Source organism: Bufo bufo, chromosome 1, assembly GCF_905171765.1.
Source record: "Bufo bufo chromosome 1, aBufBuf1.1, whole genome shotgun sequence".
NCBI classification, from domain to species: domain Eukaryota; kingdom Metazoa; phylum Chordata; class Amphibia; order Anura; family Bufonidae; genus Bufo; species Bufo bufo.
In genome coordinates this window covers 739119392-739263570 of record NC_053389.1, presented here as the reverse complement: position 1 = coordinate 739263570, position 144179 = coordinate 739119392, and the positions used below count along the sequence as shown (strand labels likewise).

General features: G+C 42.6%; 1 protein-coding gene and 1 long non-coding RNA gene across 2 annotated transcripts; one reads left to right on the top strand and one right to left on the bottom strand.

Moving 5' to 3' along the window:
* Positions 1 to 8586: 8586 nt before the first annotated feature.
* LOC120987193 lies at positions 8587 to 18124 on the bottom strand. The gene is made up of 3 exons (XR_005775952.1): positions 18111 to 18124; positions 9947 to 9952; positions 8587 to 8760 (listed from the first exon to the last, which is right to left on the bottom strand). It is a non-coding gene; the product is annotated as an uncharacterized LOC120987193 (long non-coding RNA).
* Positions 18125 to 39307: 21183 nt separating this feature from the next.
* TGFA (transforming growth factor alpha) lies at positions 39308 to 112056 on the top strand. The gene is made up of 6 exons (XM_040414431.1): positions 39308 to 39970; positions 72285 to 72344; positions 97605 to 97722; positions 101736 to 101885; positions 107230 to 107339; positions 111205 to 112056. The coding sequence occupies exons 1-6, from the start codon at positions 39928 to 39930 to the stop codon at positions 111210 to 111212; spliced, it is 489 nt and encodes a 162-aa protein (XP_040270365.1). The 5' UTR covers positions 39308 to 39927; the 3' UTR covers positions 111213 to 112056.
* Positions 112057 to 144179: the final 32123 nt, after the last annotated feature.

Below are 144179 nucleotides of genomic sequence, written 5' to 3'. Positions count from 1 at the left end.
CCCTTCATACATTTCCTGTCAGCCACACGCAGGGCCGGCGTTAGGGGGGGGGGGGGGAAACTGGGCAATTGCCCAGGGACCCCATCCCAGAAAGGGCCCCATGCTCTCTCCACAGTCACCACCACACAACTGTGCCATTCAGCTGCTGGTCCAGTTGCCAGATGCGTAAGAAAACTGGCGGGCCGCAGCTGAGCAGGGCGCAATGATAGGTAGTGAGTGGAGCGGCGGCAGAGTGCAGAGTATGGCCCCAGCTTGCCCAAGTTCTCTGCTCAGCCTCAGCAACCTCTCAGAGGAGCCAGTGGAGGTGGAGCAGAGGCACTGCAGGACAGGATCACCTCAGCCCAGCCATATCCGTCTGGGACTGCACTCCGGGACACACTCACAGCATTACCTACCTGACCAGGCTGGCAGCATCAGGTCAGGAGAAGTTGAGAAACAGAAGTGAAGTAAGAAGAAGTCAAGTGCTGAGCAGCAGTGCAGGAGGAACGAAGGGGTAAGAATGTGCACTGAAGCACTGTGGGGCAGGTGTTTTTAAATAAATCAATATATACAATGGTCTAGCTGCCCTAAGAAGAACATATATATAGTTGCCCTTAACCCCATGTGTATCGCAGTTAAGCTGGCCATTCAAGCCACCCTGAAAAGACTGACTGTAAAACCCCACCTCTGGCTCCATTAAGCCACGCCCCTAATCCAGTTAGGCCATGCCCCTCCCACTCCACAGCCGATGGGGTAAAATAAAGCTCAGATCAGCTGTAGGGGTGGGAGGAAGGGTGACTTTCTCCCTGCAGCTCACGTTTGGACAGCTCAGTGCTGCTGTCTGAGTGTAAGGGTGGGTTCACATCTGCGTTCTGGATTCCGTTATGGCTTTCTGTTATAACATGGCTATAATGGAAAATAATAACATACAGTCCCATGTAAATAACATCACATCATCTCTCCTGCCCCCTCCAAAATACAGTCATATGTAAATAACATCACTCCCTTCACCCCCTCCAACATACAGTCCCATGTAAATAACACTATTTCCCTCCCTCTGCTATACAGTCCCATGTAAATAACATCACACCATCTCTCCAGCCCCCTCCAATATACAGTCCAATGCAAATAACATCCCTCTCTATCTACAGCCCCCTCCAAAATATAGTCCCATGTAAATAACATCACCTCCTCCCCAGCTGCCTTCAACATACAGTCCCAAGTAAATAATATCACCCCCTCCCCAGACGCCTCCAACATGCATTCCCATGTAAACATCACCCCCTCAACATTCAGTCCCATGTAAATAACATAATTCCCCCCCACCAGCCACCTTCAACATACAGTCCCACCTAAATAACATCGCCCTCTGATCATTCAGTCCCATGTAAATAACATCACTCCCTCCCGCAGACCCCTGTAACATTCAGTCCCATGTAAATAACATCACTCCCTCCCACAGCCGCCATCAATATACAGTCCCAGGTAAATAACATCACTGCCTTCCACAGCCCCCTCCTACATACAGTCCCATGTAAATAACATCTCCCTGACCCAGCCCCCTCCAACATACAGTCCCATGTAAATAACATAATCCCCTACTACAGCTGCCTTCAACATACAGTCCCATGTAAATACCATCATCCTGCCCCAGCTCCTTCCAACATACAGTCCTATGTAAATAACATCACTCCCTCCTACAGCCACTATCAACATACAGTCCCATGTAAATAACATGATCCCCTCCCCAGCCACCTCCAACACACAGTTCCATGTAAATAACATCCATCCCTTCAGCCCTAACATATGCAGCGTCCCACTCAGGACACGTGGGAACTGCAAATGTATTGCTTCATTGTCATTGCTGTATTGCATGTCATTTTGCATTGCTACATCTGTTGTATCCCTGTTCATAGGCTGGTCAAGTGTGCTTTATACATCCCACCACTAGATGGGGCTAGCACCACTCTGGGATATCTAGCCCAGCACAGGTCTAATCTGTGTTCAGTTTTTTGCCAGTTAGTGAGTGTGCAGATCAAGCACTAGTCTCAGTGGCGGATTACAATAGGGACGTTCGGGTCGGCAGCCCCGGGCCCAGCACCGCTGGGGGGCCCAACGCCGACCCGAACGCCCACATACTGCGGCGGGGCACGGGAGCGCATAACTCCCTGTCCCGTCGCCTATCACCGCCATAGGCTTTTTATTATAAGGGACTTTAAAGAGAAAATTCTTACTGTATTTAGATTATACCCTGTATCCCCAGAGCAACAGATAGAGATTCTCTCAGAGAAGTGAAATCCTGGCCAAGCTCAGAGAGGAGGACACTGGAGCAGATATTTGAACGTCTCTACACCACCTTTGAACCCAGAAGGTCAAGATGAGGTTCTTCAGCAAGAAACAGCAATCGGGTGAGTCACTCAGAGACTTTGCATTATCTTTGCAGGAAACCCTTAGAGCTGTTGTCCAAGTAGACCCCCGTGAGGCAGAGAATCAGGATAAAACCCTGAAAGAGCAATTTAGGCGTCAATACAGACAATCTAAAGAGCCAGCTAAGAATGTTAGCCGCCCAGCATCCAAGTGCTACTTTCTTAGACTTTAAGGAGTTAGCTATCAGTATACTGGGAAAAAAATCCACCGACAGAACCTGTTAGATCCGCTGTAGTGCCAGTAGCACAGCTGGTCACCCCTTTAAAACCCTTAACTGTCGTCAGTCAGGCAACCCAAGCTCCAATTCCTGACGCAGTTGCTGCCCTCACTGAGCAAGTCCAATTCCTGACTAAAAGTCTGGAGAAAGTCCACCAAAAGTTGGAACAGTGGAAAAAAACATTATTGCTGGAGGATGAGAAACCTGTGTCCAGAAGACTCTTCCCTCCTGACTATAGAGAGACTTATTCCAGAAATTCGGGCGGATGCCCTCCTGACCGCACTAGCACCCCTAAGCGACCTATCTGCACTTACTGTCACAAACCAGGCCATACTGAATCAACCTGCTGGCAGTTAAACGGGCGACCCCCGAGGCCAAGGACCACCCCTTGGGAGGTAAATCAATAGGTCCAGAAGATCCCTACTGGATGCCAAGATACGTAGGATCCCGTCCAGAAGTGGCACTTCAAATAAATGTTCCTTTTGTTGCCCTAGTTGACACAGGATCCCAAGTCACTACCATCCAACAAGCAGCATTTTAAAAATACTGGGACCAAAATCAGCTTACCCAGACCCCAGAATCCTGGCTGAGTCTCATAGCTATTAACGGCAAACCCGTACCAATACATGGTTATTGGGAACCTACCATTCAAGTAGGAGGAACTACACTATCTCGGCAAGGCATTATTGTAGTACAAGTCAGAGAAAATAACAACAACCCTCCAATAGTCCTAGGAATGAATGTCCTCAGGAACTGTTATGTTGAGATGCTGGAAGCCTTGCGCCAGTCAGTGCCTACTGCCTCTCCTGCTTCTAAGAAGGTGATCCAACAAACCATCCATGTACTAAATGCGCAACAGAGATTCGCCAACGAAAAAGGAGAAATCTGCTGTGTCCGCATTCGAGATAATCAACCTGTGATTCTCAAACCCAATACCGAAACTCTCTTGTGGTGCCGAGCTATAGTCGGAATTCAGGGTCAAGACTACCAAGCCCTGGTAGAGCCGGTTGTTTTGGAAGACCATCCTCTAGTTAGAGCTGCAAGAAGCCTAGTAACTGTCTCTGAAGGTAAAGTGCCTATTCGACTCCTAAACTTGAGTGATAGCAGTGTAACACTAACAAAATACCGTCCCGTTGCACAGCTAATCCAAGTTACATTTTAAGATGTCATCAGTGTGGCTACAGCTGCAACGGAGCAACTTACCAAGAAACAGCACCCACAGGACCAAAATCTAAGCACATCCTGGTGGAAAGAACTTCATGTGGGCGATGCTTCAACGCCAGAAAACCAATTTGAGGGAGTACTAAAAATTGTGAAGGAGCATCACCGTGCCTTCAGTAAGCATTCTACAGACTACAGAGAAGTAGATATCATTAAGCACTCAATCCCTACAGGTTCACACCCACCGATCAAGGAAAGGTATCGGCCTATACCACCAACTATGTATCAATCTGTAAAGCAAATGATCCAGGAAATGAAGGACTACAATATCATCAAAGACAGACATAGCCTATGGGCTGCACCGCTAGTCCTTGTCCGTAAAAAGGACGGTAACATCAGATTCTGTGTGGATTACAGAAAAATTAACCAAATAACTCACAAGGATGCTTACCCTTTACCACGCATGGAGGAATCCTTGACAGCTTTAGGATCTTCAGCCTACTTCTCTACTCTTTATTTAACCAGTGGATACTGGCAAGTACCAATGGCACCTGAAGATCGTGAGAAGACTGCATTTACCACCCCTATGGGCCTATTTGAGTTCAACTGCATGCCTTTTGGACTTTGCAATGCGCCCAGAACTTTTCAAAGATTAATGGAGCGTTGTCTGGGCCACAAAAATTTTGAAACCGTCCTGTTATACTTAGACGATGTCATCATCTACTCAAAATCTTATGAAGATCACTTGAAACATCTGGCCGAAGTTTTTCAAGTCCTCATTAAACATGGACTCAAAGTCAAACCATCTAAGTGTGATCTACTGAAGCCAGAAGTCAAATACTTAGGGCATATTGTCAGCTCTGAATGTGTTAAACCGGATCCAGAGAAGATAGCCGCAGTCCGAAATTGGCCTACTCCTACTACGGTGAAAGAAGTGAGAAGTTTTCTCAGTTTTGCAGGATACTACAGACGCTTTATTCCTCATTTTGCCCAAATTGCAGAGCCAATATTAGAACTTCTGAGAGGACATCCTAAAAGGTATCAGAAATCTCCAATACCAGTTGAATGGAACACCGAAAGAGAAATTGCCTTCCAGCTCCTGAAGAAGAAGTTAACAGAGCCACCAATCTTAGGCTAGCCGGATTACCAACAGCCATTTCATATTTACACAGATGCAGTAAGAAAGGCCTGGGAGCTGTCTTGTCGCAAATACAAGAAGGTAAAGAAAGAGTCATTTCCTACGCTAGTAGATCTCTTAGAGGTACTGAAAGAAACGACCAAAACTATAGTTCCTTCAAATTGGAATTCCTCGCACTCGTGTGGGCTGTTACAAAGAAATTTAAAGATTACCTTGCCGCAACACCATTCGTGGCCTTCACAGATAACAACCCGCTAGCGCATCTTAACACCGCCAAGTTGGGAGCATTAGAACAAAGATGGGCCTCACGCCTTGCTAACTACAATTTCACTGTGAAATACAGAACAGGAAAAGCAAATGAAAATGCGGATGCATTATCCCATCTGCCCACCCAAGAAGACCCTACTACACAAGAAGATGTTTGGGAAGAGGTAGAAATGCCATCCTTCTACAAAAATTTTGCCCACCAAGACATTATCACCATCAAAGGTAAAAAGGTCCTTAACCTTCAACAACAAGTGGATCCAAAATCTCAAGTGGACAAAGAAAAATGGATCAAGCTGCAAAATAAAAGCAGAGTGTTGGGTGAACTGCAAGATTTCTTCACCAGCGGAAGAACACCAGAAAGAATCCGCAGGAGGAATGCTGATCCAGAATTGTCAAAACTATGGAGACACAGAAAACACCTCTTTCTGCAGAAGGGCCTACTATTAAGAAGGACCTTAGATCCAATTACCTGGGATCGTCTGTATCAAATCTTAATACCATGCCGAGATGCAAGAATAATTCTTGAAATGTACCATGATCAATCAGGACACTTTGGCATGCAGAAAACAGAAGCCACCATCCGTAGAAGATTCTACTGGATCGGGATGAGAGGAGACATTGAAAAGTGGTGTCGAGAGTGTTCCACCTTTGCTGTTGGAAGAAATGAAAAACATGACCAAAAAGCACCCTTACATCCCAATGTAAGCCGAACACCGCTAGAAATAGTTGCAATTGACCATGTGAAGCTGGAACCAAGCCGCTCAGGTTACACATACGCTATGACCATCATTGATCATTATACTAAATTTGTTGTAGCTGTACCTGTCAAGGACTTGACTGCTAAAACAACTGCAGATGCCTTCTGGAAACATTTCTTGTTGCCATATGGATGCCCAGAAAGAATCCTTAAAGATCAGGGATCGGCCTTTGAGTCGCAACTCTTCAAAGAACTGTGTACACTTCACAATTGCCAGAAAATCAGGACCACAGCCTACCATCCCCAAGAGAATGGGCTTTGCGAAAAAATGAACCAAACTTTAATTGCGATGTTAAGAGCGGTACCACCTGCTATAATAAGTTATTGGCCTACTTTACTGCCTCAATTGATGTACACCTACAATAACACTATTCACTGTTCTACTGGGTGTACACCTTACTATCTTATGTTTGGCCGACAAGGTACACTACCTGCCGATCATACTTTGGGTGTACAAGTGCCTGATGCAATCAACCCTCTACCAAAAACTGATTGGGTGAGTGAGCACCAAAGACATTTAATTGATGCACAAGAAATTGTTCAACATCGCATGGAACATGCTCACGAAAAGCAACAAAAAGATTATAACCAATCTGCCAAAGCAGAACCTCTCAAAATTGGTGACCGTGTGTGGTTAAAAAACAACCAAGTACCAGCAAATTAGATAGCAAATAGGACAGAGAACCTTAGACCATTACCGCTATTCTCAATCCAGAGACTGATACTTATGAGATTACCCAAGAGGACAAATCACGTGTAGTGCATCGAAATCGCCTTAAGTTGTGTCTCAAGGAAGATACTCAAGAAAAAACTCTTCAAGAAGAAGCTGTTCAAGAGGAAACTCAATCCGTAGAACCAGAGCCTGTAAAATCATCTGATTCAGAAGGACCAATACAGTCTTTTGGAAAAACGTTATTAGACTCTGATCCTTTACAATGGTTCTTTACCCCATGGCTAAATATCTTAGTGCCTGCCAAGACCAACACAACCGCACTTCAACCAGAAGAGCTATCTCGAGAAGTATCTACTACAGCTCAGGAAACACCAAGTTCCCTTGAAATAAGGCCTGTAGAGTCTCAGCCGCTTCGTAGATCCGACAGGATTACAAGAGGACAACAACCTGCCTGTTATAGGGATTTCCTGCACCAGCAGCCGAGAAGACAACTTCCAGCCCTGGCGTTTCATCGTTGAGTGCATCCTTACATCGTCTGGAGTTCCAGAGTTTAAGAAAGAGACTGACCTACGTCTATTATGTTTTATTTCCTTAAGGGACTTTTAAGGGACTACTTACCTTACACCTGTTTTGCAACGTTCAAGTCTGCACCCGGAGATAGACTTTCACGCACCTGAGCCTCCGTGATATGCTATTTTGACATTTTCCTGTGCCCAGGGAACGGACTCATACCCTGTGAGCCTCCTGAGATGTTATTTTTTTATTTTTATTTTAATTTTTCACCTCATTATGGACTATCCTAGTTTTCCCATTACATCACCAGTCTTCAGGGGAAAAATTACAACCCTGTTGTCACCTTTTGTCACATTTCGTTGTTGCCTGAGATATGTTTGCCTAACCCATTTTACTTTCAGATACAAGGAGTACAAGAATGGGGTTATGGTGTTATTTCCTATGCATGCATGCTTTCCCTTCTCTTATATCTTACAGTAAGACACAACATTGAGTCAAAAATGTGTCGCGGTCGACACACGTTTTACCATGGGGGTATGCAGCGTCCCACTCAGGACACGTGGGAACTGCAAATGTATTGCTTCATTGTCATTGCTGTATTGCATGTCATTTTGCATTGCTACATCTGTTGTATCCCTGTTCATAGGCTGGTCAAGTGTGCTTTATACATCCCACCACTAGATGGGGATAGCACCACTCTGGGATATCTAGCCCAGCTCAGGTCTAATCTGTGTTCAGTTTTTTGCCAGTTAGTGAGTGTGCAGATCAAGCACTAGTCTGCTCAGGAGTGAAGTCCAAGAAGGAACAAAGTAGAAAAAAGACTTAAACCAAAGGATAATAGCCACTACCCAGGCATCAAAGACCTTTGGGAGTCGAGGTGAAGGATTCTCTAGCCACGGGCAACCTCACCAAACTACACTGGATTTAAAAGGGACCGGAAGCAAAGTCACCTACCAGTAAGAATTATACTGAACCACAGACTGAGTCAGGACCTAGCCAAAACCTATTAACAGTGGATCAACAGAATTCCTCTATATACCCAGAGACTGTATTCTGTCTGGATGTTTATGCTGAAACTAAAACCAGCTACAGTAAAAGTTGTGAGTTGTATCCTACCACTGTCTACCTCATTCTTCAATACTACCACTACAACTGGTTGTACCACCATAAACGGTACTGGCATCACGACAAAAACCACCAAGGGACCCAGCCACCACAAGCACCCTAAACACCACCGTCATCAAGGGCAGCTCAACCTCTATCTAGGCTGGTGCTCCCCTACCACAGAGTGTACCCCGGAAGGTTTTGTGCTGTCTTCCTCATCACTGTGCTGCCGGCTCAGGGAGGCTTTCTGCTAACCGTGAGTAAACCGATGAACTGTATTACTACTCCCCCTCATCGGCCCACCGTGCACCTCACGTGTCGGCCCTGCGGTTCTGGCACGTCGCACATACAGTCCCAGTTAAATAACCACAACTCCCAGCATTGCTCTGCCTCTCCCTTCACTTACCTCTCCTGATATAGCAGACATCACCTCAGCTTATTCCCCTCTTCACTGCCACCCTCTCCTGCACTGGTCACATGATGGTGACATCATCGCAGGTCCTTCTCAACCACTGACTGTTTTACTGGCCACATGACCTGTGATGTCACCACAGGCCCTTCAGCTCTTCCACCGCATTAGATTCAAATGTATTGCCGTCCTGTGGATGACAATACAGTTGTATCTAGCAGGCAGGCAGGACATTCAGGGCCTGGGACAAAACATCAGGGGCCCAGGCCCCAAATGTTTTAACCTAGCAACGCCCCTGGTCCCATACATCCTAGATAATAGACCTTGTTTGTATAGAGAATAAGTTACAGAGTGTTCAAAGGGTGTGAAATCAAAGGAGCCGTTAGACGTCTGAAGGGAGTGTAAAAAAGAGAAGATCCGGTTAGCATTAAACATTTTCCTCGTGGGGACGTCATATCTGTCCTTAAAGTCAGCTAACAAAATTTGTTTACCTCGGACTAGAAACTTATGTAGAGAGCAGAGCTTATTGGATCTCCACCAATTAAATGTGTGATCCTGCAGCCCTGGTGGGAACGCAAGGTTTCCCTAAATATATTCTAACGGGGAGTTTTTGGACTGTAGGGATAATTTAAATCTAACCAACCTCCAGAGAAGTAAAGAGTAGTGAGACAAGAGGGACCTTGTGCGTATAGTAGTCGGTAACGGGAGGTTAGACCAAACCAAGGCCCTCCACGTCAGTGGAGTGAATAGTGACTGTTCTAATGAGATCCACAGCGGGTGCTCTTTAGGTTCAAGGTGAGTCAGGAACAAGCCTAGCTGCTTTGTAGTATTTAAGGAAGTCCGGAATTGAAAGACCCCCCTGGGACTTATGACGACACATTGTTTGCCTAGCTATACGTGGACGTTTATCTGCCCATATAAACTTTAGGGCCTCAGTTTGTAGAGCTTTTAGATCAGAGCTAGGTACCGGCATAGGGAGAGTTCTGAATAAATATAGCAGTCTAGGGAGGACCACCATTCTGACAATATGAATCCTACAGGGGAGAGTAATTAGTTTTGTATACTCTTTCCAACCTGTTAGGCAAAGATATTCCCAGACACGGAATTAAATTATGTCTGAGTTGAAATGGGAACTTTTGTGATAGGAGGGATGTAGTCTGGGGTGACAAGTTACAAACAGAAGGACCTTTTAGATGCCCTCAGATACCTGGGCCAGCTATGGTTGTAACCTCAGTTCCTCCATATGGCTGACGCCTCTGTTTATGACTGATCTTAGGTCCCTCTATTTAAAATTTTTAGACGGGCGCCTGACAAAAGTAATAGCCATTCTGCCCTTATGGTGGCACTGTGTTTTGACAATAATTCCTATTTTAGGTCTCTCTTCAGCAAATGGCATGTATCATGTAGAGAAAGTTAATACAAGACACTTTCTAATGTATTGTGATTTTCCATATTGCTACCTTTGCTGTCTGGATTCATTTTTCCATCGCATTATACATTGCTCGTTTCCAGGGATTACAACCACTGCTGCAACTCGATATGAGGTGGCCGGGACGGGAGCTGCTGTACATGAGTGTCATGGTCCCGGTCACCAGAGAGGCCGGCACTTTTTCCTATAGTGTGCATGCATGACCACCACTGCTGGATTGTAGGGTGGTCAGACCATGGAACAGAACAGTGTATAATGTGATTGAAAAATGAATCAAGCCAACAAAGAAGGCAATATGGACAATCACAATACATTAGTAAGTGCCTTGTATTAACTTTATCTACATGATAAATGCCATTCCCCTTTTTTCATGAGTGATATTTTTAGGGTACTCCACAGTGTTCAATTATTACAAGACCATCATTAATCTCATGGGAAGTGTCAGCATACTTTAATATAAAATCCCCCACCTCTGTATTTGGTCTGAAATCCTCCCTCGCTCCCTCTCTAAATGCCAGCCAGTGATGCCCACGAAAGCCATCATGTCTGGGTGAGATATGTTCAGTTTAAGTAAAAGGCCCCTTTGTTTCTGAAGTTAACCTAAGCATCACAAGTGCGTCCATTAAAATTAACTATTATTACTGTAGGAATTAACATTTATCACTACCATTCAAAATAATTAATTATATAGTATATGCTCCATCTAGAATGGGTTAATAAAAGTGTAGACATGACATGTATAATAGACGGGTGTAAATGTTTGCAACCAAACTCCCAGCAGGAATATTTCCTGGAAGCATGCACGTACCCATCCTCCCTTACACAGGTTTTCTGCAACATTGATATTGATGGCCTGTCCTTAGTGTATAGGACTGTGCTGCATTGCCACTATGGGGCTGCTGCAATACTGTGCACTGCCACTATGGGGCTATGCCTGGTTAACAAAGAATTGCACACTACGCTCATCAAAGAACCTAGGTCCTTTAACTTGTTAACACATGGGGTTGCCACAAGTCAGACCTATCCTAAGGATAGGCCTCTAATATGACGGTACTGAAAACCGCTTTAAAGCCTGTTTGCAATAAACATACCTGTCTGGGCTCCAGTAATGTGCCCTAAGGTGTTCCTTGAGGGATTGGCCTCAGTATCAGTTATAGACTAGTGGTTTACACCCTGTTTTTAATTATGAGTGCTTTTTTTTATATCTGTTGCCTGTAACCTGCCTTTGATTGACTGACCTTGACCCCAAGTTACATGACAACTTCTTGAGGACTTCTGGTACTTCATCGCAGACCATCTTGATCCCAGTTGCTGACAAACTCTTGTTCAAGAAAAGTTGGGCACTTTCTGGTGGTGATAATAGGAATGTTCTGGTAAGGACGACCCTAAGTAATTATTTTCTACTTATCTTTACAATGCTTCTTCAAGAAAAGTTGGGCACTTTCCGGTGTTGATAATGGCAATGTGCTGGTAAGGAGAACCCTAAGTAATTATCTTCTAAGTGAAGCCATTATAAGCAGAGGCATAGTGTGGGGGATACCGTTGCCGGGGGTGCCAAATTGCAGGGAGCGCTAGACAGCAGGCAGTAAAATGAAGGCGATGGAAGCCTATGGCTCCTGTCCCCTCAGTTATGCTTTATAGGCTTCAGGCCATTAGGCCTGAAGCCTATGAGGCAGTAGAACAGCGATTACCTCACTGTGACCTCCTGCGTCGGGTCTCGCGAGATGACGTGATGACGCGGCGCAGGAGGGCATAGTGATGTGTTCGTGAACGCCTGCGTCGGGAAGCCACAAGCGGAAGAGAGGTGAGCATTTATTTTTTTTATGTATGCACATTGCACAATAAGGCAGGCCATACTGGTGGCACTATGGGGGGTGGGTGAGGAGCAATACTGTATAGAGAGCGAGAGAGTGGGCCATAATGACACAGAGGAGGCCAATATTTCTAATAATACAGAGGGGTCTATTATACTAATAATACAAAGGGGCCATAACCATTATCCTAATAATACAGAAGAGGTCATTATACTATTAATACAGAGGGGGATCATTCTACAATTAATACAGAGGAGGTCATTATACTACAAATACAGAGGGGGGCCATAATGATACAGAGGGGGCCATTATACAGGTGAAACTCAAAAAATTTGAATATCATCCAAAAGTTCATTTATTTCAGTAATGCAACTTAAAATTAGAATTTTGTGAAAAGGTTCAATATTACTGAAATTAATGAACTTTGCACAATATTCTAATTTTTCAAGTTTCACCTGTACTTATAATACAGAGGGGGGGCAATTATATATACTAATAATACAGAGGGGGCCAATATACTAATAATACAGAGGGGGCTATTATATATAATAATAATAATAGAGAGGGGCCAATATACTAATAATACAGAGGGGGCTATTATATATGTACTAATAATAGAGAGGGGACACTGCGACGGGTCTTTATAAATACTGGGGCTACTACAGGGGTCTTTATAAATACTTATAACTACTGCAGACACTACAGGGAGTGCAGAATTATTAGGCAAGTTGTATTTTTGAGGATTCATTTTATTATTGAACAACAACCATGTTCTCAATGAACCCAAAAAACTCATTAATATCAAAGCTGAATATTTTTGAAAGTAGTTTTTAGTTTGTTTTTAGTTTTAGCTATTTTAGGGGGATATCTGTGTGTGCAGGTGACTATTACTGTGCATAATTATTAGGCAACTTAACAAAAAACAAATATATACTCATTTCATTTATTTATTTTTACCAGTGAAACCAATATAACATCTCAACATTCACAAATATACATTTCTGACATTCAAAAACAAAACAAAAACAAATCAGTGACCAATATAGCCACCTTTCTTTGCAAGGACACTCAAAAGCCTGCCAGCCATGGATTCTGTCAGTGTTTTGATCTGTTCACCATCAACATTGCGTGCAGCAGCAACCACAGCCTCCCAGACACTGTTCAGAGAGGTGTACTGTTTTCCCTCCTTGTAAATCTCACATTTGATGATGGACCACAGGTTCTCAATGGGGTTCAGATCAGGTGAACAAGGAGGCCATGTCATTAGATTTTCTTCTTTTATACCCTTTCTTGCCAGCCACGCTGTGGAGTTCTTGGACGCGTGTGATGGAGCATTGTCCTGCATGAAAATCATGTTTTTCTTGAAGGATGCAGACTTCTTCCTGTACCACTGCTTGAAGAAGGTGTCTTCCAGAAACTGGCAGTAGGACTGGGAGTTGAGCTTGACTCCATCCTCAACCCGAAAAGGCCACACAAGCTCATCTTTGATGATACCAGCCCAAACCAGTACTCCACCTCCACCTTGCTGGCGTCTGAGTCGGACTGGAGCTCTCTGCCCTTTACCAATCCAGCCACGGGCCCATCCATCTGGCCCATCAAGACTCACTCTCATTTCATCAGTCCATAAAACCTTAGAAAAATCAGTCTTGAGATATTTCTTGGCCCAGTCTTGACGTTTCAGCTTGTGTGTCTTGTTCAGTGGTGGTCGTCTTTCAGCCTTTCTTACCTTGGCCATGTCTCTGAGTATTGCACACCTTGTGCTTTTGGGCACTCCAGTGATGTTGCAGCTCTGAAATATGGCCAAACTGGTGGCAAGTGGCATCTTGGCAGCTGCACGCTTGACTTTTCTCAGTTCATGGGCAGTTATTTTGCGCCTTGGTTTTTCCACACGCTTCTTGCGACCCTGTTGACTATTTTGAATGAAACGCTTGATTGTTCGATGATCACGCTTCAGAAGCTTTGCAATTTTAAGAGTGCTGCATCCCTCTGCAAGATATCTCACTATTTTTGACTTTTCTGAGCCTGTCAAGTCCTTCTTTTGACCCATTTTGCCAAAGGAAAGGAAGTTGCCTAATAATTATGCACACATAATATAGGGTGTTGATGTCATTAGACCATACCCCTTCTCATTACAGAGATGCACATCACCTAATATGCTTAATTGGTAGTAGGCTTTCGAGCCTATACAGCTTGGAGTAAGACAACATGCATAAAGAGGATGATGTGGTCAAAATACTCATTTGCCTAATAATTCTGCACGCAGTGTATAGGGGACTTTATTACTACTGTGGGCTCTATAGGAGTACCTTATAGAGGGGCCTTGTTACTGCTGGGGGTACTATAGGAGGCCTTATTTCTACTAGGAGCTCTACGGGGCATTATTAATACTGGGGTGCTGAGGGGGTTTTATTATTGAGACCAATATGGAGGACATTACTACTAATGGGGAGGCCAATAGGGGTGCTGCAGGGAACACTATTACTATTGAGGACAGTTTGGGAGCATATTATTATGGGGGACTATCTGTATGGCACTAGCGCAGTATTGAGGCACCTGAAGGGAGAGGACGATAGTAAAGTGAGGAATCGAAACATTTTTTCTGTGATAAACTCTGCAGAGACGAGACACAGCTGAAAGAAGGTATCATGGCGGTCTTATCTCCGAATGAAGACGTTGAGGAAAGAGTCTACATTAGAGGAGATGTGACCAGATGTAAGAGGCTTGTGCTGCTGTATTCTCCTGTATTTTTTGTACCAATATATATAATGCCCATCCACATATTTCTTTCATGGTAGGGTTGGGTGGGGAGGACTTCAGGCCACACTGTGCAAGTCCTGAATTCTAGGGACTCCCATCCATGTACTAGATTATCTGCACTCAGAGAGTTATCACTGTGTTATCTGTGGTGTTACTTAGGACTGCAGTTGATATCTACTACATTATCTGTAAGAAAGGAGCACAAAAATTGGCTTGCCCTGGGTGCTGGCAACCCACGCTACGCCACTGATTACAAGACTGAGCGATCTACCCTGGAGTGCCCACATTTTAACATTTGCCCATCTATTTACAAAAGACAAAGTATTTTTTTGTATTTTTTTCTATATCAAATTCCGTAGTAGGGTAAAATGATATGAAGAGTATATGGAAAGATAATCCATGAAAAGCAAAGTTGGATGACATTTAGCTGGAAATCGATTGGCTCCTCTTCATAGATTTTCTGAGACGTGACAAAAGAGTTAGTTATTTCTCTCTTTCCACATCTTTTGCATTTCATCGTAAAGTCTGGTGGAATTTTTTCATGGGCCATGGATATAAAATAAGACGCCTAAAGGTTTGTGAATGGTTTGGAATGGTGTATGAGCAATAGAAAGGTCCATTGGGACAAGAATGTGACACCAGACATGATTGTTTGGAAGCAATGCTTCTTTGTCTTGCAGCTGAGAGCTCCACTTGAATGAGGAGGGACACCATTGTCTTCATCAACAGGGTTCTCAGCAGATCCAGTTTCAAGGGGAAACATCAGCTTCACCTTAATCTGAGGAAAGGAACAAAGAGAATTGATAACTTTGCTTAGCTTGAAAAGTAACTAGACTAAGTTGTGGTTCACACAGTGATAGGGGCAAAGGGCGACCTTGTGGATTCTCACCTGTGTTTTGTGCCTAAATGGATTTACTTCAACACCAGATGATCAATGAGACATCTAGTGTGAAAACCTATAGAATGAAGCTTTGTTTTTAAGGAGTTAATACCAGATTGTGCAGTAGACATCATAGTGTACTGTATATAACCCTATAACTATGAAGAACTTAAAAAAATTGACTCAGAATAAGGTCTCATGCACACAACCGTATGTATTTTGCAGTCCGCAAAAAACGGATCCGCAAAAAATATGGGTGACGTCCGTGTGCATTCCATATTTTGTGGAACGGAACAGCTGGCCCCTGATAGAACAGTACTATCCTTATCCATAATGCGGACAATAATAGGACATGGAAATAGCCTTGAGAAATCTCCTTGGAAAATAGTAATATTCGACTGTGCAAAGTTCCAATTGGCATACGTAAAAATTTTGTTAGATTCCAATCAACATACGATTGCAATATATATCAACAGTGCTTGGTAATGTAAGTTGTCTCTTACCCCTCTTGATCGATTGTATTTTACTCACAGTGGGTAGATATCAGGTGGACTGGTGAGGCACAAAAAAATTTTTGCTTTTCAAATAAGGTCCGGCCGAGATCCCGCGACTGTGCATTGTCTCGCCGGGCCGGAGCATGCGCACTGCGATGCCCATTGTTGGCACGGCATCGCTTTAACTACTGCGCATGCTCTGGCGAACGGCGCAAAACCAGCCGTGTGCCGGAGCATGCGCAGTAGTTAAAGCGATGCCGTGCCAATAATGGACATCGCAGTGCGCATGCTCTGGCCCGGCGAGGCAGTGCACAGTCGCGGGATCTCGGCCGGACCTTAGGATGGCACAAGGGAATAGGAGGGCGGGCATATGGAGAGGCTGGGGCGGGGAAACAATAAAAAAAGGCAGGGCAGCCTGGGAACCAACGCAGTGAACGCCGCCCCTGGGCACTGTATATGGCCATATGGAGGTGACAGACTCCCTTTAAGTTATACTTACCTTTAACCCTTGCATCCTGAAACTACATATGAAGAGTACCTCCTGGCGCAGTAGGTGACCTGCAGTTGGACCAAACAAACTGATAAAAAAAAGAGTGAAAAATGGTAATGATGCTAGCTACGGCGACATTTTGCCACTGTCCATTCCTTCGGAAGGTCCAGACAACTGTTTGTTGGCCAGAGCGTGCAGTAACTGTATCAGTAATGTAACAGATTAACTAAGCACATGGCAGCAGTTGAACAAGATAAACGCGGCAATATATTAGACCACCCTTTAATACTCAGTCTGACACACACTAAATGTATGTGTACAATAACAGATTAAGGCCCCTTGCAGGTGAGCGTGTCCGGATTAGGTCCGGATGCATTGCGTTTGCGATCAGGGAAAATCGTGCGAGTAGGTACGCAATTGCAGTCAACTTTGACTGCGATTGCGTTCCGATGTTCAGTTTTTATTGCGCGGGTGCAATGCTTTTTGCAAGCGCTTGATAAAAAACTGACTGTGGTACCCAGACCCGAACCCGGAATTCTTCACTGAAGTTCGGGTTTGGGATCGATGTTCTGTATATTTTATTATTTTCCATTATAACATGGTTATAATGGAAAATAATAGCATTCTTTAATTCAGAATGCTAAGTAAAAGGTGGGGTTAAAAATAAAAAATAAATCCACTTGATCGCGCAGCTGGGCTGGTCTTCTTTCTTCTTCTTCTTGCAGGACCTGGCTGGAAAAGGAACTTCCGTGACGTCATCGCGCTCAGTGCAGGTGCAATGCCTTCACCTCACGCATTGCACCCGCGCGGAATTCTCACCCATGTGAAAGGGACCTAACTAAGCATGTGGCAGCAGTTCAACAAGATGCACACAAAGATATATTAGACCGCCCTTTAATACTGAGTCTGACACACACTAAATGTATGTGTAAAATAACAGATTAACTAAGCATGTGGAAGCAGTTCGTCAAGATGCACGCAGCAACATATAAGGCCGCGATATATATTAGATGGATCTGCGGATTGGCTGGCTGTACGACATTATGGGTCATATCGCATTCCGTGGCTTCTTACTTTTACTTTGTAACATGTGCATTTTAGAAAAAAAATTATTCGTTACCACGAAGTGCAAGAAAATTCCGATTTGTGGCTTTGATTTGCTCAACACTAGTATTCACGATCTAGTCCACCTTCAGATGACCTTTTGGTTGAATTGGCAAAAAATCCCTCATAGACACTCCAACATCTTGTAGAAAGCAGGCCCATAAGAGCTGAGGTTCTTAAAGGCAGAAAAAGAGGACCAACTCCTTATTAACGCCCATGTTTTTCCAACAAGCTCCTATAGCCTTGACAGTCAGTTGTTCATGCAGCGAACCGGACCGCAGGGACAATCTGTGGAGTAGTAGTTGTACTCACAATTTTTGTAGCTTCCTGGGCTGGTGTGCAGTGATGGGGAAGACAGCACTAAATCCTCCGGGGCACTCTCTAGTACAGGGATCACCAGCCAGATGGTAGTTGAGGTGCCCTTGATGGCATAGGTGTTTAGGGTGCTTTGGAGGCTGGCACCCCGGTTGTTCGTGACGCCAGCCCCATTAGGCTACTTTCACACTGGCGTTTTGGGTTCCATTTGTGAGATCCGTTTCAAGGCTCTCACAAGCGGTCCAAAACGGATCAGTTTAGCCCCAATGCATTCTGAATGGAAAAGGATCCGCTCAGAATGCATCAGTTTGCCTCCGTTCCGCCTCCATTCCGCTCTGGAGGCGGACACCAAAACGCTGCTTGCAACGTTTTGGTGTCCGCCTGACGATGCAGAGCCAAACGGATCCAATGGGGACGGATCCATTTTCAGTGACACAATACGGCACATTAGAAAACGGATCCGTCCTCCATTGACTTTCAATGGTGTTCAAGACCGATCCGTTTTGGCTATGTTACAGATAATACAAACGGATCTGTTCTGAACGGATGCAGACGTTTGTATTATCTGAACGGAAGCGTTTGTGCATGACGGATCCGCACCAAACGCTAGTGTGAAAGTAGACTTAGGTGCAAAGGTTGGTGGTGGAAAAGATGAGGAGTCGATTGTAGCAAAACAGTTAAACCTTTACTTAAAAATCACTTGTCTCCAGGCAGTCAGTACAGTTCATTTATATGATATACAGATATGACTCAGGTATTGGTTTAGCTGTAATCCTTGTAACAGGCTTGGCAATTGCAATTTGAGGAGTTTTCCTTCTCTCTATATCTGTCTATACTCTGTCCACACTCTAGTACTCAGGTACTGAATATAATAACTTAGGCTAGTTTCACACTTGCGGCAGGACGGATCCGACATGCTGTTCACCATGTCGGATCCGTCCTGCGGCTGTTTCGCCGTGCCCCCGGGCCGCCGCTCCGTCCCCATTGACTATAATGGGGACGGGAGTAGAGCTCCGGCGCAGCACGGCGGTGCACGGAGAAAGCCGCCGGACTAAAAAACCTGACATGCAGTAATTTTAGTCCGGCGGCCTTAAGCCGTGCACCGCCGTGCTGCGCCGGAGCTCCGCCCCCGTCCCCATTATAGTCAATGGGGACGGAGCGGCGGCCCGGGGGCACGGCGAAACAGCCGCAGGACGGATCCGACATGGTGAACAGCATGTCGGATCCGTCCTGCCGCAAGTGTGAAAGTACCCTTACTGGTCAGTAGCAATCCACAGGGCGGCTCCCTAATGGCAGGCATCAGTCTTCTGCTCCATTCTTTGGAAAGGATACTCACTGAAGAATTACGGACCACTATTTCCATAGAGACATGTGGTAAAGGATAATTTTGCCCATTAATCATCCGGCTGTGTCCAGGTACTTTTACGTTCCTCCCGGTCACTGGTGCTTGTGAAGTCCATTGGCTAATTTAGCTCCAACCTCCACTAGACTTCCTCTATATCAGTCGGTGCTCCTGTAATACTGTTCTCTATACTCCTTTAGCTTGATCAGGACCAAGGGGGTAAAATAGCAGCTACATTGTGGACTAGGCCTGTTCTGCTCCTCCATTAACTTCCTTGCTGCTACTCTCCTGTTCCACCTTGTTCTACCCTGTTCTACCCACACCCTCAGCTATATATAAGTGGCACCAGCACCACCTAGGGGCGAATAGATGTAATTACACTCTAACAGCCTGTTAATAGGAATTACAGGTATATAAGCATATACAAAAGTTTGAAGTGCCCACGACCCTTACTGAGTGGGACACTGCATCCACTCCACATACTTTTGTCTACATAGTGTATGTTGTATTAGTTTCACCTGACTCACATTCTGCTGTAGAAAGGAGAACAGCGTTGAATCATTTCATTTTTTTTCAGGTTTCATGTTTGTGATTTTTATGTCATGGCCTTGACCAGTCCTGGAATGTGGAATTAGTCTATATTACCACCAGGGCAGATATCATGACAAGACTAATGTTCATGCTTTCATTTTAGCCATTCTTTATAGTGAATAAATTGTGATTGTTTTAGCGTGTGCTAGGATGAAAGAAAAAGTATTGTTTCAATATTACTCAGTGCTGATAACAGATTGTGTATGGTCATTTAATGTGTCTGTATTTAGTATCAAGTTGTCTGGGCCTGGAGAAATCAACCTCAACAATCAAGGGTTCATACCAAGAAACAGCTAAGGAATTTTCTATTTTTGCTTTACTTTTTAAAGGGATTTTCCAAGACTTTAATACTGATGACCTATCCTCATAGATCGTGCTGCCTAATCACGGTCTGCTGACAGCAAATAATGATACTGTAGAGGAGATCGCTGAATGTAATAGCAGCAATCTCTTCTGATGAAGAGCAGGCAATTGTCGGGAAGGAACGCTTACTTCCTGACAATCATTAACTGCATCTGCTGGTGTAGTGCTAACCTAATTCTGCTTGTGATGATAATGAGATGACTACTGAAAAGTGATCTGTGCAGACAAAGAAGTGGTGTCTATTATTAGGCAGCATATTAAACATTTTTTTTAAATATAGATAGTGACATGAAAAATTACAAATAATATCACCATAAATTATTTAAAAATATGTTTTAAACTTGATTTAAACAACAGGTCGTTTTCTGATGACACATTTCCTTTAAATCAGCGATCATAATCTAATCCTCCTACCTCAGACACACTTAGAAATATTTTGGACTGTAGGAGGAAATAAAAGAATTCCCAATCAAAAACATGGAGAACATGTGGGTCCCATGGATATGTTCTCCTTGTCTGGATTCAAACCAGACACTGCAGAGCTGCAAGACACCAGTGCCAACCACTGAGCCATCATGCTTCCCCTGGGATCTTGTAGTATTTACCTTCCTCTAATATTACTTTTTGTTCAAAGATGAATGGGGTGGTGTGCCACGTAGAGGAGAACATCTGCAAATTATTTCCTCATAGCATATCTCCATATAGTCCATCCCTTAAATTAACCACAGAGAATGGCCCAGATAGAAAACTAGTGGAAAACAAAGATGATGCTTTTGCCTATTTACTGTAAGAAACTAGAAAAAAAAATCCCCTTGGTTAGATTGTGTGGGAAAGGCCCCACAAAATATTTTAATTTCACAATCGAGATAACAAATGGATGATGAACTCCGCTGTCTTAAGATCCTGTGTTGCCTCAATATTTTGTCTGACGAGGCCATCGGTGATGGTTGCATGCAGTGTATGTACACTATAGGATTAAGATATTAAGGCTTCTTTCACACAAGCGATATGGAATGTGTCAGGATCTGTTTAGGGAAAAACTGATGGTTTTGCACACAAGTTCAATCAGTTTTGTCTGCAATTGTGTTCAGTGTTTCAGTTTTTTCAGCGCAGATTCAATCGGTTTTTATGCTTTCGGAAGAATAACAATCTACATCTTCTAGCAACAATCAGTGAAAAATGCATTGCATCCAGATACCTGTATAGAACATGCTGCGATTTTTCCTGAACGCAGAGATGATGTGGACAGGAAACTCGCTCTTGTGAAAGAGGCCTAAAGACTCTATAAATTAATGCTAGCACAGGAGTCATCTGATTACCATGGATCTTGTTTTTGAGACCCTGAAAATGAACCATTATTTCCATGGCAAGTGTTAGCCAATCGCACATTTCCCATGCATTAGGTGCTAATGGATGGCCTACCTTGGGCAAGAGCTTGTCTTTGTCAGTAGCTCTAGGCTTTGGCTCATAGATTTGGCTCCCAAGTGGGACGCACCTCTCTGTAATATCTACATACCCTTATAGGGCATATGGAAGGAGGTTGTCTTCATGGAACAACAAAATTCATCTTTATTTATATTGTGCCACCATATTCCGCAGAGCTTTACAATTCAGAGGGTTCATGTACAAAATAAAAGACATCACAAAGTTACTAGCTAATATACAACTGAAACACTAGGAGTGAGGGCCCTTCTTGCAAGTGGGGGTGGCACAAAAAGATCCCTGGGGCCCTATTCTCTTCAATATATTTATTAATGATCTTGTAGAAGGCTTGCATAGTAAAGTATCAGTTTTCGCAGATGACACTAAACTGTGTAAAGTAATTTACACTGAAGAGGACCGTATACTACTACAGAGGGATCTGGGAATTGGGAATTGGAGAAATTGGTTGGGGAATTTCCTGCTGGATGTTACCTGTCATCAGTGCAAAGGTCAGTGACCGGTTCTTGAACTTTAGGGATTAGAAGGGAATGAAAAGTGTCAAAGAGTCGTTTTAGGTTATTTGAGAGTGAGGATATGAGAGAGGTGAAGTACTTCTGTATGGCAAAGTTGAGGGCTGAGTATGTTTTAAGCATAAGTTTATAATCGAGGAAGTCTGCTCATATTCAAGAGTTTCTCCATAAGTGTTCTGCACATCTGGAGCACCGCTGAAGAAAATGTGTTTCAGCTGTGTGCCAGAGTTGGCATGTTCTCTATCCGGAGGGTCAGATTGATATTGGAGCAGCTTCATCCAGGGCGGTTTTGAGGGTATGGTTGTAATGATTGGCAGCCTGGTCTGGACAGGAGAGGGAAGAGATTGGGATAAGAGCTAACTGTACGATGGCAATGAGTTGCTGACAGTTAATGGTGTGTAAGTTTCTATAAGTGTGAAAAGTATGATTGTCGTGAGAAGAGTGAGAGGTCTGTATACCAAAGGAAAGAAGATTGTGGTCAGAAAGTGGGAAGGATGGGTTTTTGAGACTGACCAGTAACGGAAGAAGACTAGATCAAGTGTATTGCATTTTTTGTGCATGGCAGAGGAAGTAAGTTGTGATAGGCCAGGAGAGGAGGTTAAAGAGAGAAAGTGAGAGCCTGATGGGGAGATAGGATCATCAATGCGGATATTAAAATCACCCATAAGAGTTGGTGATTCAGAAGATAGGAAGTGAGGAAGCCAGGCAGCAAAGTGATCCAGGAATTGGTTAGGGAGCCTGGGGGATGATAGACAACAGCAACTCGCAGGTGGAATTGGCCGAAGAGTCTGATGGTATGGATCTCAAAAAAAGAGGGGAATGTGAGAGATGGTACAAGGGGAATGACCTGAAACGTGCACTGTGGAGAAAGTAGTAGGCCTACTCCTCCACCATGCCTGCCATCAGGTCTGGGGGTATGGGAGAAGTGAACTCCACCATAGGATGCGGTGGCAGGGAAAGCAGTGTCAAAATTAGAGATGAGCGAATCGAAGTTGACGAAGTGGAATTCGATCATAATTTCAGGAAAAATTAGACTCGCACCGAATCCGAATTCCCTTACTCTTCGTGGTAACGAATCGCATTTTTTCCTAAAATGGCTGCTGCACGTAACATAGTACATAAGGCCGAAAAAAGACATTTGTTCATCCAGTTCGGCCTGTTATCCTGCAAGTTGATCCAGAGGAAGGCAAAAAAAAAAAACTGTGAGGTAGAAGCCAATTTTCCCCACTTTAGGGGAATAAAAAATTCCTTCCCGACTCCAATCAGGCAATCAGAATAACTCCCTGGTTCAACGACCCCTCTCTAGTAGCTATATCCTGTAATATTATTACGGTCCAGAAATACACCCAGGCCCCTCTTGAATTCCTTTATTGTACTCACCATCACCACCTCCTCAGGCAGAAAGTCCCATAGTCTCACTGCTCTTACCGTAAATAATCGTTTTCTATGTTTATGTACAAACCTTCTTTCCTCCAGACGCAGAGGATGTCCCCTCGTCACAGTCACAGTCCTGGGGATAAATAGATGATGGGATAGATCTCTGTACTGACCCCTGATATATTTATACATATTAATTAGATCTCCCCTCAGTCGTCTTTTTTCTAAAGTGAATAACCCTAATTTTGATAATCTTTCAGGGTACTGTAGTTGCCCCATTCCAGTTATTACTTTAGTTGCCCTCCTCTGAACCCTCTCCAGCTCTGCTATGTCTGCCTTGTTTACAGCAGCCCAGAACTGTACACAGTACTCCATGTGTGGTCTGACTAGCAATTTGTAAAGTGGTAGGACTATGTTCTCATCACGGGCATCTATGCCCCTTCTGATGCAACCCATTATCTTATTGGCCTTGGCAGCAGCTGCCTGACACTGGTTTTTGCAGCTTAGTTTGCCGTTTATTAAAATTCCTAGATCCTTTTCCATGTCAGTGTTACCGAGTGTTTTATCATTTAGTATGTACGGGTGACTTGCATTATTCCTTCCCATGTGCATAACCTTACATTTGTCAGTGTTAAACCTCATCTGCCACTTATCTGCCCAAGCCTCCAATCTATCCAGATCCCTCTGTAGTAGTATACTGTCCTCTTCAGTGTTAATTACTTTACACAGTTTAGTGTCATCTGCGAAAGTTGATATTTTACTGTGCAAGCCTTCTACAAGATCATTAATAAATATATTGAAGAGAATAGGGCCCCATACTGACCCCTGAGGTTCTCCATTAGTGACAGTGACCCAATCTGAGTGTGTACCGTTAATAACCACCCTCTGTTTTCTATCATTGAGCCAGTTACTTACCCACTTACAGACGTTTTCTCCCAGTCCGAGCATTCTCATTTTATATACTAACCTTTTATGTGGTACAGTGTCAAATGCTTTGGAGAAGTCCAGATATACGACATCCATTGACTCGTCGCTGTCAAGTCTAGAACTTACTTCCTCATAGAAACTGATTCAATTAGTTTGACATGACCGATCCCTCACGAAGCCATGCTGATATGGCGTTATTTGCTTATTTCCATTGAGATGCTCTAAGATAACATCTCTCAGAAAACCTTCAAACAGTTTACCCACAACAGACTTTAAACTTACCGGCCTATAGTTTCCAGGCTCTGTTTTTGGACCCTTTTTGAATATTGCCACCACATTTGCCATGCGACAATCCTGTGGGACATTCCCTGTCAGTATAGAGTCTGCAAATATCAGAAATAAGGGTCTGGCTATGACATTACTTAATTCCCTTAGGATACGGGGGTGTATGCCATCCGGTCCTGGCGATTTGTCTATTTTAATATTTTTAAGTCGCTGATGTACTTCTTCCTGGGTCAGACAGGACACTTTTAATGGGGAATTTATTTTTACATTCTGCTGGTCATCTGACAGTTTATTTTCCTCAGTCAATACATTGGAGAATTTTTTTTTTAACAGCTTTGCTTTCTCCTCGTCGCTTTCTGCGACTCCCCCCTCATTACTCTTTAAAGGGCCGACACCTTCAGATTTATACTTTTTTTTAACATTTATATAATTGAAGAACATTTTAGGGTTAGTTTTACTCTCTTTGGCAATTAATCTCTCGGTCTCTAGTTTGGCCGCTTTTATTAGTTTTTTACATGTTCTATTTTTTTCCTTATAGTTTTTCAGTGCTTCCGTACTACCCTCCTGTTTTAGTGATTTATATGCTTTCTTTTTGTCATCTATTGCTTTCTTTACAGTTCTATTTATCCACATTGGTTTATTTTTGTTCCTTAACCTTTTATTCCCATACGGTATGTACCTCTCACAATGAGATTTTAGGATGTTTTTAAAGATATTCCATTTTGTGGCTGTATTTTTATTTTTGAGGACTTTGTCCCAGTTAGTTAGGCCTATGGCCTCTCTTAGTTGGCTAAATTTAGCTTTTTTGAAGTTTGGTATTTTTGTTCCTCCCTGTAGAAACGCTCTTTTGAATGATAATTGGAAGGTTATTACTTTATGGTCACTACTTCCCAGGTGTCCACCAACCTGCACGTCTGTTGTTCTGTCAGGCCTATTGGTTAATACTAAGTCCAGTATGGCCGTCCCTCTAGTCGGGTCCTGAACCAGTTGGGAGAGGTAATTGTCTTTGGTTATTGCCAAGAACCTGTTTCCCTTATGAGATATACAAGTTTCAGTTTCCCAGTCTATATCTGGGTAGTTGAAGTCCCCCATAATAACCACCTCATTATGATTTGCCGCCTTGTCTTTCTCGTTTAGTAGGAAAACAAAAAAGACCAAGGGTGTCCAGGTGGAAGATGGAGAACAGTGTCCACCTAATATGGCCACCCTGGGTGATACAGCACACAGCCTTTCTCAGGTGAGTCCCCGTCCTCTTTTTACCCACACGGCATTCAATACAGGTTACATTTATACCTGGCTCTCATTGTGGTTTGTTGTCCATTTTTTGTTGCACTTGCAACACAAAGCCTGTTTCTTTGCCATGTGGGTTCATTTTTGACTGTTGACTCACCTGTGTACTATATCCACCATACTTTTCCTTGGTCATTGGTCGGTCATTGTACCATGTATATTCCACTGATCAATATATAAATTCCTATAATTGATACGTGTGCTATCCCAGGGTGGCGCTCTTTTTCTGCTCCTATTCACTTTTTAATGGCATATCATTCACTTCCTTGTTCATATTATCATGTCATAATTTAATAAAATATATTTATACTTTTTGGTACTATAAGCTCCGTTTTCTTGTCTTTTCGCTTATCTCGTTTAGTAGTAGATTTTCTGTGGACTCTGGTATATTAGGTGGTTTATAGTAAACTCCTATTAGTATTTTAATGTTGTTTTTAGCTCCATGTATCTCTACCCACAGTGACTCCACATATTCATGTACCTCACTTATATCTTCTCGGACTGTAGGCTTTAGACAGGACTTTACATAAAGGCAGGACCCCCCTCCCCCCACACCTCTCCGGTTTCCTTTCTAAACAGACTGTAACCTTGTACATTAACCGCCCGGTCATAGCTATCATCCAGCCATGTCTCAGTTATTCCCACTATGTCATAGTCCTCCTCACACATCACTAATTCCAGTTCACCAGTTTTATTAGTCAGGCTTCTGGCATTAGTATACATACATTTGAGAGGTTTATGTATATTTTTTACCCTACACCATTCCTTCTGAACTGTTCTAGTCCCTCCTTCCAGGAGGACATGGAGCAAAGAACTCTGGGAACGAGGAAACACCCACAATGTCATGCATGCAGCCAATCAGCAGTCAGCCAGCCCCTGTGATGTCACAGCCATATAAATGGCCTCAGCCATTTTGGATTCTGCCATTTTCCAGTGTGCCTAGTGCAGAGAGAGACGTCAGCAGGCGCTAGGGACAGTGCTAGGAAAGACTTCATTGTGCTGAAAAAACTATTTACAAGTTCAGGGAAAGATTAGCCAAGGTGTAGGGAAAGCATAGGGAGGCATCATGCACGCTATAAAAGGCGAACAGGGTGCAATAGGAGAGTGTACAGCCTGGGTAATAGGAGCAATCATATTTCACCATGCTGCACTAATTGGGGATCCAAATTGGTGTTATACTGCTGCTTTTAGTTTGTTTGCACTATATGATACATCATTAATTCCAGCAAATCTTGCTTGTGATTGGGGTGCAAGTTCTTGCGATACAGCCATTTACGGGGTGTATTAATAGGAAAGATACGTACGTCCTATTTGAAGTCCTGCGTTTATTTTACATTATTAAACTTTTTTTTGGAGGGTGTATTAATAGGAAAAAAAAAGAAAAAAAAATGTCATAAGTGCCGTTCGGCGGTGAAGTTACATTGCACTACAGCCATTTACGGGGTGTTTTAATAGGAAAGATACTTACATCCCATTAACCGCTCTGCGTTGATTTAGCTTTTTTTGGGGGCGGGTGTATTAATAGGAAAAAAAAGGGAAAAATATACAGTATGTCATGAGTGCTGTTCGGCGGTGAAGTTACATTGTACTACTGCCATTTACGTGGTGTATTAAAAGGAACTATACATACATCCCATTAGCCATTCTGCGGTGAATTGTGTTTGTTATATTTATTTTTTTGGGGTGTAGAAATAGGAAAAAAAGGAAAAAATATATGTCATAATTGGCATTCAGCGGTGAAGTTACATTGTACTACAGCCATTTACGGGGTGTATTAATAGGAAATATACGTACGTCCGCTTAGCCGTTCTGCAGTGAATTGTGATTGTCATATTTCTTATTTTGGGGTGTAGAAATAGGAAAAAGAATACATCTTAATTGCTGTTCTGCAGTGAATTGTGACAATTCTTTTTGGGGGGGAGTTTATTAATCAGAAAAATAATTGCCGTTCAGCGGTGAAGTAAATTGTGATTGTTATATTTCTTTTTTTGGGGTGTAGTTATAGGAAAAAGAATGTCTTAATTGACCTTCTTCTGTGAATTGTGATTATAATTTTTTTGGGGGGAGGAGTTTATTAATTAGAAAAAAATAATATATTGCAGTTCAGCGGTGAAGTAACATTGTACTACAGCCATTTACGTGGTGTAGAAAAAGGAAATATATGTACGTCCCATTAGTTGTTCTGCGGGGAATTGTGATTGTTATATTTCTTTTTTTAGGGTGTAAAAATAGGGAAAAAAAGGAAAAAATATATGTCATAATTGGCATTCAGCAGTGAAGTTACATTGTACTGCAGCCATTTACGTGGTGTAGAAAATGAAAATATACGTACGTCACATTAGCCGTTCTGCAGTGAATTGTGATTGTTATATTTCTTTTTTTGGGGTGTAGTTATAGGAAAAAGAATATGTCTTAATTGACCTTCTGCGGTGAATTGTGATAATTTTTTTTGGAGGGGGGAGTTTATAAATCAGAAAAATATATATATATGTCTTAATTGCCGTTGAGCGGTGAATTAACATTGTACTACAGCCTTTTTTGGGTGGTATTTTTTAAATTTTGATTACATTTTTATTATACAGTATGTCAGACAGACAGGTGACAGGTCCGTGCAGTGGGCAAAATGTTTCTGTCGCAGGCAGCAGAAGAAGGTAGTGTGGCAGCAGGAGTTGCAGCGAGAGGCCTGAGCTCCCGTTGTCATCTAGCGGTCGTGTCTTGACCAGCAACCCAGCGGTGCTTGAATGTTTGACTCTGTCTTCGACTTCGTCGCAAGTAACATCAGACACCCCCAGCCAAGAGTCGGTGGGTTCCTCAGACACAACACTTAGTTGGCATGGCCCGGGAGCAGGCCCTGTGCCTCCACCTGTCGTGAACCTTCCTCTATCATTTTCAGTTCCCTCAGTGCGAGAAGTATTATATGCCGTAGGCTCGGCTCCACTTTTCAGCGAGTATGAGCTACTAGAGGACAGTCAGCAGCTACTGGCCAGCCAAGATGTGGAGGAGACATCCGCCGCTTTCTCTGGTAGGCCGGCAAGTAGTGATGATGAGAGTCGCGTGAGAGCAGGTGTTGCATACAGCAAAAGCAAAGTTATACAGTCAGCCTGTCAGTACAGCAGAGCCAGAGAGAAACAGATGTAGCAGAGACGAGTTTGCCTGCCAGAGTTTTTAATGCTAAAGCCTGCTGGGACATTTATGCCAAGTAAAGCTGCTGTACAACTTTTTAAAAGGTCTGGACTTGATTCTTTCTTCAATCCCTCAATTATCCCGCTTATTTATTTCTTCAGAGCCAACGCCTGGGGTCCAGCCGTATCCAGGTAGGAGCACCGTGACACTCACTCAACGTAAAGGGACATCTTAGTCCACCTTATACCACTCAGCCATTCCTACATCTGGGTACCAACTCCCCTAATAAGACCCCGGGGGGGGCGGCCCGTTGCACCTGCATATGTACAAGTGTGTATGTGACAGTGCCTGCATGTGTGAGGATGTGTGAAAAAGAGCAGTTGAATGTATGAAAGTCCAGTATGTGTGTTAGGGCTCATTTAGATGGCCGTATGAAGGAGTCCGCATCTGTTCTGCAATTTTGCAGAATGGGTGTGGATCCATTCATTTCAACGAGTACGCAGAAGATGCGGGCAACACATAGTGTGTTGGCCGGATACATATGTCCGTTCTGCAGCCCTGCAAAAACGATAGAACATGTCCCATTTTTGTACATAATTTCAGACAAGAATAGCCATTTTCTATCCTAGGATGCACACAGCCAGTCTCGTGTTTTGTGGATCCGCAATTTGCGGAGTGTAAAGCACAGCCATCTGAATGGGCCCTTAGGCTGGCACCACAAGGTGGTTGTGGCTGCAACACACATTGTGCAGCTAAAGATTGCAGCGACACTACAATACATCACAACTAGTAAAAGTAAATGGGGCCGTGACCTGACGTTCACAAAAAATCCAACCTGCTGAATTTCTTGCAACTTTTGGATTGTGATTTTAAAAAATTTCAAGGTCACAATGCGACCCCATTCATTTTAACTCAATGCATCACAGCATTGTGCTGCTGTGATCCTTAGTTGCACAACACATTGTTGGCGAAAAGCACTGTGCAGCCTTAAAGGAGTCACTTTATCTATATTTCCCCCCCCCCCTCTTTTTCATTGGTACTTTACTTATTAAATGTTGCTTCCTGGCCCAGTGCTGCGCTCCTGGTCCTTATATGTTGCTTGGTCTTCCAGGATTATGCACATATTGTACAGTCCCTGACAAAAGTTTTGTCGCTTGTGTACAAATTGACCTGAAGTGCCGCTAAAATATATTTCTAATAAAGATTTTGTTACAAGAAATAGGTCATTTTAATCCCAACAGCTTTTGTAATAATGTTTCAGTGCAAAACGAAACTGACAAAAAGTATTCTAATATTCACAGCTTGGTAAAGCCCATTGAGTCAATTTTTGCCAAGACATAAGTGTTGTCGCCTTGTCATATGAGCTTCCCCTGTGACTAATAATGGATCAATTAGGTCTCAGGTGTGTATAAAGAGAACCCTAGTACACTAGACCTTCACATCAACTGCAACTAGACCTCTGCAAACATGCCTAAGATTCACCCGGAGACTAAAGTGTTGATTATCAAGAGGCTGAAGACCAGATCCACTGCTGATGTGGCAGACACCTTCAATGTGTCTCAGCGTCAAGTTCAGAGGATAAGAAAAAGATTTGAAGAGACTGGAGACGTTTTGGACAAGGCCAGGTCAGGCCGACCCCGCAAGACAACTGCTCGAGAGGACCGTTTGTTGGCTCGAAAATCCAAGGCCAGCCCATTTTCCACTGCAGCAGAGCTCCACGAGACCTGGTCACCTGAAGTCCCTGTGTCAACCAGAACAGTTTGTCGGATTCTGTCTCGAAATGGCCTCCATGGTCGAATCAGTGCCCAAAAGCCAGCACTAAACAAAAGACAATTGAAAAACCGTGTGGCATTTGCCAAGGGCCCCAGCCTGCTAAAAGGATGGACGCTGGAAAAGTGGCAGAAGGTGGATTTTTCAGATGAATCTTCTGTTGAATTACACCACAGTCGCCGCAAATATTGCAGGAGACCTACTGGAACCCGCATGGAGCAGAGATTTACCCAGAAAACAGTGAAGTTTGGTGGAGGCAAAATCATGGTCTGGGGTTACATCCAGTATGGGGGTGTGCGAGGGATCTGCAGGGTGGAAGGCAACATCAATAGTCTAAAATACCAAGAAATCTTAGCTACCTCTTATATTCCCAACCATAAAAAAGGCCAAATTCTGCAGCAGGATGGTGCTCCATCGCATACTTCCATCTCCACATCAAAGTTCCTTCAAGCGAAGAAGATCAAGATGCTCCAGGATTGGCCAGCCCAGTCACCAGACATGAACATCATTGAGCATATGTGGTGTAGGATGAAAGAGGAAGCATGGAAGACGAAACCAAAGAATATCGATGAACTCTGGGAGGCATGCAAGACTGTTTTCTTTGCTATTCCTGATGACTTCATCAATAAATTGTATGAATCCTTGCCAAACTGCATGGATGCTGTCCTTCAAGCTCATGGAAGTCATACAAGATATTAAATTTGGATCTCACAGCACCACTACTTAATTTGCTGACATATTTTTGGATGGATTTGCAGTAAAGTTGTTCAATTTCTGTATAGGCGACAAAATTTTTGTCTTGCCAAAATTTGACCTTTCTGTCTTGATTAAATGATAAATCTTTTTTCAGTGAAACTAATTTATTTCAGTGCATTAAACATAATTTGGGAGGGCTTTAGCTTTTCATATGAGCTATTTCTAACACCAATTGATTAATTAAAAGTCAGGTTAATAGCAGGAGTTTCTACAAAATAGAGAAGCGACAAGACTTTTGTCAGGGACTGTATATGTTTACGTCTGTATGTGTGGTTTGGGGAGGGGGGGTCCAAGCACATTCTTTGCACAGGGGCCCTCTGCTGTCTGTGTCCACCCCTGCAAATGCTCACATTCAATGGCGTCTGGCACGTTGGAGAGGCGTTCTGTTCACGGATGAGTCCCTGTTTTCACTGTTCTGGGCAAATGGCAGACAGCGTGTGTGGCGTCATGTGGGTGAGCGGTTTGCTGACATCAACGTTGTGGATCGCGTGGCCCATGGTGGCGGTGGGGTTATGGTATGGGCAGGTGTATGTTATAGACAAGGAACACAGGTGCATTTTATTGATGGCATTTTGAATGCACAGAGATACCGTGACGAGATCCCGAGGCCCATTGTTGTGCCATTCATCCACGACCATCACCTCATGTTGCAGCATGATAATGCACGGCCCCATATTGCAAGGATCTGTACACAATTCCTGGAAGCTGAAAACATCCCAGTTCTTCCATGGCCAGCATACTCACCGGACATGTCACCCATTGAGCATGTTTGGGATGTTCTGGATCGGTGTACACGACAGGGTGTTCCAGTTACTGCCAATATTCTGCAACTTCGCACAGCTATTGAAGAGGAGTGGACCGACATCCCACAGGCCACAATCAACAACCTGATCAACTCTATGCGACGGAGATGTGTTGCACTGCGTGAGGCAAATGGTGCCCACACCAGATACTGACTGGTTTTCTGACCCTCCCCCCAGTAAGACAAAACTGTGCACATTCCAGAGTGGCCTTTTATTGTGGGCAGTCTAAGGCACATCTGTGCAATATTCATGCTGTCTAATCAGCACCTTGATATACCACACCTGTCAGGTGGGATGGATTATCTCGGCAAAGGAGAAGTGCTCACTAACACAGATTTAGACAGATTTGTGAACAATATTTGAGAGTAATGGGTCTTTTGTGTATGTAGAAAATGTTTCAGATCTTTGAGTTCAGCTCATGCAAAATGGGAGCAAAACCGAAAGTGTTGCGTTTATATTTTTGTTCAATGTAAATATGGACCTGGCTCCACAGCAGTAGCAGGATGTAGTGTCACACATCACACTGCTGGTCTGTGTAGGAGGAGGAGCGGTGCGGCCTGGAATCTGCTGTGCTCCTCCAACTACCCAGACCAGCAGAGCAATGTCTGACACTACATCCTGCTACTGCTGTGGAGCGCCAGCGACTGAACTGTGATCATGAGGTGAGTATATATTTTTAACTTCCTGTGAAGCGGGCACATATCTGACCATTACTACTGTGAGGGGGCACATATCTGGACATAACTACTATGTACTGGCACAAAGGGGGAATAATTACTATGTGGGGGCATTAAGGGTACTGGGTGTGTAAAGTTATGCTTTGGGCAGAGTTAGAGGCTTGACTTAGTATGTAAAGAATATATACGGTTATACATATTGTAAACATATTCACAAGATGTTTTTTTATTTGCACATATATGTTTATATTTGTATGTGTGGTTTGGGGGGGGGGGGCAGGAACATCCTTTGCACAGGGGCCCTTTGCTGCATGTGTCCGCCCCTGGTGGAAATGATTCCTTATTCTGGAATAAGTGGGCAGAGACTGGTGCTTTCCACCCCTAGGGACCAGTGATGCATCCTGTATAATCCACATAAAGTCCTGCATGTACGGAGCCATTTATTCCAACTTGCATCCATCTGTTTCAAGCTTTTTAGCCTTCATTAGTGCAAGACACAGAAACCATGGCTTAATGGAGATAGGGCTTGGAAGATGCCATTGTAGATAACTCATCAGCTCCCATCATTTTTGATCCAACATTAGGTCTTTCTGGGCAACTAAAGACAACTAATATGGCCTCCATTATACTTCTCCAAAGTTAGTCACTGAGATTTCCTAAATACTTGAATGGCAAATCTGTACAGTCATAAAAATCCAGTGTCTGCATTGTTGCATATATTTTCTATTCAGAAGTTTGAAAAGCTGGGTGAACAACCTATGGAACGTTCAACGGGGGCCATATTGATCATCACCCACGCAGATATTGACTTACATTCACAGGTGAATTTTTACAGGAAAAAATGCTACATAAAACATCACGAATCCAGAACTACTGTAAAGTATTCACAATGCCCATAAATATCACCTCTAATAAACTGCCCTGAAAAGTCTCCCTTAGGGCTCATACACACGACCATATGCATTTTTGCGGTCCGCAAAAAACACATCCTCAAAAAATACGGATTATGTCCGTGTGCATAAAGTTTTTTGCGGAACGGAACAGCTGGCTCATAATAGAACAGTTCTATCCTTGTCCATAATGCAGACAATAATAGGACGTGTTCTATTTTTTTGCGGAATGGACACACAGACATACGGAAATGGAGTGCACACGGAGTAACTTCCGTTCTTTTGCAGAACCTATTGAAATTAATGGTTCCGCATACAGTCCACAAAAAAACTGAATGGACACAAAAAGTAACGAGCCCTTACAATCAATCTAATGTATTATTTAGTTCAGTGCAATACCAGCAATGCACCACTAGGTGGAGTCTCAACAAAATAAATGATTCCCTTTCTATGCACAGGGAAAGCTACTAGGCGATTCCAATATAAAATGCAACTGAAATGAATGTACTAAAAAAAATATTGGTAATACAAGAATGAGTTAAAAAAAATATGCATGAAATTCTTCAAAAAGCAAACTGTTTATTCATGGGCTCAAAAGTTAAGGAGAAAATGAGTTTACTGTTCAAGCGAAAAGTCAAAATTCTTAGAAATTAAGGATCAGATTTCCAGTGAAAATAATGAATTGAAAGCAAACATATCCAAAATATAGTTGGATAAAGATGTATTTTTGATGCGTTCACACCTTACATAATCATTAGTAATGCAATAGACTGGTTCCCTAAGAATTTGGAAGAGATTCTTTAATATAAACACCCCTTTACCCCATACAATTTTTGCAAGAAAGGCTACTGTATATAGAGAGGATTAGTGCTCCAATATAACTCCAGAGAGTAACACTGTTAAAAATTGTGACTACATAATACTAGTATATATAACTAGTATAATAACAGTGTTGTGCAGTATGCAAATATTACCACTGGACAGTGACAGATAAGTAGGTTCAAATGAGCCACCGGGGAGAACGTTTAGAGCTGGATTTATTCTACAAAGGAGGGATGGGGAAGGCAATTTCCTGGATACATTACCCAAACTTCTTCAGAAATTTCTGCTTTAAAGAAGAGCTGTCTCCTCTCCTGACAAATCTGTTTTTAGTAACTACATGCTTCCCCCATGTAATAACCATTCTGGAGCATCTATTCTTCTGGCTTTGTGCCATTCCTTTATTATTCCTGCTAGAAGTTATGAATAAATTGCTAGAAGTTTGCAATGAAGGCCCAGATGAGTGTTACCATTTAGAGGTGTGTCCATGCACAGTCTGACGCTGACAGCACTGATTGCATAGTGTCAGTCTTTGCAGGGACACAACCCAGACTGGAAACACCCCTCTGGACCTTTTCCGCAGACTACTAGCAATTCATTCATAACTTCTAGCAAAAATAATAGAGAAATGGCGCAACATAGAGCCATAATAATAGATGCTCCAGAATTGTTATTCCATGGGGAATGCAAGTAGTTCCTAAGGCCCCCTGCACACGATCAGGATTGCGTGCGGATTTTCCGCGCGGATTTGCGTGTGGAAAATCCGCACCGTAGGTCATGTCCATTGTATTCTATGAGAATTTGAAATTCTCAATGCACACGATGCGGATTTTTTCCGCGCGGATTTTGACCTGCGGTGCGGATTTTAAAATCCGCGACATGTCAATTAATTTTTTTTTTCCTGACCGGATTTTCTTCATTCACTAAGTGAAATCCGCATGCGGAAAATCCGCACCGAATCCGCACCAAATCCGCACGCAAATCCGTACCAATTAATGCGGATTGACCGCACAGATTTGCCTGCGAACACCTGCGGATTTCAGTGCGGATTCTCCGCACATGAATCCTGAACGTGTGCATGTACCCTTAAACAGACAAGTCAGGAGAGGGGACAGGTCCTCTTTAAAGTAGTCTGGGTAAGAGGGTGTTATATGAGACTTCTTTATGTAGTTGAAATAACCCATAGAGTTTCCTTTAAAGGGGTTATCCCATGATTAATGTAAAAAATGAAAATCAGATAGTACATGACAATCTCTTTCTAACAAAGCTAGAACCAGCCCTGTACCTCACATGGATCCAGAGATCTCCCATTCATTGCTCTGCTAGATTTACATCAAGCTGAAAACTCAAGGGGAGTGTCTTTTCTGCTGCAGCTAAGGGGGCGTATCCATGCGCTCCCTATCACAGCTAAGGGGGCGTGTCCTTTCTGCTGCAGCTCTCTCTCCCTATCACAGCTCAGGAGGCAGATGAAGGATGAAACTGAGCATGTGCGGCCTTCTCAGTGAGCAGGACAAAGAAATAAGAAAAAAAAACAGCAGGTGGCGCTATAAAGATAGATTTTATTGAATAACTCAGTGGCTATGCTAAATTTTTTATGACATGCAATTACAAAAGTATTCAGATTCAGGTGCTGGTTTGAAAACTGTGGAATATTTGTCGTGGGACAACCCCTTATTTGCAGAGCACTTGGTTACTGCACTCCAGTCCCAACAAGTAAATGGGAGAGACCTGCAGTAACCAGGCACAGCCACTACCAAATGTATGGCGCTGTGCCTAGTTCCGGGGCACTAATCCCTTTGCAATCAGGTGATCGTTGGGGGTGCCAGAAGCCTAAGGATATGTCATCATTATAAAAGTATCAGAAGAATACACTTTATCATTCTTTTATTACATAAGACAATTAGAGAATTCCTACAAAGGTGCAACCAATCAGATTCCAGGTGTCATTATCCAGTGACTGTTAGAATGTGAATGCTGGGTCCTGATTGGTTCCTGTGGAGGGCACATCTTTTGCACTAGCTTTCATTAATGAACTCCAATATATTTATATGTCTAGAAGTGTGTACCCCAAAATTAGACTGTAGCCCATTGGAAACCTGTCCCTACACAACATTACAATTGACACTGGGCCAAATCATCATATACCATGGTTATAATGTGCATAAGATATACAGTAGACAGTAAGAGCAAATGGATTTGTGAGCGCTCATATCCGGTATCATGTGCGCCTCAGGGTGCAATCCGAATATGGAATCCTGGTCATACATGTGCTGATGTGTTTTAACGGGTAGAATCATCGTAGAGTCCACAGCGTATGGCCTTCTGTCTATGTTCTACTAAACCGAAGCGGCATGCTGGGACTTACAGTGCACACGTGACGTGATAAGTGCAGTTCTCTGCTGCAGTAATTCCCTGCTATTTGTTTCTAGTGAATGGGATATCATACATCTTGTTTCAGGTGTCGACCATGACACCAATGTACGCCCTATATGGGGTGTTTTAGTCTCAGTTATGCGGTACTTTTCCAAAAATGACTGAAACTGGTGAAAAATGACAATGTGGCAGCCATGCTTGCATTTCCAGGGTGATTTTGCAGTACTGCCTCCAGTCTGTGAAATCCCCCCACAAACCTGTCATGCGGTAGGGCGGAGTGGTATTTTCATGGGGATCACCTCTGCCCAGTTTAAAGGGTATCTGTCAGCAGATTTGTACCAGTCTGACCTGTTACATGTGCTCTTGGCAGCTGAAGACATCTGTGTTGTTCCCATGTTTCCGCATTGCTGAGAAATATGATGCTTTATTATATGTAGATTAACCTCTAGGGGCAACGGGGGCGTTGCCATTACACCTAGAGGCTCTGCTCTCTCTGCAACTGCCGCGCCCTCTGCACTTTGATTGACAAGTCCAGGTGTGATGACGTTTACGCTGCCTGGTCCAATCAAAGTGCAGAGGCCATGGCAGATGTAGAGAGAGCAAAGCCTCTAGGTGTAATGACAACGCCCCCGTTGCACCTAGAGGCTCATTTGAATATATTCTAATCTTTCTCAGCAAGGCGGACACATATGACCACGGGACCAACACAGATGTCTTCAGCTGCCAAGCGCACATACAACAGGTCAGCCAGTGTCATAGGTACAAATCTGCTGACGGATGTCCTTCAAAGGCCATATTCCCCTAAAATAGGGAAAAAAATGATCATTAATTAGAATTCATTGATTTATTGGTGAGTCCAATCCTAGAGCCACCATTGAACAGCAGAATGAAGGGGTTACGGCGCTACAGAGAGGATGGGCAATCAATGTGTTTTACTGGGGGGAAAAAGGTCTTAATACAAGTTCATTCTGGGATTTCTAAGACTAGTATGCGTCAGGCGGCTCCAGCAGGGAACAGCCTGTCCGATCTCTGCCGGAATCTAACATGTCGCAGTCTGGCCCCATTAACTAGCTTGCCGGATAGTGTGAAACCGGATAGTGTGAAACAGCCTTGTACCCTGGTTAAGAAATAGTGGATTTCTGTCGTACCCTGGCACCAGGGGCAAATGACCCACAGACTCTCCTACCGATGCCTACTGTATAGTATTCTCTATATATGCTGTTGAAAAACGTGGATGGCAACCAATATGGCCATAACGGCTACCACAGTGGTTGCCATCCAGCTTTCCAAGACTCCTGAGTAGCCATATGGAAGCAAACAATGGAACTTGAAATATAAGAGGTTGTCCCATCTGGGACATTGATGGCACATCTGGTGCTGGTCTCTGGGTCCAGAATGAGGTCCAGAAGTGTGCACACAGCAAGCCTCACATGAGCAGTGTCCTCTCCAATCATTGCTTTCGGACCTCTGATAATAGCAAAGAACTGGCTTGGCCATTTTCAGAATTCCCATAGCAGTGAACGGAGGGGCGGCTTTGGTCGCGCCGCTTGTTCTCCATTCATTGCTATGGGACTTCTGAAAGTAGCTAAGCCTGCCCTTAGTAGTGAATAGAGAGGATGCCACGCAGGAGCCGTGTGCTCTCCATTCACTCCAGGGGCTCCGTTCTTGAGATAGGCGCGGTTCCACCCCTGGGACCTTCTCCTATCAAACATTTATGGCATATCCTAGCAATATGCTATCAATGTCCCAGATGGGAATACCCCTCTAATGTAACATGAGGAAAAGCAGGGCGACAACTCAGTTGGAATCTATGCTCACCAGTGGAAACAGATATGTAAGTAAGAAACCGCTGACATTAGGCAATGACTCAAGGACTTATATTTTCTAGATTTTTTTTTTTACTTCAGATGAAATGATTGTAAGCTTCTTGCACTTTAAAGACTGTATGACAGAGCTGTGATTGTGAATGGAGAGGAGAGTCTGGAGCTGGAAGGGGAGGGCTCACAGTCAGAAGTCTGAGCTCTGACAGAGGGTTGTCACCTAATGCTCCGAGCTCAGGCGGAGGACACACTCACTGCAGACCTGCTGCTGATCCCAGCTTCCAATACAACACAACCGACTAAAAAGAACCCAAACCCTACAGCAAAAAATCCTCAGGTACTTCTCCAGAACTGGATACTTAAAGGGATAGCTGCGAAAGTGCTGCTCTGCTGCACCGACCATTACTTGCACCCTCATTACTCTCTCTTACTTAATACTATTACCTAAAAAAGTCCTCCTGGGGCTGATCCGGGATTGTTCCTGCTCACATCTTGGATATGCTACACTTGACTAGACTCTGATTCCAGGATGGAAGTCACACACCCAGAAAATACATTGTAAGAGCTATACTATAAGAAGAAGCATTCACAAGGATCCCTACTTGCCTATGATGTTAACCTTTATTGATCTGCTGTGAGATCTGAATGCTTTGGGCTGGCTGGCCAATGGAGGAAGCAGCCGGTGCCCTTGTAGACTGAATTGGCTGTGTCTTGCAAGAAGGTGAGTCTCTCACTTTCAGGAGAGCATTGCCGGTGTCACCTCAAGGGTCAGTATCTCACCACCTCTGTTGGGGACTTGGCTATCATTTCCCACTGGCTATTTGGGATCCACAGCTGGACAATGCTGCTGTCACCTGCAGGATACATCATGCTGCTTATCTTAGGTAAGTCACCTACTGGGCAACACTACAGCGCCACCTATTGATAAAACTTTTATGGAATATTAACTGATGTGTTTTGTAAAACTTGCCATAGACACGAAGATTTAGTTGCGATGTGCGGAATGGTCCAATCTAAGGCGACCTTTAAACTCCCAAGGCATGACAGGGTCCCATCAACTATGTGCCATTTATGTGACAGAGAGCCCTATGGTCCTCCTCGGGCACCAGGTCCGGGTGTGATTGCTAGCCCTGCACCCCCTATAGCTATGCCCCTGGGTCCATTATGTATTTATTTTTGGAGCATATATCATTATTGAAAAAAAAAAAAAAAGAATGCCATAGGCTACTTTTACACTTGCGGCAGAGTGATCCGGCAAGCAGTTCCATCGCCGGAACTGCCTGCCGGATCAAGCAATCTGCATGCAAATTGCATTGCAAGAACGGATCCGTCTCTCCGTTTGTCATACGGACAAACGGATCCGTTTCTATTTTTTTGTGGTCTGCGCATCCGGATCCGGGATTCCGGTATTTTTAATGCTGGATCCGGCACTAATACATTTCAATGCAAATTAATGCCGGATTCGGCATTCCGGCAACTCATCAGGAATTTTGGCCGGAGAGAAAACTGCAGCATGCTGCGGTATTTCCTCCGTCCAAAATGCTGTTCAGTGACTGAACTGAAGACATCCTGATGCATCCTGAACGGATTTCTCTCCATTCAGGATGCATGGGGATAAAACTGATCCGTTCTTTTCCGGTATTGAGCCCCTAGGACGGAACTCAGTGCCGGAAAAGAAAAACTCTAGTGTGGAAGTACCCTTATATACGTACGTCACATCAAAAGCTTATCACAAATCTTCACTGATAAGTATCGCAAAGAATAGATTTCGATGAGCCAGATATGATCACCTTTCTAACACTATCCATGGTACCAATGCCAGTTATGGCTCATATCTGCTAAACCATGGCCATAGCCATTAAAAAGGATCTGTATATCTACCCATCTCTCTTGGAGCTCTTGATCTCACCTCTCCTTCCAGCCCTGGTCTACAGGAGACAGGTTTTTGGGCCAAGTTGTCCAAGCAGGGTTGGCTTCAGCACAGGATCCCTCAAGTCATAGGGTGGGGGCTAAGTCATTCATAAAATGTGTGTCCTCGGGACACATGTTCTTTAACAGGAACAAATAGCCTTACTATTAAGGTATAAAATAAGTTTTGAGCGAAATTCTTTGTTTTATAGACGACTATGCTAATTATTTCTGATGTAGTGAAATTGTCATGAGACAATCTACCATTGTGGATATCAATGCAGGTGCTATGTGATCAATGTGAATCCTACCTCATTGGGATATTGGGGTCTATTTGGGGCTCCAATGGCCATTAAAGAAGATCTGTATATCTACCCATTGTCCAAGCAGGGTTGGTTTCAGCATAGAGAACAGGGTCTCTCAAGTCATAGGGTGGGGGCTAAGTCATTCATAAAAGTTGTGTCCCCAGGACACATGTTTTTTTAACAGCAATAAAGCGCCTTACCATTGAGGTATGATGGTTTGGGTGAAATTCTTTGTCTTGTAGAAGACCATGACAATTACTTTTGATATCAGGAAAAAACGGTGTCATCAGACAATCTACCGTTGTGGATATCAGTATAGGTGCTATGTGATCAATGTGAATCCTACCTCACTGACATGTTGGGGTCTATTGGTGGCTCAAAGATTAGGTAATTTAGCTGCATTACTGAAGGATTAAACCACATGAGTAAGGTTTATACTATGATAATCCTCCAAACAATGTTATAATCGGTAAGCAGTGACATCATCACTTATAGATGGAGTCAATCGTCTTGTATAACATAGAATATCAAACGTCTTTCTATGCTGGAGATATGCTTATCCATACCAGCTACTGTTGTACTACACATCCCAGGAACCTAAAAGAAAAATCAGAATCAAATATTTTACATGCATGAGAGACAAGAAGTGGACTTTTTAAGCTGGTCATAATGGGTGTGATCTCTTACTGACACTGTTGGTGAGACATATCTCAGCCCTCCACCCAGTTCACAGTGCCTGCATCCTCACAAGGGTCTGACCTCGCTTATGTCTATTAGAGAAGGCAATGGTCACATAATGGCAAGGAGACTTACTCTCAACATTGGTCACTGGTAGCTCAGGAAGCTACTCCACAACCATAGGGCCATCGCATTAAAAAAATTGGATTGTCTGTAGCCAGACACAAATGTACAGTTCCAAAGCAGATCATTAGCATCAGGTTGCTTACCTGACCTGAACAGAAGGTAATGAGTTAATAAAGAGCAGCAATAGAATTTACATATATACAGCAGTTGGTCAGTTTGGCACCTACTATGTCCTTCTGTTAGCGCCAAAGAGCAAATTATGGGGTTAATTTAAATTAGATCAATTTAATGGATGTTAGCAAGCTTTTTGACCATTTTTGGACTGTTTCCTAAGGTGACCCCCTGAAACATACAGAATCTTTTGGCAAATGCCTCTACCATAGTCAATGACGATTGGATTTTTTGGTGGATAAGGCTACCTACCTGTCAGTATGAGTATTGCACCTTTTGGGGGTGGTAACACATTTAAAACAAATGTCTCCATAGGTTGAAGTTTCTGTGCATGTAGTTTATAGGACACGACAGGTTTACAAAAAGTGCAAAATGACTTTTTGGACCCTTGATTTCCCCCACAGATTGTTTAGAAGACCTCATAGGTATTACATTTTTGCTGAATCAGCAATGTCTATGGTTAAATTAGGAGACCAATCTTGACAGATCAACAGGAAAGAACAGGTAGATATAGAGACTCCAGTAAAAAAGAATCCTTGAATACTTCACATTGATAACATTTCTGAGCACGTTATTTTCCTAGTTAACAATTAAAGGGCAACTCCCTCCTGAATGTAGATGCAGAGCTGAAATCGTGATAATAGTTTCTTATGAGCACCATTAGGTCAGTTATCTGGCCGGGACACTTGTTAATCAAGGGAGTAGTTTTTGATAGCAACCAATCGGATTCCAGGTCTCATTTTTCAGCAGCCAATTAAAAAATTAAAACAACAACCTGATTGACAATAAGCAAATCTTCCAATTTTTCTCTTCTGTTTTGATCAATTCAACCCATTGGCAGACATTTTACTAAGCTGTTTATACCCGTTTTGTGCCTAAATTCAACTTTACTTTTTACTGGCAAAATGTTAAAAGTGACATTGAAGTGGGTGTGATCTCCAAAAAGTGGGTGTGGTCTCTAAAGAGTGGGTGTGGTCCCTTAGGAGTAGGTGTGGCAATAGTGTGGTGGATGCTGAAGAGGATACCCGCGTGCTATTGTGCTTAGGCCAGGGTATTTAGATACATAGATAATGCACCCCCGGAAAATTGAAGTGCAACTTTGCTTGAAGGCGACCTATCAAGCCACCTTCAAGAATGATGGGTTGAAAAAATAAAATTACATTATCAGCTCTGCTACATCTTTGTGTATGTATGGATTCAATGCAGTATTAGAGGCAACTAAAAATGTACAGGTGCACTGAAGTAAAATCTGGATTAAATTGGACATTGACATGGTTTTTCATCAAGAATTTCCAACATTAGATACCAGACTAGAGGGATGTTACTATAATAATAATAATGTGGTAGAAATCGGAATAGAAAAAGGTTAGGGTTAAAAGTTGGTTTAATGGAAGTCTCTGGGTATTACTTGTCTATAATTGCTCTTGTAATCTCAGTAATGACTGCTTATTTTACTGTCCGGACTGTGGCTCCTGTAATGAAACTCCACCTGAAAATCCAATAATTTGTTATAAATGATAGTAATCCCGGGGATGATTTTTGTACTTCCCAGATGAGTAAGGATGAACGTGTCTGAGAATATTGTCATAAAGTCTCATGATATCCATATTTACTGTAGAATTGTGTTTATTTTATTTGATTATTTTTTTCTTTTTGGAAAGCTAATCCATTATATACATCACAGGCGATACCAAACACTGGAAGATTATATGGAAGACCCTCTGATCATTGTAGAAGGTTATAGGGGGCCACTGTCCTTGTAGAAGCTTATAGGGACCCCCCTGTCATTGTGAAAGGTTATAGGGACCTCTTGTCATTGTAGAAGATTATAGGGGCTCCTTTTCACTGTGGAAAGTTATATGGACCCCCTGTCATTGTGGTAGATTGTAGATGGTTATAGGGACCTCTTGTCATTGTAGAATGTTATAGGGGCTTCCTCTCTTTGTAGACGGTTATAGGGCCCCCCTCTCATTGTGAAAGGATGTAGGGAACCTCCTGCCATTGTGAAAGGTTATAAGGACCCCCTGTCATTGTGGAAGGTTTTACAGACCCCCTGGCATTATCAAAGGTTATAGGGACCCTATGTAATTGTGGAAGGTTTTACAGAGACCCCTGTCATCGTGGAAGGTTTTAGAGACCACCTATCATTGTTAAAGGTTATAGTGACCCCCCTGTAATTGTGGATGGTTATGGGAACTTCCTGTCATTGTGCAAGGTTTTAAGGACCCCCTGCCATTGTGGAAGGTAATAGCCCCCCCCCCCCCCGTTGTCACCATGGATTGTTATGGGGACCCCCAGTCATTGTATATGGTTATAGGTACCCACTGTCAAAGTAGGAAGTTATAGAGACCCACCTGTAATTGTTGAAGGTGATACGGCGTCACTGTAATTTTAAAAGGTTAAAGGGACCCCTGTCCTTGTAGAAGGTTATATAGGGAACCCCAGATTATAGGAACCCCCCCCCCCCTTTATTGTGAATAATTATAGGGACCCCTAATCATTTAAAACAGTTATAGGGACCCCTTCTCATAGCAGAAGCTTGTAAGGACCCCCATTGTCAAGCCTCCTGGTTTTATGTGCTGGGAAATATAACACCTATTACCTTGGTGGCATCTCTCGGTGACTCAGAGAAAGGATGACATGAGAGGTGCGGCTCCTTCTCTCTTGTTTGCTTTTTAATTTGGTAATATTAAAAACGGCAATCATCCTGGAGGGTAAAAAAAATTAACTCTTGACCTTCTGCAGCTACCAATAAGTTGCTCTGTGTGAGGCCTTTAAAGGCCAGGGGAATTATTTTATTAAAAAAATAAAAAAAGAGTGGAATTGGTTCAAAATGAAAAGTAATTATCACTCACCCCACTGATTTCCCACAGCCATTCCACTGTCTGCTTGGCCAATCACTGACTGAGTAAGTCACCACTGTGGTCAGTGATTGACTGAGCAGGCAATCCAAACCATTTCTTGTGTGTCTAGACCTGATGCAGAAAGTGCGGCGCAGCTGAGATTGGAGCAGCATTGGCAGGGAATCAGTGAGGTGAGTGATGATTCTTTTTATATTGAAATTTGAATCCATTTTGAATCCATTATACTCCTGCAGTTACCTGCACACCTGTAGGCTAGATACAGTATGGCATAATTCTCAAGAAGAATTACTGTTGCAAGCACATTGTACTGGTGTTAAAGCGTATGTATTCTAGATTTTGTAAGTTCAGTTCAGTAGAACTACAAGGTTTGGGTGTGTCTGTATGAGACCTAGTTCTAGTACTAAAAATACCTGTACCTATGTACAGAAAACTCATTATCATATAAATTGGTAGATCAGTGGCTGCAATTGCATATGGTAGAAGTAGCACAGAGTATGATATTGGACAATATGGTATAAGAGATGGAGCTGTACAATTTGTATAGACAGTGACAGAACTAAGTATAATGACCTTTAGGCTGAGTTCACACGGGCGGTGCAGGAAAAGGTGCGGGTGCGTTGCGGGATCATGCGCGATTTTTCCGCGCGAGTGCAAAACATTGTAATGCGTTTTGCACGCGCATGAGAAAAATCGGCATGTTTGGTACCCAAACCCGAACTTCTTCACAGAAGTTCAGGCTTGGGATCGGTGTTCTGTAGATTGTATTATTTTCGATTATAACATGGTTATAAGGGAAAATAATAGCATTCTGAATACAGAATGCATAGTAAAATAGCGTTGGAGGGGTTAAAAAATAAATAAATAATAATTTAACTCACCTTAATCCACTTGCTCGTGCAGCCCGGCATCTCTTCTGTCTTCATCTTAGCTGTGTGCAGTTAAAGGACCTGTGGTGACGTCACTCCGGTCATCACATGGTCCGTCACATGATCTTTTACCATGGTGATGGATCATGTGATGACCGGAGTGACGTCACCACAGGTCCTTTTCCTGCACACAGCTAAGAAGAAGACAGAAGGAGATGCCGGGCTGCGCGAGCAAGTGGATTAAGGTGAGTTAAATTATTATTATTTTTTTTTTAACCCCTCCAGCGCTATTGTACTATGCATTCTGTATTAAGAATTATATTATTTTCCCTTATAACCATGTTATAAGGGAAAATAATAATGATCGGGTCTCCATCCCGATCGTCTCCTAGCAACTGTGCGTGAAAATCGCACCGCATCCGCACTTGCTTGCGGATGCTTGCGATTTTCATGCAGCCCCATTCACTTCTATGGGGCCTGCGTTGCGTGGAAAACGCAGAATATAGAGCATGCTGCGATTTTCACGCAACGCATAAGTGATGTGTGAAAATCACAGCTCATGTGCACAGCCCATAGAAATGAATGGGTCCAGATTCAGTGCGGGTGCAATGCGTTCACCTCCCGCATTGTACCCACGCTGAATACTCGCCCGTGTGAACTCAGCCTTAGGCCCCTTTCACACGGGCGAGTATTCCGCATGGATGCGATGCGTGAGTTGAACGCATTGCACCCGCACTGAATCCTGACCCATTCATTTCTATGGGGCTGTGCACACGAGCGGTGATTTTCACGCATCACTTGTGCATTGCGTGAAAATCGCAGCATGCTCCTCTTTGTGCGTTTTTCACGTAACGCAGGCCCCATAGAAATGAATGGGGTTGCGTGAAAATCGCAAGCATCCGCAATCAAGTGCGGATGCGGTGCGATTTTCACGCACGGTTGCTAGGAGACGATCGTGATGGGGACCCGATCATTATTATTTTCCCTTATAACATGGTTATAAGGGAAAATAATAGCATTCTGAATACAGAATGCATAGTAAAATAGGGCTGGAGGGGTTAAAAAAAAATAAAAAAAAATTAAACTCACCTTAATCCACTTGCTCGCGCAGCCCGGCTTCTCTTCTGTCTTCTTTTTTGGTGTGTGCAGGAAAAGGACCTGTGGTGACGTCACTCCGGTCATCACATGGTCCGTCACATGATCTTTTACCATGGTGATGGATCATGTGATGGACCATGTGATGATCGGAGTGCCGTCACCACAGGTCCTTTTTGCTGCACACAGCAAAGAAGAAGACAGAAAATATGCCGGGCTGCGCGAGCAAGTGGATTAAGGTGAGTTTAATTATTTATTTATTTTTTTTAACCCCTCCAGCCCTATTGTACTATGCATTCTGTATTAAGAATGCTATTATTTTCCCTTATAACCATGTTATAAGGGAAAATAATACAATCTACAGAACACCGATCCTAAACCCGAACTTCTGTGAAGAAGTTCGGGTTTGGGTACCAAACATGCGCGATTTTTCTCACGCGAGTGCAAAACGCATTACAATGTTTTGCACTCGCCTGGAAAAATCGTGCATGTTCCCTCAACACACCCGCACCTTTTCCCACAACGCCTGTGTGAAAGAGGCCTTAAAGACCTTTTAGATTTTATATGCTGATGTCTTTCACATAAATACATTGCTATTCTTATTACCGCTGATTCTTCTGGTTGCTGTTGGAAACAGTCTCCAAGCTTGCTGTCAGACATATCAGTAACAGCTTAGCTGAATGCAACACAGCAATGGGAGAGTTCATTTTTACTATATCAGATTATTATACTGTGCAAGGATGCTCACCAGAGCAACTCTGAGCAGACACTTGTGGCCACAAGTAATACTGGGAAATTTTAGCTCTGAAACATGCAGCACTGTGATTGCAGCTCTGGAGAGTAGCACAGGCTGTAATTCAGGATCAGTTAATTAGAAGCAATTATTTGAGTTGACTTCATATTCTACTTGGTTTTTTTTTTAAAACGAGAGTTTAAGGCTACTTTCACACTTGCGGCAGAGTGATCTGGCAAGCAGTTCCGTCGCCGGAACTGCCTGCTGGATCTGGCAAAACGTATGCCAACTGGTGGCATTTGTAAGACTGATCAGGATCCTGATCAGTCTTAAAAATGCCTGATCAGTCAGAAAAATGCATTGAAAGGTCAGATCCGTCTTTCTGGTGTCATCCAGCAAAACGTATCCGGCATTTATTTTTCTCACCTTTTTTTGGTCTGCGCAGGCGCAGACCGGAAGGACGGATCTAGCATTCCGGTATTTTGAATGCCGGATCTGGCACTAATACATTCCTATGGAAAAAAAAGCTGGATCCGGCATTCAGGCAAGTCTTTAGTTCTTTTTGCCGGAGATAAAACCGTAGCATGCTACGGTTTTATCTTTTGCCTGATTAGTCAAAACGACTGAACTGAACACATCCTGATGCATCCTGAATGGATTACTATCCATTATGAATGCATGGGGATATGCCTGATCAGTTCTTTTCCGGTATAGAGCCCCTGTGACGGAACTCAGTGCCGGAAAAGAAAAACGCAAGTGTGAAAGTACCCTAAGACGTTAAATAAAGGTTAAGTAGAGTCTTATTTTGAAGAGTTAGAAAACTTTCTTTCAAAAACAGTGCCACACCTGCCCATGGGTTGTATGTGATATTGAAGCTCTATCATGTTCAAAGGAGCTGCAATACCGGAAACAACCCATAGTCATCTGTGGAGCTGTTTTTTGAAGAAAGCAGCCATGTTTTTACATGCGCAACCCGTGTCTTATACTGCGCAACCCCTTTAAAGATTGGCTTGACTCTAGGGGGAATGTATTATAAGACTGGTGTATCTTACACCAGTCTTAATATCAAACCTTACTGGTGTACGATGCATCAAAATGATTAAGATGTAACAATTTTGGCACATTGCCGGAAGGTCAGTGCGCCAGAAAAAGAAACCAATGCCAGAAAGGGAGGTTGAGTAGATTCCTGGTTTAATGAGTGCCAGTTTTCTGGGCACCAAAATGTACAGGATTGTAGAGGGATGTACAGGATTTATACGCACCCCCTAGATCTGATGATTACACAATGCCCTTATATAATGTCTAGACTTTAAAGGTTGGTTTACTGAGGGTAAGAAATCACCCTGGACTCATTTGTATTAGACAGATTTAATTCCCTATCTGCTATATACTGCTGACGAGAGCTAAATTACTAAGAGGCGACACTTTGAGTAATTAAAGTCTCTTCTCATGCAACCAAATGACTTCAATTATTTTAATGTAACATAATGTCACTTAAACTGGTCACACATCCAATATAATTCTAGCCTCTAAAGAACAGAACCTTAACAATTTCTGAATACTATTTCAAAATGGCCTGCTTCAATAAACTTTCTTTCTGAAAAACTGGAGGACTCGTTTAATTTGGTTGAAAGGGGGTGGTTCTGGCAAAACACATTGACGCCAGACCTAAGGACAGGCCATTTTCTGTCTGATCAGCTGGCGTTCAACCCATCAGAACGTAGGGCCTGTAGTGTTCCTATTGTACATGGTACAGTACGGATGGGTTTCTGGATAGATGTTGAATCAGGTGTGATGCTCCTATAAGCACTTATGTCCTACTAATCAAGGCTTACACACTCAATCATATGGTCACACTCAAATAGCCTAGAAAAGGTCTGAGCAGACCCCCCAAGTGTCCCACTTTTGGAGAAACAGTCCCTCTTTTTGACCCAAGTCCCTCTGTCCTTCTTTGCTCCTTAAATGTCCCTCTTTTTGATCTGAGGTATAGATTTTCATTATTACATTCACAATATTGACCCAGAAAGTGTTTGTCTGGTTCCTCTCTGTATATTTGACTTCATCTTGTAGATTATTTAATTATTTGATTCAGTTGAGATTTTAGAAATGTCTATATTCAGATTATATTTGCACCATTTCGTAGGAGAAAACTATTGAAGTGTATAGATGGATCTTTCACACAATGGACCCTCTTTGACCATACAAAAAATTGGGAGGTATGATCTGAGAGCCACAAAACCTAATTGCCAATCTGCCTACTTTCTCTATTTACCCCCATCAGCTCACCACCGGTTGAGGCGCATCAGGACCAAGTGCAGACGGCTGTTTACTGCCACCAAACCTAACCTGAAAGTGCTCAGGTGGACTATCAAACCTCCCCTGCACTACTCCGGTAATCCTAAGGCTGGGTTCAGAAGTCAGAAGTGATTGAAACTCCAGTGGAAAAATCCTCAACACAAAAAACACAACAAAACTGCACATATTACATGTGGTCTTTGCCGCGGAAAAGCCGGCAGATTTTACCCTCTCCATCGAGAAGGGTGAAATCAGCATAAATTTCAAATATGCAATACCGTAGATGTTCTGCATTTTTAACGCAGCGTGTGGATGAGAATTCAGAAATTCTCATCCACTCTGCTGGTACCATACAGCTCTGCACAAAAGCACTGCTAATCATTCAGACATGACCCCGGCCTACCTCCACCCAACCCACTCCCCTCCCTAAGGTCATGTCATGCGGACCCTCCCTTAGCTTTCAGCCAGATTCGGGCCTTCCTAGATAACTATACACTTCCCCTTTAATAAGTGATCAAATGCTGGATTGTGTGTGCATGTATTTGCATGTATGAATACCTTCACTTCCCACAGATCTTTGCTTGGTCACTCAGTTTACAGCACTTGCCATCCACCCTTAATGTCCAAGGATACATCATGTTTTTGTGAATTGCTTGGTATCATGTTACTTCCCCGAGTCTTATTCATATGTACTGTGCTTGAGAAACGGACCATTGAAAAACATGCAGTGAGCAATGTTGTAATGATATCCAGTGATCACGTTATATTGTTCTCTGGGTGCCATTGTTTAGTGCCTTCTCTTGAAGGGCCAAGCGACAAAGGCTTCCTGGAAGTTGTATTCTCAGAAGTTAATGTAGTCATTTATTGTTATACTGTATAATGAACAATATGAAATATTCTTCAGTTATTATACAGCAGACATATTAGTAATTAGTAATCAGTGCTAAAGGTATTTGCAGTAGTATCAGCCAAAAACATGCTTGGTATGTTTCATGGGTCGTCACGATGACTGCAATGCCCTCCTTAAATCTTGGCACTATAGCACATAGCCCAGTATATATGCTCGCTTGTTAGTTTCTGGGAATATATCAATGTTTGTCTATATTCTTATGAATTACCCCAGTACTGTACACCAGAAGGTGCGGTATGGTAGGTCTAGGGATGAGGCTAACCATTCCTCCCCCCTTGGTAGGAGTGGACTGGTCCTATTTCCAGCCAGGGGAGGGAAGGGTTTTATTTAGCTAAGAATATGAGGAAGCATGTGTTATTGCTCCTGCTTCTAGGGCCTTAGGCACCAGAGAACCAACACATCTGTGAGACAACTCCAGAGAGGCTTCAAAGACAAAACTTCAGATATTCTGCAAAGCTACAGTGCTACCGTCAGCAGAGTGAACAGAAACCATAGCTATACGAACTTTGCTGCAGGTGAGGGACTACAGCTCAGACACCCATCACCTTAGACTACATCCAGGACAGGCCAACCCATAAAAGCCTTTATTACACAGTGGACCACAGCGTCCATCATTTTGCTTCGCTGTTGTGTTGGTCAAATGTGATGACATCTGCCACTGACACTCCTAATACAGATGTGTACTGATGATTAGGGGATACTATAAATTGGGCCAGGTTGATTGCGCAGGAAGTGCTGATTCAACAACCTTAAGTCTATGGCTAGATTTAGATTGAAAGCTCTTGAGATGGGCCCTCTGCCTGCACCATTTACAGGGTTGCTAACAGGATTACTGCTGTAGAGTTTATGAAAGAATGTTCTGTTTTACGCCTGTTAGGAGTGTGCATAATATGAGTGACATACGCAGGCAGAAGGTAGGGTTTTATGGGACAGGCCCAGTAAAATGTGAAAGCGCCTGTAATGTGTGGAGTGTCAGCTAAGTAAGGCAGAGTCCCTCCCAAGGTTTAGAGAAGTAATGATAATGGCATGTTTATTATGGCCAGGTGACTGGAGAACATAAAATGTATATTACACTGCATACATAGCTAAGTAGATTCATATGACTCTCCTGAAATACCAATACAATGTGTTACTCTAGGCCTGTAAAATATTTAGAGATTTTTGTGTAAAATGATATTATAGTCCACCCATTAATTACTCATAGTGGAGGTTTACTCAGACTAGAGAGTATTAGAACAAGTCCTGTCAATTCAATAGGAGGTAGTTTGAAATTTGGGCAAGTTTAAAGGAGAACTAAGATGTAAAGTACACGTAGTTCATCAGTCTCTTTAGCATATGTGATAAATGTAAAACCAGTTGTGTCGTAGCTTATTCTTTGACAGGTTATTGATTATCCTCTATTGTTTCAAAATGACAATCTTGGCTCGAACAAGGGATAGGCCACTGAAAATTGCTGGTATGAGCAAAGGAATCAGGCGAGGGTGGAAACCTTTTTCACTGCATGGAACTGACTTGACAATGCTCTACTCTGATCAGCCTTTTTTGGTTTTCCAGTAGTCAAAGGTTACAGATAGTATATGGTAACTGGTACTTCTCTGGTGTCACGTCCGTTAAGTTTCCAAGGGAACCAGGACGATGTTGATTCGCATAAAACTTTGTTCTAATACTGTACGGAGCAGGAGCTCCATACAGTATTAGAATGTATTGGCTCCGATGAGCCGAAGTTATTACTTCACAAAGTCTCGTGAGACTTCCTGTATATTAACTTCAAAAATTAATACTGTAAAAAAAAAATTCCCGAACTCGGGTTCGGTTCCAAGCGAAGTCGATTCGCTCATCCCTAGTTATGTTCATTTTTATCATGGGTCCAATATAAATATATATAGATGTTACTATTCAATCGAACTAGAATATGTGCATTGATGCGATTGGTGATTTTTGTCCACATAAAGTCTCAGTGAAAAGGCTGAGGAAGGCCAGAATTCAGATCAGGAAATATTGTCATTAGAACACAAAAGGGTAGATTTATCAAAACTGGTCTAAGCGAAAACTGTCTTAGTTGCCCATAGCAACCAGATTCCACCTTTCATTTTTCAACGCTCCTTTGGAAAATGAAAGGTGGAATCTTATTGGTTGCTATGGGTAACTAAGCCAGTTTTCCATTACACCAGTCTTGATAAATGTCCCCCATAATCTTTATTATTATGACCACTTCTTGTGTGTGATGGGCTGTCTCAAAATATACTGATCCCCTAGGGGACAAAGGGGTAAAACTTAACATTTATTACTAAATCTAAAAAATGTGTAGCACTGAAGTAAAGCACTGGCATACAAACTAACATGAAGACAGCCCAAATGGGCCTGGACACACAAACACTGAATGGTAACACAGGTAGGAAGCAGACAAAAGGAACGTTCTCACCCATCAGATGCTGTAGGCGTGGATGGTGTCACCTGGATGGATGCAGCCTCCTATACGATAGATTAGGTTGATGTGTTACCATACGGAGATGATGCCAACGTAAAAACCTCAGCAAAGGCAGGAGACGGGAACAAAAAATCCCTAGTACACCCTGGTGAAGGGGTAGGGACTAAATTACCCTACCTGCCTATACGAGCATCCCCATCCGGATACCTATCCCTGAAAGTGGGCGAAATCCCTAGTACACCCTATAAAAGGTAAACTCCCTATAAAAGGAATCCCTAGTACACCTTTTATAGGGTGTACTAGGGATTCCGCCTGCTTATGTATCCGGACGGGGACGCTCCTTGCGGGGCAAGTACCTAGTATAGGCAGGTAGGGTAATTTAGTCCCTGCCCCTTCACCAGGGTGTAGTAGGGATTTTTTGTTCCCGTCTCCTGCCTTTGCTGAGGTTATTGGGAGTAATCTGTCAAGTCCATTTACTTGGCGTTAGAGATTTTTTGATGGGCTGTCTCCACAAATATCCCTCATTGCTGTCCTGGGTAAAAGGGAGGATTTATCAGAGTTGCACAAAGGGATGAATACTGGCTCTCGGGCCGAGGGTAGCAGTATGTGATTGTGACCTGTTTGTGTGCTGCTGTGGTGAAAGTGTATGGTGAGTGGACAAATGGCACAGGAGCGAATAAGCGATGTGGAAATTACAAAGTACCATGTGAGAGGTTAATGTTGATTACAAAGGTGCGCGACTGACAAGCTACAGTAGAGAAGCCCTCCACCAAAATGAACCAGGGGGCTACCAGATGTGTGTCCAAGTCAACAGTTCAGTTTGGAGTCCCTATTTCATATGGAACTCCAAAGCTGACAAAGTTGCATCGGCAGAATCGGAATCCCTGCGGTGGATGGGATCTTCCAACAAGACAATGTGACATGTCACATGGCTAGAAATGTCTGACATTTATTGGACAAACATGAGCAAGACTTCCAAGTACTACCCTGGCACTCTAATTCCCCTAATGAGTCAAACCCAATTCAACATCTGTAGGATCACCTCAATGATCATATTCGCTCTATGGATCCTCCCCCATGCATCCTCCAGCAGCTGTGGGATGCACTGCAGTCAGCATGGCTCCAGATAACTCTGACAACCTACCAGGACCTTATTGAGTCACTCTCGGACGGTCTAACTGCTGTCCGTGCTGCACACAGCAGTTACTCTGGACATTAGCTGGTGGTCATAATAAAGTGACTCGCAGGGGTGGACTTGCCATAGACCCTACAGGCAAATTTCCCAGTCGACTGATACTCAGGGAGCTGCCCAAGCCCTTGTCACTACCTCCGGCCAGGTACATAATAATCTGTTTCTCTCAGTAATGAACACTGGGAGCATCAGGTTCTGGGCTGGCAGCTGCGCGTGGTCCCCTGAATTCAATTGTATGGCTGTCCTGAGGACAGTGATAGAATTGAATACTGTGATGGGGCATAGGAGCCCATGGCTCCCTGCTATGCTGATCAACCTTGTAGGCCACTATATGAGGCAGTGTACAAATGGCGCAGGAACAGGGGCATCTCAGGCCGCAGACTGGAAAAGACCTGTAGCCTGTACTGGAGATTTTGAGTTGGAACAGGTATTTTTTTCTTCTTTCCTTGGCCACTTGTGGAGCATTCTGCTGGGGGCACTATACAGGCCATTACTAGGGGCATGCTGAAGATAAGATTGGCTTGGTGCTGTGGCCTGCATTTCACCTTCTAATCCCCTGCTCCATACCTTAGAGAAATTTGGAGGAGGATAGAACTGTCTTCAGTTTGGACCTGTCTACAACATGGGTCCACTTCTAGGTCATTTCCAGGGGGCAGTGGCCGTGCTTGCATACTATAGGAAAAAGCACTAGCCTATGTGCATTCCCATGGTCCCGGCCACCAGAGAGGCCAGTGTTTTTTCCTATAGTGTGCAAGCACAACTACCACTGCTGGATTGCAGGGTGGACGTAACCATGGAAACGAGCAGTGTATAATGTGATGGAAAAATGAAACCAACCAGCAAAGGAAGCGATATGGATAATAACAATACATTGGTAAGTGCCTTGTATTAACTTAAGTGAGACAACCCCTTTAAGTTCCCAGTCCACCCCTGGTGACTCAACTGTGTATAACCCATCAAAGAAGGAGTATAAGCTATTAACATTTCAATCACCTTCTATATACTACTTCAGGCAGTTCTTTTAGGTCATATATTCATCCTAGCTCCCTTCTGTGTTTTCCATACATATCATTTTAATGCTTGGTGATGTCACAACTATACTTCATGGTACAGTCTCTCATGGGGTAAACACCATTTATGTTGAAGGCTTCTTTGAGGCCGTTTTCCTGTAACAGAGTTGACTCACCTCATCGGACATATTCATGCAAGCCGTAATAACCAAGTCAGTTATTCTGCGAGTTAACCAACATGTGCCATGAGCATGTGGTGTGTCTTTGGAGTAGGGCACTGAGTACGGTTTATCTTCTTGTTGTTTATATAACTGGCGTCAGGAGATATGCTGTGACAAAACTAGACCCTTTCATCATCCAGTGGTTTGAGAAAGTTGAAAGTTGAAGGTATCGTAGTATTTTATTGGTGGCTACCAGATCACCAAGCAAGGGCTGAGCAACAGATAATTATACATATATATTTATTAGTAGCCTTTATTTTTATTATTTTAGTGGGCAATTATTTTCTTTTTTTGCTTGTCACTCTCTATATATACGCAAAACAACTGCGCAAACAATTGCAGCAATAACAGGCTGGTATCTCAGACCTTCTTCTGTTGAACTGGATGAGAATGTCTCACCTATCCTTCTGCATTCCTTTAATAGCAGAAAGGCAGTTTCTCACAGGTTTCTCTGTCCTGGAAGCACGTGGCTGGGAGGCGGTCATGGAGACAATGTTTAGTGACAACTCCCCTCTTTGGGAATGAGAGCAGAAGGAGGTGTAACTGGCTTGAGTCACCGGTGGGAGTTGACTGTCTGCAGAACCATGTCCAGGTTCCACACCTTACCGCACATCTAGAATAACTCATTTCATGCCGGTGACATCACAGGTGCTATACAAAGTAACCTCTTTAGTCCTGGGCATAACAAGTACTGAAAGGTCAGCCTGCCATGAGGAGACATGATGTTACTTTATAGTCAATGCATGGCATTTATAGAATGAAACTCACTTTGTAGTGTACCGTATCTAAGTTCTTAGAACATTTACTCAGTCTAAACATTTTAAAGATTGTGGAACATTAACCAAGTGAATTCACAAATTTACCACTGTAATGTAGCCACCAGTTTAAACAATGGTGTATTTATCCTGGTCGGTATGGCTGCATTCATGTAGATAGATAGGTAGGTAGATAGGTAGATAGATACACAGCCTACACAGTATATTGGAGGAATTGTTGAGCAAATCAAAGTCCAAAAAGTGAACTTCGATCTGAATTTCAGGATAATTTCAGGATAAATTTGATTGACCACAAAGCTGAATTTCCTCGTGCTTCGTTGTAGCGACTCGATTTAACCTGAAATAGTGTAAAAAGCCCCAAAAAATCATACTTAGGCTCTATTCACACGTCCGTGATGTGTTGCGGACCCGCAAATTGCGGGTCCGCAACACACCAGCCCGTCACCCCCATTGAAATGCCTATTCTTGTCCGCAAGCTGCGGACAAGAATAGGACATGCTCTATCTTTTTGCGGAGCTGCGTACCCAAAATCGGGGGCGCGCTCCGCAATTGCGGCTGCAGACAGCACACTGTGTGCTGTCCGCAACCATTCCGTCCCCATAGAGAATGAATGGGTCCGCACCCTTTCCGCAAAATTGCGGAAAGGATGCGGACACATTCTGCGGACGTGTGAATGGAGCCTTACCTGATCCATTTGCTCGCAACAGGACAGCCGCCGCCATCTTGCTTGAAGATCTCACATGAAATCCTGTGTGCGATGACGTATGACGTCACCACGCTAGCCTGTATGATGACATCATCATGGGCAGCGTAAAATTTTGTGGCAGATCTTAAAGCAAGATGGCGGCAGCCAGCCCGTCACGAGTAAATGGATCAGGTAAGTATGATTTATTTTTTTATTTTATTTGACACTCTGTTATTTATATCTGATGCCGCAATCATGTATGAACGCGGCATCTGTGGGGTACAATGACAGGGAGCGGTGCAATTGCTACTCCCTGTCATTGCACGCACTACTTACAAAGAAATGCGCTTCGTGACAAAGTAATTCGTCACAAAACAATTTTTTTTGTAAAATTCAGAGAAGCAGCCGAATCGAACTTTTGAATAATTCGCTCATCACTAATTGGAAGTGTAGCTTCATTTAGATACAATCTCAATTCCACAAACTTGTGACACTGTGCAAAATGTAAATAAATGAAAATAAAAACAGAACACAATGATTTGCAACCCTCATAAACCCATATTTTATTCACAGTAGATGATAGAACACATATCAGATGTTGAAAGTGAGACATTTTACCATTTCATGAAAAAAATTTACTTATTTAGAACTTGATGGCAGCAACGCATCTCAAAAAAGTTGGGACAGGCAGGGCCATGACTACCAATGTGTAGCGTCCCCTCTTCTTTTAACAACAGTCTGTAAATGTCTGGGTAAGTAAGGAGACCAATTGTTGGAGTTTTAGAAGATGAATGTTGCCCCATTCTTCTCTGATATAGGATTCTAGCTGCCCTACAGTCCTGAGTCTTCCTTCTCTCATGATATACCAAAAGATTTCTGTTGGTGAAATGTTTATACTGCAGACAGGCCAGTTCAGAACCGGGACTCTAAAACCTCTATATACTGTTCAGCATTGATAGTTCCTTTCCAGATGTGTAAGCCATACCATAAGCACTAATGCAACTACATACTATCAGACATGCAGACATTTGAACTGTGCACTGATAAGCTGGATGGTCCCTTTCCTCTTGAATCCACAGTACACGGCCTACGACGAGGTTTCCAAAAAAAAAGAACTTCACATTTTTATTCATCTGACCACAGAACAGTTTTCCATTTTGTTTCAGTCCATTTGACCCAGATTTCTGGATTGTGCTGACATATGGCTTCTTCTTTGCATGATACAGCTTTAATTTAAATTTGCGGCTTGCACAGCGAAAAGTGTTCAGTGATTTATGAAAGTGTTTCTGAGCCCATGTAGTGATTTCCAGTGCCACCAGATCACGTGGTGTCATCTTCATGCTCGCAGCAGGTCGTTTGCCTGGTTTTCTTCAATCAAGACGTTAGGGGACAGACTCTCCGCGATCAAGTGGATGAGGTGAGTATCATTTGTTTATTTTCAGCCACCATTTTAGGAAAACTTCGGATCAAATTCCGCTTTGGATGTTTTTATTCGTTCAAAACTAATAACGAGCATCCAATATTAACTGTCGGCCCTGTCTGTCCGCATTGGGATTTCTCTAGAAGATTCTCTGAATCTTTTGATGATATGATGTACTATAGATGGTAGGATAGTCAAAGTCTTTGAAATTGTTATGTTGAGGAACATTTTTCTGAAATTGTTCCGCAATTTTTTGATGCAGATAGGCAGGGGCTTTGCTAGGGTCTCAAAAGATCCGGGGCCCAAGCCCCAATGAATATTGCCCAATTCTCTAAGTCAACCAATCGCCCCTCCCCCTGCAAACACTAGCACTGAAGACATTTTACTGTACTTGCTATACAGCAGCACGTACCTCTCACATCCAGTGCCTCCAGGTGACGTCTACTCTGATGTAGATCTTCTCTGTCATCATCTTCTCCATTCGGTCCGTACAACTTCTCTCAGCCGCACCTCGTCTCTACAGAGTGTGACACACAGACATCTTAGCTTCCTTACTTTTCTCTACCCCAAAATACTATCCTGAAGAAAAATGAGTGCCCCCCATAGTAATAGTACTCCTCATAGTCCCACCAATAGTAATTCCCTTCTAGAATGCCCTCATTAGTAATACTGGCCCCTACAGTGCCCCAACAGTGATAGTGCTCCCCAAGAGTGCCCCCATTAGTAGAAGAGCCCTCCGGTATTAATAATGTCCATACAGAGCCCCTAGTAGAAATAAGGACCCCCCCTATTGTTTCCCCAGTGGTAATAAAGCTCTCTACAGACCCCTCAGTAGTAATAAGGACCCCATAATGCTCTTAATAGAAATAATGTGTATCTAGAAGTCCCTCCTATAGAGCCCCCAGTAGTAATAAGAACGCTTAATGTCCCCTGGATTTAAAATGTCCCCACAGTGCCCCCAGTATTTATAATACCCCCTACTGTTATAATGCTCACCCTGAAGTGCCCCAGTATTTATATCGCCCCCTACTGTTAAAATGCTCGCCTTCAGGCCCTTCCAGTATTTACAATGCCCCCTGCAGTGACCCCTGTTATTATATTTCTCCGTTTACTGTCCTCAGAAATTATAATTCCTCAGCCCCTCCACCATACAGTCCCATGTAAATAACGTTATTTCCCTCCTCCGCCATAGAGTCCCATGTAAATACAATCTCACATTTCTCCAGCCCCCTCCAATATACAGTCCCATGTAAATAACATCCTTTTCTATCTACAGCCCCCTCCAAAATATAGTCCCACGTAAATAAAATCACCCCCTCCCCAGCCACCTTCAACATACATTCCCATGTAAATAACATCACCCCTCAATATTCAGTCCCATGTAAATAACATCACTTCATCCCACTGTCCTATGTAAATAACTTTAGCCCTAACATACAGTCCCAGTTAAATAACTACAACTCCCAACATTGCTCTGCCTCTCACACTGAGTAATCTACCCCTTCACTTACCTCTCCTCATGTAGCAGACCTCACCACAGCTTCTTCCCAGGGCTTCTCTTCTCTTCACTGCTGAGCAGTCCTCTCCTGCACTGGCCACATGATAGTGACATCATCCCAGGTCCTTTTCAGCTAATGCATTTAGAACTGATCACATGGATTGTGATGTCATCACAGGTCCTTCAGCCCTTGCAAGGCATTAGATTCGATTGTATTGCCGTCCTGAGGATGGCAATACAGTTGGATCTATCTGGCAGGCAGTACATTCGGGGCCTGGGACAACACATCAGGGGCCCAGGCCCCGAATGTTTTAACCTAGTAACGCCCCTGCAGATAAGTGAACCTCTACCCATCTTTACTTCTGAGAGACTCTACCTCTCTAACATGCTCAGTCATGTGACTTAGTTGTAAATTGCTCTTCCAGCTGCTTTTTATCAGTGATAAAAAGCAGGGGCAATATTCAAATTTGCGATATTTCGCAAATATTTGAGCGAATATTTGTCATATATTCGAGAATTCATGATCTTGTCATTATTTTCTTGATTGCAAAAATCGGCAATCGGAAAATTTGCGATAAAAATTCACGATACGAAAAATAGCGATCAACACTACTCCAAAAGTCAAAGATATTGCAGCCCACAAGCAAGAAGCAGTGAGGGATCATGGGTACTGATGAAAAAAAATCTAGAATAGTCGCGATTACAAAGATATAGCACTATATTCTAGATATTCGCGAATTCTCGAAGTGCCAATATTCGCGCTAAAAATTCACGATTAGAATATTCGCAATTAACACTACTTTTTATTAGTATTATTTACTTTTCCAGCCCTTTGTGTTGTTGCCATCAAGTTTTAAGAGTTGATTTGTTTCATGAAATGCTAAAATGTCTTACTTTCAACATCTGATATGTGTTCTATGATCTACTGTGAATAAAATCTAAGTCTATGAGATTTTACACATCGTCCCAACTTTTTTTTAAATTGGGGTTGTAGATAGCAGAACATTAACCATTTCACTAATTTACTACTCAGATTAACAAATGTTGTATTCATCCTGGTTGTTATGGCTGCATCCATGCAAGCAGTTACATTATCTCAATATCATCACAGGCAGGATTACAATGACAAATCTCAATTAGATAGATAGATAGATAGATAGATAGATAGATAGATAGATAGATAGATAGATAGATAGATACTAATTCCCTACCTACACAAGAGGAAAGAGGAGTAAATCAGCGTCTGGAGGGATGACATAAAAACATCACAAAAGCTTACAGTATACCAGAGCCTTCAGAGGGAGTATAAATTGGCCCCATATCTGGAGAAACTCCCCAACTCCAGAGACTGACCGATCCTGAGCTGATATAGACTGAGTGCCCACAGCCTGCTCATCAAATCTGGGCAACACCAACAGAGGTACATGCCCAGAGAGAGCAGACTTTGCCAGCAGTGCGACCAGGAGGCCATGGAGGATGAGGCTCACTTTCTGCTACGGCGTCCCAAATACTCAGCAGTGAGGGAGGCCCACTTCAGGAGACTGTCTGATCTCTGCCCAGACTTCACCTCCATGGAGGAGGAATAGAGACTCTCTATACTGCAGGGTGAAGAAGAGAACACAGCGGCCATAGCAGTACAATATATTACTGCCTGCCATATACTGAGAGGACTCTTATACCCCCACCACAGTACATCATATCATCAAAAGATATGTCACGGAGGACTCTTATACCCCCACTCTGACATGCCCTGCTCAGGTTATGTGCGGAGGTCTACCCAGTTAGCAGCACGTGTGTAGTTTTTTGTTTTGGGTTTGGATTTGAGCTGTATCCGCCTCCCTTCAGGTGCACTTGGTGGGGTCGTTTGTATGAGTTTAAATTACGCCCCTTCCCAGTGTCCTGTGCGGGTTATAGCTTCTATCTTGCTCTGAGGAAGGAAGGAATTGCTGTTTCTGTTCAGCTACAAGATAAGTTGGTTTTGTTTTCTTTTGTGTTCTGTCTAGGCTGTTAGAGAGACATCTGCCCTCTCCAGGCTTGAGGAAGCAGGCTGTCTCTTTCCCCCTTTCCACCATCTTAAGGATTTTAGGGTATCTTCGGCCTTAGGAACGGGGGCACGTTGATTCCCACCTTTAGGGTCTGAACGTGGGCACAGAAGTCCAGGGAGAACTGGTAGGGATTTGTCAGGTGGTGACCTTTATCCCCAGCTTCTGGCCTAGACGCTTGTTTTGTGGTTTTCTGTGTGACTATTGTATCTTGTATCCTACCCAGCGTGACACACCCTGGATATGTCCCCACCCCCAAACCTACCATATATCCCCACTCTGGATGTGTCCCCTTCCCCCAACCCTACCCAATTATTTCCCACTTGCTTTGGCAATGCTAAAATGTATTTAGTTCTGCCAATTAATCTGATTTGAATTTAACTAAAATTATAAATAGATATGAGATAGATAGATAGATAGATAGATAGACAGACAGACAGACAGACAGACAGACAGATAGATAGATAGATAGATAGATAGATAGATAGATGCAGTATATATTGTTCCTTCAGATTGCACATCTGATAATTTGACACGTGATTAATTGCTACCTTTGAAGGCATTTGGTCTGAGACTCTGGAATGTTATCTGTCAAGCTTGTTAGACAGAATTTCATATGTGCAAATTATAGCCATGTTTTGCTGTGAATGCATGGCCTGGAATTCCTTGGGAACATTGCCTGCAAATAATATTAGGGAAGAAGCCATGTGTGACATTGGATGGATTGTATCCAGAGTAAACTACATCGGAGGATAGAATTTAAGCGAGTTTCCAAAATTGTAGGTGATTTCCCTTCATAAAAACAGTGATTACATCTCTGAAACTGCCAAGAAAGGTCTCCTTGGAGAGTCATAAGCTGGCACTTGTGAACAGCGCTGGACAAGATGCCTCAAATTGTGTACCTGCACTGAAAAAAGAGAAACCACACATTATGTTGTCCATAATGACTGTAAGTACCCAGCAAGAGTTAGACAATTGGATTTACATAGTAACATAGTATATAAGGCCAAAAAAAGACATTTGTTCATCCAGTTCGGCCTGTTATCCTGCAAGTTTGTCCATCCAGTTCAGCCTGTTATCCTGCAAGTTTGGCTTTGGCACCAAATAACTAGATACATCAAATAAAGCCACTCTAATGGACTAAAAAAGTGGCCAAGGAGATCATTCATATATTACATGCTAGACTTGTTCTTTATAGACAGCAGTGGCAAACAGAAAAGAATGGGGCCACCTAGCAAGTATCAGACCAGGCCACCATTATGGTGCTGAGTTTTGCCACCCAGGATAAGGATGGTCTGACTGTTATCCTCCACTCCTTTACAGGGTATTTAGACCAATTCACTACCTACCAGTACTTGTTTGTTAACAAGGCAGTTTTTGTGGAGAAGAACTGCAAAGTTTTTCCCAACTGAACAGCAAAGGGGATGGGAGCAATAAGGACTAGGCCTCCTCCGTTCAAGGGCTATTTAGTGTTAACATGGCCTTCTTGCACGGAACATACTTTCTTGTTGTGCAGTATTGTGAATTTGTACCAAGAAGAAGGGAAGGAAGGTAGTAGTTTACTAAAACTTAACTTTTATTTTAAATTGCAAAAAAATCAGGCATCTGTACCCAAATATAATCCCAAAAATCCAAAGAATTTGTGAAACAACCCATTAGAAATAGACCTTAGCAGCATGTGATTGGCTCCAAAGTCAGCTTCAAATAAAGCTGCTAAACTTCTGGGGCAGGACCATTTCATCAGAGACTGCACCCACCAAATAATCCCCTGATACGTTTGTGGGACAGTCCAACTGCACATTCAGTTAGTAGTAAGTAGACATTAGACTCTTGCAAGATTTCCAGTAGACTGGAGGACTAGGGTTCCTATTTTAAGTACATGGACGTAGCTATAGGGAGTGCAGAGTTGCATACATGGACAGAACCAGTGGCCTACCTTCAATGGAGGCAGACCACACAACTGCTATGGATATTGGGTGGAACGGGGCTTGGTGCTGAACTCCTCCTTTCTCATTCTGGTGTAAGAACTGCTAGGAGGAGCTCAGGACAAACAGATTGCAATAAATGTATACATTTCTATGCACTGAGCTCCCCCTAGTGGTGGCCTCAGACAACCAGCTTTGTAATAGAAGGGAAGCAGGAGATTTATCATGTATGTATGCTATGTGTCTGGTGTGATTACATTGAGAAATATAGTGGTCAGAATGAGTGCCATATTTATGAAGCACCTCTCCTGCTTGATATGGAAGTCGGATTAAGTGGCTGAGCCTGGTATGACTTTTTTTTTATTACTATTCTGCTTAATATAAAAAAGTATAAATGAATCAAAAATCTGGGACATTGCGTTTTGCATTTGGTATTGGTCAGTAATTGAAGCATGCGTACTTATACCATATAGAAGGCACATGTTGGTGGGGGCCTTGTTGAAATTTTGCACTCGGTCCCAAGATCTTCAAGTTACGCCTCTGAATGCCAGTTTGCACACATTATGCAATACATATGGATCTGGCATGGTTTTAAAAAAACTAGTTTATCTGCTATGTAAATTAATGGAATTACAGCCTTAAAAGTGACCTTACGTTTAACAGTCTAGTAATGACTTACCATCAACCTATAAAGCTGCTCACTCATCGACTATATAACTAAAAAAGGTGGATCTCTCCCTCCCTATTAAAGAGTTAAATAATGACTTCAAACTATTACCTGACACTTCTTCATAAACCTTGTGCGGCTTACTGCATAGAGAGTGCACTCAAAACTTACCTGTCAAGAAGACACATTGCTTAGCAACTTGGCACAAGCCTGGCCCAACCACTTCAAAGGCAAGGACGAGAAGCCATAAGCAACTTCTCCAGCAGTTACATACAGCACAAGTAAATCAGGACCTTTCTCCTCCTCTTGTTTAGCTTGGCTAATGGTGGCAGTATAATTAGCTGAAGGAGACTGTGGAAGAAAAATGATCGCTGCATGGAGTTAGTTGTACCTGAATAAAAAATGAGCACATTAAGAAACATGTTCACTTTGAAAGAGACATTTGGCAAAGCTTTCGGGAGGTTTACTAGACTGGCCCTATGTCCGCTGTGTATTTCTATAGTCTGTGAATGAAAGCTGGAAAATTGGATAAGCAAATTTGCCCTGACATTTTAATAACAGAAGCATCCCATGTGTGGTTAAGGAAAGGCACAGTTCTTATAAAAAAAAAATTAAAAAAACCCTCTATGAACCTGTTTGATACAGAAGAATCTCCTAAATGTTTAAAATGGTTTTCCGAGTGTTTTATAGTGATAGCCTATTCTCAGGGTAGGCCATCAGCACGTGATCAGAGGGGGCCCGACACCCAGCACCCATGCTGATCAGCGGTCTGAAGAGGTGCTCACTGACCACCTCGCAGCCTTCCAAGCAGAGCATTGCCTATTGGATAGTGGCTATGCTTGGTATCACAGATCAGCTACATTCGGAGCTGCGCCTAGGCTATGTGACTAATAAATGTGATGACACAGGCCTAGAAAGAGATGCTCGCCAGAGCGTTGTGGCCTCTTCAAACAGCTAATTGTCAGGGAGGGGTGCTGGAAGTTGGACCCTCACCAATCTGATACTGATGAGCCCAGTCGGGGGTTCAACCCAATGACTGACAGACTTCCATGTATGAGCAAAAATAGCTGTTAATTCCATCTTCTAGACTCCTGAGCCCAGGGATCCAAATCAGTAAATTCTAATTTATATGTAATATTTTCTACACAACTGTATATCAATCTGCTCAGCTACACCTGCTCTATAACACTCTTCCCCAGGCGCGGACTGGGAACTTAAAGTGGTCCTGGAAAAATACTAAAAGTGGATCAGTTTTGTAGTCAGGTCCAAATTGATGGAAGGCAGGGCCAATGCAAGTAGGCGAGGCTAACAATACCATATTGTGGCACATTGTACCACCCCAACAGAGCAAATACCACAGTCCATCTGAAAATACTGCAGCCAACAGCACAAAATACATCCCCAAAAACTTCCACTGGCCGGCCGTGATGAGGGCTCAGGTGGCGCCCTGGGCATCGGACCACCGGGAAATTTCCCTGTAAGGTCTATGGCCAGGCTTGGACTGACCCACAGGGGTACAGTTGAATCCCCCGGTGGGCCCCTGAGCAAGATGGGGCCTAGTCTCCCACCCCCTGTACAAGTGGCACATAACACAGTAGACTTACTGCACTACATACATATATTCAATGTACAGCACCTCAACCAGCCTATGTTCATATAAAAACCTGATAGATTATTAAAGAAACTCCCCAGTTTATAATAGACGCAATCAGAGCTGAGACGACTTCTAGGTATAGAGGAAAGCTGCCAGTGTCCTCTTCTCCCCAGGACCTACCTTCTCAAAGTTGCTGCAGAGACCCCCATATTCAATCATCTGGTAGCATCTTGCTGTTGTGTGAGCAGGAAATATTTGAATGTATCTGTACGGTGGATCCCCAAAATAAATTTTACTGGTGGACCCTAGGCACATCAGTCCATCACTGTCTATGGCCAATCCTCCTCTGCTCTTCCCACAGGTGGTCAGTGTTGTCATACAAATTTGGGTGATGTGCTACTGCATTAGTTGACATAATACTAGCATTTTTTCATTACTGTGACACAGGAGATAATTAGAAAGTGACAGAGGTAACGGAATGCATACGATACCCCTATCAAAAGACCCATATCAATTATTAAATTAAATGAATTAAAAGCTGTATTATATTACTTGTCAGTTGTGTCCATATGAGAAATTTAAAAACTCTGCATTTTAAGTTTATTTTTTTATATTTCTCTGCTGTGAAAATCGCGTAGTCCAATTGCAGCCAGCTGTGATCAGGTTAAAGGGTTAAATCTGGCGTTATAAATGGGATGTAACTGCTAGCTTGGAATTTTCTTCACCTTAAGGGGAAACATCCAAATAGATTTCTTGGCATGAGATCAAACTGCCGCCGTTTAATGTCTAGGAGCTTTAGATCAGTACACTAGAAAACAAATTAAATTTGTAGTGTCCTCACCTGACTTCCTGCATTATGACAATAGGAAATATATAATTATGATATAATGGGCCTCTGCTCTGGTGACTGTAAGATAATCCATCTATCTTTCTTTCAGTCTATATCTATCTATCTATCTATCTATCTATCTATCGATCTATCTAGTGCTCTGAGTAAGAGAAACAAAATAAGAGTCTTGCAGGTCTGATACCTTTTAATGGCTAACAAAAATAGAAGTAAGGCCTCTTTCACAAGACAGTATGGCTTTTTCAGTGTTTTGCGGTCCGTTTTAAACGGATCCGTTGTTCTGTTTTTTGCTTCCGTTGTGTTTCCGTTCCGTTTTTCCGTATGGCATATACAGTATACAGTAATTTCATAGAAAAAATTGGACTGGGCATAACATTTTCAATAGATGGTTCCGCAAAAAACGGAACGGATACGGAAGACATACGGATGCATTTCCGTATGCATTCCGTTTTTTTGCGGACCCATAGACTTTAATGGAGCCACGGAACGTAATTTGCGGCCAAATATAGGACATGTTCTATCTTTCAACGGAACGGAAAAACGGAAATACGGAAACGGAATGCATACAGAGTACATTCCGTTTTTTTTGCAGAACCATTGAAATGAATGGTTCCGTATACGGAACGCAAAAAACGGCCCGCAAAACGGAAAAAAAAAAACGGTCGTGTGAAAGAGGCCTAATGATGTTACATAGCGAGCTTTCGAGAAAATTTTTGTCTCTTCACCAGTTATACTTAGGTCTCTCCAGAGATGTTCGATTGGGTTCAAATAAGGGCTCTGGCTGGATCACTCAAGGAGATTTACAGAGTTGTCCCTAAAGCCTGTATTAAAATGCCAATTAAGCAAGCAATTGTAGGGAGGGAATTGTTCCCTCCCTGTAATTGCTTGCTAGCTAGCAGAGGAGACCTCTGCTATTACATGCAGCGATCTCCTCCTCAGCATGGGGGGGAGCGATCGCTATGCCATCGCTCCTCCCCATGCTGTCTAGTGGTTTGCCGGTGGCAGATTATAATTAGGCAGCATGGTTTTCCCCCGGCAAACAATGATTATTAAGCATGCTTAAAATCACAATTGCCTAGTGAATTGGCAGCAGTATTACACTGCAAGATGACTGCTAACAAGTAGTGTTGAGCGAACTTCTGTTTTAAGTTCGGTGTCTAAAGTTCGGCTTCCGGTTAGCGGAGGATCCCTATATGGATTCCGAATTCCGTTGTGGTCCGTGGTAGCGGAATCAATAATGGCCATTATTGATTCCGCTACCACGGACCACAACGGAATTCGGAATCCATATCGGGATCCTCCGCTAACCGGAAGCCGAACTTTAGACGCCGAACTTAAAACAGAAGTTCGCTCATCTCTACTAACAAGCGTTCATACAAATGCTCACTAGCAATCCTCTGCCGAAAAATTCTGAGGTCCAGAGCAGTCTGGATCAGGTCTTCATTAAGAATATATCTGTATTTTGCTTCATTCAGCTCTCCCTCAAACTGGACCAGTCTCCCTGTCCCAACTGTTGAAATGAAATGATGCTGCCACCACCATGCTTCACTTTAGGGATGGTATTTGGCAGTGCCTGGTTTCCTTCAAACATGATGCTTTGAATTGAGCCCAAAAATCTTGGTTTCTCACACTCTGCAAGTCCTTTAGGTGCTTTTTTGCAAACTTTAACATGTCTTTTACAGAGGAAAAGCTTTTTTTTGTCCACTCTTGCATAATGAGAATGTTGCAGTGATGTTTGATCTTCTGGAAATCTCCCACATCTGCACACAGAAACTTTGGAGCTCAGCTAGAGTCACCATTGGGTTCGTGGTCACCTCTCTTACCAAGGTCCTTTTCCCCAACGACTTTGTTTGGTGGTGCGGCCAGCTCTAGAAAAGAGTCCTGGTTGTTCCAACCTTCTTCCACTTAAGAATCGTGGAGGCCACTGTGCAGCAGAATTTTTTGTATCCTTCTCCAGAATTGTAGTTATTCCTTTTTAATATATCTGCAAACATTTCTAAATTTCTGTTTTGGGATGTGATGGGGAAAACTTGAATTTTTGATTTTAGCACAAGGCCGCAATGTAACAAAATTTGAAAAAAGTAAATGGGTCTGAAGACTTTCCGAATGCATTATATGCATACTACCTTGCATGGTTGATCCTGCTGATTTAAATGATCCCTGTCTTGTGAAAATCAGTCGCAGCATTGCCAAGGAAAAAAAACCTTGGGGGCCATTTATTAAGAATTAATAACTCCTATATCTGGTTGTGGATCTGCCAAAGTTTTGTTTTGTAAATGAACCCTATGAAATTGTAAAGCGTTGCGGAATATGGTGGCACTATATAAATAAATATTATTATCATTAGTTACGAATAGGTGCAGGCCTCTCCATAACTTTGGCGCATCCAGCGCCAGTCTAAATGTAAGCCATCTTCCGAACTGTCTTACATTTAGACCATTTTTTTGGCCTAAGACAGGGCTGTTGGCCTGTCGTCTTCTTCCCCGTCGACTTTTTTAGACCTGGCATTAGCTTAGAAAAGTTGCAGATTGCGGCGCAACTGACAGTCAGTTGCGCCGCAATCCGCACACGAAATAAGCCGAATCTGTGTGTATTTCAGTGCACAGAGCAGCGAGCCATCACTGGAAAGCCAAGGAGCTGGGGTGCCCCAGTGGGTTAGGTCCCGCTTTTTGGTGCTGCACTGTAGTCTTTTATTAAGTCTTTAAATAGTGGCCATCATTCTAACACATGTGAAGTCTTAGCAATTATGTCTGTTCATAAATAAGTGAATTCTGCCTTTTGTAAGAGTTTAATGACTAACTGGAGCGTTTCTTAATTTTGGATGACATGGTGAAGGGCTAAACTGTGAAACAATAACACATCATGATGATTACGGTATATCTTGGCATCAACAGGAAAACAAACATGACGTGTTTTACGGTATAAGATTCTAGAGAGAGAATGAAGGTCTGGTTAGTAGGGGGATCCAAACAGTTACCATATGGAACTCCAGTATGTGGAGTCCATGCCTCTGTCTGCGTGCTGTCTGCATGTGATACCAATGTAAATAATATTTTAACAATGACTAATAACCCCCAGGAACTGACTGTTTACCTTATTATCTGTAGTGGATTGGTGACATCACATAGTTCACATTATTTCTATAACCCTGATACCCAAGATTTGGACACGTCAGGGACTCTAGAATTTATTGCCAAAACTGAACTGCCCCATCTAATGGGGCAGGTGTAGACCTACTGTACTTACTGAATGGATTTAACTTGGGGCTACAACTGTCGGCGTTGTCAAGGTAGATCCCTGGTATTCACCTTTTTATCCCTGTAATGGGCTCTGGATTTTGCTGTAGGGGTGACCAAGTCATTACCTCTAGTTGTAATCTCTGTTCACAGTCTGCTGACCCAGGCAGGTCAAGAGACACCAGAATGTGGCACCAAGGGGACACACAAGAACGTGGTCAGTGGAGAAGTCAAGGTCAGGACAGGCGCAGTTCCTGTAGTATGGCAGTTAGGTAATAGGTCAAGGTAGGAGCACATGGTCAATATGGAGATCAGGCAGGGGTCAGGACTGGCAGTACAGGGTCAATTAAATAAACAGGCAGAGGTTGGACACTTTAGGTCTGAACAATACTGTAGTGCACCTTTGCAGGACTAGACAAGAAAGGAACCTATAGTCCAGGCACTTTCTCATATGGTAAGGTACTCTATATACATCAGGGAATTCTGCATATGATCGGAACAAACTAACTTGTGCATGCTGGCCCTTTAAGAACAGGAGAAAATATGTGTCTTAGGACAGTGAGCAGCAGGAACTGGCAGGGACCATCTGCATGAGAGCACAGCATGGATCCTGAGTACTCCAGCACTATCACACTCTGAGCATGGACCACCGGCATCACATCTCAAAATCCGCTATCTTAAAGTAAGCATCCGGTATTGCTTTGAGTTTGGACAACTAAGTGGCCTAAATTCAGAATAAGGTCCAGGTAAGATGGTAACTTTACACTAGGCAGTGATCAAGTTCTTTCCTAATCATTGCCTATGTGAAATCCTTGCCTTTCTTAATTTCAACAACCACATATGACCTTCAAGGTTGGACAAGATGTGCACTCCAAAGGCTTTGTTTATACTGGCATCATAGGTAGTGGTATACAGGATCTTTGACACATACAGTATGATGGATATGTCTCGTAATTGAACTGGATAATGGATTCAGTTGACATATAATGGGTCTCTATCAGGTCCCTATTTTGCCCATTACAGGCAACAGGAACCTAAGTGAGCAGAAATAGGGTGAAATCAACTTTACCTTTTGGTAGATGCCGCATTGAGTGGCAAAGACTGGAGGCTCTGTTTCTATTTTTTGTTCATCCCTGTTCACAGAATGCCCCAGTTGTGCTCATACGCATGACTTCCCTATCTCAAGCATGGATTCACATTTTACGGACAATTTGTTTATGGAAAATAGGAGAAAATCGGAGGTTGGTCAAATTCAACTCCATAACCCCAGTGCAGCAGTAATTCTTATTAATAAGGGTTTTTGTCTAAAGATATTAATACATATGTGTTACACTTGTATAAAATGACAGTAATGCCCTTCCAACACGGCATGCTGTTGTCATTGGCACGATGGTGAACACACCAGACAGGTGGCAGCCTACAGATTTCATTAAATCGGAAGTTTTCACTGTGTTAATATACTGAAAAGTTTATTCATACCTATATATTCAAACTATAATAATTCACTCTTTGGGATACTTTTGAGCCTTGAGGTTCTATGCGCCATTATTATGGTGACATTGTTCTTTCACAGTTATTTAACTGGAAAAAAATTGGCTTTCGTCCAAAAAAATTGGGATACATTGACTAATGCTGTTAGTTAAGTATTAAATGGTTTGTGCTCCCATCGTGCTCCCACTAATATAGAGTCTTGTTCTGTTTTATAGGAATTCTTTTAGCTGGCTGCCATGCATCAGAAAACACGACGGCTGCAGTTACAGTTAGTGGTAAGTAACCATTTAAATGTACATCTTGTTCACATCTCCTTTCTATGATTGTACATGGAGCCCATACATATCACAGAGGCAGACCATGTGGTGCCCTTGGAGAGCAGGGGCTCAGCCCTTGTCCAGCCTCTTTACATAGAAACATAGAAACATAGAATGTGTCGGCAGATAAGAACCATTTGGCCCATCTAGTCTTGGCCCTCTCTACTCTTTGATACTAGGTGGTGGAAATCTGTGCACTGGAATTGCATTGTTAACAAGAAAGAAGGTGGGAAATTGTCCCAAGGCTCACGGAAAGCATAGACGGAGGAAACAACCACAAAGCTCTTCAGGCCTGGGCGACAAAACCTGGCACCCTTATTTCTATTTACAGCCATCATTAAGTATTATGGGCTAATTTAGAAAAAGGCATTGACAGGAAGAACAACCATAAAGCTTTTCAGTCCTGGGTGACAAAACCTGTCACCCTTATTTCTATGTCCAGCCATAATTAAGTAATATGGGCTATTTAAGAAGAAGGCATAGACAGGAAGAACAACCACAAATCTCTTCAGTGCTGGGTGGCAAAACCTGGCACCCTTATTTCTATGTGTGGCCATCAAAGTTATATGGATTAAGGCTACTTTCGCACATGCATCAAAAGAAATCTGGCAGGTTGTTCCAGCAGTAATCAGTCTGCAAGAGTTCTCCGGATCCGGCATAGCCAGATAATGCCGCATGCCCACCAGGCCCAATGACTATAATTGGATGCAACAGAGATCATACCAGGATTCGGCCGGACAAATACTGCTGTGTTTAACCATTTTAGCAGCTGGATCCCCACCCCATCCCATTATACTCAAAGGGACACATGCCACTATATATGCCAGATACTGAGAATTTCTTTGATGAATTGCATGTGTGAAATTAGCCTTTATGAAAAAATAGGAGACTTGTAATATCGATGTGTCATTATATAATTTTATAAATATCACAATAGTTACCGTAAGTTACACATAAAAAAACAAATGTGACATTGGTGTAAAAGCTAAAGCAAAAAGTTGAGCATTTGCCCAATCGATACGATCAATTCTTACACATTCTGATCTGCGCTTATATGAGAGCCGTGATCTGACAGGCCTCTGTCTGAAGCTCCTACACTTTTTTGTCTTATTATTTTTTTGAGGGACACTTTTTTTGTAGTTATCTTATGACATTGACGTTCTTCAGATTTGTAGCTAGGTTTTCCTTCAGTCTACCGCCCTAATCCTTTTTCTTAGTACCATGTTAAGGGCAGAATGTTTTGCTCCAATGATGACACACTGATGACATTCATCCTCTTACCTCAACAGTCATCTGTGACTTGTAACTTCAAAAGACAGTGAACATGCCCCTGGTAGGGACCCCGCAGCACAATGAATATACAATAGATACCAGCCCAGTTGCAGAGGCCTTGCCACAACTGATGTAGTAACATTTGTCGTTATTATAATTTGTCTATGTAAAGAAGATCGACATGTAGACATTGGAATTTTATCTTATTTATCTAGAACATTGAGATCTCCATTCATTTTCTCAAGAATGCACAGTATGAGGCACATATACTAAGTCTACGTACAGTATATTCATAATGGAGGTATGGCAGTCCACATTCACGTCATACATACATACAAAACAAACATACATACTAAATGTTTTATGTTAGATTTATTTTCTAACTTCCACATTTTTGTCAATGAACATTCATGCCTTAGCTGAAAAGAGCAAAAAAAATCACTTCTTTCCAGTGTGGATTTCATGTTCATGTTGAAAATCTGCAAACAGAAGAGGTCAAAAGTCAATATCATGCATCTGGCTATGGTCATCCCACAAGCAAAGAGCAAAATCCTAGAAGAACCTCCCTCATCCTGTATGGAAGAAATGTGTCTGTCTAGGAGAGCATTTGTGAGATCATTAATCTTAGACAACAGGATCTGGCTTTCAATCAAGTTTATACCAGAGGTGCTGGATGGGGTTGAGGTCAGGGCTCTGTGCCATCCCGTTAAGTGCTTCTTCACCCAACCATGCCTTTATGGACCTTGGTTTGTGCACTGGGGCACAGCCATGCTGGAACAGAAAAGACCCTTCCGCAAACTGTTCCCACAAAGTTGGAAACATATAATTGTCCAAAATGTCTAGGAATTTATGTAAATTAGTTGTATTACCGTACCTTCTAAGTACATTGCATTTCTCATTACAATCCAGATCAGAATTCATGATTTTGTAAGCCTCAGAGCTTAAATCTCTTATTCATATTCTGGGAAGTGTCATCTTTACACCAGGCACTTTAGATTAATCTGCATTATAAGAGTTTAGCTAAGCAGTTAACAATGTGCCTGTCAACAAAACTAGTTTTTAACGCGAATATTCGAAAAACAAATTTTTATCGCGAATATAGGCACTTTGAGAATTCGCACAAATATTTGTTTGTTTTTTTGTTTGTTTTTTAACACTGTACACATCCGGTGATCATCCCTCCCTTCTTCTAGCTTGTGCCCATCATTAATTTCCGAAAATTCGCGCAAATATATTGGAGCACTCTATCTGCATATAAAGCTATTCTAATGTTCGCCGTGTCAACCATTTTCTCCAGTCTCAGGAAACTTATACCAGCTTGAAAAATGTGGCATAAGTGACCCACGCCGGAATTTCGCGCGCATTACGTGAATAATACATTGCCGATTTTCACAATCAAGAATATAGTCTCGAATAAGGCGAATATTCTACAAAATATTGTAAGTCGCGAATTCGAATATTGCCCCTGCCGCTCATCACTAAACAAAACATGTCCAGTATTTTATATGAATGCAGCTCTGGGCTATAATACGCTTTGTATCTCAGAGTGAGCGAGACGAAGAACGCAATATAATCAGAACATTATTCACCTTTAGATGCATTTACTGTTTATATGAAATCTATCATTTTCTTCAAATATGAACATTCTCTTTAAGTTGCATTTCTCACTGATGCATATACTGCAATCTGTTCTAGCAGTCTATTTCATATAATTCAAGAGCAGTAGGGCAGTATAGCTCAAAATCCAAGGCATGTAGGACCAACAACACTTACTTGGAATGAAAACTTGTTTTGTAGGAAGTAAATGTTGAGAAGTTTGTTAGAACGAGTTAAAGGTGGAAGCTCTGCAGATTTTTACCTATGAATTCACAGAGCAAATAATGACAGCTCACTTAAAAAGGCACACTCTCATGTGAGCTTGTCTACGTGTGTGTTTAACCAGCCAGATCTGCAACCCATATCCAGACTCGACTCCTCGTTTTAAGAGGACTTTTTGTTCTTCTGTATTTGGACCTTTTTGTCTTGGAGCACACACTGTACTATGTTCCTGCTGTATGGAACAAGTTTATCCTGTCTTCTAAATGGGGCAACTTTTTACAGTATAAAATAGTGAGGCTGTTGAAGGAACATGACCTATTTTGGATTTCGGCTTCTTTTCTGTATACAGGATAACTTCTAGGAACCGTGAAAAGGAAACATTTTGCATGATGGCACAAAGAGTCACTCTGTGTTGTCCCATGGAGCTTTAATACAGTGCAATTATGGAGCTATTCTCCCTGCCATGAAATCGGATGTACAAAAGGGCTCAATAGAAATCTATGGATTCCATGTCACACCTACGTACAACTCAGCTGTTGAATAGAGCAGTAATATAGCCAAGTGCATGAAATCTTAACCGGAGTACAACATCCAATTGCTGTTCCAATTTTTCACCACAATGAATTAGCAGCGGGATCGTGATCCAACTTGTAAAAATAAGAGTGTATGGATTTGTGTGTAATGTGAAAATTAGGTCTTTCTGTGAGCTGGTCAGTGGAGAATTCATGAATTATTGGCCCACTGGCATCTAAGCATTCTCTGGCCCCACTCTCAACCGTTTTGGGTATGAATCTATCCTTGCAGATCATGTACACCCATACATGCTGACTATCTTTTCTCAGGCGGATAGGATCTTGCAGCAAGACAATGCGACATGTCACAGCGCTAGAAATGTCCGACATTGGTTAAAAGAGCATGACCAAGACTCAGACTGGAACCCAATGGAACATCTGTAGGATCACTTCGCTCTATGGATCCTCCCCCATGCACCCTCCAGCAGCTGTGGGTTGCCCTGCAGTCAGCATGGCTCCAGATAACTGTGACAACCTAACAGGACCTTACTGAGTCACTCCCAGCCCGTCTAGCTGCTGTCCGTGCTGCATACATCGGCTACTCTGGATATTAGCTGGTGGTCAGAATAATGTGACCTGACTGTGTGTGTGTGTGTATATACACTCACCTAAAGAATTATTAGGAACACCTGTTCTATTTCTCATTAATGCAATTATCTAGTCAACCAATCACATGGCAGTTGCTTCAATGCATTTAGGGGTGTGGTCCTGGTCAAGACAATCTCCTGAACTCCAAACTGAATGTCAGAATGGGAAAGAAAGGTGATTTAAGCAATTTTGAGCTTGGCATGGTTGTTGGTGCCAGACGGGCCGGTCTGAGTATTTCACAATCTGCTCAGTTACTGGGATTTTCACGCACAACCATTTCTAGGGTTTACAAAGAATGGTGTGAAAAGGGAAAAACATCCAGTATGCGGCAGTCCTGTGGGTGAAAATGCCTTGTGGATGCTAGAGGTCAGAGGAGAATGGGCCGACTGATTCAAGCTGATAGAAGAGCAACGTTGACTGAAATAACCGTTACAACCGAGGTATGCAGCAAAGCTTTTGTGAAGCCACAACACGCACAACCTTGAGGCGGATGGGCTACAACAGCAGAAGACCCCACCGGGTACCACTCATCTCCACTACAAATAGGAAAAAGAGGCTACAATTTGCACGAGCTCACCAAAATTGGACTGTTGAAGACTGAAAAAATGTTGCCTGGTCTGATGAGTCTCGATTTCTGTTGAGACATTCAAATGGTAGAGTCCGAATTTGGCGTAAACAGAATGAGAACAAGTATCCATCCTCTGATGGCTACTTGCAGCAGGATAATGCACCATGTCACAAAGCTCGAATCATTTCAAATTGGTTTCTTGAACATGACAATGAGTTCACTGTACTAAAATGGCCCCCACAGTCACCAGATCTCAACCCAATAGAGCATCTTTGGGATGTGGTGGAACGGGAGCTTCGTGCCCTGGATGTGCATCCCTCAAATCTCCATCAACTGCAAGATGCTATCCTATCAATATGGGCCAACATTTCTAAAGAATGCTATCAGCACCTTGTTGAATCAATGCCACGTAGAATTAAGGCAGTTCTGAAGGCAAAAGGGGGTCCAACACCGTATTAGTATGATGTTCCTAATAATTCTTTAGGTGAGTGTATATCTATATCAAATACCATAACCCGTCCATTGAGTGACATTATGATGCAAAGGGGAAATACCATTCATTTTTTGCCTGTAGCTTTACGCAATGGCTGCCTGCATGGTATACATTTTACCTTCACACAATGCAAACCCAGATAGATACATTTAGCCTATACTGCTATGTTTTCTCATTGCCAAGATAAAAAGTGGGTAGCAGAAGCATTTTTAATGAATGAATCGGCTTTTTATTCTAATTATAGTTTTCCCTGTAATTTGTCAGGTCACTTTTCTTCTTCCTGCAATCATTCTTATCCCTGATAATCCTCCAGCTAAACTGATTGGGGGAATGAAGTGCAGTTAGTTTTCAAAGGAAATTATGTCTGAGGATTTCCAAGTGACTGGGACGGGCCGTTGCTTTATAGGAGGCTGTGGGAATTTCCACTGCTCTTCATACAACAGTTTGGTATGTTACAGATAGGTGATTATGAATGCAATGCTGATAATCGCCCTTATACCTATCACCCAGCCTGCACTCTGACACTATGACTAGGAGTAACCAAAAATCAGGTTTTCAAAGAACATTGCTGGTCAGACTATGGTGGGGTGCTCATCACTGCGGTATACATTACTATGCTGGTGACATATATAACTCAGTAAAACAACCAGCCTTTAGGTTAGCATACCCATTATACAGAACTCAACCAGACCTCCCGATTTTGGTGCGATTGGCTAAGGATCTAATATGTATGGGGTCATACTTATGGGAAAGGGGGGTTCAGGAGAAATAACTGATGCTAACAGCTATCTCTTTCAATCCTCCTATCAAAAACAAAATAATTGGGCAGTTAAAATCCAACATCCCCTGACATCAGCCATCGGGAGAGCCTGTAGGCTCCATACACATTAGAAGATAGGCCAAATCTGCAAAAAAACGCCAGATTGGCCCAACATTGATGTAGATTATGATGTTAAAGCTTCACTCACTGGTCTGAAAAGACAGCCTGCAACTGCATGATATGAGTAATGTTATAGAAAGACTTCATATTTTTCAGTATGGAGAGTCATTACAAATCACCCACATAGAGCATGTCCATATGCAAAGAATGAATGGAAGTCATATCCTATGATAATGATAATGAAACCAGGCGTTGTAACTACTATGATGTTTTATGAATTGACATGAAGTCACCTTGATTTTTTTTTTTTACTCCCAAAAGAAAACCTCGGAACTCAGAGGTTTTGTGTAAAGTCCTTTGAATGACATGATTAATGACCCTAAACCTATTTGATGTGGTCACAAGTAGAAAATTGGGACATAATTGTCCTGGATCAAAGCAAACATTCTGTCCCATCTAGGATCAAAGTGAATGTATTGCTCAGATATGATAAATATTCCATAGAACTGCACAAAGAATCCAGTTCAAAGAATTTAAAATTCAATTATTAGTATGTACTGAACCTATAACATAGTTGGTATCAACAATCTAGATAAGACCTGCTGGAGCATGTGGATAGATATTGTCATAGATTACTGCTAATCATACAGTATATTGTTAATATAGAATCTAATGGGTGGCCCTGAGCAGAATGAATATCGGTGTGCTCTACTTATCCCCTAAGCAAGTGTTTTTTCCTTGAACATCCACATTAAGTGGTCTCATAATCTGTGTCCCTTACTATCAATGCCTAGCTGTATTTCTAGACATCTATTGAAAAGAATGAAAAACTATGGAAACTAATGGGAAAATACATAATTTGGCCAAGATCTCCAGAGTGAGATGCATTTTTTTAGATGAGTCCCAAGCTAGGAAACACTCTATATAATGTCAATATGAGCTAATAGGGTTGTTCTTATATATTGCTATTATTGCTCCCTTCATCAAACTAGAGCACTTCAATATTACAGCAAAAGGAGCTATAAAATGTACGTTCCCCTTGCCATCTGCTTATTTTTGGAGAAAAATACTGGGTGGTTTATGACATGTTGCAATTTGCACCCCGTTCACAAATTATAGGCTGCTGTAAATGGATGACCTGTAGACCACTGATGGATTTGAAGGACATTGAAGGGAAACTCCAGATCCAGGCTCCAGATCCAGTGTCTAACATAACTCATTGTCTTACCACTATAATGGGTTCTAGAGGCGTTTCTGACAGAGATAATGCTCCATGCCCAATTATTTTTGCTATAAAAGAGATAAAACCACTGCCACAAACCTCAGTGGAGAACAGTGGTGTATTTAACCTTTTCCAGACTATCTAAGGTGGCCATCATTATAATTTGTCTGGCACAGATAATGTTGCACTAGTTTAAAGGGTTTTTTCCTAGGTCATTAATATGAGATTGACAAGATCCGACATCCATAACCCCTGCATATCAACGATTTGAGAAGGCAGGTAGTGCCGCAGCCTCCTCTAAGCTTATGAAGCACAGTGCCGTCCATTGGATAGCAGCCATGCTTGGTATTGCAGCTTAGCCCTATTCACATGATTGAGACTGAGCTGCGCCTAGGCCATGTAACCAATGAACGTGATGTCACTGATCTTGGAAAAAGCCGCGGTGCTCAATGGGCCGCTGCAGTCTCTTCAAACAGCTGATTCGAAGGGGTGTCTGGAGTTGGACCACCGCCGATCTGATATTGATGACTTATCCTGAGGTTAGGCCATCAATATCAGAATCTTGGAAAACCCCTTTAATGGATTAGGTCTTTTGCCATTAGGATTTTTGTGGCCTAATGCTTCCTATGAGTTTTCAGGGCAGCATAATCTCAGGTGACGTGCCTCCACACATACACACTCTGCTATCACTGACTTCATTCATAAAACTCCGCTCACAAGTGAGGAATTGAAACCTGAAACTCCCAACCGTCCCGTGTTTCCGATTATACGGCGCCTGTCTAAGAAAAAAGGGTTTTCACATTTACCCTCCTCTTAATAAATATGCAGAAATAAGAGAAATTAAAATAAAAACTGGATTAGTCTCTGCATTCTTCATGCAGCATCCCAGGGGGGAAGGGGGATGGTTATAAATGCAAAATTTCCAGCCTTCTTGTCAGCTCATGCATGGAGGTGATACAAGGGAGGAGTGTATTCTTGTTTGTAGTTGAATTATTTTCCAGAGGGTTCAAAGAGCGTTTCATTAACAGCATGGCTTGTTTGCTCAGCGTGATGCTGAAAAGTAGGCTGTGTCTTTTGGAAGATTTGTCTGCAAATATGTCTGCTGCCAGTAAAATAAACAGACTTTTTTCAAGATTTGGGGCATCCTATGCTGTAGAGTTAAAAGGGCAGCCCTGGAAGTTAGAGGTTGGTTGATAAACAAGTAGGACTTTATTTCAAGCCTTGCTCTTCATCCATTCATTCTAATGGGGAGTTGTGGGGTGAGGAACATTTTCACCAGGTCAGTAATTTTCCAACTTGCTGCAAAATCTCAAATGCTGTCCACAATGAAACTGTATGGGGACAAGCAATTACAGCAGCAGTTGTTTGTCCCCATACAGAGTAGCTGATTGTTCCATGTAAATGAAAGCTCTCACCTGCGTTCACAATCAGACAAGTATTGCAAATGAATAGTTGGTTCCCAATAGTTGGGCGTCGTTTGGCCCACATAACGGTTCCTAGAGTCACCGATCATTAGATCTACTGATATCAGTGTTAGATTGGGATTCCATAGGCCCACCTGAGGAAATTAATCTCAATGCCCCTATAAGGTCTAATAGGTTAGTTTTGAATAGAAATAGACTTTAGTGGCAAGTAATTGGCTCTAAAGTCAGCTCCAAGTGGGGTTGTCCTCTCTTGGACCTTTGAGCCTATCATTATATCACAATATGGACTCACTGGAAGAACTTCTGGTACTCTAGTGGGACAGTGCAGTCAAATTTGATCAAGCAAATTAATCTGCTATGGCTTAATACCACTAACCTTAGAAAAAAAACACAGTTAAAAAAATAGTTTAAGGGGTTTTCCCATCTGGGACATTTTTGGATTCCACCTCTAGTGCCTTCTCCTATCTCCAGAACAATGCCTTGAAATGAACGAAGAGCACACCACACATGAAAGGCTTCCTCTCTGTTCACCAATATGAGACTTCAAAAACTAGTCGAGCAAGTGCACTTGGCTTTGTATGGAAGTCCCATTGCAGTAAATGGAGAGCAAGGCACATGTGTGTGGTGTGCTCTTTATTTCCTTCAGGAATCCATTATGGAGTTAGGAACAGGTACCATAGGAGTGCCCCCACATATCTGACATTTATAGCACATCCTAGTCATATGCCCTAAATGTCGCAGATGGGAATACTGCTTTAAAAATACTTAATGTCCTGATACTGCTGTTTTGCTAGTTTAGTTATTATACCATTTAATTTATTTAATTACCTTATATACAGTGCATTCGAAAGGACCCTTTCACTTTTTCTCATTTTGTTATGTTTGTTGAAGTTTTCCCCAATCAATCTGCACTCAATACATAATGAGAAAGTGAAAACAGAACTTTAGAAATGTTTATAAATTAATTAGAAATGAAAATTTTTGCCTGGACATAATTAGTACTAGTCACCCTTTGCTATGATATTCAAAAATTAGCTCTGGGGGCCTCCCATTTTGCTTGATCATCTTTGAGATGTTTCTACACTTTAATTGGCATCCACCTGTGGTAAATTTAGTTGATTGGACATGATTTGGAAAGAACAAACCATGAGGAGGAAAGAACTGCCTGTAGAGCTCAGATACATGTTTGTTTGGATGCACAGATCTGAAGAAGGGTACAAAAAAATTCTGCTCCACTGAAAGGTCCCAAGAGCACAGTGGCCTCCATAGATCTTAAATAGAAGATGTTTGGAGCAACCAGGACTCTTCCTAGAGCTGGCCACCCCACCAAACTAAGTAATTAGAGAAGGGCCTTGATAATTGAGGTGACCAAAAACCCAGTGGTCACTCTGGATCAGCTCCAAAGGTCCTGTGTGCAGATGGGGCAAAACTTTCAGAAGTTCAAACATCACTGCAGCATTCCACCAATCTGAGCAAATAGCAGAGTGGTTAAAAGAAGCTTTTTCTCAGTAAAAGACCCATGAAAGTTTGCAATAATGGAGTCTCAGACTGTGAGAAACAAGATTCTTTGGTGTGATGAAATCAAGATTAAACTTTTTGGCCTCAATTGTAAGCAGGCTGCCCTATAACACCCTTACAGTGAAGCATGGTGGTGGCAGCATCATGCTGCGGGGGTGTTTTTCAGCGGCTGATAGAGGGAGACTGTTCAAGTTGAGGGAAAGCTGAATGGAGAAAAGTACAGAGATATTCTTAATGAAAACCTGATTCAGTGTGCTCTGGACCTCAGATGGTGCCGAAGATTTACCTTTTAGCGTGACCCTAAGCACACAGCCAAGACAACACAGGAGTGGCATTCTGTGAATGTTCTTGAGTGGCCCTCCAGAGCCCTGACTTGAGCCCAATCAAACATCTCTGGAGAGACCTGAAAAAAGCCTGTCCATTGACGGTCCCCATCAAACCACAGAGCTTGAGAGGATCTGGGGAGAAGAATGGTCCAGGTGTGCAAACTTTGTGGCATCATATCCAGGATCACTGGAGGTTGTAATTGCTGCCAAATGTGCTTCAACAAAGTACTTAGTAAAGGGTCTGAATACTTATGTTATTGCAATATTTAAGTCTTTCCTTTTTAATAAATTATCAAAAATTTTGTACATTCTGTTTTCACTTTATCATTATGGGGTATAGGGCAAAATGTGAAAAAAGTGAAAGGGTCTAAATGCTTTCCGAATGCACTGTATTCCAAAAATGAATGAGAATTTTCACATCTACCCACTCACGGCCTTCACAGACTACAGATGACAAAGAATAAAACAAATGAACAAATGAACAAGACTGCCATTAGAAGCAGGAAATATATGTGAGCTAAACAGATACCACCATAGTTATGAAAGGGTTAAGCCCATTCCAGTATATTGATAAATCAGGTTATTGTGTGGAGCGGAAGACTTCAAAGAGGCATACATCTGTGATAAAGTTCAAAGAAGCTGTAAACATGTGGTCACAAAGTTCAGGGTTTAATCACTATTGAAAGAATAAAGTGCGGAGTGAGAGGTCAGGGAAGACAATGCACCTGGTAGGTTGCCTGGTATACAGGCCAAGACCACCATGGCAAAGCATACTGTGAAGAAATAAAAGAAACAAGTAAATACCATTGCAATTGTTTCTGATAAATAATATCCAATGACCTGACATTGTTTACTATCTACTCAACTGCAGATGTAGACCACTTGTAAAGAAGAAGAGTGAGGAGATAACCTTTGCCTTTAGGCCTCTTGCTATTTGCGGTCCCCAATGCACGGGCAACGTCCGTGCGGTGGCCGGGACGGATCGAGACCCATTCAACTTGAATGGGTCCGTGATCAGTCCGCATCACAAAAAAATAGAACAAGTTCTATTTTTTTGTGGTTCGGAAGCACGGACAGAAACACCACGGAAGCACTCCGTAGTGCTTCTGTGGGGTTCCGATCTGTGCTTCCGTTCCACAACTCCGTGATTGCGGACCCATTCAAGTGAATAGGTCCGCATCCGTGATGCGGAGTACACATGGGCCGGTCGCCGTGTATTGCGGACCCACCGTATGTGGGCCGCAATATGGCCACGGGCACACAACTGCCGTGTGCATGAGGCCTAAGGGTGTATTAGACTGGCCTGTGCTCTGCCAGTTCATTGTTAATGAGTGTTCGCAGGAATGCTATACCGACTTCACTATAAACATGCCTTGTGCGCATGTTTATTTCAGTGTGGAGAGTAGAATAAGAAGGGTCTGGCCGCGGCTTCTTTACGGTGTGAAAAAAAAGGACCAGATATGTTTATTTCATTCGCCATCAAGGTGCAGTCAGAAAACTCACATACACATTAGAACATCAGCTGTCCCTGCCAAAATTGGCGAGTTTTACAAAATTTTCCCTAATGCATGGACATCTTTAAAAGATAACATAGTGGAGCATATTCACTAAATAGAAAACCAACAAAAATATATGGATTTAACAAGTAATAAATGGCATAATCACACACTGTTCATGATTAAATACCGTATATCATTTTATTCACAAATAGAATATGAACATGATTGGCAAAACACTACTAAATTAAAAACATTAAAATTCATAAGGAAGGGTAGGGAAACCATGTAACGTGCAAGTGCATGAGCTGGTCAGGATTGCTAATTGCCAGGAGCCCAATGGGAATACATATAATATAAAGAATGTACAGTATATATAGCCTTGATAACAACTTGAGATGAAATAAAATTACAGCAAGTGCAAAGAATAAGTATACCAAGATCAATACAAAATATAACGAACAAAGATAATTAAGTATCAGGCACAAAGCATACTGACCAATAATAAATCCCACAGCAACAGAAATAGGACCACCAATCCACTCCCTGACGCGCGTTTCGCAGTCTGCTTCCTCAAGGGGTATATTCACTAAATATGCCATCATTTTGCCTTAATTTGTGCCAAAAAATGGCGTACAAGCTTTATACCATATTTATCCTGTGTGTTTTGTGCCTCACTCAACAAATGGTTATGGCCTAGTGGCCACCATCAATACCAAAGTGATCTGTCAGTTTTTAGGGGCTCTATTTTCAGGCTATTGTGGAATTTTCTAGCTCCTTGTGGCGAATGAATCATTAGGGTTGTATTTGAAGTCAGTGAAGGTAATTCACTGGCATTAAAAATTAGCATGCCTGCATTTTGCAACTTTTTAAATGCCAATGCGCCTACATTTTGGTGCATACAGCATTTGTAAGCCATCCGCAAAACTTGGGAGTTGTGGAGGGAGGGTTGGGGCGTGTCTATGAGTGGGGCCATCGGCCCCCGCACATCATTTATGCCAATTTCCTGGCTGGAGTAGATTTCATTCTAGGCACACTGACTAGTGGAGGATGTGCCTAATTTATGATGATGCTTGCACCTCCTCATAAATAAAGCACATTCTCAGTGTAAGACAGGCCTCTGATAACTGACCCCAATTTTTCCTTGAGTCTGAATTGGCTTAACAAACAGCTCACATTGGTTGTTAAATTTAGAGCATCTTTATACCTAACTCTTTTGTCTAGAAATGTCATACCAGTTTTCTACACTATCCCCCTACTGGAGAAGCTTTGGGACTTTTTTAAGACTTTAAAAAGTCCCATCAGACCCATGCATGGTGGATAGTTACTGTATGTGTTTGTCTTTCTGTTATTTTATGTTGTTATCGCCTGTGTGGTCATCTTGTTTAGTTCATATCCTGTTTCATTCTCCTTATCTCTTGTATGTACATGAATTGGTAACTAAGCTTTCCTTCACCTTTGGCAAAGATTTAGATTGCTGCTATAGCCATGAATCTAAATACCCTGGCCCCCTCCCCTGCCACCAAACAACCTACAGTAGGCATATGCCCCTTGCTATGCCCTTCGTTTGGGTTCTATCAGGCAGTAATTCAGTGGCCTGTTCCCACCTAGGTTCTGATATTTATCACATTTGCCCTTAGTGATAGCAGCTCTTAGTAAATTCTAGGTGACACTGACCCCACAATCTTGAGAAAACAAGTAGGATCTGTGCGGAATGTCCTGGTTTCTCCCTCCGCTTATAAAACGATTACTTATTTGTCAGCTCTCCTCACTCAGGGAATTTTTAAGCTGTTTAGCAAATTCCAATATAACCACAAAGTGAGGCCAAGATGACTGCAGGTACAGCCAGTTAACCCATAAATCACAGAACCTGACCTAAAAAAATAATATCTCCAAAATCTTCTTAGATGCCTTCATTATCTTAATACTGACGTTCCTACTGGTCTGTTGCGAGGAGTTTTCTAATGACTGATGGCTCATTTTTAAGTACATGGATTATACTAAAGAGCTGATCTCTAATTGATGTGACTGCTGGTCTGTGAGAGACGTGTTCATTATTGTCCAGCTCATGCTGAAGTCAATCCACAGGGATTATAGACCGATTCATGTTACTAAGCATCATGTCACACATATGCCGCATATATCATCTATTTTTTGCTTTTCGGTTTTGCCAAAAAGGATAAAAGAAATGTAGAAGAGCAGAGTTGGTCCCATATTCATTTTTAATATAGGTCTCCATCCCTGTATTAGTATATGCCATCAGTTCACATCTGTCCATCCCCTGAGAGGTGCAACATGAAATTGCCGAAGCCCAATATAAAATCTGTATCAGGGTCACAGCTTTCATGTGTAATTTATAATACTGTCTTCTAATGTGATAGAGAGAGGCCCTTGGGCACCCTTAGGCCCCCAGGGCCCACATTTGACTGCATCACTGGACACCCTATAGCACTAAATAGGGGAGGCCAGAGAAGGTTGACCATGAGAGAAAAATTCCCAACAAAAACTAAAAACTTAGATTTTGCCTAGGTACAGGTTGACTTCCCACTAAAACCTATACAAATATACATTTGCTTTGGCCTTGAGGGTCTTTCATATGAGGGTTGCGTGTGATGTAGGGCTGCTAGTCACTGATCTTGCAGAAAGAGTATTTGAGGGAGGTGAAGGAGAAGAGGACCATGATATCACTTTATGTAGGCACCCCAATTATCATAATGTGAGGAACCAAGACGTACCCTAAGTTATTCGTAGTGCTTGGTGCTGACTGAGCGTGATTGGGAGTGCAAGATAAAAAGTTTCCTGAGTAAAACTGAGTTTTCTGAAAGTTTCTAACACAATCATGTTATATTTATATGTAAAAATAATAGAGTTATAACAAGAAGAGGAATATGGAAAATGCTTTCATACTGGAGTTCTGCTAATATTCCTCAGTACCCTCGTAAATATATGGCGTTTTATATTTCCACTTCCAGTTGTATATTCCACATTCAATTATAAGCTTGATTCTGCAGGGATGACATAACTACAGATGTAACCGATGACATCACTAGTCACAAAATGTATGGATGTATTTACAGAAGATTTAAATGTTCCTCTTGTGACATGAACCAGTTCTGAGTCGCAGTTTATCCTTGTTGCATGGTTACAGCACAGCTCTATGGGGCTTTCGCCATTACATAATGTTTTTCCATATATTTCTTACGTGGAATAAGATGGGAGACTCTGATCTGCTTCATAAAATAATGTTAAATTAAAGGGGTTGTCCAGGATTTTGTTTTTAAAAGGGCTTCTGTCACCAGAATCATTGTAGTGAGACATGCTGACCTGTGACATGTGTGCAGGTCAGCAGAAGCTAGCAGTCTTTTTCCCATCCCCATCTGTGAATTTTTGACATATGCAAATGGGAACTAGGCCTGGACACCAGGGAAAGGGAGCAGGGCACCTCCTAATGCCACCGTCATCCTAGCCCTGACTCCTATCCATATGAGCGGACCTAGATGGTAGGACGGCTTATACACCGGAACCTCGGACCCTGAGACGCCCTGATGATCCCTAGAAATAATGTCAGGAACTAGAGATGACCTGTTCCTCCAGGATACAAATAAACAGGAGTCTCTCACCGGCCTCGATGCAAGGAAAGGGGAAGACAGTGAAAAGCAACTGGATCGGCAGGTAAGAACCCAGAACAACTAGACAGGAAAAGGAAACAAACCTTAAAGGAGAAGTGTACACACATGCTGCATAAACTACACGTTGCCCCAGGCAACCAGCATGCATGGAAAATGTGTCACGGAAAACAACACAGAGACCGAGACACAGCCGTGACACCATGGCTCACAGACCGTCTTCACTGGACTTCCGATCCCCGCATGTTAACTTCCTGCATGGATGGGGTCACATGCTCCACTGCTTCCAATGATTGGCCTCAGCAGTGACGTGTCCCCAAGCGACATGTCCCTGCTGAGGTCAGTCATTGAGGTCAGGAGAAGTTCTTCTGGGACAGTATATTGTGCTGCACTTTGGTATTTGGTTCTGCTGGGGCAGTATATTGTGCTGTATTTTGCAATTTGGTTCTGCTGAAGAACCATATACCAAAGTGTATTACAATAAACCGCTCATCTATGGTTTTGCTGGCCCTGCGTACTTGAGTAGACCTCACCTACATATGTTCGTTCGAACTTCTGTCAATTTGGGCCCACCTACAACATGGTACCTCTTTCATTTTTCTTCCAGGGCCACTTTCTTCCGCACCTGGTAGACAGTATGTTCTGCTTTCCACAAGCCTTACAGAATGGCACAGGCAGACCCTGGGTCCCATAATGGGTGCACATTTTCATATATTTTGTGTCAAATCTCTTTTTATTGATTTTGCAAATTAGAGAAAAGTACAGAACAGATAAATGAGCTAAGCACATCATATAACGTGTTTGCGAAGTCGCTAGATTTCCGCTGCAGCTTCACTATCTTCGAGTGGGCTATTTATTCCATAAAACTTAATTATACCTCAACATTGATCTTTTCAAGTTGCCCAAAAGTGCTTATGGCTAGTGTGAAGCTTGGTTCGGATAAGGTATGGGTAAACCAATATAAACATACTTTAACAAGAAGATTGTCGTGAAGCAGTCAAACGTAGAGAGGTGAAATGTGCAGGGATGGAGCACCTGAGATCGTGTTTACATGTGTTAAGAGACTCCACTTTATTAGATTAGCCTTTATCCCTGATTATCTATATAAGGAAGTATGTCTGGGCCTTGTGCGAAGGACTTCCAAGGAGCCCAGGTAAGCTTATTGTCACAGCTGAGAGTGGGGGAAACCCTCAGCCGTGCGGTGTCATAGATATTGGTCGCTGCTAGGCCAGGACAGGAATCAGGAGGCAGGTCACCTCCTATCACATCCCTAATTCTGACCCTGACTCCTAGCTGTATGAGCCAACCCTGATGGTAGGAGGGCTCATACTCGTAACCTAGGGTCCCTACTAGCCCTCAGGGTAGCCCTGGACTAGGAGCAGGGTAAGACGACCTGTTCCTTCTAGATGCGGACGAACAGGAGTCTCACTGGCCAAGCTGCAAGGAAAGGGGAACAAATACCACATATGGATATGGCAGGTGAACTAAAGCAGTTCCAAACCTACCTGCCACAGACACGCTGACTGGAACCCGTGCATGACTACTGATGTCCACACAACACTAAGGTACACAGCACCCAACACATATCACACAGGTAACCAGGACATCCATAGCTGCAATAAACAGATAGACCATAAAAACATCTTCTAACATCAGAAATAGTTTTATGACCACAAGGGTGGCCCTCACTGGACAGATGGCATATAAGAGCAGGAGGATGACTCCAGCAAGGCATGGCTGAAGTACCCCTCAGCTACAGGGATCCAGCAGAGACTAAATCACCCAAGTAGCCACACCCACACACAGACACACCCAGTGTTCACACAAAAAGAAGGGAGTTAACCCTTTCTACACCAGGCAAGGAACGGAAACCACTTAAAGGGAAATACACCCATAAACATCACTCTCCACCTGTTACCGCCGGCAACGGCATGCGTGGCAACCATGACCTGGGAATCAGCCAGAAGGCCGAAACACACCACATGCACACAAACAACACGTTGCCGCAGGCAACCGCAAGTGAAGGGAAACTGTCACAGTGCACACCATAGGCCGTGACACTTATATTTTTTGTGTTGACCATTTGCATATGAGCAAAGTTCCTCCAGCCTCGCAATTTGACCGATCTTGGTGATCCAATGGGATATCGGAGACATAATCGTTTTTTTCCAATATAAAGGAATCATGGCCTTAGCCAATAGTACTAATTGATTCCAGAGTAGTTTATTATAGTTTTTCACCAAGATTACCTCAGTGGTCAGGGGAGGAGCATTTAGGCAAATTTTTGAGAGGTCTTTCTCTACTCCAGTCCAAAAAAGTTTGATTTTGGGACATTCCCACCATAGGTGGGTGTATGAACCAACATTTTAGGCACATCTCCAACAACTGGTTGGGATTGTAGGATTCATGAGATTTATCACCACCGGAGTCTTGTACCATCGACTGACTAGTCTGTATGTAGTTTCTTGTAAAAAGACGCAACTAGATGGTCCTAGGCAAAATGTATACATCTGCTTGATATCAGCCTCTGTGAGGTCGATAGATAGTTCTTTCTCCCATGCTGAGATGTATGGCAGCACATAGACTCCTGAGGCATCTGAACGCAGTCCTGCATTAACTTTTGATATAATCCTCCGAAGCCGGGGGTGGGAAGCTGCCAACTTCTCCAGCCATGTTAACTCGCTGGTAATATCTCCCATTTTGATCAGCTTTTAAAAATTTTAATATAGATGGTTATATGTGATGTCGTCTATTGTAGTTCCCGTGACCTCTGACTGAAGCGTGGCCAAATCTGGGAATGTACCCTCTTGTAATATGTCCCCTATCAGATGGCATCTCAATTTCTTTTGCATCGGAAGCCATTGTGAGGAGTATGGATCCTGGAGGCCCAGCAGGTCTCCCAGGTTAATTAGCGGTGAGGGGGCAGGCCAGAATGTTTGATTCTTAGATAGTTTTTTCCAAAGGTGCAGGGAAGCTTTTGTTAGTAGATTGTTGTGTGGAATGGGGTGTGTCTGGGATGCAATTACGATTAGTGCTTGAGTTAGAGAGAAATTATTTGCTTCTTCTTCAATGGGAACATATAGTTTTGGGCTAGGTCTTTTGTGCCAATCAAGAATTCTCGCGAGTTGTATGGACTCATATGTTGACAACATATCTGGTAATCCAATCCCTCCCTGCCTCTTTGGTTTGATCGGGGTGCTATGAGCTACTCTGTGATGGGATGAGACCCAGACATATTTCAAGAATAGTCTGCGAAGTTTAAGAAAGAAGGAACTAGGAAGATAGATAGGCAGAGTCTGCATCAGGTATGATATTTAAGGGGTTATTATCATTTTGAGAAGGTTGGAGCGACCCATCCATGAGATAAACGAGATCTTCCAGGAGTTGAGAGTAGTTTCAATCGTTTGCAATAAGGGCACATAATTTAGTGAGTACCAACTGTCAGGAAATGGGGATATATGTAGACCCAAGTACCTGATGGAGAAAGAGGACCATTGGACCATAGGAATGAGGTGACCTGTTTAAATGTCGAGATTGTAGAGGGCAGGCAAGTGATGTTCAATGCCTCAGATTTCGATGGGTTGATTTTAAAATTGGACAGATGGTGGAATTGGTCAAAGAGACGGTACAAGGCCGCAATGGAGGATTCTGGGTTAGAGGTGATAACTAGTAAGTCATCAGCATAGGCTGCAGTGAAATGTTCAGTACCTCCCGCCTTGAACCCCCTTATCTCTGGGTCTTGCCTAATCGATTGGATGAGAGTTTCCATCGTAAGCACAAAAAGGAAAGGGGGCAACCCTGCCTAGTGCGGTTAGTTATTTGGAAAGGGGTGCCGTTAATCTTTACCATTGCTGAGGGGCAGGAATACAGTGCTGAGACGAAGTTAAGGAAGGTGTCCGGTAGACCAAATTTGCGTAATATGGCTTGCATATAGACCCAGTCGACCCGGTCAAATGCTTTTTTAACATCGGTAGATAGAAAGGCCAATGGTGACTTTTTACACCTGGCCAGCTGGATCAAATGCAAGACTCTGAGGGTGTTATCCTTACCCTCCCTGGTCTTCACGAAACCCACCTGTTCAGTGTTAACCAATGAGGGGAGAAACCGATTGAGGCGATTTGCTAAGACTTGGGCAAATATTTTAACATCCACATTGAGCAGGGAAATCGGACGGTAGCTACCACATAGTTCCAGGTCTTTCCCTTTTTTGGGCAAGATCGTAATATGAGCTTCTAGAGTTTGTGAAGGAAAGGTATGCCCAACAATCAGTTGAAAGTCGAGAGCATGTGGGGAAGAAGGATATCTTTATAATATGATTTATAATACATAGCCGTTAATCTGTCTGGACCTGGGCTTTTACCCTTGGGGGATTCCTTTAGGGCTAATTGAAATTCGGAGAGAGTTATTGGCGTAGCTAGTTTGGCGCTTTGAGAATCCTGTAGAGAAGGCAGGGATAAGCCCTGTAGGAAGTCGTTTATATCTTGATGTCTGAGATAAGATTCTTCCTTAGATTTTCCTGATCTCAAATTGTATAAAGCTTCATAGAATAGTTTAAAGTGTTCTGCGATGCTTTTTGTGTTTGTGGTTTTCTGTCCATTGGAAGCCTTAATGGATTTAATAAAGGTCTGGTCCCTAGCTCTTTTGGCCATAAGAGCCATAAGTCTAGAGTAGTGTTGAGCGAGCATGCTCGGCCGAATACCAGTTCTGCTCGAGCATCGCTATGCTCGGCACATGGCGGTACTTGGCCGAGTACCGCATGTGCTTGAGCACAATGCTCGAGTTTCCTCCCCGCACGTTTCGCGACTGCTAAGCAGCCAATAAACATGCAGGTAAGTACTGCCCTCACTGTACTGCCAGTAGCCATGTTGGCTATTGGCATTACAGTGATTGGCTGGCCGGAACACGTCATCTGGTGCTATATAGCACCCGATGACGCTTGTTCGGCTCATTCTAAGTCAGGGAGAGCTGAGGATAGGAAGGGACAGAGAGTGTAGGGAGTGTAATCAAATATTCTAAGTGTACAAAAATGTTTTAGAGACCCAAAAGTCCTTGTAAGGACTCTTGTGTGTGACAGCAGCAATATATTTTTATAGCGCAACCTGCGCTAAATTGCTCAGTGTTAGGGAGAGCTGTGCATAGGAAGGCACAGACAGTGTAGGGAGTGTAATAGGAAGATTTTTATACAAAAAACTTTTCAGAGTCCCAAAAGTCTTTTTAAGGACTATTGTGTGTGACAGCAGCAATATATATTTTTAGCGCATCCTGTGCTAAATACCGTGTAATAGGCCACTGCGGACAGTTAAATTATCTGCGCCACATCTCCTGTTTAAAGTGTGCGCATCCCTAAAATATCAGTGACATCCAGTGCAGTTTTTCCGTAGACGGTGTCCCCTGAGGACAGTTAAATTATCCGTGCCACATCTCCTGTGTAAAGTGTGCGCATCCCAAAAATGTCTGTGAAAATCCAGTGCACTTTTTCCGTAGACGTGTGTTCTTTTATGTTGTCTTTCTAGGGCTTCTATTCTTTTAAGGGTGTTTTCCATTTCTTTGTTCTTAAATTTTTTGAGATAGGAGCAAAGAGAGATCAGATCTCCTCACACCACTGTTTTATGGGCTTCCCAGATCATCGTTTGGGATGTATTTGTGAATGTATTTTGGACAAAATAGTTGCTTAGTAAGGTCGCAATGCGGGCTTTGTGTGACGAGTCTTAGAGTATCATCTCATTGATTCGCCACGTAAAGGAACGGGCGGGAAGGGACTTTATGACTATGGACAATGAGACCGGGGCATGGTCTGAGATGGAGATGTTGTGGATTGAAGATTTAACCATCTTTGGTAAGTGTTTGGAGGACAGGAAAATGTAATCTATTCTTTGATTATGGCCATCTGAGTGTTATGTGTAATCCCTGCCAGACAGGTTATTTGTTCACCAAGTATCTACAAGTCCGCAGGATGACAGGGCTAGGGCTAGAGGAATCGAGTAGAGGGTCTAGGGTGATGTTAAAATCCCCCCCTACAATGCAAATGCCCTCTTGGAAGGATTCAAGGCGTCTAAGTGTCTCTGTCAGCCATGGCACTTGTTGTACATTAGGGGTGTATAAACCTGCAAGCATAACTGGTGTATTAGCTATTTGGCCTTTCAAGAACAGATATCTACCCTCAGTATCCACTAGGCTAGATATCAAAGTAAAGAGAAGAGATTTTTTGATAGCAATGGTTACACCTCTGGTTTTGTGTGAAATAGGTTTTGTGTAGAGGAGGAAGCTTACCCCGTTTAAAATGGCTCTCCTGGAGTGTTGCGACCTCTGTATGAAGGGATCTAAGCAGTTGGAACACTCTGGATCTCTTAGAGGGGGAATTTAGTCCCCGCACATTCCACGGCACCACATTAACAGCAGACATTTAGCCTGCTTTTCTATTGATAGGGCAACAGGATGAACAGTTTAGAACACAAGTTGCAATAATACAATAAGAGCAGAACGGTGCAAAGTAGGCGGAGAGAGAATGGGGATTAGGGTTGGTTACTCTTTTCCCGATCCTATAGTACCTCAGGAAAATATCCTGAGGCTGGAGACAGGGATAAAAGGTGAAGTAGAGCTATAACCCAGAGAAGGGGAAAGTTGGTCTCACCTACTGGTCAATAGAAGGGGTATTAGCGCCAGAGTTACTGTAGATAGAGCTTGCAGTGGGCAGGGGAGAGAGAGGGGTGGGGAAGGGATAAGGGGAAAACAGGAACGAGGGAAAAGAGGAAAGATCAAGAAGATATGGGATGTTGGAGACAAGGGGTTAGAAAAAAGGGTAAAGGTGTTACAGCGTGGGTAGGGGAAGAAGACCAAAAGCCTGGTACATGGAAGGCTTTACTGTAGTATCATTTGAGTGTAGCCTGGGAATCCAAGATGTTTAAAGGAGTATCAGTCCGGCTTGGCTGCTTGTCTTTTTTGGGTCCTCTTCACTTTCCATGGGACCGCAGCTGGAAGGTTTGATAGTTCCACCACGTCGGAGATGGGATCCAAAGATGATCTCTCATATTGAATGACAGTAGAGGTTTTAATATTTCTTTGGTGAGGTCGATCACAGATGATATAGGCACCGATTCTGGAACTCCTTTTAGGCGAAGGTTGTTGCGCCTCCCTCTATTATCTTGATCCTCCACATATGAAAGTAAATTATTGAGATGATGTTGGCATTGTGAAAGGACTGAAGCAGTAGCCTCTCCAAAAGATACCAATGAGGCTTGGTTCTCTTCTAGTTGTTCAACTCTGCCTCCGATCTCTCTAATATCTGTTTTTATGTCTGAAAGTTCTTTGAGGACAGGAGCTATTGCTGATTCAATGATCTGCTGTAAAGTTTTTCGTGATGTTGAGATAATAGGGTCTCCCTCTCGGCAGTCTTCAGCACCTGAGCTCTCATAATCTGACGTCTCTGCGGCGGCAGCCACGCTCCGGTCCACTGATTGACTTAATGGTTGACGATCTGTGGGCTTTTTATGGAGAAACTTCTCCATTTCTGACTGTGACTTCTTCACTATTTTAGAGCCCATTCCCTCTGGTTTTCCTACTTTCACCATAGTGAGTGGCAAGGTGAGGAGGGGAAAAGATTTGTGTGAGTTGGGGATGCTAATAGAAACTCAGAGCGCACTACCCCTGGCCTCAACCCCTACACATTCGGGTGTATTTTAGTGCTCTGTATGTAGAAAAAGTAGAAGAGTCTTTGGCCCAGGACAAGTCTGGAAGATCTGTTAGACTGCCGCTCAGAGCGGTCCGTGAAAAATTAGAGCTGAGCTCTTCACCTTCAGAAGAGTCCCGCATGGGGAAAGGTGGGACTGGGGTGGGGTATGTGCCTTTATTCGGAGAGTAAAAATTACTGACCACTGCAGCACAAGTTTGTTTGTGAAGCTGTTGTTCGCCTCCCGCCGCTGCGCCTTGACTTCCGGTGGGAATGGCACAGCTAGAAGTGTCGCGGCGGCTGCCGTGCTGCAAGAAGTGTAGACCCGAGTGGGCGACCGGCTTGTGTGGGAATACGGGATGGCTGGAAGAGGTCTCCATCTGCTGCAGGGCTCAGTTATGTGGGTGATGCTCCGGTTGCCTCCTTAGGGAGGTAGAATACACCGTCGGCGGCGAAGCGGGAGAGGAGCTCACCTAACTCGTGTCCTGCTTCTTCCAGCGCCAAGCCACGCCCCCCAATTTTTATATATTTAGTATGCCTAATTTAGGCTGTATTAGAAACCTGTATAGGCTATTATGGAAATATATACTGTACCTCTATATACTTCTAATTTCATATAGTAGATAAATCTACACTTTTTTCCATGTACAGGAACTTGCCAGACACTATGGGGGTCATTTATCAAACTGGTGTAAAGTAGAACCGGCTTAGTTGCCCATAGCAGCCAATCAGATTCCACCTTTCATTTTGGACAGCTTCTTTGGAAAATAAAATGTGGAATCTGATTGGTTGCTATGAGTAACTAAGCCAATTCTACTTTACATCAGTTTGATTAATGAAATATGAGAAAATAAATAATGACATGCTTGTTCACATTTCTTATTAAGACGCTATGTTCCCCTGATACATATAGAACATCCAGCATACATTACGTACACATTGGGGGAGATTTATTAAAACTTCTGTAAAGAAAATCTGGCTCAGTTGCCCATAGCAGCCAATCAGAATCCATATTTTATTTTCCAAAGGAGCTCTGAAAAATGAAAGGTGGAATCTGATTGGTTGCTATGGGCAACTAAGACAGTTTTTCTTTCCACCAGTTTTGATTAATCTCCCCCATTATGTCAATGTTATTATTCTACAGTATTATCCTTAAAGGGGTTATCCCATGACTAATGTAAAAAATGAAAATCCGACATCATAGAATACTTGACCACCTCTTTCTAACAAAGCTAGAACCAGGCCTGTACCTCACATAGATCCAGAGATCTGCATATTCACTGCTTTGCTAGATTTATATCAACGTAAAATGTATTGACCACCGGCGCTAGTTACAACAAGCAAGCAGCAGTGTCTACACTGCTCCATAATAGCTGCCACAGAAAAGATTTATATCAAGCTGACAGCTAAAGTTGAGTGTCTTTTCTGCTGCATCTCAGTGGGCGTGTCTGAAGTCTCCCTATCACAGCTCAAAGGGCGTGTCTAGGTTCTCCCTATCATAGCTCAGGAAGCAGTTAAAGGATGGAACTGAGCATGTGCGACCATCTCAGTGGGCAGGTCAAAGAAATAAGATAAAGAACAAACAGCAGGTGGCACTATACAGATACATTTTATTTAATAACTTAGTGGCTATGCTAAATTTCTAATTACATACAATTACAAAAGTATTCAGATCCAGGTGCTGGTTTGAAAACTGTATAATATTTTTCGTGAGACAACCCCTTTAATGCATTTTTTTCCTCTTTGCAGATCCTCCAATGGCAGCTGCTGTTAGATCTCACTTTATGGATTGCCCAGACTCCCACACCAATTTCTGCTTCCATGGAACTTGTAGGTTTCTGGTGCAAGAAGAGGAAGCGGCCTGTGTGTAAGTTACCATCCCCATCAGTGCAATACATCTGTGTTGTATGAAGCATATGTTGGATTCCTTGAGGAACATTTACATAGAAAGTCAAAAGAGTAGTTGGTTATAGATGCAAACATTCAGTCATGTACATGCCCCAACGTTTTCTTCAAACTTTCCCATGGAAATTGTTTTCTCACCCTAGCAAAACTTCATATCATTAAATATTTGCACTACAACGCATGGAAAACATAGTAGCAAATTTGAAGGCAGGTCTTAGAAATTTCTTGATGGATTGAACAGCGTCCCACCGTCTACTTGACCTTGTTTCACAGTAACACAGTAACTAGTGTTTGCTTACCACTGCACACAATTTTACGGTATATATTATACGGAACTAGAAAATTTGATCAACTGTACAAATACTGTACATTGTATCACTGATCCTGTACTGATCCTAAGTGACCTCTTGTATTATAATCCAGAGCTGCATTCTTAATTCTGCAGGCTGGAGGACTCCATCTCTGCATAGAGCTTTTTTTGGGCGATGTGTATTCTGGGAAGTGTCAGCAATGAAGACACTGTACACCATTCTAAATTACGGAGGTTTAAGTGCCCCACTGGATTATAAGATCTTAACTAAAATGTTAAGTAAGTGTTTGCTTACAAGATTGCTGACTATTTCCTGAAAACAACCAGCAGATCTATGACTGTAGATCTGGTTTATAATACAAAGGTAAGATCAGTGCAAAATAAAAATGCAGTATGTTTACAAGCGTAATCAACGTTTCTATGTAGAATAAATCTTCATATAAACCTATGATTGTGTTAAAAATTATCATATGTCTTAGGTGTCTAAATTGTGCAGCAAATAGAGATTGTGAATTGCTTGTGCCTTATGCATGTGGAAAGGTCACATGCATGGAGCATGTATGGTGACACATGGAGCCCTCATGATTCCTTAGATTTCCATTGGTGCTATACTACATGTCCATACAAGATGGATTCATAATACATCCACTTGTATTCTTATGGGCAGCTCTAGCCTTTGACGCCTGTTAGGATCCTTGTTTCTGAGGGGATTAAAGGGGATGACCACTTTCTGGTTATTGTTGACCACTGTGTTCATAAGATGATTATATGGCACTTAGTAACATAGCGTTTGTTGAAATTCTGTGCTATTTTCTATAATTCATTAGGTATGCCCCCTTGTTAAAGTCTTTTGTGCTGTCCACACAGAGGTCCTGTTCACAAAATGGAGGAGGGTCATGTGACCAGACAGATCATCTCCAGGTGATGCCTCCTCCATTCAACTACATTTGGGGAGATTTATCAAACTGGAGTAAATTAGAACTGGCTTAGTTCCCCATAGCAACCAATCAGATCCCACCTTTCATTTTCGAAAGGAGCTGTGAAAAATGAAAGGTGGAATCTGATTGGTTGCTATGGGCAACTAAGCCAGTTCTACTTTACACCAGTTTGATAAATCTCCCCCATTGCACCTGTGATTTGCATTTGCTCTGTTGGGAGACATCACATGGAGTTGATTTGCCAGGTCACATTACCCTCCACCAGCAGCCATTTTATGGATAAGACCTCTATGTGGACAGCACAAAAGCCGGGATATACCTTATAAAATATAGAAAATGGTGCAGAATTTCAACAAAGGCTATATTAATAAGTGCCATATAATCATCTCATAGACACTTGGTCAACAGTAACCAGAAAGTGGCCAACCCCTTTAGAAAGGATTGGCCATCAAATGTGCACAGGGCCCCCCCACCTCTCACCTGACAACAGATGTTGGGGAGAAGATAGATCAGACAATTGGATTTCAACATTCCCAATCCTTATATTTTGAGGGGAGATAAGCCTCCACCGTTAATGTCTGGCGGAGGCTTACTACCCTCTCCCTATTTAGGTCACAAGCATGCTAGGCTGAGCCAAAAATGTATGAGTATGGGGAGATGGAAGGAATAGCTATGTTTGGACAAATCAGCATCTGGTCAACAGCTATTTGAAGTGTATGGCCTGCTATGAGCTCCCTATTTTTCCCAAACATGATTTCTAGGGATATTCTGATATTATTTTATATTTCATGTTCCTGCATAGCGCTCGAGGCGGCCTGACTGCACATGTACAGCTGGGCGGGATAGTATAATGTACTCCCACAACACTGGCGATAGATTCATCCTCACGCATGCACTGTGTTGATGGAGCACAGGGGGTAGGCCATGAACGTGTCATCAGTGATGGCTGACAGGTTCATTGTGGGCTAGGATTACATGCACAATGTACGGCATGTGATCCAGGAAGGGAGCACAGGGCTGGTTCGGTAAGCAAAATTTAATAATCTTCAATGAAAAAGTTATTATTCACCTCAAGGGGGGAAAACATGAAATAAAATAAAAACTCTGAATATCCCTTTAAGCCAATTTCATCAATTGCAAAATGAAATAATATGAATGTAAATGTATAACTTAGAGAAACTAAAGTAATTTTGGTCAATAGCTAAATAAATTTTTTGATTCTTCAAGTTCATTTAACCTAAAAGGTATTCGGTACTAACCTGCGGAAGGACAATGTTTTACATAGTCTCATGCTCTGCTGAAGCCGCTGTATCGGCTGCACTCATGCACGCTGCTGGCTTTTCCGGGTCCCGAATAGATGTGGCCTGTTCTTTTCCTGTTCACCTCCATAGCCGTGAATGCAGCTGAACAGGAAAAGAGGTGGCCACTTCTTGTCAGGTCCCAGGCAGAAGAGCCCCCCATCCTGTGTTAGTGCTGTGGAGACGGCAGCATTGAATGATCGAGGATCATCTAAGTACTGTGTAAAACATCTTCCTTCCACAGGTTAGTACCAAATACCGATTAGATTTAATGATGGGAGAACCCCTTTAACTTTGCAAATAATCCTGATTAAAGATACTGTATCCTACCAGTTTGTGTATACTGTACACCATGGTAACAGACTACGAGCAAACCCTATGTGGTCTGATCCTGCAGTGACTGGTTCTCTTTAAATGAAATCTATATATATTTTTTTTTTAAATGTGCAAACCTGGACATACCCTTCAAGAGTTCTCTGAAGCTTTAAATATAAATCCACGCACTGCAGTTAAGCAATAGGAAAATGTTTCATAAAAAGTAATTAAAAAAAAGACCTTATAGTCTCATGTTGCTACCAAAGTATAAAATAGGGGACTAAACAAGGTCAGAAGAGTTTTATGTTCTGTCAGAAAGATATTTCAGTATGGACTTCAACCTTGCTGCCTCATCTACGCTCTTCTAGATATCTGAAATAAAACCGATAACCTTTGATTTCCTCAGCATTCATGGAATAACTGGGAAAGACCAGTTCTGATAACATTATGCATAGTTGTACGTCATATATTTGATTGGAAGTTTCACCAGGTTGGCTGACAGCCTTAAAAGTAAAGAGAAAAGTAGAGTTCAACATTGAAGAACCAGCTATGGTTCAGCTACAGTATGCAATATGCTGTTTCCAATGGTGGGATACGAAAGCCCAACTAATAATGTGTCACTTAAGACCCATCAGGTCTCCTTGACATGTTTGTTTTAGTAAGTGCTTATATTCTTGATGAACTAACTCTGTGTTGTGCTGTTCCTCTGATATTTCTTTTAGAAATTATTAATTAATTTGACAACTAGGATATACCAGTTGGGGGAGGGGATGTCCCTCCAGGCTCTCACATTGTCCAACCAGTGTTGCCAGTGTCGACTGGGTAACACTCAATTTTCAAGACATTTTTAAATTTCTACTTGGAACAACAGGGAGATGGTAAAATGCTGAATTCTAAGCAAAGATACTCCAGAGATCTGACAGGTCTTCTTGATATTAGATCAAATATGTGAAATGACTACACCATGTGGTATCAAAAATCTTTATAGAATTTTCAAAATGTTTGACTACCAGAAGATGGATAAAGTTTGAATTCCATAGTGAAGAAGTTGACATGTTGCAGATACATGGTAGCTAGGCTGCTGTTGACATTGCTTCTTTTTTTTGTCTTCCAGATGTCTTCCAGGCTTTGCAGGCAAGCGCTGTGAGCATGCCGACCTCCTGGCAGTGGTGGCAGCAAGTCAGAAGAAAAACACCATCACGGCACTAGTGGCAGTGTCAGTGATATGCACAGGGCTTCTCATTATAGGATGCATATTAATGCAGTAAGTAGGACAATGCACTCTTCTTTAATCAAACCATCTTTCAGTTGTGACAATTGCATATGAAGGTGGCCTTAGAGATAATATTAAAAGGGGTCTCCAGGATTTAAACAGTGATGGCCTATCCTTGGAGAGGTCAAAGTTTGATAAGTGGAAGTCCTACCTGGGTAACCCCTATCAGCAAAATAAAATGGTAAAAGTACTCATGTGCTGTGTGTCCTGTGAATTGTCTCCACAGGGCGGGTGGCCTGTACATCAGTCCTATTCAAGTTAATGGGACAAGCTGCAGTACCCAGCACACTCTCCATTATGGCTAAGACCCTGTGGTCCCTTCATAGTGCTGATCTCACCAACCAAACAATGATGGCTGATCCTCATTCCCAGAGAGGTCAGAGCTGTAGTTATTAATGGTCATGAAACCATTGTTTCTAGACTAAAATCTGTAGCTAATTATTACCACTATTATTTTCATAGGAAGGTGGTTCCAATCAAAGCAAAATATATTTGTAGTATACTTTCGTCTCTTTTACATTTATATTAGTATGTGTATTGCATACAGCTAAGGTGGCCACACGTGAGTTGAGTGCTACTTCTTGGGTTGGGGACTCTTAAGTCACTAACCCCGTGACACAGAAATGCCCAGAATTCGGTGAGACACTCATTAGAGGAGATTTATCAAAAGTGGTGCAAAGAAAAACTTACTTAGTTGCCACTAGTAACCATTCCGATTGATCCTTTCATTTTCAAAAGGAGCTTTGAAAAATGAAAAGTGCAATCTGATCCCCAGAGACTCCAGTATTGTCCTGGAATAATATACTTCTGCCCACATACAAGAGATCAGTCATAGGTCATTGAGCCCATTAGACAAATTGTGGCCAAATAGATTGACATGGAGAGAGATAACTGCTATGGAGAGGCTACTAAAACAGGACCATGATTGAGATAAGAGTATTGTACTATAGAGACACTGTGCCTGACTCATTTGTATGGGTACTCCTGTCGGCACTTCTATTTGGTATGCTTGGTATTGCTCTGTACGGGCACAGAAGTATGGAACATTTTGTGTGCTGGGCACATGGGTTCAGGTTAGGTCCCATTTTGGTCTGCATCCGATTTGCATTTATTTCAATGGGATCGCAAAATATGCGGACAGCACACCAAGTGCTGTCCACATCCATATGTCCGTTTCACAGCCCTGCCAAAAAATAGATTATGTCCTATTCTTGTCTGTTTTGCAGACAAAAGTAGGCATTGTTATAATGGGTTTGCAAAAAAAACGTATGCAACACAGACGTCAGACATCATCTGTACTTTTTGAGGATCCGCGTTTTGTGGACTTCAAAATACATACAGTCAGGTCCATAAATATTGGGACATCGACACAATTCTAACATTTTTGGCTCTATACACCACCACAATATATTTGAAATAAAACGAACAAGATGTGCTTTAACTGCAGACTGTCAGCTTTAATTTGAGGGTATTTACATCCAAATCAGGTGAACGGTTTGCATATGTGCCTCCCACTTTTTAAGGGACCAAAAGTAATGGGACAGAATAATAATCATAATTCAAACTTTCACTTTTTAATACTTGGTTGCAAATCCTTTGCAGTCAATTACAGCCTGAAGTCTGGAACGTATAGACATCACCAGACGCTGGGTTTCATCCCTGGTGATGCGGTGATGCTCTGCCAGGCCTCTACTGCAACTGTCTTCAGTTCCTGCTTGTTCTTGGGGCATTTTCCCTTCAGTTTTGTCTTTAGCAAGTGAAATGCATGCTCAATCGGATTCAGGTCAGGTGTTTGACTTGGCCATTGCATAACATTCCACTTTTTTCCCTTAAAAAACTCTTTGGGTGCTTTTGCAGTATGCTTTGGGTCATTGTCCATCTGCACTGTTAAAGGGAACCTGTCACCGGGATTTTGGGTATAGAGCTGAGGACATGGGTTGCTAGATGGCCACTAGCACATCCGCAATACCCAGTCCCCATAGCTCTGTGTGCTTTTATTGTGTAAAAAAAACGATTTGATACATATGCAAATTAACATAAAAGAGTCATATCTTACTTGTGTGACCAGAGAAGAGTCATATTTTCAAGCTCTGACTCATCTCAGGTTAATTTGCATATGTATCAAATCGTTTTTTTTTACACAATAAAAGCACACAGAGCTATGGGGACTGGGTATTGCGGATGTGCTAGTGGCCATCTAGCAACCCATGTCCCCAGCTCTATGCACTAAATCCAGGTGACAGGTTCCCTTTAAGCGCCGTCCAATGAGTTCTAAAGCATTTGGCTGAATATGAGCAGATAATATTGTCCGAAACACTTCAGAATTCATCCTGCTGCTTTTGTCAGCAGTCACATCATCAATAAATACAAGAGAACCGGTTCCATTGGCAGCCATACATGCCCACGCCATGGCACTACCACCACCATGCTTCACTGATGAGGTGGTATGCTTAGAATCATGAGCAGTTCCTTTCCTTCTCCATACTCTTCTCTTCCCATCACTCTGGTACAAGTTGATCTTGGTCTTATCTGTCCATAGGATGTTGTTCCAGAACTGTGAAGGCTTTTTTAGATGCCATTTGGCAAACTCTAATCTGGCCTTCCTGTTTTTGAGGCTCACCAATGGTTTACATCTTGTGGTGAACCCTCTGTATTCACTCTGGTGAAGTCTTCTCTTGATTGTTGACTTTGACACACATACACCTACCTCCTGGAGAGTGTTCTTGATCTGGCCAACTGTTGTGAAGGGTGTTTTCTTCACCAGGAAAATAATTCTTCGGTCATTCACCACAGTTGTTTTTCATGGTCTTCCGGGTCTTTTGGTGTTCCTTCTTTTTAAGAATGTTCCAAACAGTTGTTTTGGCCATGCCTAATGTTTTTGCTATCTCTCTGATGGGTTTGTTTTGTTTTTTCAGCCTAATGATGGCCTGCTTCACTGATAGTGATAGCTCTTTGGATCTCATCTTGAGAGTTGACAGCAACAGATTCTAAATGCAAATAGCACACTTGAAATGAACTCTGGACCTTTTATCTGCTCGTAATTGGGATAATGAGGGAATAACACACACCTGGCCATGGAACAGCTGAGAAGCCAATTGTCCCATTACTTTTGGTCCCTTAACAAGTGGGAGGCACATATGCAAACTGTTGTAATTCCTACACCGTTCACCTGATTTGGATGTAAATACCCTCAAATTAAAGCTGACAGTCTGCAGTTAAAGCACATCTTGTTTGTTTCATTTCAAATCCATTGTGGTGGTGTATAGAGCCAAAAATGGTAGAATTGTGTCGATGTCCCAATATTTATGGATCTGACTGTATGGTCATGTGAATACACCCTCATAATGTGTTTATTTAAGTGCTGTGCTGGCACTTCTATTAGTATGATTCTCCTACTGTACATGCAAGAAAAAGTATGTCAACCCTTTGGAATGATATGGATTTCTGCACAAATTGGTCATAAAATGTGATCTGATCTTCATCTAAGTCACAACAATAGACAATCACAGTCTGCTTAAACTAATAACACACAAAGAATTAAATGTTACCATGTTTTTATTGAACACACCATGTAAACATTCACAGTGCAGGTGGAAAAAGTATGTTAACCCCTAGATTAATGACATCTCCAAGAGCTAATTGGAGTGAGGTGTCAGCCAACTGGAGTCCAATCAATGAGATGATATTGGAGGTGTTGGTTACAGCTGCCCTGCCCTATAAAAAAAACACACCAGTTCTGCGTTTGCTTTTCAGAAGAAGCATTGCCTGATGTGAATGATGCCTCGCACAAAAGAGCTCTCAGAAGACCTACGATTAAGAATTGTTGACTTGCATAAAGCTGGAAAGAGTTATAAAGGTATCTCCAAAAGCCTTGCTGTTCATCAGTCCACAGTAAGACAAATTGTCTATAAATGGAGAAAGTTCAGCACTGCTGCTACTCTCCCTAGGAGTGGCCGTCCTGTAAAGATGACTGCAAGAGCACAACGCAGACTGCTCAATGAGGTGAAGAAGAATCCTAGAGTGTCAGCTAAAGACTTTAAAAAGTCTGGTGGCATATGCTAACATCCCTGTTAACGAATCTACGATACGTAAAACACTAAACAAGAATGGATTTCATGGGAGGATACCACTCTTGTGCTGCACGTTTACAGTTTGCACAAGAGCACCTGGATGTTCCACAGCAGTACTGGCAAGATATTCTGTGGACAGATGAAACCAAAGTTGAGTTGTTTGGAAGAAACGCACAACACTATGTGTGGAGAAAAAAGCGCACAGCACACCAACATCAAAACCTCATCCCAACTGTGAAGTATGGTGGTGGGGGCATCATGGTTTGGGGCTGCTTTGCTGCGTCATGGCCTGGACGGATTGCTATCATCGAAGGAAAAATGAATTACCAAGTTTATCAAGACATTTTGCAGGAGAACTTAAGGCCATCTGTCCACCAGCTGAAGCTCAACAGAAGATGGGTGTTGCAACAGGACAACGACCCAAAGCATAGAAGTAAATCAACAACAGAATGGCTTAAACAGAAGAAAATACGCCTTCTGGAGTGGCCCAGTCAGAGTCCTGACCTCAACCCGATTGAGATGCTGTGGCATGACCTCAAGAAAGCAATTCACACCAGACATCCCAAGAATATTGCTGAACTGAAACAGTTCTGTAAAGAGGAATGGTCAAGAATTACTCCTGACCGTTGTGCACGTCTGATCTGCAACTACAGGAAACATTTGGTTGAAGTTATTGCTGCCAAAGGAGGTTCAACCAGTTATTAAATCCAAGGGTTCACATACTTTTTCCACCTGCACTGTGAATGTTTAGATGGTGTGTTCAATAAAAACATGGAAACATTAAATTCTTTGTGTTATTAGTTTAAGCAGACTGTGATTGTCTATTGTTGTGACTTAGATGAAGATCAGATCACATTTTATGACCATATCATTCCAAAGGATTCACATACTTTTTCTTGCAACTGTATATGCTAAAGTTGTTAGATTTCTTCTCAGGTGGATTAATTATACATTAACATTTTGGACATTGACTAGGTTCAATGCTTATATGTTCTCATCGCAGACGTCTATTCAACCCACCACTGATCCTAAAATATTTTTTTAATTTGGCCTATGAAAGACCATATATATTTTGGTGTTCAATCCATTATAGACCATTGAAGGTCCCAACCTATCTCACTCTAACAGAGTATACTGTGCATACAGACATACAGATGTTGACCCAAGATCAAAGGCCACAAAAATAAAATTTTACCATTTAAGGGCCATGCAGAAAAAACAATAATCATCCTTCCATACACTTAGAATGCTCTTTTGTGTTACAGTTGTTGCAGCTGGAAAAAGCACCGTGAGTGGTGTCGGTCAGTTTTGTGTCGGAAGGAGAAGCCAGACGGACTCTTCAAGGGAGGAGCGCCCTGCTGCAAGTCAGAGACAGGTGACTATGTTGTAAGAATAACGTTAGGATAAGGTGGCTTCTTAACTAAACTAATGTCATAGGTGTTAGAGTACAAATTACAAATCTGATGTCATTGCATTAATAGCTCGACACCCCAGATGAGTGAGCATTAATTACAAGGGGTTTAACTAAATGGACATCACACCTGCTTAGGAGATGAGTGTAAACGGACTATGTACGTAAGTGTTATCTCTGGCCTCCGTCCATAAGCATTACGTAGCACTCAGACTCAACTATCCAAATGTAGACACCGATGCTCTAATAGTTCAAATACATGTCCAATTATCAGCAGATAAATGTTGCATCTACAGCAGTGTTTTCTAGCCAATGGTTCAGTCTGGAGCCACATTTGCTGTAACTCTCAGGTCCCTACATGTGGCTGGCCAGCTATTGGCAGCTCCAGATACTATTGTGCACTTCTGGTGCAAAACACGTGGAAGGTATAACATTACTAGAATTTGGGACTAGGATTAAAACCAGATCACTGGCACGTAAGACTAATACAAGAGCCATATCAATTGGTCATATTATTTGACGTACAAAAGGTTGGTGACCTCAAGATCTTCATTTCTGAACCAAGAAAATGCACTTTCTATTAAATATTGCCCTACTAGCAAACATTAATAAGCCTGCCAAAAAAAATGTGCTAATATTTTAGACTTGAATCACAGGGGGTAACAATAAATGGGTTGTCCAGGATTAGAAAACATGGCTGCCATTTCCCTCACCTGTCAGTGGGTTGAGTCTCGTGTTGCCATTTGGTTCCACAGAAGTGATTGTAATACTACATACCACCATGTGTGATGCTGTTATTGGATGACAGCAGCCATGTTTTTCTACTCATAGATCACCCATTTAATTATGTGATGTTACGTTTATATCCAGCCTTAGGGAGGGACTGATAATTGAGAAGATTGAGATGAACGTCTTGTTAGACAGATTTTGTGGTTTCCTGCAACCATTTAGAGACTAGAAGGATACGACTGCATGGTCGTATAGATTATAGTACTTACCTAAGTATTTTAGGAACAACTTTGAAAATGCCTTTTATGTGCTTCTGACTCAGGAGCCTTTCATGGTGGCAGGTCTGAGAACCAGTTAATAATCTTCTATTTAGCCATACATTAAGCACTGAAAACCAACAGGTATGACTTAGCTGATGTCAAGTGTTGAGAAGCATATGAAACCTATTCAAGTCCTATATTGAGTTTAGAGCAGAACCTCATGCGGGTGAGGAGGCTTTCCATCTCTCCACATGTTTCCATAGGAGACAAAGTGACTCTGTGCACGTCCCCAGCTTGCCCAGCTGGACAATGGCTGCGTTGTCTTCACGTCGACGGTTAAACGTAACAACACTGTGGATACTGTAACCTTTCAGCGCCGCTGTTCACTGATTTTAAATTGCATCTGGCAGGAGGCCACAGATTTATAGTCTGAGTTGCCCTTTTCAACCCGTAAAACCCAAAACCTCCCTGATTTCCAGGCTTCATCTTATAGAACATCCTGTTTGCACTTTACATAAAAATTAGCATAAAACCAGCTCCACAGAGTCCTCAGTTACATATATTTTATGCAATAAGTCTACATTTGATGATGGTTTCACAAAGTAAGCAGATCATGAGGCCTCATCTACTGAAGTGCTATCAAGTAATGCACTTGACTCTTGTTTAAGAAACAGGCTCAAGAAGCTTTCCTTCCTTATGTAGAAGAAACGGGTCAAGTGAAGATTGTATGCCCCCTGGATTATTTATTTGATTTTGTTTCACTAAATTTCTTAATAAAATATATCACACAAGCAGTAAACTATGTACATCAATCATTGATGGAGTTGTTTTGCTTAAGCAAATGGCATTTATGATGGAGACATAGTTACTACAAGGCACTTACAAGGTACCACTGCTGCACATACAAGGTGGATGGGAGATGCTGCGCATGCATTCATATGTGCCATCACACGGCCTCCGCCACCAGTGCTTTTTCCTTTAATGTGCAAGCATGGCCACCTCTGCTGGATTGCGGCGGTGGCCATAAAACCTGGAAACGAGCAGTGTATAGTGCAATGGAAAAATGAATCCAGCCAGCAAAGGAAGCAATATGGACAATCACAATACGTTAGTAGGTGCCTTGTATTAACTTTCTCTACATGATAAATTACATTTGCTGAAGTGAGGCAACAACTGTAATTATTTGGTATCCCTAAAGATATTGGCAGGTGTTAAGAAATGTAGTGAAATAAATTAAAATGCATAATTCAGGGGGACATGATTTTCACTTGTTTGGAAGAAACTACGTAAGGGTTAGAGGGCCTGACATTAGACACCCTCCACTAATACTGTGGAAACTTCTGCTACAGTATGCAGTTCATGATCATCATAAATTGCTGCCCCAAATCAGGACATAGTAACATAGTTTGTGAGGCTGAAAAAATACATCTGTCAATCCAGTTCGGCCTGTTATCCTGCAAGTTAATCCAGAGGAAGGCAAAAAAAAAATTATGAGGTGGAAGCCAATTTTCTTCATTTTAGGGGAAAATATTCCTTTCCGACTCCAATCAGAATAAATCCCTGGATCTTTCTCCAGAAATCTAGTAGCTATAGCCTGTAATATTATTACGCTCCAGAAATTCATCCAGGCCCCTCTTGAATTCCTTTATTGTACTCACCATCACCACCTCCTCAGGCAGAGAGTTCCATAGTCTCACTGCTCTTACCGTAAAGAATCCTCTTATATGTTTGTGTAGAAACCTTCTTTCCTCCAGACGCAGAGGATGTCCCCTCGTCACAGTCACAGTCCTGGGGATAAATAGATGATGGGATAGATCTCTGTACTGACCCCTGATATATTTATACATAGTAATTAGATCTCCCCTCAGTCTTCTTTTTTCTATAGTGAATAACCCTAATTTTGATAATCTTTCTGGGTACTGTAGTCGCCCCATTCCAGTTATTACTTTAGTTGCAACTTACCATCCTCTGAATCCTCTCCAGCTCTGCTATGTCTGCCTTGTTCACAGGAGCCCAGAACTGTACACAGTCCTCCATGTGTGGTCTGACTAGCGATTTGTAAAGTGGCAGGACTATGTTCTCATCACGGGCATCTATACCTCTTTTGATGCAACCCATTATATTATTGGCCTTGGCAGCAGCTGGGCAGTGTGATACAGGCTTTAAGTTTGCTATTTACACAGGAAGCTACAATAGTGTTTGGTTCTAGTGGAGGCAGAATGACGGTCATGCATAAACTGCAGTATCATCCATGGTAAGCATTTTATAGTGTAACATATGGATAACCTTGATTCTGCGCCCTCTAAAAACAAATACTATAGTGTTAGTTATCCTGTCAATCTGCTTTCTGAGATTGTCATCTGACATAGGATTAGTTACGTAGTTGATGAGAAAAAAGACACAGGCCCATTAAGGTCAATTTGTAAACCTAATGTGTTTTAATCCAAAAGAAGTCAAAACCTCTATGAGGTTGTCTTGTCACCAATTGCCCCATATTAGGAGAAAAATACTTTCTGAAGCCAAATATGACAGAATAACTCTCTGGATAAACACCCCATATAGAACCTTTCAATAAAGGTTTTCAGGGTCCATATGAATTTGTTCTACGATTCAACTATCACAACATCTTGTGGCGGAGAGATCTATAATCTCACTGTTCTTACCGTCTATGATGATGAAACCTTTCCTTTCCTTTTGTCATGGTTATAGGCCTACATTAGGTATAAAAGATCATTAGAAAAATCTCTACTGTCCATGCATATATCTGTACATTGTAATTAGTTCTCTAAGCTTTGTTCATTTGTATGAAGACTTCTTATTCGCAAATTGTCTCTTTACAGTGGTCTGAGAAGGATCTGAAGAAAACAAGGGCATTCCCCAACTATGGAGCAACTTTCCATCCTGCTCAAATCAAATTTCAGACTACAGCTTGGACAAATATTCTTAACGGAGCACATGGCTGGGGTCCATGATCCTTCCCAAAGACGTGGGGACTGTACCCAATGTTTCTGGCATAATGTGAAGCAGGGGGAATGGAGAAGGACAACACTTCACACTGGAAACTGAGATATATTTGGATTCCAAGTACTCTACGGGTGTGTGTCCTGCATAGGAAAGACTGACACTACAAGTGTGAAACCTGTTTTGTTACAAATCCATCTACTATGGGCCAGACTAATGTTTTAATTCTAATACTGCCAGATGGGTCTTCACTGTGTAAGTCAATGAGTTTGGGGCCCTTCTGTTGGTAGGACATTGGTACGATTTATTATTTTGGACACTCTGAAAAGTGTTGCTTCTAATGGACCATTCTCATATACCATGCTGCTGGCATTTCAGTATATTCATAGATGTATATCTAGGGACAGCTTGGTGATATCCACGGGAATAGAAAATAATTTTGAGTTATGTTGACACATTTAAACTTGAGGAGAAGAAAGTTATTTTTGTATATTTAATAAGCAAATTACCTATACAGTGCATTAGTATTAATCTTCTTTAATCTGTTTTCTTTGGTCTAGTAAGACTAAAAAGAAGACTTACAGGAACACCCAAACTTTGTTATTTTTCTTGGTCTATTTTAGTCAGCTAAAAGACTTGTCTTTGTCCAAAAAAGTCCATTTGAACTGATATTCATTGACCAATTGGAATGTTTTTTTTCAGCATATCCATTCATGAGTTACAAGTAGTACAGCTTAGGCTACTTTCACACTAGCGTTCGGGTGTCCGCTCGTGCGCACCGTTTGAAGGGGCTCACGAGCGGCCCCGAACGCATCCATCTGGCCCCAATGCATTCTCAGTGGAGGCGGATCCACTGAGAATGCATCCGCCTGCCAGCGTTCAGCCTCCGCTCCGCTCAGTGAGCGGACACCTAAACGCTGCTTGCAGCGTTCGGGTGTCCGCCTGGCCGTGCGGAGGCGAGCGGATCCGTCCAGACTTACAATGTAAGTCAATGGGGACGGATCCGCTTGAAGATGACACCATATGGCTCAATCTTCAAGCGGATCCGTTCCCCATTGACTTACAATGTAAAGTCTGGACGGATCCGCTCAGACAACTTTCACACTTAGAAAATTTTCTAAGTTTTAATGCAGACGCATCCGTTCTGAACGGATGCGAACGTCTGCATTATCGGAGCGGATCCGTCTGATGAAACATCAGACGGATCCACTCCGAACGCTAGTGTGAAAGTAGCCTTATTCATTGGTCATCAATGCAGCACACTGAATGGCTTGGATTGTGGGCATTAATCCAATAGACCCTCCTCTCATCTTCAGTTCTTGTATTGTTTCATTGCGTACTTTTTAAATTTTTATTATGCATGGCAGGAAGAATTAACATAGATGGTGTCTTAATTATTGGCTTCCACTGTAGACATTGATGAGTCATTAGGAGATGAGGGTTTCGATCTCACAGTCTCATGTCTGGAGTCCTATGAAACAGCTGTGCATGGCATCACTCTGACATGGTCTACATTCCTTAGCTCTCACCTGAGGTTCCTATGAAATGATGTGACTGCCTATAAGTCATATAATTTGCTGTAAAGCAGGTTTTAGCATGTGTTGAGTAGTCAGTTCACATAACCTTGTTCCAAAGGAATTCTGTTGTGAAAAAAATAACTAACTTTGTCAACCACTGTGTTTGGGATTTTTTTGGGCCCCTAGAGCATGAGGGCTTTAGTGCACTGGGGGCTGGTCCTATCCCCTCAGTGCGCCTCGGATTCTCAGCTTCCCAGTGCACTAAAGCCCTAATTTGCATAAATAATAAAAGTATTTTTTTCCTCGGGAACGCTGCAACTGATTTTAACAAGACAGATATCATTTTAATCAAGAGACTCAATCCTACCAGGCAGTGTGCCTGGTTTAGTAGCATTGATCCTGCTGATCGGTAATCTGTAAAGGGGTTCTCTGGGAATTAAGAAAATGAAAATACTTAAATATTACTTTATAATAAATATATTCCCAAATACCTTTCATTAGTTAGAGTGGCTAGTTTTGTCTACGGAGCAATCACTAGGAGAAATAAAATGGCCGCCATCCTACCAGTACACACAGAAGCTGTTCTATCACACAGGAGGACAAGTTACTTCACAACACTGAGCTGAAGAGCTGCCTCATCCTCCTCTCTGCTCTGTGGGAATGGAAATAATGAGGAGACATGAAGTACAGAGAGGAGGGTGGGGATAATGAGCAGAAGCACTTATATGCAGTCTCCATTACCACAGCTTCATATCACCACAGTCTCCCCTGTCTATCCTCTCTGCACTTTATGTCTTCTCTGAACTAAATTCCCCAGAGATTCAGCCAAAGATCTTATCAGCTGTATTCAGGATCATAATCACTGACAAGTAGAGCAGAGAGGAGGATGAGGCAGCTCTTTACCTCAGTGTGATTAGGACAGGTTCTGTCCTCCTGTGTGATTAGGACAGGTTCTGTGTGTACTGGTAGGACAGCGGCCATTTTGATTCCTCCGATGATTGCTCCCCCGACAAAAAGAGCCATTATAACTAATGAAAGGTATTTGGAAATATATTTATTATAAAGTAATATTTAAGTATTTTAATTTTCTTAATTCCTGGAGAACCCCTTTAAGGATCTGCTCACATTAGTGTTTTGATGAAATCTGCTTTACACAAAAATTGTGGTAGGGTGGGATGTATGTGGTTCCCATCTGAAGTCAATAGTGAAGGAGCAGCACTTCTTCTCCTGGAGAAAAAATGAGGTGGTTGCACCTTGGGACTTAGTACTTCCTATTTTAGAAAAGTTAAATTATGTACAAAAAAGTTGACAAAACTTGTCATCCTTCACATACATCAACTAGAGATGATAAATTTCCTTTATACAGTAGCTTTGTGCACCTTATCAGATACTGGAAGGCTATGAGAGCAGTCACAGATATCAAATAGAAAAATGCATTTAAAGTAATATTTGATATTGCATGTTTTGTTGATTTCTGGAAGGATCCACCTAATCTACAAGTATAACACTCCTCCATACTCAGATTTATTTATTTTAGGTTGGACATTTACAGTAAAATCAGAGAAATCAGATTAATTATTTATTACAGCATCTAATCCTAGTGATAAACGATCCCAAAATTGTTCGCAATTTTCCAACGCTAATATGTAAGGTCATTATGTTCAGAGCACATATGTTAGCCATTCATGTCTCATAGGCACCGAAAGTCAATAAGACTTCTCAAAAGTAGTAAGTAAGGAGGTAAAAGGGTTTCCTAATCTCAAGGAGGTTGTTCATGTCACCAAACTTTTTTTGCGAAGTAATCTATGCTTCAGATCATCAGTAGTTCTCAGTGGTTCTCCAAAGATCATCTCATAGGGCCAAAAATTTCACATGGTATGGCCACCATAAGAGAAGAGCAAGACAACCTGGCAAGAGGTCAGCACCACATGCTATCATAGCGCTAAAAGACTGCCTCAATTATTAGCTATCATAAGATTGATAGTTGTGGATTGAGGATGCTATAGAATAATATTGGTTGTGTTAGGTATTTACGTATAAATCAAGAAAACAAAAGAGGAAAGAAACCTTGTGTTAGAAAGTTGGAATTTGACTTAGAGAATATAAAACAACGTTGAAGCCTAAACCCAATGCTATTTAGGTTCAATCTGAACTTTTCATTCTGTACATATAACTTTGCTACCATAGACTTATAATTGCACTAACCTTTGGGTAGAAAAATAAACATCATCAACATTAGTTGTTTCTTTTAGGCCAAAGTTTTAGTCCTTGGAGGGTATGGTATTGTATAATGGGCAGTCATTGTGTACCAAGTACAATGGGTCAAGTGGAGTTTCCCATAGCAAAACTAAACCAAGTATTGTAGAAAGGGCAGACCAATAAGTCACTAACAACTCATGTTCTACAGAAATTCTTACCAGCTCAGTTTGAAATCAATGGTTGTCATTAACTAAAGGTTGGAGTTTCACATGCCACTCTTAGTAAAAAGCATGCTAGCACAAGATGTGACTTATTTTTTTGCTGTCCTTGCGCCAGAAACTGAAACCTACTTCAGTTGTAATTTGCCCCAGTGTTCTGGCATACATTATATTAATTGTGTCGGAGCTGTGGTGGCTTGCCCCCTTTCACTAAGCTCTGCCCATTGTTCTAAAAAAATAATGGTAAAAGAGGTATAAAACATAAAAGGTTCCAAAACTTTTGTGCACAATATCATTTGTGCCAAACTTTGCAACTTTTATACACCTAAAAACAGGCGTAAAGACTTTGTAAATGACCCCCAATGTCCACCTTTTAATACCAGGTCGTCAAGTGGCTGCTGCAGCCAGAATTGTGTCATTTAACCCAATGTCTATGCAGGTGAATTGGAGCTCTGGTGTTCAAGGTTGGGCATTCAGTGTAAGGACTTTTGTGAGATATTATTGAAGCGGGTACATTTTTAGTTTCTTTTTTGTTTATTACACTAAAAAAAAGTACATCCCCTTTGCATTGTCTACACAATTACTCCTCATGCAAACAGAGAATAGCACAATCCAGTGACCTTTAGGTATCATTTACCATAATTTGCTATTTGGTACTGCTTTCTACTGATTTTACTGCATTGCTTATATTGCTTCATGCTTACATAGGCAGAGAAGGAAGCCCTTTGGTGTGTATTTGTTCCCTACAGGTGCTGGGGGCAAGCCTTTATGGAAAGGGAATTAATGAATTTCTGACAACTACTGGCATCAGTAAAACTGGCCATAGATGCAACAGGAATTTAGACAGTGCAAAGAAATAAGTATTTAGAGCAATAATGGGTGCATCTATGGTATGATCATTGGTTACAACAATTTGCAAGATCTGGTTAAAAGGTATTCTCAGTGACAAGTCTTTACCGCTACAACAGTCAATCAACAACTGGGTAAAAATCTATGATCAGAATGATTTTCCCATAAATCTTTGCATTTACATTAAAAGTGAAGGCAAGTATTGTATATTCACCTAGTGGGTAACGCCTTCATCTTTGGAATCTATTAAGATAATATATATAGAATTGTGAGAAATTAAAACAAAAATATGTGGGGAAGACTATCAAGGCTGACGGGATATATCCCTGGGTTCTGGTAGACAGAAGGGGCAATACAAGCCACTCTGCCTTTTTATTTACTGCAATTCTGAATATTTTTAAGCCATCCCGTATAACCAGTGCACAGAAAGCTGCTGACTAAAGCCAAACCAAGATAAAAAGTCCAGTGCTTGAATATATTAAAATCTTTGGCTTTATAGTTAATCCATAAAAATAGGCAAACAAACATAGTCCATTGTCATATGTGTAACTTCTCTTACGCATTTCGAACCCACAGCATAAACTTCATAATTGCAACCCGACAATTTAAAAACCTGTAGGACCTTTCATGTGCCAAACTGGTTCAATCCACAACCCTCATACGAAAACATGGAGTGGCATTACATTACGTACGATGCATACACAGTATATCCCAGAATCTATATTACATCCTCCCTCCTACAAACAGCTTCATATAGCTAGATCAGCCAGACATATCATTGAAAAGCACAGTGCCTCTTTAGACACGTTCTTTTTCCACAAGATTGAAAGTATGCAGAAGCCCAAAAGAGGAGGTGATTGGAAGAAGTGTGTCCTGAATCGGGAGGCTTTCTGGATCTTATGTTTGGTTTCCCAATGGAATGAACGATCACCTGTATATATAGTAGAAACAATTAGATTTCAAAGTAGGTGTCAGAGGTAATTTAAAGGGAACCTGTCACCAGTTTTATGGTGTCCTAACTAAGGGCAACATAAATAAGTGATTGATTCTCTTAGCACAATGCTGGGCCACTTTCTTTAATTGACCCAGTCAATCTGCCAACATCTTGTATTGAAAAGCTCCAGTTTATAATGATGAGTCATGAATATTCATGAGCTCCTGACTCTCCCCGCCCACCTGCTGCTGAATGACAGTTTGTTTCCATAGAAACCAGCAGCAGGTGGGCAGGGGAGTGGCTATAGCTCTGAATTAAATATACGCTGGACTCAATGACATCACGCTGGACTCAAATCAGCTCATTAGCATGCGGCATCTTTGTGTGTATATTATGAGATAACCATCTGTCACACCAGTAAGTGAATACATCTAAGGCACTTTTTAGTAGTTAATGATTGTATATAATTAGTTAGATTATAATCAAATATCCACATGACAGGTTCCCTTTAAGTAATAACCTATATGTAGAAAACCTCCCGATTTAGGATGTGCTTCCTCCAATCACATCCTCTTTCCAGCTTCTGCATCCTTTCAATCCCTTTGAAAAATAAAGCATTTAAAGACCCATGAGGTTTTGCAATTACGGTAAATGTCCGCTCCAGATACATTACATTGTTTGTAGAAGGGATGATATAATATAGAATCAGTGGACATTCTGTGTCTATTAACTTACCTATATATGGATCATACATAAAGTAATTCCATTCCACGTTTCTTGTAATGCTTGTGGACTGACCCAGGTCTCATGTGATAGGTCCAACAGGTTTTTAAGTTGTGAGGTCACAACTATTATTATTATTATTTATTATTAAAGCGCCATTCATTCCATAGCGCTGTACATATGAGAAGAGGTATACATACATAATACAGATAATTGCACTAATCATAAACAAGACGAGTTACAAACTGGTACAGAAGGAGAGAGGGCCCTGCCCGTGAGGGCTTACAATGTACATGGTATGACATTTATGCTGTGAACAAGAACCTAAATCAGTGGTAGCGAACCTATGGCACGGGTGCCAGAGGCGGCACTCAGAGCCCTCTCTGTGGGAACCCGCGCCTGGAAAAAGTTTATGGTGTACCGATATGCCTTAGACTTCTCCTGCCATTCATCACCGCAGGGCGCACTATGAACAGCACAGGCAGCGCATTGTATATAGGCAGGCTATTATAGCTAAATGATAAAGTACATGGAAGATATACTACAGTGGACTGTAGTATTCAGGTTAAATTGCCATGTTGGCACTTTGTAATAAATAAGTTGGTTTTGGGTTGCAGTTTGGACACTCGATCTCTAAAAGGTTCACTATCAGTTATCTAAATGGTTCGAAATATGTAAGAGAGGTGTTTTATTTTAATGGATTTTAATGGATCGGAAATAAAGCAGAAGATTTTCATATATTCAGGTTCTGAAATTTTTCTTTCAGGGTATTTAGATACAGGACTAGGACACATTAGCTACCACTCATGCAATTTCCTAATATACCAGCTAAAGTGACTCCAAAGGTAAAGGCATCAAACTCAAAGTACAAAAAACATAGGCCCCATTCTCATGGATACAATACCTGCCTCCACAATGTCTACAGAACAGGCCATGTTTGAAATGTTGTATTTTTTTCGGAAGTAATTTTAAATCCATTGACGAGCCTTGATCCTGGTTAATAACGTACTACTACGACCCAAAAACTTGGTGTTTTGGTGTTTTGCAGAAGCTTCAATACCAACCAATGCTAAACATTTTCCAAGATTCTTTTGTACTCTAAGCGACCGGTCACGTTGTAGAAATGGTAACTTTAATGTATATCTTGCACTGAAAGAGAAGGTAATATTTAAAACTTAATTTATTTGTATTCTAAATTAATTGCAATTTTGTGTGATTGGCTGGATATTAGTTATTTAAAAAAAAAACCCTTGGATATTAAACATCATTTTTTTTTACTCATCTGTGGTGGATGTTTTTTGTTTATTTAATCAAAAATTACCATTTTCCCGATTGTGTACAGGTGTAGCAAACTTTAATGTGACACTAAAAACAACTAAAGCCAAAGTTTTCTGCAATTGTGTATTTAACACTTTAAGGGCCCATCCAAATGCAACATGGTATTTATAATACTTCTGATGAGAAAAATGGGTCTTTAGGAATCCTCCTATGTGGGGCCTGGATGTCACTGCAACCATCAATATCTGATAGCTCTGTTTATAGACCTGTCGGGTTTATAAAACTCATTATAATATACCCTGAGTTAAAGGGGTTTTCTTGGAGTTTAAGATTGATAGCCTATCCTCAGGATAGTATAGTATGTAGTCAGCACTTGTGGTCCCAAAGAAGATGCGATGCACATGGGCTGGTACAAACCTACGTGGTACAACAGAAACCTTGTCACTCGCTTACATAATGCTAATTCAGTCTTCTATTATTTCATCAAATGTATCAGGACATGTTTCGGCCTGTTGAAAAATACTTTGGACTGGCCGAAACGCCTTCTGATATGTTGCTATGAAATAAAAGAAGATTGAATTAGCATCGTATCAGCAAGTGCTGTGGTTTCTGTTCTACTATCCACAGCATATGTCATTAATATCTGATCCTTGGAGGGCTAACACTCTTCACCCCTGACTATCAGCTTATCGAAGAGGCTGCGGTGCTCCATTGAGCGTTATGGCCACCTCCCAAGCACAGCCCTGTACATTGTATAGCGGTTGTGCTTGGTATTGCAGCCCAGGCCCATTCACTTGAACAGAACTGAGCTGCGACTAGGCCATGTGACCAACGAATTTGACGTCAGTCTATAGAAATATGAATTTCAGAGCTCAGGAAATGAATCGGGATCATATACATGTAGCATTTTGTGGTGTTGTTCAAGCTTTTCTGAAACGTAGTTAATCACCACTTCTTAGTGCCTCTTGCATGAGGTCATGTCTGTGCCATGCATCTTAAACAATAAAACACCAGCTCACGATGGTGCAGTATCTCCTGCAAAATGGCTCAAAGCACAATTCAGATTATACTCACAAAATATGAACAGTTACTGTATGTTGCCATATGACAATGCTTCATTTGAGGCACTCCACCCTAATTAGCAGTGACATAAGTAGCAAATAGTGAAGTGCCTTCATATGATAAACTCAAACACACATCTAGTCCGGCACAATGTTGCTGGTTGAACTTTCATCTGCAGCATGTAGTATATGGTTCCTATCCAAATTAGATACATAGCCAGGTCAAGTGTTAAGTCACTTCTCTGTGGTCAGCAGAGGGGGGTTCCTGAGTGAGGGAACTCCCCATCCCTATCATGTAGAGAGGTATATGGCCTCTGGAGACTATTCTATTTACAAATGATCCTGAAGGATCACTAGTTCCTAAATAGAGAAGGGATCCTTCGAGTGAAATTGTAAACAAAATGATTTACAAGAAATTTCTCTTTCATATCCCATTTTTGGGTGCTTCATTTTTCTCAGCTCTCGGAGACAAGCCCCATAAAAATAACATCCATCCATGTGAATAAAAACACCTACATCAAGGGTCATCAACCTGTGGCAGCACTGCAGCATCATGGGTCAATGACCTGTGGCACTCCAGCTGTTGTGAAACTGTGCAGTAGCCCAGATCACAGGAGTAACTGCAAATTGATTATTTTGTTATATAATGTAAAGTTTTGTCGTGTTAGGTATTGCACCCAGTATAAACAGGTATGGATGGCTCAGCCAGGATTAACCCTTGTAGGAGGTGTGGACTGGCTCCACCCCTAGCTCTGCAAAGTGATTGGGAGAGTTTGGAAGGGAGAAAAAGCAGTGACTTGTGCTTCCTCTTCTTAGGCCCAAAAAGCTAAAAAGACTAACCGCTTTCTGCATGATCTACAGAAGGAGTAAGACGAAGGAGAGAACTAGATAGTGACTCTAGAGTCTGCATGGCCAAGCATTGGAGTCAGTAAGGTAACCTGCTAACAAATGCTGTTAAGACTTTACTGCAGTAAGGGACACTTTTAACATACCCTTTCCATCCCGACACAACCTGTCTAGTCGTATCGCTTAAACCCTGCATCCCTCAGTGAACATTATTGCCACCAAAGAAAGGGTATGATTGCCCGCCATAGATTCTGCAGGAAGAGACCGGAGAGATACAGAGGGAAAAAGGCTATTAATCCCACCCATGTCTAAATCCATACATTGTTTATCTGTGAAGAAATGCACTGTGTACAGTTGAAACTGTGTTCTGCTTGGATCGTTGGATGTACTAAAATTCAGATTTTGCACTTTTGTAAAGAAAGATGTTTATTCTGTTCAATCTGGCCTAGTTACAGACTCATGCACCATATACCAACCATTGCACTCCACATCCCCTGCCTTGCACCGATACAAATACTTTACATCATGGTCACCCTAACTACCATCAGGCAGAACCCCCAGAATCAGGTCGTGCTCCAAGGGGAAGAAAGATTGCTCCCTCCTTTCACTGCATGGCCCTAGGGAGCAACAATGTGAGGAAAGCCACTGTTACTGCCTGTTACAGCCCATCCTCTGCTCTGGCTCCTCAGGGGTTTGCTACAATTGCAACTCCCAGCATGCTCAATTTACTTATATTGTAGTAAAGCGAGCATGTATGCATGCTCGGAGTAGCAGTTTCACAACAATTGAAGATTGCTAGACAAATACTTTTTTAGCAGCAGAATGTGCACATGTAACTTTACAGGAGGTAGGTGAGATATAAGAGCTGCTCTTGAGACCAGGAACAAAACAGCTAATTTTATAGGTGCTAAACATCGACCAGTCCATGGACTGGATCCACCAGAACGAAAATTGCTGCTTGTCAAGCCATCTTCAGGACTTTCTGGGATGATCTATGGATGTAATGTTTCTTCCCATCCTCATCCAGCCTGCCAAACCACAGTATATTTTGGTTAAGCATCTTTTAGAATGTGGTTTAGTTTTCCATCTATCATTACATCATCCGGTTTATTAATGGTTTTCTATAGTCGGAGTTCTTGTTTTGGACAAACTCAAGGTGTTGTCCTTTCTGCCAAGGGTAAAACCTGGGCTATAAATTTTGTGTCCATAAAGGAAAGTTATGTCATTGGGATATTTAATAACCCAAACACCAAGTTTAGATTTATTAAAATTGTAGGAACCACTAACAGGGTTTATTCTATATTAGTGTTCTTTATATTATTGACCCTCGGTTAGGACACCTTCCTGGAGATCAGCACTTTGAATGGCACTCACATTAACAAAAACTTTTTGTTGGCTGGAAAACTTTTACTCAATTTTTCAGTGTCAGTTGTAAAATATTCTTATAATTTATTAATGATTTAATGGAATCTGAATTAATGCCATGTTCCTTCAAGGTCATGTCTGCTTTGGACAATCCTTTTTTATTTAGAAGGGACCTTACCATAAACTTACAACAGGGTATCACTGTGACCCTGAACAATCCACTGTAATCTGTGGGGAAACCTGGCGCCACCACTGCACCACCACAGGGGAAATGAAGCATTGCACTGTTCCCATTAAAATCAAGGGACTATCCATGCACTTGTAGGACACGCAGAGTCATCCAGACAAGAGATGCTCTTTGTAGATGCTGTCCACTGTGGCTAATAGATCAGGCTCCTGAAAAGGAGACCACACAGAATTGAAAACATGTTGATTTTTCTTTTCAAGCAGACTACCCCTTTAACTGTATTTTTTTCCCACTAGATCAGTAATTCCCAATCATATTCACATGAGTAACCCTTGACCATTTTTTTTTTCCTAGGGAACCCTTTCTTACATTTATTACTCAGAAAAGCTTTTTATAGGGTGAGTAAAATATGCCTAAGAAATTACCCCTTCCAGGAAGGGAGAGTAATGCAGGACAGAAGTGGTGGCAGCAATAATGGAGGTAGTAGTTATGGTGGTGGTCCTCACGCTGATGAGTCTATGCAGTGATAAAAGGGCACATCCTTTCTTCCCTCGGGCCCACCCTAGATTTGGGGGGAGTATCCACCTGGTGGTGGTTCGAGGTGCCCTTAGCGTTGGTAGGTGTTGGCGGTGCAAGGAAGGGTCCCAGTGAAGTGCACAGTAAATGCAGAAGTTGGTGCATGCAATGATGATGCTGCTTTAACAACAGAACAGTTCTTTACTTACAGTGGCAAATAAAGTTCAAGAACAGCAGTTTTCAGTATTCATGGACTGGCAGAGTCCTTTACCCCCCAAGGATTCCCTGGTACCTAATTGGGCCAAGCAGGTCCTGTCCATGTTCCAGCAGCAAGACAAACCTGATTTCATTAGGTAATTTTCTTTTGAGCTTTCTTCTGAGCTTGAGCAATGTTCTTTATGACTATCTCAAATGTTTCCTGTCTGGTTCATCTTCTGTCTGTTCTCAGTGACCTCCACCTCCAATTCAGATCTTTTACCGCTAGAATTCTGGATTATGCCATATTTTATGAGCTTCCTTCTTTCATGTTTAGGCAAGTCTTCTGGTATTTTTTTAAATACATTGCTCCTTAATTTGAGGTGATCTCAAAAGTGCATAAAAGAGAGATCTATGATGTAGTATTGGCACCACAGTATTATACAATACCATAGTACAATACAGCATATTATGGTGTACAGAATTTCCAGGATCTTAGCCATGTCCCACCCTTTATTATTTCCTGTAGGCATTACCAGCAGCAATGTCATCACGCTTTTCAGTGGTACCTGTAATGTAATCTTACCCTATGAGTCATTTTGAGGATTTGTGTATGATATCCAAAACCACATAAAAGACTATTTTAGTCATTTATAGTGCTATTTATAACGCTTTTAGGTTTTCATTGTCATCAAAGCCACAGGAAAATCAACACTTTCCTTGATCTCTGCTTTTTTCTCACAGATAGAATACAGGGTACTGCAGCATATTTTTATGCACAACTGCAAAACTATTATGGTACAGAACACAGAAAACTAACCCCACATTCATTTGAAGACACTTTTCACACTGACATTTTACCGTCTTTGTTCTTCCAAACCAGCAGAAAGCAGACAATTACGTACATGACTGATGTACAGAAACACTTGATAAAAAGCTTTGTAATAATTACATATTAAAGGGTTTTAAATTAAATGGGTTATCCGTTTTTGGAAAGTTCTTTGCCTCAGGCAGGTCTTCTGCTAGGTCTACCTGCAATCAGGTGTGGTGGTAAAATGGCCACAAGCTGTTCTAGACCCTGTAGCTCCACCAATGGGAAAAATCAAGTATTTCACAGTTTCCATTGAAATAAAGGGGCTCTATTTCCAGAAAGAGAACTAAACTAATTCCGACAAGATTTTAGTGAAGATATCATTATATCTATGCAAATGCTTGATTTACTGCCATAAACACCACTACTATTTTCATCTGCAATCAATTCTAAGCTAAACTCTAGATTTGTTTCATTTGGCTGCAGATAAGCCTCAGATATCACCCTATGCATTGCAGGGGGTAACATTCATGGAGGGCATCTGCAGCATAAATTGATTCTGCGGATAAAGGCTATATCCACATGGGACATATTTGTTGTGGATTCTTGTGTGTTTTACAGTATCAGCAAAGTGGATGTGGAATTTCTCAGCAATATAGAACATCTGCAGCATTGGCAGTACCATAAAGGTCCACTCCGCCTGACTAGGGCTGGGCCTTAGGGGCTGATGTATGATGCAAGGATTTTCTCTTTGTCTGCCCAAATGGCCATGTGAAGTTCACTGTTTAAAGGTTAATACTATAATGCCATGGTTCACTGCTTAGGTGTTAATACTATTATGATGTGGTTCACTGTTAAAGTTGTTAGAATGTTGAATGTGATGCAATGGACTATGTATTCCAAAAGGTTATGTATATGGGAAGTAAATAGTTAACTGGCAGCTCTTAGTATTAGTTACCAGGTAGTGGGCTGGCCCCACCGCTGGTTACACACACAGTCTTCTAGTAAGCAAGTCAGAGAGAAGACCTGTTTGGTGTGTGCTGCTGCAAAAGTAGGCCTAGAAAGAAACCTTCTCCAGGAGAGACCATTCCTGTGAGTGAAAGCTGCCAGGAAAACTAACCTCCGAGGAAAGAAGTATTGAATTATTGAGGAAGGTTGAGGAACATTTAAGGGTTGTGCTTAGACTGAGTCAGTAAAGGTAACACATTCATCCAGCTTCTGCACGTGGTTTGCGTTATATTGCTTCTGGCAGCCGCCACACTACTGAGACAAACTGGCAAACAGATCTAGGGGTGCACCCTGCAGGTGTGCATTGCAGAGAATTATTGAGGAATTGCATGCATGTTTGGACATTTTGGAAGACTAAGGGATGACGACCTCTACCATAGCCACCTCCTATACACAGCCTTTGGGGAAAACCTACCCTGTGAAATACTTGAGACCTCTGCCTACTGTTCATGTTTGTACTGTAACCCCCATCATTCAGTAAAGGAGACACTTTATTTTACTATAATAAAGCCATCCTGGTCATTGCTCTCCATCTCCAATTACTCTGCCTCCTCTCCTGCTTTGCATCCCGCTATCCATTAACAAATCACTGACAAGTATCTGGTGTTGGGTATACGTTCCACCATCAAAATTATATCACTGTCGTAAAGAACGCTATGAAAATTAGATAAAACTAATACTTTATTGTTTCACAAAAAGAAAGGGGGAAGGGGAGGGGAAACTACAACCTATATTAAAATTCTAGAACACCACCTAACTACAATGTGAGTCGGATCAAGATGGCGCATGAAGCCGCATGGTGCGGTAACGCTCAGTTGTGGATAGGGTCGCTAGAAAGTCCACTGCTGGTGCGTTACTAGAGGCTGCACCACTAGGCCAGCCGGCCGTGATGGATTGACTCAGCCAGATGTGTGCACCGTGGTGCGGACAGGGTGCTCTGCTCCAAAACCAGCTGGGTGTGCCCTGGACTAAAATTAATAAACTAATCCAGATGTTTATCAATGGATTAGCTTATTACTTTTAGTCCAGGGCACACCCAGCTGGTTTTGGAGCAGAGCACCCTGTCCGCACCACGGTGCACACTTCTGGCTGAGTCAATCCATCACGGCCGGCTGGCCTAGTGGTGCAGCCTCTAGTAACGCACCAGCAGTGGACTTTCTAGCGACCCTATCCCCAATTGAGCGTTACCGCGCCATGCGGCTTCATGCGCCATCTTGATCCGACTCACATTGTGGTTAGGTGGTGTTCTAGAATTTTAATATAGGTTGTAGTTTCCCCTCCCCTTCCCCCTTTCTTTTTGTGAAACAATAAAGTATTAGTTTTATCTAATTTTCATAGCGTTCTTTACGACCGCTATCCATTAACCCAACATCAAGGGCACCCCAGCCACTATGCAAAAGATCCAGAATTCCTGGGAGTGCCAAGAGGGGAAGAAGGGTTGCGCCCCTCCAAACACTGCCTGCCTTTACTAGCGCTGGAGCAGGGTTAGCCACTGTGGTGACTACGACCACCCTCATTGCTCCCCACCACTTGCATTCTCTCCACCTCCCCACACATCCTCTGCGGCCCGGTAAACTGCACATGTCTTCATGAACCAACCCTAATTTACCTCCTCAGCATTGTAGAATGGAGAGAGATCAGCAACCTGTGCCAGTCTGCTTCACAGTGGACACTGTGCTGATTATTGTGATAAGGAGCCACCACAATCCGGATGAGTGGCTTAGATTAGACTACTACCTTCTCCCTACATAGGAAAGCAGTAGTCTGAGGTTTTGGCAACGTTTATCGCTGTGACTACTGCTACAATTGTGCTAGTTGCTAGCTCACACTAACTGAAGAAGAAAATCTCATGCTGGGTAGAACTCTTCAGCCTCTGATATTGCAGCGTCCCACTTATGTGTTATATGTGGGCACTTTAAATTGCTGCTAAATGTTATATTTAATGTATCTAATATGTTGTATTTTCCTAATATCAGGCTGGCATTGTCAATATATTTATTCGCCCCTGGGTGGTGCTGGCGCCACATCTAATATATAAAGTTGAGTGTATGTATGTGTGTGTGTATGTATGTATGTATGTCCGCTAAAGCAGTGGTCCCCAACCACCGGTCCGCGGCCTAGGACCGGTCCCTGGATGATTGTTTGCCGAGCTGCGGCAATACAGACAAGGAGAAATGCAGGAGCCGGCAATCTCCATACCAGCATGACAATCGCTCAGGCAGCTGCTCCCAGCCAATCCCAGTGCTTCTTTCATGTACACCCGATGTGAGATCAGTTATAACAGGCCCGCTGATTGGTTAGTGGTAAGACAAATGCTGATTGGCTATAAATGGATTGGGGGCGGGGCTTAGCGCAGTCGGAAGTGTAGTGTTTTGAGGTTAGTGTGGCTTGCTGTACATTACTCGGGCTGGTGACTACCTGCAGTGCATCACCCTGTGTGCTGTGTGGGCACTAGCTGCTGTCATGGGGTTGTCACTGTTACTACCTGAAGTAGGTGATGCGTTGTGTTTGCATCATACAATAAGTTAGTTAAAGAAGCAACCTGTGGCCTTAAGTGCACTACAAAGCCCAGCAAGCCCTCAGCTATTTATGCCATGCAGACACTGAATAGATATTGTATGGGGGGGGATTGTTGCCCCATGCAATATAATGTCACAATTTTGCCCACCCCATGCAGTATAATGTCACCATTTGGCCCACCCCATGCAATATAATGTCACCTTGGCCCCAGCCGCCTCATACATAGTGTTATATATTTTAATATGCACCTTATGTTTTGTTATGGGCGTGAATCAGTCAGTTATAGTGTTGATGTCTTTTAACGACACACACAAACATTTAATGAAATAGATTAAATATACCCGAGGTCCTTCAGCTAGTATTATATATAACTTGGAGTGTGCTAGAACAGTAAGTGAAGTAGTTAGTTCAGACTGTAGCAGGAGAGGAGAACCAAGTGTATGGAGGAGGAGAACAGGCAAGTTCCACAATGTAGCTGCTTTTCTTTCCTCTGAGCCCTGATCAAGCCTGGAGATGACAGACCAAGGAGTCACAGCAGCCCAGCACAAGACAGTAAGTATAAGTATGAATATAAAGCAAGTCTAGTGAAGATTAGAGCTGAGTCTAGCTAAGGGACTTCTCAAGCACAAGTGACCAGGAGGAACTTAAGGGTACCTGGACACAACTGAATAATTAGTGCGCAGAATTGTCCTTTTCCCACTAAACGCCTTATGGGACATAGTGGACCTGACTATTTCAGGAGAGCATCCTGCATCAAATAATGTAACAGAGAGTTTGCCTGTCACAAGGGAGAACGCCCTTATTGGATTGCTCAAGATAAATAGGAAACCAATATATTCAGTACCTGAGTGCTAGAAAGTGGACTTAGTGCAAAACTACTTAAGCAAGAATTGTCATTCTGCCTGTTAAAGCCAAAGTATTAAGATAACTCCTCAACTGACAATTGCCAGACCTGTATTAAGGAATTATAGCTAAATTAACATCTGGATTATAACCTTTGATATATGGATGAACTGTAACAACTGTCCTGAGACCATTGATTCAGTAAATGTTCAACTGTTTACTAGTGATGAGCGTCAGGGGCAATATTCGAATTCGTGATATTTCGCGAATATTTGCCATATAGTCGCAAATTCGTTATCTCCAGTCATTAATTTCTTGATTGCGGAAATCGGCAATTGAAAAATTTGCGATAAAAATTTGTATTACGAAAATTCACAATCAACACTACTTCTAAAGTCAAAGATATTGCAGCCTTCTCATTGGCCCACAAGCTAGAAGCAGGGAGGGATCATATGTACTGATTTAAAAAAAAATCTCGAATATTCAAAATTACGAATATATATCACTATATTCTAAATATTAGCGAATTTTAGAAGTGCCGATATTCGCAATAAAAATTTGCAATTCGAATATTCGTGATCAACACTACTGTTAACAACAACTGACTCTTTATCCTTTCTACTACCCTCAACATTTTCACCTTTAGGTGCTGGTGTCACGAACACAGGGGCCCAGCCGCCAAAGCACCCTAAACACCTAAAACCATCAAGGGTACCTCAACTTCCATCTGGCTGGTGTTCCCTGCAATAGAGAATTCCCCAGAGGATTTAGTGCTGTCTTCCCCATTACTGCACGCCGACTCAGGGAGGATCTGCTAACCGTGCGTAAATGAACAACTACCCCCATGGGCCCACCGTAGCTTCACGTGTTACCCCTAAGGTCCGGCTCGCTGCAATATTTTATGCTAAGTGGCCATATTTCACTTAACATAAGTACCCTTGAAATATAAGGACATTATTTTGAAGCTATGGGACATAGAATAATCTGATATAGCATTGAAGGAGAACTGACAGCTCCTTACTAAAGCTGGCCATACACATTATATCATACTGGCCAACTTTTCAGAGTTGGCTCATGGGAGAACAGATATTTAGCTGAATGTGGACATGTACATGCCCCTTTTTGAAGACCCCACTGCTTTCCTGTGTAGACATTCCCTTTTTTGAGACATCTCAGCTTAACATGCATCACACCTCCTCGGATCATGTATGGGCTCCGAAGCTGTAGTATCATGGCGCCACATACAGTTAATACTCTAGGCAAAAGCAGCCCTCAATGAGCTGTGCGGAAGGTTCTGGGAGGTGTCTTTTTTTCCAGGAGCCTTCCAGACGTTCTGGGAGAGTTGGACTGATGTAGGCCAAACCTGCTGATAGGTCTATGTGGGTGTCCTGACATTCCCTCGTCACCATATGTCAGGGGGGAAAAGAATTGAGATGTAAAATTTTTCAGGGAGGATAACTCACTGCCAGAAATGTATGGCAGTGGCTTACTCCCCTTCCTTATTTAAAATACATATACACTGCTCAAAAAAATAAAGGGAACACTTAAACAACACAATGTAACTCCAAGTCAATCACACTTCTGTGAAATCAAACTGTCCACTTAGGAAGCAACACTTAGTGACAATCAATTTCACATGCTGTTGTGCAAATGGAATAGACAACAGGTGGAAATTATAGGCAATTAGCAAGACACCCCCAATAAAGGAGTGGTTCTGCAGGTGGTGACAACAGACCACTTCTCAGTTCCTATGCTTCCTGGCTGATGTTTTGGTCACTTTTGAATGCTGGCGGGGCTTTCACTCTAGTGGTAGCATGAGATGGAGTCTACAACCCACACAAGTGGCTCAGGTAGTGCAGCTTATCCAGGATGGCACATCAATGCGAGCTGTGGCAAGAAGGTTTGCTGTGTCTGTCAGCGTAGTGTCCAGAGCATGGAGGCGCTACCAGGAGACAGGCCAGTACATCAGGAGACGTTGAGGAGGCCGTAGGAGGGCAACAACCCAGCAGCAGGACCGCTACCTCCGCCTTTGTGCAAGGAGGAACAGAAGGAGCACTGCCAGAGCCCTGCAAAATGACCTCCAGCAGTCCACAAATGTGCATGTGACTGCTCAAACGGTCAGAAACAGACTCCATGAGGGTGATATGAGGGCCCGACATCCACAGGTGGGGGTTGTGCTTACAGCCCAACACTGTGCAGGACGTTTGGCATTTGCCAGAGAACACCAAGATTGGCAAATTGGCCACTGGCGCCCTGTGCTCTTCACAGATGAAAGCAGGTTCACACTGAGCACATGTGACAGACGTGACAGTCTGGAGACGCCGTGGAGAACGTTCTGCTGCCTACAACATCCTCCAGCATGACCGGTTTGGCATTGGGTCAGAAATGGTGTGGGGTGGCATTTCTTTGGAGGGCCGCATAGCCCTCCATGTGCTCGCCAGAGGTAGCCTGACTGCCATTAGGTACCGAGATGAGATCCTCAGACCCCTTGTGAGACCATATGCTGGTGCGGTTGGCCCTGGGTTCCTCCTAATGCAAGACAATGCTAGACCTCATGTGGCTAGAGTGTGTCAGCAGTTCCTGCAAGATGAAGGCATTGATGCTATGGACTGGCCCGCCCGTTCCCCAGACCTGAATCCAATTGAGCACATCTGGGACATCATGTCTCGCTCTATCCACCAACGTCACGTTGCACCACAGACTGTCCAGGAGTTGGCAGATGCTTTAGTCCAGGTCTGGGAGGAGATCCCTCAGGAGACCGTCCGCCAACTCATCAGGAGCATGCACAGGCGTTGTAGGGAGGTCATACAGGCACGTGGAGGCCACACACACTACTGAGCCTCATTTTGACTTGTTTTAAGGACATTACATCAAAGTTGGATCAGCCTGTAGTGTGTTTTTCCACTTTAATTTTGAGTGTGACTCCAAATCCAGATCTCCATCGGTTGAAAAATTTGATTTCCATTTTTTATTTTTGTGGTATTTTCGTTGTCAGCACATTCAACTATGTAAAGAACAAAGTATTTCAGAAGAATATTTAATTAACTCAGATCTAGGATGTGTTATTTTTGTGTTCCCTTTATTTTTTTGAGCAGTGTATGTTCATAATAGGGGCAGGGAGGAATAGCCGAATACTATAAGTGTATGGGCAGCTTAAAGAGGTTGTCTAGGATTTTGAAGGCCTATCCTCAGGATAGGTCATTAATATGTGATCAGTGGGAGGTCCGTCTCCTGCCATTCCTGCCGATCAGCTGTTTGAAGGGGCCCTGACGCTGCAGCCTCCTCACAGCTTACTAATTACAGCGCCATACATTATATAGTGGCTGTGCTTGGTATTGCAGCCCGGGCCCATTCACTTGAATGGAACTGAGCTGTGCCTAGGTCATGTGGCTGATGAATGTGACGTCACTGGACTTTAAACAGCTGATTGGCGGGTATGTCTGGAGTAGGATCCTCACCAATCAGATATTGATGACCTATAGGATAGGTCATCAATATCAACATCCTGGACAACCCTTTTAAGGCTCTTTTGGCTCAGTATATGTGTATAAATAACCCAGTGATCTTTGTGTCACTGTTTCCTATATTTTCTAAGGGTACCCTGCATCACAGCAGGACTCTATCCCCTTGATCTCTGATCATGTCCTTTGATTGCAACCACACACTTAACAGTGCCAACCACAATGTCCCCCAGTGTGCAGGTGCTGTGCGCTGACGTCATCACAGTTCAAGTATGTTTCATTGGATGGGAATAAATCACATATATGCCCCCCACATACAAATCTGTATTTATTCCTCAGTGTTCGGCTCTTGGCTGAATCTGTTGTACGTGAGACAAACCGCAGGAGGTTCTGTATCTGCACAGGTTACTGAACTAGTTATAGAATAGAATTCTTATCTATTTGGCAAACATATTATGTAATAAGACCCAGCCTGAGAAAGGAATGCAGGACAGAGAGTTCTGTGTATTGAGGTTGTACACAGGTAGGATCGGTAATAATTATGTGAGTTACGTAGGGGCTGTCCATTCTCGCCGCTCACATAGAATTATATTCTCAATAGGAAAATCCCCAAAACCTGAAAAACATCACTGTGTGAAATTACAGAAATGCAGGCGAATTGGGAGCCGGTGGCATAGCTAATGGGAAGGATAAGAGTTCTTCCATCTTCTGCTAAGTATCCTCCTTACAAATAAGGTTTTGTCAGGAATTTGCAGTGATTTTCTAATACCATTTGATTTGTAGTATGAGAAGAATGCACTTCGGGATCGTGAATTGGAGGTACATGAAAGTGCATCAGGAGTAAGGTTCACTGCCATATTGTTTCAGCGATTTTCCTGGCACAGTTCTGATGTAGTGTTTGCCAGCGGAATCGCCCTGGCGTTATAAAGGAAGGCATTCCCAGTTCACCTTTAAAAATGCTGATTCAGCACAATGGCGAACAGCCATCCTTACGGAATCCTCTGTCTTCTGATGACCCTGCTCTTTACACTTGTTTTTCAGCAACTATCAGAGGGGAAAAAATCAACTGTCACTGAGAGTTGTTCATTTTCAGGCCTTCTTTGCACCCCTACTGATCAGCTGTTTGAAGGGGTTTTGATGTCCGTAACTGAAATACCCCCAGATAGGGTATCTGCAAATGTTTGTTATATATTGTAATGTCATATTATGTTATGTATCTGCCGTAAGCTTCAGAATAATAAGGTATGTTTGGCATTAGGAATGCAACTTACCATTCCGTTCTTCCCCTCTTGGTGGAAGTGGGCTGGTCCTACTTTCTATCAGGAGGGGCGTTCTAGAGAATTATTGGGAGATTTAGCTTAGAAAGCCTGTAGTGAGGGAGCACATCCATTTGCTCCCACTCCATGGACCCTGGGACTGGAGATGCAGCTCATCTGTGAAGACCACTACTCCAGAGAGACTGCAGGGTCCCAGGCCACAGAGGAACTGCAAGCTGCAGGATTTGCAGGCAGCAGAGTGATCAGCACTACAGTTATAGAGGCTCCACTACAGGTGAGGGGCTAGCAAGTTAAGACACCCATCACCAAAGTTCAGGCATATGCAAAAGACTGCTTCTCGCAAGTGGACACCTATAGCTACAAGTGCCAGCTTATTGCTATTATTGAAGGGAAATCAGGAGAGAGGAGTACTCTACAGAGCCATTGTCTTCCATCTTGCCTGCCATCATACCTCATCAGGTGGGGATAGAGACATCGCACCTTGTACAGATGAAAGCAGCATGTACTGTAATTCACCCTTTGCACTTAGTAAAGAAAAATATTTATTGTTCTTCTACATCTACCTGATCCTTTCACATCACCTTTTCACTGCACCAAATCCCAGGGAGTGATGGCCTGAGGGAGTGCACCGTGGCACAACATCTCATCAGGGAAAACACCACTCCCATCCTCTGCACTGGCTCCTCAGGGACTCGTTGCATAACCCCTTCAAATATACCAAATGTAAGTTAATAAGGGTAGGGGTGAAATGGACTAGATTATGACTGCAGGATCAGATACATGGGGTTTGTTTGTTGTCTGTTACCATGGGGATGCATAGGTCTTCATAGCAGCTGTAAACAAGAAAAAGTAAGACATTTTAATGAAGACTATTTGCAAAGTTGTTTCTTTTTCATTGTAGATGAACTTGAGCAATAAAAAAAAAAAAAAAATCAGGTGTGCATAGCCTTTAAGTTTCAACTCTATTTTCTGTATTTAATTACAAAAAATGAATCCAGCCAATTAATGAAAGCCAAGAATTTAGCTGGGACTAAGTCCACTATAAAGATCCGTAAATCTATAGGCAGACTGCCATACTATGAATAAACACTGTGGCCTAGTTGGACACCTCTAGATATTCGTTCCAGGATTTAACAATTTGGAGTCAGGTTATTTCCAACAGGAAAGTATTATGAATAGCAGAAAGATAGTATTATTTTGTGAACATATCTGTTGAGTGGACTTTCTTGAATAAAATAAGCATCATATATCGAGATAAGGTAAGTACTGCCCTCACTGTAACGCCATAGCCATGTTGGTTACTGGCATTACAGTGATTGGCTGGCCGGAATGCGTTATCGGGTGCTATATAGCACCCGATGACGCGTGTTCAGCTCAGTCATAGTCAGGGAGAGCTGAGCATAGGAAGGGACAGACAGTGTAGGGAGTGTTATTGGAAGATTTTTATTTGAAAAACTTTTCAGAGACCCAAAAGTTCTTTTAAGGACCATTGTGTGTGACAGCAGTAATATATATTTTTAGTGCTAAATAGCGTCTAATAGGCTGCTGCGGACAGTTAAATTATCCACGCCACATCTCCTGTGTAAAGTGTGCGCATCCATAAAATATCAGTGACATCCAGTGTACTTTTTCCGTAGACGGTGTCCGCTGCAGACAGTGACATTAGCTGCGCCACATCTAAAGTGTGCGTATCCAAAAAATATCTGACATACAGTGTACTTTTTCCGTAGACGGTGTCCACTTCTGACCGTGACCTTACCAGGGCCACATCTGCAGTGTAACGTGTGCGCTTCAAAAAAAATTATGTGACATATAGTGTACTTTTTCCGTAGACGGTGTCCGCTTCTGACCGTGACCTTACCAGGGCCACATCTGCAGTGTAACGTGTGCGCTTCAAAAATGTATCTATGACATACAGTGTACTTTTTTGCGTAGACGCTGCGGACAGTGATATTACTGGTGGTACCTCTCCTGTATAACATTTCCTCATCCCAAACGCCTGTATCATTCCCTGTAATTTTTCATTAGCCGCTATTGACAGCATTGACATTATCAGCGGGATATCTCCTGTGTGACGTTTCCACATCTAAGATACCTTTTTAAATTTGTTTGCGCATACACTTCCAAATCCTACGCTCCTGTACGTGTGACAGACTTTCAATCATATATAACATTTAAAATGAAGAAGGCGAGCAGTAAGGGACGAGGCAGTGGCCGTGATGCTGATGGTTCACCAGAGGCCGTGGCCCTGGGCGCAGTGAAACTGTGCCTGCTGCCAGAGCACAAGAAAAACTATTCATCCACGATACCTAGCTTCATGTCCAAGTTTTCAGGGTGGCGCAGGACACCACTCTTGAAGTCAGACCAGTGCAACCAGGTGGTCGGTTGGATTGCAACAGATAATGCTTCCAGTCGCTTAAGCACCACCCTGTCTTCCACAGTCCAGTCTCAGTAGCCAAGAGTCTGCTCAACACAATCCTCACCCTGATCCTCCTTCCTCCCACCATGGAGAGTCTGGGCAGACAAGTGATCCCACACTCGGATATTCCAAGGAACTCTTTTCAGCGCCATTCTTTGATTTGGCTCTCTCGCCAAGCACGCTTGAAAGGGGACAGATCTTGTGCCCTGATTCCCAAACTCTTGAGCATCCACAATCACAAGAAGATGACGATGGGCAATTACTGTTTAAAAAGGTGGATGATGATGAGACACAGTTGCCAATAACTCAACGGCAATTACCTCTCAAGAGGTTGATGAAGAGGATGAGACACAGTTGTCAATAAGTGAGGTTGTTGTTAGGTCAACAAGTCAGGAGGATGAGCAAAGTCAGGAAGTGGAAGAGGAGGTGGTGGATGATGAAGTCACTGACCCAACCTGGGAAGGTGGAAAGCCGAAATCTCCTTTGCCAAGGGGTAGGTGTTTCCGCAGTCTAGCGCTTTTTTGAGGAAGGTGCAGACGACAAAAGAATTGTAATTTGCAACCTATGCCATACAAAAAGGAGCAGGGGCGTGAACACTAGCAACCTCACCACCACCAGCATGATCCGCCACATGGCATCAAAGCACCATAATAGGTGGGTGTAACGGCACCCCGGGCATAAAAGGGGGTAAAAGCTGTTTAAGAGATATTCCCTTTCCAGATGTAAAGGCAGCTACTAAAGACGCCAATCTCCTGAACTGGAAACCATATGAATGCTGCATACAGCTGAATAGGAAAAACCATATGAAAGGGTTACACTCCTAGCAGTCGAACTGGAACAGCATACAATAAATCCCCCCAAGAACAAGACAAGGCGCCGTGTTGAGGGTCAAGCAGTGGTCAGCCAGAGCTGTGGGTTTATTGTTCTTATATACACATTCTTACACATTAGTACCACCCACAGGGTTTTGTAAAACAACCAGTAACCACGTACAATACACTCAGACGCTCCCACACAAAATCCTCCCCTCTGCCTGTGATACAATTACCTTACACAATGGGTTAATGTAATTTTCACAGGCAGGAAAATACACAGTTTTACATAATATTCATAACTTTAAAAGTATGCATCACATTCACATAAAACTTACATTTACAGAATCGGCATACTCCAAATACAAACATACGTCAAAATCATACAATTTAGTCCAGTGGGTCAATAGTTAGATCGAAGTCCTTTGTGACCAAAGGAAGCATGGCTTTCCGGCCCAAACCAGTTTCCACAGAGTCTTCTGTCCTGGAGATAATTGGGAAGTAATCCAATTTATCTCCAAGGACAGAGGCAAAACTCCATTAGCCACATGGTAGCAAAAGACAATAAAAGACATAAAAATATATAACTGTGCAGTTATTGCATAAAACAGGTACATTCAACATATCCCCAGATAGCTTGGATCTGAGCGCACATTATTACTCAATGGCGCTCAGATAACATACATACAGTTCAATTGCCATGGAGTCAAATTCTTTCACATAGTCTTTCGTTCTGAATGGGCTCCATGGCATAGCTATCTGGGGTATCACTGATCAAATAGGGCAAGTACCAAATGACCCGGCTTTCATGTCTTTGCAGGGGAAAATCAAGTGTTTCAACATGCGGCCATAGTCTAAAGGGAGCAGGCGGGCAATCAGGCTTCTCCAATGCAATGTGGCGAGATTGGTCTCGTCACATCGGGTGAAACGCCTGGGTTCACAATCTGTGTCTGCGAGTCCCACCACTGCCTCTTCTTTCCCTGTGTTATGTGCTGGCCAATCCCCGGTTGAAGATGCAGGCCCGGATGCCCTGCACCTGGACCTTCGCAAGCACCATCAGCGACCACATCCACTTCCGTGTCCCAGTGCAGCGTACAAATGTCCTTACCCCAGGCATTTGAACGCAAGCGCAAATACCCAGCCACCCACCCACAGGCCATAGCACTAAATGCCTAGCTTTCCAAATTACTGGCCCTGGAAATGTTGCCATTTAGGCTTGTGGACACTGAGGCCTTCCGCAGCCTCATGTCGGCGGCCGTCCATCGTTATGCAGTCCCCAGCCGCCACTATTTTTCAAGTTGTGCCGTGCCAACATGTGTCCCGTAACATTACATGTGCCCTGACCAACGCAGTTACTGGGAAGGTCCACTTAACCACGGACACATGGACAAGTGCATTCGGCCAGGGATGCTACATTTTCCTGACGGCACACTGGGTGAATATTGTGGAGGCCAGGAGCAAGTCGTACCCTGGGATGGCACAGGTGCTACCGACGCCAAGGATTGCGGGCCCTACGTCGATCAGGGTTTCCGCCAGAGCCTACATTAGTTGCTCCAACCCCCACTTCTCCTCCTCTGCCTCCTCCTCCTCCACTTCCACCTCCGAATTATCAGCGTGCAGTATAAGTCAGTTATCAGTCAGTAGCTGGAAGCAGTGTAGCACTGCAGTGGGGACTGAGCTGTGGCTCTCGTCACTCAACCTAGAACAAGGCATGGCCGTAACTTGGTGGCAGCTTTGGAGCTCAGCAAGCTCAGACACATCCCATGCCTAGCCCACGTGTTCAATCTTGGGGTTTAGCGGTTTCTCAAAACCTACCCCAATTTGCCTGAGCTACTGGTGAAGGTGCGCCACATGTGTGCACATTTCCGCAAGTCATCGACAGCTTCAGCCGGACTGTCAACGCTGCAACAGCGCTTGAAATTGCTAGCTCACAGGATGCTGTGCGACATGAGCACGCGTTGGAACTCGACGTTTCACATGTTGGCCAGGCTTTGTGAGCAACAGAGGGCAGTAGTGGAATACCAGCTGCAACATGGTCATCGCCGTTCCAGTCAGCTTCCTCTATTCACAAGCGAGAAGTGGGCATGGATGTCTGACCTCTATGAGCTTTTAAGAAACTTTGAGGAATTAACACAGATAGTGAGCGGCGATAACGCTATTATCAGCGTAACCATCCCACTTCTGGGTCTACTCACACGCTCGCTGCTCACAATTAAGGACGACGCTTTGCATGTGGAAGAGTTGGAAATGGGGGAAGACATTACACAGGGTGATAGCCAGACCACCCTCAGTTTGTCTTCTCAGCGCGAATTGGACGATAAAGAGAAGGAGCAGTAGACGGTTGCCTCTGCTACAGAGGGTAGTACCTATGGAAGTTTAATTCCATCTGTTCAGCGTGGGTGGGAAGAAGAGGAGGAATAGGATGAGGAGATTTAAAGTGATCTTCCTGATGACAACAGCGAAGTGTTGCCTGTTGCTACTCTCCAAAGCCTGGGACAGTTTCATGACACCCAGCCAGCACCCTCACCCTGATGCATAGCCTAGTGTCACAAGGAGGGAAAAATTTTGGAAGATGGTGTAGGAGTACATAGCAGACCGTGTCAGTGTCCTCAATGATTCTTCAGTGCCTTACAACTACTGGGTGTCCAAGCTGGACACGTGGCACGAACTGGCGCTCTACGCCTTGGAGGTGCTGGCCTGCCCTGCCCTGCCGCTAGCATTTTGTCTGAGCGGGTATTTACTGCTGGTGGCATTATAACAGATAAGTGTATCCGCCTGTCAACTGACTCCACCAGAGGAAAGCTGATGAACATAAAGGCACTTTAAATGTGTTGTTTATAATGTACTGAATACACTGTATTCCCATGCACCCCTTCCAACATAAACAAGGGTATATGGTTGAATCTTCCATTTCTCATCCTCCTTCTCCTTTTCCATCATATCAACACATGCTTATTCGTCGCATATAATGCCCTCGCATATATGCCCTTCGCATATAATGTTTTACAGGGTCAGCTCAGCTGCAGGCCCTCACCTACAATGTTTTACAGGGCCAGCTCACAAGCAGGCCTACATCTACAATCTTTTACAGGGTCAGCTCACCTGAAGGCCCTCGCATATAATGTTTTACAGGGTTAGCTCACCAGCAGACTCGCACCTAAAATCTTTTACAGGGTCAGGTCACCAGCAGGCCCTCGCATATAATTTTTTACAGTATCAGCTCACCAGCAGGCCTTCACCTACAATCTTTTACAGGGTCAGCTCACCAGAAGGCCCGCGCCTAAAATCTTTTACACGGTCAGCTCACATGCAGGCCTTCACATACAATATTTTACAGGGTCGGCTCACCTGCAGGCCCTCACCTAATTATACCTAACAGGTAATTTGCGCGCATGCTGCCTTGCTTGGATGTGGTAGCCATAGCTGTTTCTCAGCCTCCCTCTCCGGAAACGAACCGGTGATGATTTGGGCTGAAAATAACATCGAAAGTTTATAGGGCAGAAATCCAACTGGATTGTCGCCATCACGGGGATGTGCAATCGGCCCCAGGTTATCTAGAGTCACCAAAGCGGCAGCAGGCCCTCGCCCATAATGTTTTAGATGGTCAGTTTAGCAGGCCCTTGCTCCAAATGTTTTTAAGGGTAACCAGCAGGCCCTCAATCATAATTTTTCAAGGCTGTCTATGATGCCCTCCTTTATGTGTAACAAAGGGTGTATTGGAGTGGAGTTCCTTGTAATTTTTGGCAGCCCTTTCACTTAGTGCGTAAGCTTTATGAGTGTAGGAGTCCCACTACCTGAACAATTGTACCACAATGTGAATGAGGCCCTCCTTTATGTGATATACAGGTTGTATCGGAGTGCCTCTTTCTTTTAATTTTTGGCAGCACTTGCACTTTATATACAAGTAAATATACAGGAAAGAATGTTTCCTAAAAAATTTTCCTCTAAAATCGATTTTATCTTCGGTTTGGTGCATATTATTGTCAGTCTGTAAGAGCGCCGTACTACTCGGACAACATCGTTCCCAGCAGCGACCTGGGAGTCCAATATGCATCCAGACATCCTCCCCATGCTGTTCAAGAACCATTTAGGTGGTGTTTCCATCATTTTCTGACCTTTTCCTATGAACCAGGCACCCTCCCCTCTTCAGAGCATGGGGGTGCCTGGTAGAGCACCCGAGCATCCCGATGTGTTCGGCCAGAGCTCGATCAACACTAATCATAAATACACAAACCACACATTCACAAGTTAAAATAGAGCGGAAAGTAAATTTAGTTCATTTTAACCCATGAACATATCGTTATTACTTAGAAGATAAAAATAAAAAGGTAACATTATAAGGGCTGACTGGAGGGACCACATGGTCTTTTCTGCCCTCATTCTTGTTGTAGATTGAGGTATGGTTTTGGTAAAACGATAGACAAGGTTGGCATTGCTTTAAAAAAAAAAGTAGAACCTTTTTATTATCACATACAACCAATTTAAATGCTAGATACAACTTATGCTTGGTTCACATCTACCATACACGCTACTGAACTTCTGTCCCCTGAATGCTGCTTCAGTAGTGAAATGTGTCGAGGGATGACGGCTTTAGCAGAGATTCATATTTTATCCTTGTGTACAATAAAATTGCATTCACAACACGACCATATCCATTTTGTGGTCCGCAAAATATTGGATACACAAAATGCAGATTCTGTCTATATGCATCCTGCACTTTTTAGGGCCCCATTGTAAAAATGCCTATTCTTGTCTGCAAAATGGACAGGAATAGGACATGTTATATACTGTAATTTGCGGAACGGCAGCACATATGTGGACAGCACACGGGTGACATCAGTGTGCTGTCTGCATTTTTTGCAGCTCCTAGAAATGAATGGGTGGGTGTGCAACCTTCAAAAAATGGGGATTAGACACGGATTGAAAATACGGTTGTGTGAATGTAGCCTACAGGATAGTAAATGATGCTCTGGAAATTAGCTCTTGATATCAATAAAATAATACTGCGACAGCCAGCACCAAAAAATATGTACACTATAACTTTACACATGACACATGTGATAATAAAGTCTCTCAAGCTGCTGTGTATGCAATAAGAGGAGCTTGTTAGTATAAAGGGGGCAGTTGTCTTAGAAAAGTGAGGAGCTGAAGACATATAGAATAAACAGCCGAGACAAATTATGGATGGGAGAAGTCATCACGATGGTCTGAACCTGATGGAAACAAAAGGAAAGATTTCACCTGTAAGCCACTAAATGTAAATGTTTATTCTGCCACTGACTACGTCTGATCACTACTGTAGCCGTTTGTAGCCACAACCTGTTATGTAAGCCTCATCCCCTAAAAGACCATTACCATTGTTGCTGCCACCTACTGTGTGAGTTATAACCCTGTGAAGGGCTCTCACCTCTGCTTTTATGTGTAGACTTTAGGTTTAGTGCTTCTTTATGTTATAAGTGGAGGTGAAAACATGTAGTAGTGTCTTTACTTTGGCATTGTATGTATACGCTTTCTCTGAAGTGCATTGCCACTCTGCGTAGTCCTGTCTCCCAGCATCTCAAGCAGATGGTGGCTCAGTAAGAGGATATTCTGTTTGTCAAGTGTCTTAGCAGAATCCTGAAAAGCATCTTGATTTCTTAAAACCGCAGTTTTAGGATGCTGCCCAGTAAATCTCTTATGTGCTAAGAAGTGATTATATTTACAATATAATTCCAGGAGTAGAAGAAGAAAAGAATCACAATCTTCTTTAAATATGAGAAGATATAAGTTAGCTGACATGCTGGAAGAAGGCGCCGCACAAGCTGTCTTTAAACAGGGGTCCTCAGCTGTCTGTCCGCCCCTGAAAAGGTATGACACCCAAAGGGGGCTCCAGTGTGGAATGTTGTAGGCCTTTGAGCTTAAACAAATAACTTTATTTTCTACTAACAGTGACACAACAATTTTCTGCATGGCTCTTGACCAGGACCTGGGACTGTTTGTTACTACTACAAATTCACCATAGTCAGGTTGTGCCCAAAGTGACTGATGTCTTTTACCTGTTCAAAAGTGATGCTTTAGGTCTCTAGGAGTCTACTCCCAGCCATGGCCTGCTCTATTTAGATGCCATTCATGGGGTTGACTAACCACTTAGTCTAGATGCAGCCTTGAACTTTCATGGGTCCTCAAGGCTGCTAAGTCACCCCCATTAACTGATGCCCAACTACCCACATCTGCAGACATGCACATCGCTCAATACACACAGAGTGGCCAACAGAATTTAGGGCAAAATCCTTTAAAGTTTCCCTGTACCTTCAAAAAAACATTTGATCTGTCATAGTGACATATCAATGGTTTTGATCCATGTGGGTTGATGTGCTGAAATCCCCGGTGATCACTAAAACGAGGAGACAGGACAACTCATGCAGCGCTGTCTCTACTAGCTGCTGAAGATGGGCTCAATAAATAGTCTATGAACTAATCTTTTCACTCCCGTCAGGTTTAACTTTCAGAACACAGTACAACATTAGTACCTTTCACTCTATTCAGGAGAGGGATTACTCTCTAAAACTTGGCTTTTCTTCATTTCCTTCTGGGCTTGATACTGTCCCTTACAACTCCACCAGTTCATCCATTCTACTAGACTAGGATGAACAGGCCTCTCACCAGGCCTTAGGGCATCCAGGCTTTTAATATCCGCTGGCCTGCACTCTAACTCTGAGCAGGCACTGCCACAGCCATGTCTCTCTTTATCGGAGCTCACTGGTTTCTTTCCCAATGACAACACCCAGGCCTTCTTGTGCAGCACTCATCAGGAATCCTGGATCCTCTGGTTTCCCTCTCTGGCCCACCAACAGCTTCAAGGTGGCTCTCCGTTACCAGGTTCCACGGTGCTCTGTCTTTGCTCACAACTCACTAGTGCACTCTATGGTGGCTGTGGTCCGACCTGCTCCAAACAAACACTCAGGTACTGGAGCCAAACTTCCATTTTATGACCTGTATTCGCCCTTGTTAACCGGCATTTTGGAAAAAACCTCAACATTAAACACTTATCACTATGTCAGTGTCAGCCACTTCAGCACTCCCTCTTCTTGCAAGCTGGCACTGGCAAACCAGGTTTTAGAGTGCCCAGAAACGCCAACAGGGTTTGGCAGCATTGCTGTCCACAGGGCACCTAACATGTCAACAATACATTTTTAAGGTGAAATATACACAATTTTACCTAAAATGCACATTTCTTTCACAGATACAGTACACATAAGATGGTCTTCCCATCCTGACTATCAGCAGCATCAAACTGGACCAGAGTACCAGAAGATCCTTCAGTAGACCCAGGTTCTGATACAAATCTGGCCCTAATGCAATAAAGCACCAAAAGTCCACCAAAAAAACAACTTAATTTGGAGCTGTCTTTGGAGAGCCACTAGACACTATTTCTTAGGAGTTGACCCGATTATGTGTCCGGTCTGTGTAAAAGTAACAAGGCTAAATTATTTGCACATGTGTACCTTGAAGCTCCTAGGCCCCAAATGAAATTTGGGAAAAGCAGGGACCCCACCTACCATGTGCCATTTATAATACTAGTGTCTTCTTATGTGGAAGAGGGGCCAATAGTTTACCAGTTCTCCAATCAGTTGTTTTTTTTTGTAGCAGAGCAAAAAAAATTGAAAAGGTGATATCTAGATCCTGCGGTCTCTATGGCAGACTCGTCAGAAGTCAGGTAAGTCCACTGCACTCAGTAAGGTGGTTTTCAGCTCACTGACTCATTTCCTTGTAGTACAAAGTTTTCTGTTATTATAACCTGATAAAAGGGAGCAGATAACAATGGCTACTACCCAG

What these genes read in the sequence shown, in the direction of transcription:
- TGFA (XM_040414431.1), top strand. Translation starts at nt 39,928, where the DNA reads ATGCTGCTGTCACCTGCAGGATACATCATGCTGCTTATCTTAG. An exon ending in GGCTGCAGTTACAGTTAGTG is followed by an intron (nt 72,345 to 97,604) that starts GTAAGTAACCAT and finishes TCCTCTTTGCAG; the next exon opens with ATCCTCCAATGGCAGCTGCT. An exon ending in ATAGGATGCATATTAATGCA is followed by an intron (nt 101,886 to 107,229) that starts GTAAGTAGGACA and finishes TTTGTGTTACAG; the next exon opens with TTGTTGCAGCTGGAAAAAGC.